The sequence below is a fragment of the Lissotriton helveticus genome, chromosome 10 (genome assembly GCF_964261635.1).
Source record: "Lissotriton helveticus chromosome 10, aLisHel1.1, whole genome shotgun sequence".
Taxonomy (NCBI): Eukaryota; Metazoa; Chordata; class Amphibia; order Caudata; family Salamandridae; genus Lissotriton; species Lissotriton helveticus.
In genome coordinates, this window is record NC_136071.1 from 65,484,059 (window position 1) to 65,628,237 (window position 144,179).

Genomic DNA, 144,179 nt, shown 5'->3' on the forward strand with positions numbered 1-144,179 from the left:
TGACTGGCTTTCTTGAGTTTAGAGGCCAGGTATTCTGGTTTCCCTGTGTGCAAGCCTTTGTGTGTCAGGGAGGCCATTCTGAAGCTGGCCCGCATTTCCACTGGGAGCCATTTTAGATCTCTGAGTGTGGGAGATATGTGGTCAAATATTTTTACTCCAGAGACCATTCTGGCCGCTGCATTGAGGGTGGTTTTTAGGGGTGCTAGGTGGGAGAGGCGTACCGGAGAGGACTGCGTTCCCGTAGTCAAGTCTAGATAACACCAGAGATTGGGTGACTTGTTTGAGATCCGTAGGTGGAATGTAGGGTTTGATTTTGTTGAGTAGCTTCAGATTGAGGAAGGCCCTCTTAGCGGAGTTCTTGATGTGATTGGTCATGGAAAGTTTGTGGTCAATGGTGATTCCGAGTAATTTTACCGAGTTTGTTAGGTTGAGATTCACATTGAGTGCATCAATGGCTTTCAGCCAATCCAAAATTTGCGGGTTCTCTTCCTTGTTGGAGATGAGGAGGATCTCGGTTTTTCCTTGATTGAGTTTAAGGTGGTTCGATGATAGCCACTCTTGGACTTCTTTGAGAGTATTATTGAGTCTTATAATGTCATTGAGGGAAGAGTATTCCAGGTATATCTGGGTGTCATCTGCGTATAGATGGAAGGGTATGTTGGTTTTATTCAGAATGGAGATGAGGGGTACCAGGTATATGTTGAACAGTTGAGGGGAGAGAAGTGATCCTTGGGGGACGCCTCTGTTCACGGGGAGAAGGTCAGATGTAAAGGATTTGATTTTGACTCTCTGGGAGAAATCCTGGAAGAAGGATGAGAACCTTTGCAGAACCTGTTCATCTGCACCTACCCGCTCTTTGAGAGCCTTGATGAGAAGACTATGATCTACCGTGTCAAAGGCTGCTGACAAGTCAAGGAGGATGAGCAAACAGCAATGGTCTGAGTCAAGGGAGTTGCGGATGTCATACACAATGTTAAGGATTGCAGTTTCGGTGCTACAACCTTTTCTAAAACCTGATTGGTGCTGGTCTAGCAGGTTGATATTGTCAATAGGTTTGTTCAGTTGCCGGAGAACGCATTTTTCCAGAATTTTGGCCCATGAAGGGAAGATTGGAGACCGGTCTAAAGTTATACAGGTCATTCGTGTCTAGGCCTGTTTTTTTCAGGAGAGGTGTTACATGTCCGACCTTGAGGCAGTCAGGTATGGTGCCCGTTTTTAGGGAACTGTTTATGATTTCGCACCAGAGAGGGGCAAAGGTGAGTTTCAGATCTTTGGCCAATTGGGATGGTGTGGGGTCCAAGTTGTGGGATGAAGGCTTGGATGCGGCGATTAAGTTGAGGATCTCAGCTTCCGTGACGGGGTTGAAGGAGGACCAGGTAATTGCGGGTCGCCTGCTAGAGGTGGTTTCGATTGCTGTGTAGTTGTTGCCAGGAGGATGTGGGTTGGTGTCAAGGGAAAGTTCGATCTTGATGATTTTTTCGTTAAAGAAGTTGGAGAAGTTGTCAAATAAGGCTTTAGAGGGCTGGACAAGGGTATTAGACATCTTGGACGTTCGTTTTTTGATGATGTCAAAGAGTTCTCTTGGTCTGTTTTTGCCTTGTCGAGCACGGTACAGAAGAAGTTGTTTTTTTCATTGTTGATATGTTTTTTGTAAGATCATTCAGGACTTGTACTGGAACACTATTCTCATCATTCCAGTGGAGGTTGAGGTCGCCTAAAATGAGGTTATTGGTGTTTTGGAGGGAGCAGTGGGCAATCAGATCTGACAGGTGCTCCGTGAACGTGGCGGTGTTGCCTGGTGGATGGTACAGGAGGTTACGTTGTAAAGGCACTGTGTGGTTCTGACATTGTGGAAAAGGGTGTTTCCCTTTATTTTCAACTTGGAGAAACATTGAATTAGACATACCTTCTCACATTACACTTCCCTTTTCTGATCACTATGACATGCTGCATTTTTGGTATTTAGAAGCTAATGCTTTCATTTCACAGTCTAAGTATTCAATTCTAGGTGCTGCATGATTCCTTCAACCAGAATAGTAGCACAAGGCTTACATAAAATTGAAAAATGTCTAGGGATGTCATTCTTGCACAACCAGAAAGGGTTTAGCAGGCTAAGGCACCAACAGTATAGACCTGTCTATAACCTGAAGCTCAAAAATGATAATTCCAGTTTGTTGAATCAACTTCCCATCTTTCTGGGTTCAATATAATCAAAAGTCATCCTGATGCAAAAGCCTAACCTGGCCTCTAGGTAACAAGTTAATAAATGGTGTCTATTAAGTCCTGTTGGTACTTTGGGGAGAGAATAATACATTTTTACCACAACATAAAAACTAGTCAGAGTTAATAGAAGAGCTATATGTTTCATCCGGTAGACAGCTCCAATGGATAGATTTAATCAACCCTCTTTCACTCTTCTCTTTCTTTCTCTCTCTCTATGTTCTTCTCTCTCTCACTCTCTCTGGCATTTTCTCAGGCCCCTATGTCAGTCTGCAGCAAAAGCTGTCTTCCAGGAGATAGGATATCAGCCATTGCTGGTCGACCTTCCTGCTGCTTCCAGTGTTTACCCTGTTCTGAGGGAACTATCTCCAACCATACAGGTGAGTTTATTCACTCTGTTCAAAATTTGTTAAAGCGGAAGTGGGTAAATATTTTTGACACAATAATTACATTATAATTATAGGACCAAGATGTTTTTGACAACAATATTTTTAACAGAATATTTTTGTATTCCAATATTTTTGCACACAAAAATCCTTGCACATTATTCTACATTGCCAACATGTACATCACACATAATGAATATTAATGAAAATGGTATAAAAAGCATGGACATGTTTCGGCTGCTGATTACAATTTCATCTTACTTTCATCAGAACAGGACTTTGGCACAATAACAGTGATAGGTTGGTATTTACTTGCTGTTACTTAGTCTGTGATACCATTTCATGTGAGTCAACATACCCATTGTGATAATAGTAAATTGATTGAGTCTTAGCACTAGAAAAGTACAGTTAGAGAATGTATGTTATACTTGACAGACTTAGAGTGTTTTCCCCCAACATTTTGCCTACTTCCTCTATTTTTTTACCTCATTTTGGCTGGCTTTAGGTCGAAGGTGCTTGTGCTCCATCATGGTAACATTGGTTCATACCCAATTGGCATATACATTTACATATAAGTCCCTAGTAAAGTGGTATCCCTTGTACCCAGGGCATGTAAATTAAATGCTACTAGTTGGCCCACATCACTGATTGTGCGGACCACAACACATTGTGGTCGAGCACATTCACGGCGAGAAACACAGGCAGCAGTTCTGAATGAGACAGCTCAATGTTGAGGCTTTAGCTGCTGTCTGAGTTCTTCTCATATCCCATAAGGTATGGCAAACCCCAATTAAAGTAATGGGCATCAGTCTGCGCCTATAACATTAGTCATTCACGAGCAGAATATGCTTACTGATGAAGAGTGGGGAGTTGACTTACCTACACTGTGTGCAGAGTGCATAGAACCTCTGGTCCTCCACTCTTTCAGTCCTGACGAAAGCCATAACACCCGTAGGAGCATTCTACGGCCGAAACATGTTGATCCAAATGCGAGAGGTTGTGGTTTAGTAACTCATCCACCTTAGCACTGCCTTTTTCTTTTAACCTTATCCCTATCCTCATTTTCCTTGTTCAAATAAATGTTTTGATGCAGGAAAAGAGATAATTTTAATGTTTCACTACTGTCATTATCCAGACAGTCTCTCTCCTAGTAGAGGACAGAAAGTCACTTGAGGAATAGAACATTCAAGTGACAGACCCAATGATGACACTATCCATCAAACCATGCAAGCAGAGATAATATACACTGCAAGTTGTGAAAGTGTGATTGAGGGTCTCCAAGACAACCTCCCAGAGACTCTGGCAAAACTGATTACCAGATTACTACCATTGCAAGATCATTGAATCTCTGCCTCTCTGTCCCTCCTATAATTTCTTTAAAATGTTCTTACTTTAGCCATTTGGTGCCTGCTGCTGGTTTCTGTTCTGCCTGGGGTGGGTGAAAGCTGGGCGTTGCATATTCCCCCAGATAGCCACACACAAAGGGAGCTTAGGTTTGACTTCATAGGCCATCCTTGAAGGATGGGAGGGAGGAGCTGTCCCCAGCCACACTTACACCTGAAAAGGTGTGTCCTTTTCCTACACAAAGGACCACATACCCACCTATAGTGTGTCTGGAGCCAGGGCAGGAAGGGAGGACCTCTGTGCAATTCAAATACCTGTCATTTATGTTTCACTCACTTCAAAGGTCCAATTGGATATAAGTACTGGACTTCTGACACCATCAATTCAGTACGCTTTTGAACCTCTGAAGACACTGCCAGGAAGAAGGAATGCTGTGCTGCTGAATGACTGTCACTATACTGGCCTTCTGCTGTGTTGGACTTCAGCCTTGCTGTACTGCCCTTCGGCCTGCTAGACCAGCATCACTTGAACCAAGAGTGACTCCAAGGGCTAGCTGGCTGGTCTGAAGTCTAAGGGCCATAAAAGGCTTCTGCCACACTACGTCTGCACCTAAGCGCCATCGCAGTCAGATTGAACATTTGACTTTGTCACGGTCCATCATGACCAGATACCCAAAAGACCCTGAGCGGCCATGGCAAGCAATGAGTAACCTCTTCCCAGAGCTCCATGACCACCAGACAAAAGGGGCTCTGTGCATGGACAGTCAGTCTGCGGTCCACTGGATCATACCTTCTCACACATCATGGTACAGCTCAGTTTCCTACTATGGGCCCGATTCCGATCCGGGATGTTAAACGTACCGTCCGACATTGACCGTGACTGGAGTCCAACCCACACATATCCAGTCCGTACGACCATATGGGTATGATGCCATGCATGTGATTTCCAAACGATTCCCACGGAGCGTTATCCATACATCAGAGCCGCACGGTAAACAGTGATCTGCCCGTAAAGGGACCACGAACGTACCGACCGACACGTACCCGGACTGGATCCGAACGACACAATTACACGCTTCATAAGAGCCTACAAGTACAATGTAATGCGTGCAAAAGGAAAACAACTCGCACGTAGCACAATACGGAAGAACGAGACGTACAGGAAACAGTGACTACCATTGAATACAGCCAGTCCCTTCTGACGCATACGCTAACGCTGCAACACAACAGATTGCGAGTGAGACAGACTCTGAGTACCTCCTGATTGCCCCGTACGCATTATTCCCAATCAACTGAACGTCTCCATCATGCACAACAATACTCATATTAGGAGGGGGCGGAGCTAGCCGGCGTCCATGTAAGACGCGCGAGCGCGGAGCTCCTTACCGATAACCCGCCAAACTCCTGCAAACCCATCCTGAGACAGCCCTGCCGGCATTAAAAACTGTGGGGGACCTTCGCACGAGACCTCGGTGGGACAGCGGCCCCTTTGTCCGGCGGAGAACGGACGCGGTGCGACTTGGTGCTGCAGTGCACGGAGCGTCGCGGACCCAGGCCGCGATCCCCGGCCTGACCTGGAGGGCTGCCCGAGTTACGTCGCAGTGCGTGCGGCGTGTGTGGCCGAGGCGGTCCCGGCCGTCCTCAGAGGCACCTGGTCGGCTGTTACACTCGCGACCGGCACTGAGAAGCAGCGGAGAGGACTGACCCCTGTCCGGTGACGACGAGCGGAGGGGGCTGCAAGAGGGTGCGCTGAGCCCGCATTGCCTGTGGGGGGGCCCTGAGGTGACTTGCTACTTTGACGGCGGGAAGTACTGTTCGCCGACTCCCGGCGTCATGCTCCACGCGGAGGAAGGACCTTGGAGGAGCGGTGAGTAGCCTGATCCCAGGTACTGAAGTAAATTGACCGCCCACTGGGCGAACGGACTACGTGGGGTACTGCCCAGAGACACGTTCTGCGACACGGCTGAATCTGCATTCCGGTGTTGGAGGCCGCCATCTTGGGCAACGGTCCCGCGACATTCCACCCTGGACGGGGGAGACCTACCCCGCTTCACCCACCGCTAAGCCTGACCACACCTCTGTGCCTGTCGGCTGTATGTCCACTAGACCTGCCATGGGGAAAGGGGACAGGTCGCAGCCCAAGCTCTCTTTCGACCAGAGGAGGGCGAAGGGGGCCGAGGGGGCAGCACAAACTTCCCCTCCACGCCCTACGGCGTCCGAGAACTCCCTATGTTCCGAAATACGGGGCATGCTGGGGACCATGGAAAAAGGCCTACAAGTCAGCATGACAGAGATTAGCACCAAAATCGACGCGCTGACGTACCGGATGGACCGCATGTCCGAGAGGGTCGACAAACATGCGGAGAGGCTGGACATGGCGGAGAGACGGCTCACAGAGGCGGAAGAGGCTCAATCGGAGTGGGATAAGGACCGCAGACAGTTTGGTCGACTGCTCCAGGTAATCCAAGATAAGACAGAGGATTTGGAGGCGCGCTCAAGGCGCTCCAACCTACGCATTACGGGTGTGGCGGAAACCACTAGCACCGGCAAAATGGAGCTGTTTGTGGAGAAACTCCTTCGGACCCTGTTAGGGGAAGATGTCTTCTCCCCTATGTTTATTGTTGAAAGGGCCCACCGCACTCTGGGACCGAAACCACAACCTGGCCTCCCCCCACGCCCGATCATAGCAAAGCTGCTAAATTACCGTGATAGAGACTTGGCACTGCGACTGGCCAGAGAAAAGGGGAAGCTGCAGTTCGAGGACATGAACATCTCCCTGTTCCCGGACTTCACGGCGAGAGTGCAGGAGGAAAGGAAGCGCTTTGCCCCCTACAAGAAGCAGCTGAAAGACCTGGGGCTCGACTACGCCATGCTGTACCCTGCGAGGCTTCGCATCAACAGGCAAGGTCACTCGCACTTTTTCACCGACCCAGTAGAACTTAAGAAATCCTTAAAGGAATGGGAGAAGGACAACCGCAACAGTCGGGAAAGTCGGCGAGAGGACCTAGACGCCTCCTCCCGCTTGAGTGACCAGGAGTAACTGGACGCATAAGAGACGCTGCTGAACTGTTGGCGCTGGGCGGCGCAAAGACTTACATACAGTCAGTGGGGACCCACCGAGTCATGTCTTTTGGGTGAGATCTAACTGTTTACTCCCGGTCTGGTTTGTTGGCATTGTGGATCGGGTGGGGGCCGCTTAACTCACTGAGGGGGGTCGGGGGGTTGGCCCCTCCGCATAAGGGTCTGGTATTGACGAACTGTGAAGTCTAGAGCTGGCAGGGCTCACTACTTCTGGGCGGGGGGCGAGACGGGAGCACGCGAGAGGCTACTAGCTCTGGTTTCCCAGCTGAGCCGTTAGCTGGCTAGATCCCTCTGCCCCTGCGCTTTTGGCTTCTGGCTCCTTCGGGGGCTATTTAGGGTTCTGTAGAGTTCATTGTTGATTGAGGGGGGGATGCTGGGTGGTGATGAGTCCTGTCTGACCGGGTTGGGGATGGTCGGCTGTGGGTGGGTGGGATGCTGTTCTCTGATTGTTCGAGTTTTCTTGCTGTCATGCTGTTTGGGGTTCTGGGTTTGCCGGGTGGGGGGTTTGTTTTTGCCGACTACTACACTGTGTCTGTTACACTGCCTGCTCTGCAACATTTTCCTTTCTAGTCCGCCATGTCGACTGCTGACTCTCTGAGTGCGGAGAGCTCTCTGGGCTCTTTGCGATTACTGTCCTGGAACGTAAGGGGGCTCAACGATTTCCGCAAACTCAGGAAGGTCTTAGCCTATTTGCAACGCCATCACATTGACCTTGCTTTACTGCAGGAGACACATTTGCCGCTTTCCAGCCCTATGTTGCAGGTGAGGGGCCTTGGCCCCGCTTGTGTCGCTGCGGGGTTCACAACGCATGCTAGGGGGGTGCTCATATGGGCTAATCCCAAATCCCGAATGTCGCTGACCCGGGTGGCGGTGGACCCGGAAGGGAGGTTTGTGGTTGCACGTTGTGTTGGAAAGGATCATGATCTCTTGCTGGTGAATGTGTATGGCCCCAACTACGACTCCCCAGAGTTCTACTCTTCGCTTGCTGACAGCTGCAGGCAGTTTGTGGGCTCTAGAATGCTTTGGGGGGGGGATTTTAACTTGGTGCTGAACCCGGACCTTGACAGATCTGCGGGCCCCCCTAGGTCCCCTGCAGCTTCCGCGTCCCTCCTTGTGTCGGAATGTGTGAAACTTGATTTACTTGATGTGTGGCGGCATAGGCACTCGGGGCGGGGCGGGTTCACTCACTACTCGGCCTATCACAACATTCATACACGCATAGATTATTGGTTTGTTTCCCGCGTTTTGCTAGATACGGTTAAGGGTTGCACGGTTTTCCCGCGCACACTATCTGATCACTCACCCTTGCTCTTGCTGCTGGTGGCTCCTCCCAGGAGGATTCCCCCCTTCACGTGGAGGTTCCCCCCGTACTCCCTCTTAGATGAGGTTTTTAGAGGGGAACTAGCCGATGACATAGAGGCCTATTTCGCAACCAATGTGGGCTCAGTGGACAGCGTTCAAGTTCTCTGGGACGCGTTTAAGGTTTACATCAGAGGGATGTCTATGGCGAAGCATTCTGGGGTGCTCAAAGCTATCAGGCGACGCCTGCAGTTGCTCGAGACGCAGCTCGCAAGTCTGGATAGTCGGGCGGTGGACTCGGGGGACGCAACTGATGCGGTCACGCTCAAGTCCTTGCTGGATGAATTTCAGGAGGAAGCGGACAGGGAAATTAAACATATGGGCAAATACGCGACGGCGCGTGCATATGGGGAACGGGAGCGGCCTGGTGCACTCCTAGCTAAACTTATGCGCAACAGTAGGCCCCCATTGGTTATCGAGGAGTTGGTGACAGCTGCTGGGGCGGTGGTCACGGAGGAGCAAGATATCTTGGCGGAATTTCATGCCTACTACACTGCCCTCTACTCCTCGAGGGACGCACGCCTCGAGGAGGAAATCGACGACTATTTGAGCTGCCTTCAGATGCCCTTCCTGGCCGACTGGCAGAGGGAGTTCCTTATGGCCCCCATCCAGAAGGAGGAGATAACGGCAGCACTGGAGAGCATGAAATCTGGTAGCGCTCCTGGTGCGGATGGTCTCACGGTATCCTTCTACAAGGCCTTTCAGGCGCAACTGGTCCCGCAATTGATGCTCTTGTTCGATGATATTTGCCAGCAGGGCAGCATGTCGAAGTCCATGAGAGAGGCGTTGCTTATCACCATCCCGAAACCTGGCAAACCCCTTAATCAGTGTGGCTCCTACCGTCCGCTATCGCTGATAAATGTGGACGCGAAACTGTATGCTAAGGTTCTTGCGAATCGTTTGGCGTTGCTGGTCCCGGACCTGGTTGCCCCGGAACAGGCTGGGTTTGTTCCCTCACGCAATCTCACTTATAATATCCGCACTGTCCTAGGCACGATCCAGCATGTCAAACACGAAAACAAAGCTGTGGCCATCTTCTTGGATATGGAGAAGGCCTTTGATTCTGTTGAGTGGTCGTTCATGCTGAGGGTCCTTCGTAAGTTCGGCCTCGGGGAGCCGTTTTTGCAAATGTTGGGAGCCCTATACTACAGACCTACTGCGAGGCTAAAGATAGGTAACCTGGTCACTGCTCCCATCGAAATTGGGAGGGGCACGCGTCAGGGTTGTCCCCTCTCTCCGTTGCTGTATGCCATGGTAGCGGAGCCTCTCGCCTGCGCTATACGAGAGTATCATCGGTTTGAAGGGGTAAACTTTCCGACGTACCAGATCGGTATCTCCACATATGCGGATGACACTCTGCTATATGTCCGGGACCCGGAGACTAACCTCTCTGCGGTGCTGCGGGAGGTGGTGAGGTTCGGGGCTCTCTCGGGCCTCCGCGTCAACTGGACTAAATCAGTGGCATTGCCCCTGACGCCGGTGACGCTCCCTTTCGACTCAGAGTACCCCTTGCAATGGACCACGGACTCTATTCGCTACTTAGGGATACGCATTCATACGGACCCGGAGGTCCTGATCCGCGAGAATTATGGAGTGGCCTACTCCAAACTGGTGGATGATGTCGAAGTGTGGTCCAAGCTCCCGCTTTCGCTCATGGGCAGGATTGCGCTCATGAAGATGGTGGTGCTCCCCAGGTTCCTTTTCCTATTCGTGAATATACCGGTAGTCCTTTCCAAAGCCTTTTTCCGGCAACTTACCCAGACTCTTGTCCGCCTGGCGTGGGGGGGCAAACAGCCGCGAGTGCAGTGGCAAACGCTCACCCTTCCGTACGAACAGGGAGGCCTTGGGGCTCCAGATCTGGAACGATATTATAGGCTTGCTCAGGGTGCGCACCTGCATACGTGGATTCATGGGGATCCAGGCATCCCACATGTGAAATTGGAGCGGCTCTTTGCAGACCCCGTCCCGCTTCCGGCGACAGTATGTTATCCGCCTGAAAGAAGGGTCGGCAATCTGGACTCCATAGCTGCCACGAATCACGCTTGGCATGCACTGATTAGCTCCCACGAGTGCACGCTGCTGTATTCGCCTTTGCTCCGTGTAGAATGGGCGGCCTGGTTGGCTCCACTGACGGAGAAGGGCGTCCTGAAGGCTCTACGTGACCTAGGCATTGTTACCATGGGAGATCTCTTTTCAAAGGGCACTCTGAAAACGCTGCAGCAAGTCCTTCCCTCCTGTCCCGGGGCAACGCTGCTCCATAGTTTTCAATATCACAGGGTCCGTAGAGCGGCCCTTGCCGTTTTAGGCCCGGACCTAGCTGAACCGCCGGAAGTGCCGGAACTCACCTATGTCATCGAGACCCCCTCAGCTCGCAAACTGATCACGGCTCTTAGGTCACTGGGTGATAGACAGCGGCGATACCCCCCCTCTAAGGCCCGTTTGGCCTGGCAGGCTGACCTCCAATCTCCCATCTCAGACGACATGTGGCGTTATTGTGCGACTAATACTAGGAAAATCTCGCTCAACGGTAGGCACCGCCTGGTGCATTTTAAATTCCTACAACGTGTCTACTACACGCCCGAGAGATTGCATAGGTATGGCCTTCGGGAATCAGCGGAGTGTGAGCGATGCCACTTTCACACAGCAGACTTTCTCCATATGGCCTGGACTTGTCCTGCCATACATAAATACTGGGTGGAGGTCTTTGCGGACCTCAGCACTATCCTTGGTGAGGTGATCAGGCCTGACCCGGCGCTCGCCTTACTTGGGTTTTCAAAACCCCTTCCTGTAGCTCTGCGGCGACTTGCGGACATGGCTTTACTGACGGCGAAGCGACTGATAGCACTGTGCTGGATGCGGGGGCCAGTCCCTACTAAAAAACGATGGGAAACTGACTTGCTTTACTGTTGCACGCAATCGGAGGTGTATAGTGAACTCCTTCCTCCAATGAGTAGACCCAAAAACTTTTGGGGTATGTTTCGGGCGTTTCAGAGTGCGAAAGGGGATGGTGAGTCGGATCCAGAGAGTGTGGAGCTTGATGTGCTACAGGAGGAGGGGGCGGCGGCAGCTGTGGATGAGGAGTGTGTCATTTGAAGGCCTTATCGTTGTGTCGGTGTGGTGTTTCGCGCCTGATTTTTGATGTGCTTTGCGTTGGGGGTTGCTTGTGACGGCTGTTCTGGTTTGTGGCGACCGCTGTCCCCTTCCCGGAGTGTTATCCCCCCCTAGTGGGCATTTGTTTTTCTCCCTTAGCCTAGCTCAGGGGTTCATGGTTGCGGTGCAGAGTGGGAGGTGGGTGGTGGGCACGGGTTTAGGTGGTCTGGCTTGTTCTTCTTTTGGGGTGGGTGGGTTTGTTATTGTCTGGGGGATCTCCCCCCTTTATTCACCTTTCCCTGGGTCCCAGATGGTGATGCCCTCGACTCTGGGTTTCTACGCAATTCTTTCCGGATGGCTATTTCAATCCTGCCAATCTGGCACGCCGTGCCACACCTGGGTCTGATTTGTTGGCGTTGCGGGGTGTACGCCCTGCTTACATGTTATGGTCATTCAATGGTGGCTACTATGATCTATTGCCTCTGCACACTTGTTCCACACCTGCAGTTTCGCCACCAGGCCCCCGGGCTGTTGGTCTTTCCGGCTGTGTAACTTACCTTTACCCAGGGATTTTTTATGCCGCCGGCCTCCGGGTTGTAGGCGATGTCGGCTGTGTATGTGACTTGAGGGTGCAATAAAGTATAAATTTAAAAAAAAAACAAAAAAAAAAAAAACAAAAAAAAAAAACAATACTCATATTAAATCCAGAGAAAAAGAAACAAACAAGCAATGTCGAAATCAATAAAGAATTCAAAAAATAAAATGTACAAAGACACACCCACAACTCCACCTACATAAAGGCCCAAATCCACTACTATGATCCTTTGCACATCACAGCACCATGCCCCCCAAGAAGAATCCAAAGTTCACAGAAAGTGAGTTGGAAGTATTGTTTGATGAAATACTCCGAGTGGAGCCACAATTATTTGGGACCTTGTTCCAACAGATGCCCCTGTCACAGAAAACAAAGATGTGGGAGAGGATCGTCGACAAGATGAACGCACAAGCACCTTGCATGCACACAAAGGATGACATCCAGAACAGGTACTACGGTGTGCAAAGGAGGGTCAAGAAGCTCTTGGTCAGAGAGCATGCCCTGAGCCAGTGTACTGGCGGTGGCCCTCCCACCAAACCAACATGCTTCACGTCCTGAGAGGAGAGCATCCATGGATTGACAGGAATACCAGAGCCTGGTGAGTACACAACCAATCTAGTCAACATGTGTAGCAACACACATACATCACTGCCAAGGGGACATTGAATATAAGTAGCATTAGCAAAGCCAAATTTAGCCTGCAAAAAGTCATTCAGTGATGTGTATGCCAGTAACAAAAAAGCAATAGCTGCACTCTCCGAGTAATAACAACAAATGAAGCAATGCATTGGCCAGAAACACCAACAAACAGTGTCAGCCATCTTTACAAACCTGTTACACCATCTCCCAGGGAAGCCTGATTGGAGTTGCAGTCACACACACCAAACCCCCTCCCAAATCGTCCATCAAACCCACCCTGAACAGTGTGCACCTCACAGGGAGTGGAAAAGTAATGACAAAATGGCTGACACTGGGCCTTGCTATGGGGAGGACAAGGGCTTGGTGGGGCTTGTGCACCAACACATGCCAGGGCTCCACTTTAAGCCATCTTGCCCAGAACGTTACACCACCTCCCAGGGAAGCTGAGTCACAGGAAGGAAGCTGAGGTATGCTGGGAGTGTGAGTATATCCAAAATCCTAATAGGAGTCACAGTCACACACACAAAACCCCCTCCCACATGGTCCATCAAGCCCACCCTGAACCATGTCCACCTCACAGGGAGTGGAAAAGTACTGACAAAATGGCTGACATTGGGCCTTGCTATGGGGTGCACAAGGGCCTGGTGGGGCTTGTGCACCAACATACACCAGGACACCACTGCCTGACATCCAGGACGTGAACTAAGACTCCCTGCAATGGATGCAACCTACAGGGGGATTGGCTGGCCTCTGTGGGAGAAGGTGTCCTGCAAGTATAACAAATACCAGCAATCCCGCAAATACACACACCTGCACAGCACAAACAAGTACACCCCTTGGGACCACTCACACAAAAAGAAAATGCCCTGGCAAGATGCATGACTAACGGGATATATTATGAATTGTCTGCAGGTCCCACCTATGCACTTGCCCCCTCAAACCACTTCACACTGACAGCCATTGCAAATCTCTCCTCTCACTGTCTGGGCCTGCAGTGTGGCAGGGGTGCCCCCAGTCCTGGCTGTGAAGGTATGTGCCCTCCATGACAATTGGGCAGGTGCACACAGAGCACATACCAAAACCCACCACACAAACTACATACACACCATTCACAGTAGACACATGACAGTGAATGGAATGGCCACAGTAACATAGCTGACACTGTAGCATGGTGTGATTTACACAAGGCACGGTGGTTATCTGCATTCAATTCCTACATTGTGCAGAGTTGATTGCATCCCTCACACAACACTACCCTCACTGTCATTTTCACTTGCAACACAAGGAGTAACATGGACTGGGTAGGAGTAGGCATACAACTCAAAGCAGCCTAAGTCAAATACACAAACCCCTGGCCCTGACTCTCATGAGCTTGGGAAAGTCTATGATCTGCCGTGGTCAATCCCCTTTACCATGGCTGAGATTCATCACATAAATGACATCATCACGCACAGAACTCTGCTTCAACATCATTATCCACGGACAACAACATCCAATATGTGAAATGATAAGTCAACTAGGGACACAACAACACAATAGTATTTACACAGTGAATGCAAGCCACACTGTACTGTGACCATGTTGTTCAGACATAACAATGTTACTCACAAATACAAGCACAAATGCCAGCACACATCATCCAAACGTGCTACACATTGCAAGTGAAAGTTCTTGTATGTCATTGTCAAAGTACTAATGTTGAGAGGAGGGACACACCTGTGTCAAACACATGAGGGCACATGAGTAGCAATATCCATGTGCAGTCAAACAATCATGATATGAGACGTCCATGCACCCGGCTCTTTGTGTCCATCAAAATGCTCAATCTTCAAATGACATTGTGCGAAACCAAAATAGACACCTGTCTCTGACAATGTAGGACAATGCAATGTACATGCACTCTTCATGATGTACAGTGGCAAATGTAATGTGTGTGAATTGTTCATGTGCGCAGAAACATTACATACATTGTGTGTCTCTCTTCCACCAACAGGGGATGCTGCGGACACAGCAAGGACAGAAGATGAATGACAGTCTCACACTCAGGTTGTTCCAGAGGTCCCCGGTGTGGATGCCTCCATGTCCTCTTCGGACAAGGATGAACGACCTGGCACCTCCGGTGTGACTCGGCTTCCAGCCCCAGCAGCTGCAACACCAGCACACCTGGCACCAGTCCAGGACCATCTGCAAACACTTCAATCACCCCTGCCAACACAGGCAGACCAAGGCAACAGGACATCAAAGGCACAGGATCACTGGGCAACAACACTACTAGTGCCAACACAGACAGGGGCCCAGTGTTGCCTGTGCCTGCCAGGGCAGGTCTTGCCCGTGTGGGTAGGGGTGGTGTGAGGGTGGCCAGGGTGAGGTCACGGCCTGCAGATGGGCCTGGCATGCAGGAAGATTTGGCCAGGTTGTGGGCATCCTCGGGGACATGCAAGCACAGCAGGCTGCACATCATGCCAGAATGGACTCCCACATGTCCCGGGTGGAACAACACATGACCCGGATGGAGTAAAAAATGAACAATTTAAATGACCTTACGTAGGTGCATAGAAACCTACTGACATGCCTCCGCCAGGTAACCAACAACATGACAACACCTCTGCGTGTGCCCACTACATCAGTTGCCACTACATCACCAACTGCCACAGGGAGGGAGTTGGCGGAGAGTCCACTGCACCGCAGCAGCCTGCACATGAGGGTCCCTGAGAAGAAGAGGGGTCATCCAAAGAAGAACAAGTAAGGGACAGATGGCCATGCATACCCACCAGGACACGACTACCTGTTCTAGACATCATCCATTGTGTGCAAAGCGTTCACCTTGTTGACTGCTGCTTAAATCCCACACGTGAGGGCGGGTCTACGTTGGACCAATGTTTCAGAAGAACTGTGGACTTTACTCTATATATTTCATCAATCAACACTACCAACTGCACTGTGGGCTTTGGATTCCAACTTACCTACACATGCATGTAAATAAATTCAGTATAACAGAATACATGCCTCTGTTGTGACTGAAACTTGGTTTGTGTCATTAAGAGGATGAACTGTAAAGATGTCTGTGCATGAAACTACTACAGCTATGCAAACACAGTAATGTGAGCCATGGTGATGTGACACATGTGAGGTCGACACCCCGCCACGTCTACACAACACGTACTTACTATGTCATAAGACTCATCGGCCCAACACATGTGAACACAGAATGCAATGAGATGCATGTACACAACACCCATCCTGAGTCTGTGGCAAGCTGCCCACAGGAATGTTAGATGTGTCGACACAGACAATGCACATTACAAAGTGATGCACAGGTTTATTACACCAGCAAAAGTCATAAGTCCTCAACAGGTGGGAGGTAACCTCATGTGACAGTGAGCACAAAATCAGCCAGTGGTAAACCAGGTTAGTCCAGGGGAGTGTGGCACATCATGGTTACGACAACGGCAGGCTGCAGTCTGGTCCAGGAATCTGTGATTTTGGGGGATATTTCAAGAAGCTTTGTTGACCGCGGTCTACTCATCAGACTGACGTACCTATCCACGATCACCGGCCCCGGACGGTAGTTAAGTGTCTTCTCCATGGCTCTGACACCAGGAGTCTGGCAGCGGATCGTTGGACCCTGCTTTGTTAATTTCTTGCCCTTAATTTACTTCCGAAGCAAGGACGGGGCTCCGTTCCTGTTTCTAACTACGTTTCGCAATCCGGAGTCGGGCAGCTGATCGCTGGACACTGTCCCCACTTTGTCTTTAACCAATCACCAAACTTCACTACAGTTCCAGAATGGGGCTCCATTCCTGGACTGATAAATCATTCAGGACAAATTTTCCACCCTCTGAATTCCGGCCTCTGCACATCTCCTCGACCGGACTTTACTGTCGAACTCCTGCGGCCGTACTTTTCCTATACCGCGATCCAGGGTCCACACTGGAAACAATAGAGGAGTATAGGTACCTGGAAGTAATTCTTGACAGAAAGGGCTCTTTTTTCCCCGCAAAGGGAAGCAATAAAATGGAGGGGTATTAGCATAGGGATCGCACTAAGGAGCCTCAAAGCAAAAGCCGTCGGCCAAAGCTTTACCCCCCTGCTTCAAGTGCTTCAGGCAAAATTAACATCAGCTTTTATCTACGGAAGCGAATGCCTCCGAGGAAGGGACGCCCAGCAACTGAACAGCACAATAGCGAAGGCCATGAGAATGATTTTCAGCCTGCCCAACTATACATCACAGGCACAAATAAGGCTGGAATTTGGCCTGAGAAATCAAACGCTGGAGCGAATGGGTGCCTACGCCAAAAATGGCATAAGATCCAGAGAGGAAATGCCACAAGCCAAAACCACCATCTATGGAATGAGATGGAAAGAAAGAGCAATAGTCCAGCCGCGAAATACCTCAAGCTCTCAATAAATTCCCTGTGCCTACAAGAAGCCTGGACTATAGAACAAAACAGATGCCAATGCTAAGACTGACTTATAGAACTATTTTTGAACGACTTTATGAACCAAACATATAAGGAATTTCGTGTTTACAAAAGATAAATGAAGGTTAAAAAAGCATATTAAAATTGGATTGTTGCAATTTAACAAGCAGACTATTATGTTTGGTTCATAAAGTCGTTCAAAAATAGTTCTATAAGTCAGTCTTAGCATTGGCATCTGTTTTGTTCTATAGTTATTTGGCTCAGCCTTGCTGAGTGAGAGCCTAGGCCCATCGTTGTTTTTTTTACAAGAAGCCTGGAAGCACAGTGGAACTCACAACACCTTTAAACAGCTAGTGAATAAATCAGTCAGATCAATGTTGCTAATCGAAGATAAATCAAGTCTAGCAACCCGGGCCCATGGCTGGACGGTAATCCAAAGCTACACAAGCAGCCTCAGCCAAAGCAATCTAGGAGTTGGGTTCACTAGACGCACAAAGGAGAAGTTCCTACGCTTACGGCTGGGCCAACTTCCAGTACAAAACCATCTCCCCCCATGGGAAAGGCCCAAAGACACAATCAATTGCCGTGTATGTGGGAACACAAAAGAAGACATCCTGCACCTGATATGCACTTGTAAAGGCCTGGACAGAGAGCGTAGATTCCATCTAAAACAGCATTTGAACCAGCTGGGTATAAGAACACGTCGGCAGGCGATAATAGCTTGCTTTGATGGAAAGAACATTCAACTAGCAAGCCATGTCGTCAAATTCTTGGAGGAGGCAGAAAAGAAAAAAGAGCGACAGAGACCCGAAACAGGATGAGGCTAACCTAAAAAGCAAGCCTTAAATGGTCACTGAAAAGGGATCAATCACACCACATGGGCAACAGACTGTCTCCTGATGGGCCTCTAACACACAATAAAATAGTAGGGGACCCAAAAAGAACTAACAGACTTCACAGAAAAAAATTACGCATTTTTTTCGCTTGTAACATTTATCACAGTTTGGTTCCTATTGGAGCCACACAAGTTACTCACTCTCCTTTTTAATTCAACGCTCAGCCCGAAAGAAGTATAAATCTTTTTGTGCTATTTACTATTTTTATACAAAGTTATTCTCATTTTAAACATTTTTATAACAATTGTACTTAACTAATGTTTTCTTTTTTTATTTGCTAATATCTGCAATGGTTTTACTTAACTGTGCAATAAAGATTTACTTACTTACTTATACCGCGATCACCATAATTAATCGGCAACCCGGTCCTGATGAAGATCCTAAATCAATAGGATCGAAACGCCGTCGACCCGCAATACAGCACGACTCATGGCGCAGTTCTTCCTCTGGTTCCCTAAACAATTGTAAAATATTCATTCACCAAAAGAGGAACTAGTAACTTTGTATATATCATGTTTTTCATTGTTAACAATTTGCGTCCTTCACTGTTTTGTCATATGTCACTTGCGCCGTCACTGTTCGTCTCACCATCACGCAGTGCACACAGCCCCCTTGGGTTGCCAATTGCATTATTTGCTTCCAGTGCTGTTATCTCAAACGTTTCCCTGTTTGTTTTTTGCGTAAATATGTCTTTAAATATATGATGGTATATGCACTTCTAAATCAAATTGAAACTCTGAGTCTCTCTTTCTTCTGTGTCCAGATCTTTTGTAATGTCTTGCACATACAAACGCTTCAGTTGCCGAAGTGAATCCAATTGAGATATTGTTGTTTTTTATACATGTACACCCAGATCTCAATCTGGTCTACGCGTTATACTCCTGTTGTCTATTCCTCTCTCTCCCAGTACATCATCACACATGTCATGTACCCAAAAACACATCTCAGTGACTAGGTCCAACAGATGTGTTACCCACATGACCGGTGTTTGTCTGTCTCACATACACAACTATCTTGTCTCGTCACAAGGGCAGTGACATTATGTAGCATCAGATGTACATGTCACAACACACCCACAAAACACACATGATGTGCAACCAGAGTGTTGCACAGTCAAAAAACGTAATGCCTGTGATGGACAGGCACTACAGCAAATCAAATGTCAAAAAGCACATTGAGGTTGCTGAACATTCACAACTTTCACCCCGAGTGGGCTGGGTATGCTCAGACGTGAGTCCCAGGCTCTCCACACCACTGGAGTCAAGCTATCCAGGCTGATGAAGGCTGATAGCCAGAAACCGGTCCTTGGATGCTTGATTCCGGTCTGGGAAAGACATGGCTTGGTAGTTCGGACTGGACTGTTCCCATGAGGCACAGGGTCAGAGCTGATTTGCATATAGCCAGTGTCTAATCCAGGGTGGTGTGGAGTGCAAAAAAACGATGGATTTAGGCCCAGATCCTTGTACTGGGGTGAATGTATGACATTGTTCTACATTCTGTCCATCAACTGTGTTTTTTGCAATGACCATTCACAACTAGCACAAATAATCAGAGACATGTGTGTAGCTCAATACGCACATACTCTACATCAAAAACACAATGTCACATGTGGGACACCCAGTGACACAACAACCCAGTCACCTATGAGTCAGGGTGTATGTCACATGTCAGCACACAATGGGCAGCTAGAACTGTGTACATGCCTTGTGGTGTGATCTGCACATTTGTGAATGACTGTGGTGATGTGGATTACACAAAATGTTGTCTGTCACCATCACACATAGCAAAGCCTGGGAGTATGTGCCACTAAGTCCAACATACAAGATCCCATGTGTACCTACATAATCACACACGCAATAGTTCCTAAGATGTCACATCATACACTGTGTGACAGGCTGTTCATATGTTGTTAAGTAACTTAGTCCATGGTAAGGTATTGTGTGTGAAGCATCACATAGCAATTGCCTGCAATGGTGAGCCATGCATGTTTGTTCCCAGGAGACGCGTCGGACAATGAGGGAGCGAGACGTGCGCACGCATAGGCCATTGCCCACAACGGTGAGTGATGCATGTGTGTTCTCGAGAGACGTGTCGGACACTGAGGGAATGAGACGTGCGCACACATAGGCCATTGCCTGCAATGGTGAGCGATGAGTGTGTTTGCGCAGGAGACGCTTTGTACACTGAGGGAGCGAGATATGCGCACGCATAGGCCATTGCCTGCAATGGTGAGCGATGCGTGTGTGTGCCCAGGAGACGCATTGGACACCGAGGGAGCGAGACGTGTGTACACTTAGGCCATTGCCTGTGATGGTGAGAGATGCGTGTGTGTGCCCAGGAGATGCACCGGACACTGAGGGAGTGAAACATGGGCTCGCATAGGCTATTGACAATCATGGAGACAGACGCGGGTGGATTTCTAAAAGATGCATCGCACACTCACGGCCTGAGCCGTGTGCATGAATTAGCTATTGGATGTAATGGAGATGGACGCGGATTTGAGCGTTGTACGAATACTGTCCACATGAAATTCAGTTGGCTCCCTACAACAATGTATCAACAGCAATGGGGTGATGTAGTTACATTTTTTTAACCATGCAGGAGGCGTGTACCAAGTGTACAATGCAATAGATTAACCATTTTCATTACATGTAAACGTCGGACCTATCACATAGTTCGCCTGCGACAGATTCAGCTCTGCAGCTCAGATATAAGACTGTCTGTTCCCCAGAGACTACACTTGCTTGCACCAACTACTACAGCATTACATCTCCAAGACCACTGGTGCTGTCTCTGCATCCTCTGGCCTCAAGTATGGTACGTACTGTGGAGAGAGCCCCAGCCTTCACCAAGAATGAGAACCAGGCCCTGCTGGACAGCCTCCTTCCACAGTACAGCAAGCTGTATGGGAAACCAGGGGAGCAGGTGAGTGCGCAGTCTCCCTAATTGTGCATGGAGTTTGACTACCACTACTAGCATTGTGTTCAGCAGTCCCAAGCATGCTCACCGAGTATTTGAATCTCTCTAGCTTTGTGGATACAATTACTGTAAAGGTGCACTGGTGCCAATGTGTAAAATCTATTTCATGTGTGACTGTTCATGCTCAGTTTCCAGTTTGGTGATGCAGGCTTGCACACAGGACAAATCCCCATTGCCATAGTGGCTCTAACTATACAACAGAGGGGCATATTATCAAGGGATTTATCTCCGCTTTTTTGGCTTTAAAAGCCAAGAAAGCGGAGATAAAATTATCTCCCTATCAACAGGGTGCTAACACGCAAATTCGCATGTTAGCACCCTTTTTCTCTACGCTTCCCCTTGCATCTCTAATGAGATGCAAAGGGGGCGTTCCAGAGAAAAATAATAGGAGAAATGTTGTTAAGCGACATTTCTCCTATTATCAAGGATTTCGCTAACCCTGTTAGTGATAAAAAAAAAGCATCACTAACCGCACATCTGCCTCATCCACATTGCCCACTACCCTACCTACCCAGAACACACTCACAGACACAGACAAGCACATCATCAGATTCAAGCAGCACACAGCAAAGCAAAACAAAATCACTCCACACAAGCACAACCACTCTGGGTACTGAGGGCACACACACAGGGGATAGGGCACAGACACACAGATAAGCAAGCACAGCCAGTCCGCAGTCCTCAGATCCATCTCCCTCAAAAACACCTTCCCTTGCCTCACCTGCAACACCCACTTCCTAGCAACTTTTCCTCTGTGACCTTGGCCTCTCCCCCACAGCTCAATCTGATCCTACTCACAAGGGGAAGAGACGGTCACCACGCTCATAGGGGAGTTCCCCTGCAACAGGAACACCCCCCAGGCACAAGGAAACTGATGCCCCCATCCACAAATCCCCCAGGAACAGGAGTAGCAAGACCCCTCCACATTCACGAACCACCACTACACAGTCTCTGTCCTCCAGCCATCAGCACACCACTCCTACAGTTCCCCACCACACCCTGCCCCAGGTTCCCCCACACACATACACCATCCCCAAATTGCTTAGGCCCTCCCCCGTCCACATGCACTTCAATCAATCAATCAATCAATCATACCATTTGTATAGCACGCTACTCACCTGGAAGGGTCTCAAGGCGCTTAGGGGAGGGGTACGCTACTTCACCCCCACTTCACATACCAAGCCTGTTCCTGTGACTGATGTGGAGTCCGCGTCCCTCTCATCTGTCCTGCCAACTTCACCTTTGCCACAAGACACTACTTTAGACATTGTCACTGCTGTGGAGATCCCCTCCAACCCGTCTGACTTGGTCACTGCTGTGGTGACATTGCCCACTGTGTCAGACACCCTCTCTGAAATTGCCACTGACACTCCTGCACCCACCACACCTCACCTGCCGCATTCTACTATCCCCTGATTCGGTCCCTATGGTGCCTGGCCTGACCCTATTAATGCCCCTCCAAGGGGAGATGTCCCCTGGCTGTAGCAGTGCAGGCAAGCAATGTGGGGCACACATTACTGTGGTACACCTAATGGACAATATTAACCACTTGGCTGCTAAGGGGTTTTCCCCTCCTGTGCTGCAGATTTATGTTTCCCATTATACATGACGAGTTGACCTTGTCATGAGCACAGATTCAGTGTGCCTCATGACGAGTTCACCTTGTCATTAGCATGCAAGTGGTTAATGGACAGGGTATGGGCCTTTATGTTCTCTTTGAATTCAACACAACAATTATTTGAGGATGAATAAAGCTAATTTTATGTTCAATGAAGTTTTGCATATGCTGAAAATGATGTTGTTAACGTGTATCCTATGTTGCGTGTGTAATACTTTTGATGTAGCTATTGATTGTGTTTTCAATTGTGATGTACTCCATGTTGACCCTGGTATCTGAGCCCTAATTCAGTAAGTATCCATATCATCCTTTGCTGCAGTCAGAGTGTGTCATTATCCATACAATTTGGCACATGGAGCTTCACAATTCCTTTTCTGTGTTACATCTGTGGCTTGCACTGTTGCACTTATGTTAGGCTTACACTTGTGCACAAAGTCATTTCTTGGAACAGTGGGCACTTCTACACTGGACATGCAGGTTTTAGCGAAACATGGTGAACACGCCATCTGTGGTGTCAGTGCAAATTGCCATACATGTTAATTGAGAATGTGCAGCTGACTTGCATACGCTCCTGTACACAGTCTGGTGTTACCTGAACTTTCAGTGTGCTGTAATTGTTGGCACACTCACCACGGTTTAGGCAGACATGATAGGGCCCTGCACAGACTACTTTATGCACACATGACCTTCCACAGGAGTGAAGTCACCTCATGGCAGTGTGTCATTTTGTGGAATTGCCAGAGCACATGGGGTACGTTCTGTGAGCATGTTTCTCTGTGTTACTTTCCATTTTTCTACACATCCTGTAGTCCCTACAGATGTCTCTGTCTGTGATGCTTGATGAGTTGCCCTGTGTCCATCAAACATTTTTGACCTGTGTCTTCTGGGTTGTAGGTGCATGTGAATCTACTGGCCATTAGCGTGTCATCCAGCAGTATGTTTGTTTTTTGGGCCCGGGAGGTGGGCAAATACAAGTGTGACATATGTAGGATTTGCCAAGGCTGTTTAGTGTTTCTGACATCAAGTTGATTTCCCTTTGTGGTATCTTTCTGTGACTGGGTCACTTGTATGTGTGTGTGACTGATCAAACTGCTCAGATGCAAAGCTGCACAGTCTTAAGGTTTCAACATATATACTTTGTGGTTGTCTATGCGTTCCACTTATTTTGTGGGACTGTGGCAGGGATCCCAATTATTCAGATCTATTTGACATAAGGCACATGTACCTCATACTGTGCAGGGTGGCAGACATTCACACGGATTTTAAACTGGCCATGTGTGACAAGTTGGTGCACCTTGGATCGCCCCTGCCACCCCTGGTATTGTCATGTTGCATGTGCAATGTCCACAGGCCATGTGGGATTTGCTGGTGCACATTGGTGCCATTCACGGTGTGTGGTGTTGGGAGTGTCCTTATGTGAGTTGTGGTTTGGCTATGTCTGTACCTATATTTTTACCTTGGATAACAGGCCATGGCCAGTTATTTGTGTTTGTTTAAGTGTGAATGTAGTTGGTGTGTCAAGACACGTGACCCAGTGTGTACAGGTGACTGGGGTTCACAGTAGGGCCAACATTTCAAATTGTCTTCACAGAGGGGTTATCATGCAGGCTGCTGTCACCTCAATGTGGGGTCATTGAGGGTACATATGGAGTGGGTCTTGCCCACGAGGAATAGCCAATTCATGAATTACCTTTGTATGGCACTGCGTCGTGTTTGCGATGCAGTGTGAGTCAGTCTGTTTGTGTTTGTGCATCTGCACAAGTGCATTGGTATAGGTTTTGTGTGCCATAGGCTGGATCGTGTTTTGTGGTTCTCCACTGCTATCCCTGTGTCTCCTACATCATCAGTCAGCTCATTCATCCTGCTTTATATGTCCCATTGCTGCCATGGTATGTGAGTGTGTTACCTCACACCTACAGTCTCCACAGGATACCGTAGTTTGTGTTCCTGTCCCTGAAAATATATGTGTGTGCATTTTAATGCACACTTCTGACATGGTCTTCTTGCCCAGAGGGGCATTGTCAGCCCTCATGGGCAATGGTTTTCTGCACATGGCTGAGTGTATATTTGTGAGACACAACAGACTATCCTTCAAGTGATCTGTGTGTTTTGAACACAACCACTACTTTGCCACTACATTTCTTGTTATGTACGTGCGAGGTATGATAACTGGTGTAGTGAAGTGGCAGCAGATATTGTGACCACACTCACATTTTGGACACTGTAGTGATGGTGTGTTTACACCCCATCACCATGATGGTTCATATGTGCTAGTTTCTTGAACACCACAATCCCCTTCTGGTCACTATGGTGAAGGGGTGTTTACACCCCATTACAATATTATTATGGTGGTGTTTGTGTGTTTTACCCTCACAATCACCTTTTGGTCACAACGGTGATGGGAGGACGTTATATGTTCCCTTTCAGTGTCACAGTTGCAGGCAGTTTACACACAATATACAATCTTGACTTGATGGCAGGGGTGTTGTGTTAGCCCTTCAATGCCTATGAATGATGGGTACTGGTCGTGGAAGGTATCGCCCCTATGAGTGGTGACTGCTGGTAGTGGTAGGTATTCCCCACCTATGGGTGGTTACTGCTGGTAGTGGTAGGTATCCCACCGAATAAAAAGAGTCTCAATTCAAAATGGAAGAGGCTCATACGTCATGCCTAACACAATATGCATAGAACAGATTTCAAGGATGATTAGAAAGAGATGCTAGTGCCACTTTGATAGATACACCATTCCAAAAAGATTTATAAAAAATATAAAAAAAAGTAACAACAACAATATCACTCTCTTTTAAAATATCTTTCTTCATTTTATTCAATGTGGTTATACAGAAACATTTAAAAAAAATGGTATCCCAATAATAAGACACAATAATTCAAATCACATTTAAAATCATAATTATTGTCAAATAACAAAAAAATATGAGAAGCAGTTGTCGACGCAGCATTTCGGTTTTTGGAGATTAAAAACACCTTCTTCAGGACAGTTCTCAAACTAAAATATTTCAGAGGTACCGGAAAAAATTCTTGATTTCTTTTCCAATTCTTTAATCCGTCAGAACCCGACTGAAAATATATGGGTGCTGGGCATCATTTGTATGTCGGTTACCCTCAACTCCCGACTATGAGGGTTCATAGATGTACAGTGGAGCCACCGATATTCAATTTGGGTTTAAAAGTTGATTCTAAAAAACAGGTAAGAAAATAACCCCTAGATTCATCAAAGTCCCGTTTTGCGAGTCTGTAATAGCGATTATTAAGGAATCGCTATTACAGACTTGCAAAACGGGATTCATGTACAAATCGCACTTTATTTTGCGATTCCTACAGCTTCCTTATTTGCGATTTGCTAATTGCTAATCGCAAATAAGGAATAACTCCCCATTCATTCCTATGGGCCTAAAGGCCCATAGGAATGAATTGGAAGACATATCAATGTGCGAATCGCTATTAGCGATTCGCATTTTGAGTCTGCGATTTCAAGGGTCCTGGGGTGTCCAAAGGACACCCTGTTGCACCCCTGAAATGATATTGGACGCTGGTGTTACGCACACACATGTCCCAAGGACATGTGTGTGTGTAACATACAACATAAAAAAATGCACTTAAGTGCATTTTTCTAAGTTTCTGCTATTTACCACGAGGTTTGACTTCGCGGTAAATAGCGGCCCAAAATTGCGAATTCGCAATTTTTAAATGTTTCATGAATTGCTTTTAAGGAATATCAAATAGAGATTCCTTAAATGCAATTCCTCGCAAAATTGCAAATTCTATAATAGCGATTTTTGCATTTGGGATGATGAATCCCAAATGCAAAAATTGCGCTCGCAAAGGGCCAGATTCTCAGAATCTGGCCCTTTGCGAGCGCGATTGTCAATGATGAATCTGGCTGTATATATATATATATATATTCTGCCGTGGCCGTGATCCGGACTATGCTTATGTCGGCGGCATATAATATACAGGGGTTGTCCTCAAGTAATCGTTTCAATCTCGTTAAAAATTCCTTCGGCCTCCCTGCTCCATCTGTTACCGCTGGTCAATTTCGGTATACTTTAATTATGATTTTAAATGTGATTTGAATTATTGTGTCTTATTATTGGGATACAAAAAAAATAAAAATAAAATATTTTTGTATAACCATATAGAATAAAATGAAGAAAGATATTTTAAAAGATAGTGATGTTGTTGTTGTTACTTTTTGATATATTTTTCATAAATCTTTTTGGAATGGTGTATCTATCAAAGTGGCACTAGCATCTCTTTCTAATCATCCTTGAAATCTGTTCTATGCATATTGTGTTAGGCGTGACTTATGAGCCTCTTCCTTTTGGATTGGGACTCTTTGTAGTCTTTTGTATCTTATCCCCCTTGTCCCAGATTGAATTAGGTAGGGGACCTCCCTTCTTGTTTACAGTGGTAGGTATCCCTCCATGAGTTGGGTATACTGGTAGTGGTAGGTATCCTCCCTATGAGTGGTGACTGCTGTTAGTGGCAGGTATCTCCCGCTATGAGTTAGGTGTACTGGTAGTGGCAGGTATCCCCCCTATGAGATGGGTGTACTGGTAGTGGCAGGTGTCCCCCCTATGAGTTGGGTGTACTGGGAGTGGTAGTTATCCCTCCTATGAATGGTGACTGTTGGTAGTGGTAGGTATCCCTCCTATGAGTTGGGTGTACTGGTAGTGGTGGGTATTTCCCCCATGGGTGGTTACTGCTGGTAATGGTGGGTATTTACCCCCCTATGGGTGGTTACTGCTGGTAGTGGTGGGTATCTCCCCACCTATGCTGGTAGTGGCACGTATCCCCCCTATGAGTTGGGTGTACTGGTAGTGGCAGGTATCCCCCCTATGAGTTGGGTGTACTGGTAGTGGTAGGTATCCCCCCTATGAGTCGTGACTGCTGGCAGTGATAGGTATCCCCCACCTATGGGTGGTTACTGCTGGTAGTGGTAGGTATCCCCCCCCCTATGAGTTGGGTGTACTGGTAGTGGCAGGTATCCCCCCTATGAGTTGGGTGTGCTGGTAGTGGTAGGTATCCCCCTATGAGTGGTGAGTGCTGGTAGTGGTAGGTGTCCCTCCTATGAGTTGGGTGTATATGTAGTGGTGGGTATTCCGACCCTATGGGTGGTTACTGCTGGTAGTGGTGGGTTTCCCCCACCTATGGGCAGTTACTGCTGGTAGTGGCATGTATCCCACCCTATGAGTTGGGTGTGCTGGTAGTGGCAGGTATCCCCACCTATGAGTTGGGTGTACTCGTAATGGCAGATATCCCCCTATGAGTTGGGTGTACTGGTAGTGGCAGGTATCCCCCCTATGAGTTGGGTGTACTGGTGGTGGTAGTCCCCCCATGGTTGGTTACGGCTGGTAGTGGTGGTTATCTCCCCACCTATGGGTGGTTACTGCTGGTAGTGGTAGGTCTCCCCCACCTATGGGTGGTTGCTGCTGGTAGTGGTAGGTATCCCCCCTATGAGTTGGGTGTACTGGTAGTGGTAAGTATCCACCCCCTATGATTAGGGAGTACTGTAAGTGATTGATATCAAACTCCCATGGCTTGAGCAATGCTGGTGGAGAGGGATATCAACCCCCTATATTTCTGTTGCATTTGGGTTGTTTGTGACGTTTGTTTGTGTGGTGGGTGTCTGACTTACTTTCTGCGATGTACGCGTCGATTCCTGTTGTTGATCCAGTCATAGATGTACAGCACAGGGATGACCTGCATGATCGGAGTCATGGTTGGTTCGCGTCGTAGGCATGGATCGTTTGTTTGTGTTGTAGGCATGGATCGTTGGTTCGTCTCATAGGCGTGGATCGTTGGTTTTTCTTGTAGGGGTGGATCGTTGGTTCATCTCATCGGTGTTGTGTGTTGGTCCGTCTCGTATCCGTGGATCGTGTTGTGGCATGATTCGGACCGCACATACTGTTCTACTGGAGTGCAAGACGTGCTGGAGGTGGCGATGCATTCGGCATGCCGGAAGTGCGCATCATACTTGCCTGGCCGTAAACTGCTGTTTCAATGCTTCCGGTCGACTCCATATCTGCATTTCTGGTTCCGGCTTGTAAGGAGAATGTTGCTTGTTTTGCAGCATACATGTTGTTTGGGATTTGGGCACATTTGCGCATCGTACTTCGTACTTCCTCGCCCGGACGGACTGGCTCCCGGAACGTGTAGGTCAGAAGAAAAAGCTACTTATAGCTCTTGGAGGGCTGTCCGACCCGGATCGGAGTTGGCCCCTATGTGTGAGGCCAGAAGAATGGACTATGGCCCACATGCATCAAGCATTTTTGTAGTCGCAAACGGTGCGATTACTTAAAATCGGCCGTTTGCGAATGCAAAAGTGCTTTTTGGGATGCATGAAGCAATTTTAGAATTCGTAACATTGTTGCGAGTTCTAAAATTGCGGGTGCTTTTAAGAAGTCGCAGATGTGCGATTTCTTAAAAGCAATGCATCATTACTTTCACAAGTGCAAAGTCGCAATTAGGGTGCCAAATTTACCGAGTGGTTGAACCACTCGGTAAATTTGGAAAAAGTGTTTAAAATGCTGCAAATGTTTTTTTTTCTACATTCATGTTTCACACACACATGTCCTTAGGACATGTGTGTGTGAAACATGATGCGAAAAATAAATTTCAGGGGTGCATGGGGGGGTCCTTTGGACCCCCCCTGCACCCATGAAATTTTCAAAGTGCCACTCGCAATTTGCTGATGCCTTCCCATTGACTCCTATGGGCCTTTTGGCCCATAGGAATCAATAGGAATTGCAAAAATGCACTTAAGAATTCGGTATTCATTTGGGATTCGGTAAAAATTGCGATTTTTACCGAATCCCAAATGAATACCGAAAACAATGATGCATAGCATTTTGCACTTCTTAATTTGCGATTCCTTATTTTTCGCAAATTAGGAAGTGCAAAATGTAACAATGATGCATGTGGGCCTATGTTCTTCAGAAGAGCAGTGACTGCACCTAAAAAGTTGAAGAAATTAAGATATAGGTTGCGTCTGAGTTTTGAAAATTGACCTGGAGATCTTGGAAAATAAGCATAATTAAAATGCTGAAAGCATTTGGAAGAATTACTTAGTTCAGACAATTGTTAAGTTTCATATGTGAAATGGCTACATGCTATGTTTTTATGTGTTTCTGTGTGATTATTTTGAGATGTAAAAGTGTTTTTAAAAATGTCACAATAGACATAAAATCTAGTATGAACTCTTCCATAAATTCCTAAAAAGGAGATAAAAAAGGATTTACCTGGGTGAAGGTGATGGCTGTATTTAAATTTGGGAACATTGGTTCAGGAGAATGAACATGAAGTAAAAAGGTTCAGCCAGGTGAAGGTGACTTTTGATGGTATATGCAAGATGTGAGGATGTAAGAAGATGTTTTGTTTCCTATCAGTTCTTTTCCTTCTTTAATGGTTTTCCGGAGCACACCAAGGTCTAATCGGAAAATTGCTGGAGTTTGTTAATAAGACGTTTTACACAACTGATATTGCTAAAGTGGGGCAAGACAGTTTCCTAATCGCTGGAGTTTGAGTGTTTTCTCAGGCAGTCTGAAAGAAGTACTAAGTGGTGCACCATGATATGGGTAAACGATCCTGCTTTCTATTAAAACAATACTCCTCCACTTTACACAGGCATTTAAAAAAAGTATATTTTTCTCTTTCAGTAACATTACAGACCAATTTTACGTTCATAACAATGTCAATCAGAACCTTTGTTTTGTTGTGTTTACTGTAAGCTGTAACATTAGTTGTTCCTGTAGGCCATTGGGGCCACTTTGGGTGAAAGTAATTAGTACTACGTCATCTGCATATGTAAAGGAGTTACCAACTATGTCACTAGGGCTAAGGAAGACTGGAGCAGGGAAACAAACTTGGCATAAACATTTTCTATCATGAAAACATCCGGTGTCTTGAGCTAGGCTTTGTTCCAGCCAGGTATTTCAGTGCAGCATTTGAATAGCACTGGAAAACCCTCATGAAATCAACATGATTCTCAAATATTTCCAAAATAAAGGCCATAGCTCTCTGTCAAATGCCTCAGATATATCAAGAGGCAACATGCAGAACCCTTTTCATGATTTTAAAGTAGTTACCTTTTGGGTGACCGATGAGAAACACATGATCACAAATGGAGTAATTCTGCCTGAAATCTGTCTTTACCTTTTCAACCGGCCATGAAGGCGACACAAAATGCATTTGTTGAATAACTTCTTCAAGGCACTGCATCAAAGTTTAGAATCTGATTGGAGATGCTATCAGTGGACCTTTCAACTTTTAACTCACAATTATATATTTGCATATTTGCCTTTCAGCAAACATAACAGTATCATCAGAATATTGATTATCCTGGCTAATTGAAGATTGCCTGAGCTGGGACGCAAATAAATGTTGTTAGTAATGGGGGTTTCTAGTTGGCAGAGGTAGGTACCTTTGACCAAATAGGGACCCTTGCTTCTAATCAGGGTAAGGGGGATACACACTTTAGATAACCCCTGCTCTCCCCCTTGGTACCTTGGCACGGGCAGACAGGCTTATCCCAAAGGCAATGTGAAAAGTTTTTGTACCAACACTCACAGTAACACAGTGAAAACACCACAAATGGACACCACACCAGTTTAGAAAAAAGAAATATCTTTCTCTAAACTATTCAAGACAAAAAACAAAATTCCAATATACAAAACTCAGTAGAATGTCTTTAGAAACGTTGTTGCAAAAGTAAACTTGTATTTGATGAAATGCGACTCTTTACTCACAAATTACCTGGGATGCGTAACACAAAACAAACAAAAGGGTCGCAGAGAAGGCGATGCGTCGAGTCTTCCTGCGCTCCGGTTCTGATGGACAAGATGGCGCCTCGATGTGTTGCGACGATTTGGTGCAAGAAAATCACGTATTGACTGCAATGTGACAACTTAGAGGTGATGCTTGCACACCCGACAGCCGTGCTGCGAACTCTGTGGTTTTCTGACCCATGACAGACCCTGCAACACGTTTCTCCGGTGATGCAATGACACCCTCAGTGACTGTGAGACGCTTCTCCGGTGTTGCGGCAGCGAACAGCAGCAGCGGCGACACGCTTCCTTGATGATACAATAGCGGCTGCTGCGGCATTGTCACGCTTCACTTGTTGCGTCCCGCTACCAGCTCCCTCCAGCAAAAAGGGGTCACGCACAGTTACAGGCCCTCCTGGCAGATTGGAACTCCTAGCAAGGAAGTTCAGGGATGCTGGGGGTGAAGTCGTTTTGTGCCTGGGACTTCAGAAACAGGAGGCCAGCTCTTCTTAGGCCCTTGGAGACTTTTCTTCTTTAAGCAGGGGACACAGCAGACAGCAAAGTCCTTTAGTTCTCTCCTCAGTAGAAACAGCAAACTGCAGGCCAACCCCAGACACACAGTAAGGGCAGTACTTCTCCTCAGTCTCTTCAGCTGATCTTCTTTGGCAGGGATTCCTCTTGATCACAAAGTAGTCTAACTTGTGGGATTTCACCTCTCATTTTTATACCCCAAAAGTCTTTGTTCTCTATGTGTGAGGGGTCCTAGACCCAGTCCAAACCAGGTCTGGGTGCACTCTTCCAGTGCACAACTTGTTCCTTTGTCAGTGTGGGCCTGAGTCATCAGACACACCACAGGAGGGGGAGCCAGCATTGTGGAAGACAGACACTGCCCTACTCAGGCCCAGGTGCTACTCCTTCCACCACTCCAAAGCAGATAGGTCTATTCAGCCTAGTGCTGACTCACCCGGACTCCAGAAGCCACCCCAGACCCCGTCACTCTCAAACCAGACAGTCAATCCACAAACAGGCAGAGGCACACAGGAAAGGTTGAACAAGAAAATAGCCACTTTCTAAAAGTGCTATTTTCAAACACTGAATTTAAAAACAATCCTTCCTAAAAGATGTGTTACACTGCACCCAGCCCAGGGAGGTAACTTGTGCATACCATAGAGGTGTCCTAGGTGTAAGAAAAGGGAAGGGTAAGGCCTGGCAAATGTGTACACTGGCCAGGACAACATGGCAGTTAGCAAACTGCTCACAGGCACCTTGGTGGCAGGCCTTAAACCTCTTTTCAGCGCTACTCGTGTGGGTGGCTCAATCAGTGCTGCAAGACCACTAGTAGCATTTGAATTACCCGCCCTGGTACACTCAGTGCACTTTACTAGGGACCTACTGGTAAAAGAAATATACCAATCATGGATAACCAATTACAATAACAATTTACAGGGAGAGCATAGGCACTTTCGCACTGATCAGCAGTGGTAAAGTGCCCAGAATCCTATAGCCAACAACCACAGGTCAGGAACAACAAGGGAGGAAGAAACAAAAAGTTTGGGGATAACCCTGCAAAAAGGGCCATTTACAACAAATGTTTAATGTAATCCACCCATGACTGCAATGAACTACTTTGTGACCAACCCTTTTTTATCAGTGCCACCTCATTTAGCTACCAATCACCAGAACACTGGTAACCAAGCATGAATGTGCTTGAGGTGTGATACAGTTGTTGATAGAAATATTTCAGCTTTTTCTCCTTAAGAAAATGTCTGTCCCTTTTGTCTCCATGCTCATTATAGATGATATCCTCTTCTTGAAATATTTTGACTATCCTGCATAACCAGTGGCATACCTCTGTGCAGGTTCTCAACATTACTCTCACACCCTGGATAAAACTGGATGAGAATTGCTTAAAAACTCAGTAAACATCCTTGGTCTTGCTAGACCATGCTAATCTCATATTTAAAATATGTTACCAATAAATCAAATTTCTGAAATGATGTGGCAATTACCAATGATACTATGAGGAAGTGAAATGTTCACAACTATGAAGAGTCTGCTGGAAAAGATCTGTTTAACATCATCAAAATGTCATTTTAGAAATGATTCTGTGACCTTTACGCTATCTCCAAAAGATGTTTCAGTTGGAATGTTAGGTGTAAGTATCTATTACATGTACAGATTGTAATGATACCCAGCACGACTAATTATAAAATCAACATTGAAGTTAACAGACATCACAATTAGATAATTTCCATGGAGAGTAACTAGGCCTTCAAATTCCAAATATGAACAGTTTACCTATTATGTTCGTAATTATTGGTGAAATAGACATTTATCAGTGAACGACCTGTTGTTAAAAATCTATGAAATAATAATATGGCTAATACTAGAGTTAGTAAAGGTTTAATTTTCTTATTGGCTATTCCCCAGACTTAGACCTCAATCATGCAATTTCACCATTACCCTAGTACTGTGCAACTTATAATCAGGGCCAGGAACTATGATGACATAACTCAATATTCTGAGTCTACACCTGAAAAAATGGATAATTTATACCTCAATCCCAGTCTCCCTCTCCTCCTCGCCCCCGTGTTGAAGCCTGTCTCCTCAGTTTATGGAGCCAGGCTGAATATATTACACACTGTTGATCTTAGCAAAATGTGATATTAATTGAATCATTTGCAGCACTGTGCATGGATGGAATCTGATCTGCCTTTACAGAGTGTTACAATGTATCTTATCTAGTGGCATTTCAGTTATTCATTCTTTAATACAGTGCAAAACTACAACTGGTCTAGTATATAATTGTAAGTACTTTTTTTTCAAACTGTCCATACAAAGTATGTTACAATTGCTGGAATGACAGCGTTGTGTAGTTCCTTCAAACCTATTTAGAATCTGTGCGTTTGGACAACATACACTGTAGGATTGGTGACAGACTGATTCTAGACAACCCCACTGGGAATGTTGACCTGGGTACCAGATAGCTCACAGTGCCTCTAGAAACTCCTCTTATCAGGGAGAGAATATTTCTTGGAAAATATCGAACGTGACAAACCTGATCCCTGAGGACCGTGGAATCAGTGTACTACTTCTCGCTTAATCACTCGTGCTCACTTAGTCTCAGAGATACACAGAATAAATGGTATGGACGGTTTTCAATAAGTATTTATTGAACAGTTGTTATTCTAGTGTAAAATAGGTGTGCTGAAACAACAATTGTATGGTAACAGATATAAATGATTAGAAGCACTAGGAAAGTAAAAGGATGGTAGAGTTCTACCATTTTGCTATAAACATGAATACAGGCAGGTATATAAAATACATGACAATAAAATGCATACTCTTATGATGCTACCCTAACTAGATGTACCTAAGTGTACCTAGCATGTATGTAGGTGTTAAGCCAAGAATCCCTCTAGGATAAAGTCAACCCCATTACCTGAAGTGAGAGACTGTGGGACCCAGTCTTGGTTTTGAGTTGGACATCTCGCAGGGATGTTAGACCACTGCGAGCTGGAGTATCTGCATGCAGGAACCTCAGCGTCTAGCGTCAGTGTGTGGCAGCAAGAAAATTGTGATGTCCTCTGTTTTTTTCAGCAAGATGTGATGTTTATATACCCAAAGGTCTCCCCGGGGGTTCTACCTTGTTGTGCCACTTGCCGGACTTAGGATGATGTTGGGAATGAACTTTATACATATTCATTATACAGGAGATGGTAGTCCTGATGAGTTTCCAAGAATCCTAATGCATAATGTATGAGGCCTTTACCAGGGAAAATCCTGCATTCTGTGTGCAGTGTAAGTTCCTGGTAAAAGGTCAGTCCCCAAGACCTGTTATTTGTGTAATGTAGCGGAGAGTATAGGTGAAAGTTTAGGATGTTACCTGAGCCTATGTTGGGGTACCTATATGGAATATAACACCCACCTCATCCAACTGGACGACATCATTAAATTCTAATGTACTACTAGGCTGTCTAGGCACTGGTATGCAAACCACTATAGTGACACACTAATTTTGCTAAAAAAAAATTAAATTAAAAAATAGCTCTAATGTCTCAGTATTTCAATTTTAGTTTGTGTAAAAAAAGGCCAAATTTGTCCCAGCACACAATGTGCAAAATGTTTATATGTCATGGCTGGCACACACAACAAAGCTGTTGCCTGCCTTCGCAGATGACGACCCTTGAAACACCTCGCAGATCACATCAATTGAGCACAGATGGTCTTCCGTACTGCCTGCAGCTGATGCTGGGGCAGCCTGTGCACTATCTAAGGCATGGGCATCAGTGGAGGAGCCGGTATCCATTCCAACAGGAGCAGAGGCTTCCTGTGGAGACTCTAAGAATGCCCCCATCAACATAGCAATACACTGGGGTTGCTGTGTAACATGGGCCGTTATCGGGTCCAGTTATGCCTCAACGTCCAGTTGCAAAACTGACAGACGTGTCAGATAGAGATCCAACATGCACTCTTCTCCGCAGAACAGCCACTGGAGAACAGGTAGGATGCAGTCCATCCAGACTGGTCTAAATGACAGGAACCAAGAGTCGCTTAGTTCCAATAGGCGAGGTGTGCCCAGATGTTTTATAATGTAATCACGGTATTTAGGCTACAAGAGCACTTTTTCCATCTCCTTGGTGACTGGAACGCCCATTGTGTTGCAGAAAAACTACAATAAGGATACCTGCTATTAGAAACAGGATCAGCGGAGGTCCTCCAATAATGCTTCTGAATACGGAATGTATTAAGTTTGGTATAACTCTGAGGACCGTCTGAAAGGTGCTTAACAGTCCCAATCCTATGGTCCTAAATAGGTGGACTATACCCGTCTTATCAGACATGTTAAAAATACGATTTACCATTTCTGTGAAATGGAAAGGGCAGTCCGTTCGTATGAGTGCCTGTATCCCAGCCGAGGACCTTGCGATCTGGAGATCAAAAGTCTCCCGGGCGAAGATTAAGAGCACGGTTTTCTGTACAAGCATGGCTTTCATTCTGCTCAGAATACCAAACTGTATAAAGGAAACATTCAACAAAGGAAGGCCATAGCAGCGCCTCCCTGACTGTGTGTGTCGTTGGAAACAATGCTTGCAAACAGCAAGTAACCTTGGTGGTCAGGGTGATGAGATATGTGGTGCCCGGAAGCATCACACAACAACCTTTATCGTTCTGCATCAAGGAATTCCCATTTGAAAGTAGCCTGAATACTGTGGTAATCACAGCTGTGGGGGTACCCCTTAAGTGACAGGATAGGTACTAAGTATGGGCGAATCTTGCAAATTCGCGGTTCGCGAATTTGCGTATTTACAGGTTCGCAATCCGCAAAATTCGTGAACTTTTGCGAATTTGCAGATTTTTTTTTTACGAACTTACTTGTCGGGTCGCAACGGTCGCGACCATGTTGTTTCTACGTCTGGTTCATCATTCACAGCACCCTGTGTTTCACCACTGCCACCCTCTGGTTCACCCATGCCACCTCTGGTTCATTACACCCTCTGGTTCATCACTGTAGATTATGGGGGGAAAAGCACACCTGCCCTGCCTCAACTGACATGAATTAATTTGGGGCTGTTTAATGTGTCACTGAATTTGAGCTGGCACCTGCTTCCTTAGCTGTAAGTGCTTCCTGATTAATGATGAGCCTGAACTTTTGCACCTGCTAAGTGCTTTCAGTTTTGCAAAATTCATTAGCACACCTTCCCTGCCTCAACTGACATGAATGAATTAGGGGCTGATTAATATGTCACTGAATTTGAACTTCCAGTTTGGCACCTGATTCCTTATCTGTAATTGCTTTCTGTTGCAGTGTAATTTGTTTTAGCAGGACCTTTGTGGCATACTTGTAGCTATTCTCTGAGTCTGCTGTGAGGGTCAGAGCAGGGTCATAGAATAGTTGCAAGTAGGCAACTTGACTCTGGAGGGGCCCCTCAGGAAGCACTGTAGGGAATGGTTACTAATGATGAGCTTGAACTTTTGCACCTGCTGAGTGCTTTCAGTTTTGCAAAAATCGTTTTTCTGCAATTTCGCGCGATTCACGGGGTGCGTATTTGCGCAAGATCGAATTCGGAAGCCGCAAATTTGTGCGAATATGCGATTTGTTTTTTTGCGGCGTGTTAGTTTGCGTGATTTTTTGCGTTTTCGCAAGCCGCTTGTAGCACAACGACGCAAAGTTACCCTAGCGGTCGTACATGGGCGCGGCCATCTTGTTTGCGTGACGTATTTCCGTTTCCGGGCGCTATGTGTAATCTCACAAAGTGTGCGGCTCGCTAGTACAAGTTCGCGTGTGATCGCGGGGGGAAATCTCACGCAAACTTACCCACGCGGTCGTGAACGGGCGTGGCCATCTTGTTTTTCATTCATTGCTATGGTTCTGGGCATCCTTTTTGTATCCTCTATCAATCTCTGCCATCCTTTGCTTGTTTGAAGTTTTTTTTTAATCTATTTTACTTATTATCTATCCCCCTATTTTTCTAGCTCTATATTTTTGTGTTTTCTGCTACTTTTGGTTAATTTTAAACTACTTTTTTAAACTCTTTTCTTTTCTTCTTCCCCCGTTCTATTTCTTCTTTATTATTTACCTTCCTTTCTGCCCAGACCATGGTAAAGGGAGCCGGGAAGCACCCCGAGAAGGGGAAGGGTCCCGCACCTCGTGCCCGGCTCCCGTGCGGGCGTTTGAGGGGGGAGCTAGTGATGCCACGGGAGATCTTTAGCGCGGAGGAGGTGGCCGCACTAGTGTTCTTTGTACAGCGCCACCTCCCCAGGACCATCGCGGCAGGCGACAAGATCGCAAGCGGCTCCGGGAGCACCGAAAGCGGTGGGAGAAGGTGTGCCGGGCCATGTTTGAACACTCTCGGGTCCGGAGCACCTACAACCAGGCCACCCACCGTTGGACGGATCTCCTGGACCGGGAACGCGACTTGCTCGACCTGCTCGGCGTTGAGATCCCCGGGCTTGGTGAGTAGTAGTAGCTATTTCATCACTACTCTGTTTTCTCCTGCTCTGTGTGTTATTATATTGCAAATTTTAGTTTTTTATCAAGAGCAATAATGCTGCCGATTACATTGTAGGTAAATTATATTTCAAAATCTTCTGTGCATTTCAGGTGCACTGCTCTCCTTCTCAGTAGCGTTGCTACTATGCTTATTTGTTTTCGATTTTGTGTTCATTTCATTGGCCTGAGAAATTATGTATGAGTGTAGTTTACAGAACTGCGTAATGCTAGACACTAAGGGGCAGATTTGCAATTACCGGCGCATCCCTGCAAAGTAGCAGGGATGCGCCAGTAATTGTGCGCCACGCCACCACCACCCATGGTGCGGCGTATTTACAATGCGGCGCACCATGGGCCCAAAACGTCACTGAAGCGCTACGCATCTGTGCCGTAAAGGCGGCGCATTGCTGGAGTTGCGTCGCAACGATGGCGCAGCTCCAGGAATGCTCTGGGGTTCCCTATCTCCCCAATGCTGAGTCAAGCCGTAAGTCTGCTTCAAGCAGGCGCAGGGTTTGAGTGACGCATCATTGTCCTAAAAGTGACTGATTGAAATCTTGTATATTTCCCTCAGCCACTTTTAGGATGCGTTCCTGTGCAGGAACGCCCTCCCTTGCGCCGGAACACCCCCTGAAGGAGCAGGGCTTCACAACGTGATGCATCTCCCATATGCGTCACGTTGTTAATATACGCCGCACCATGGCGCCTCTTTTGTTCTGCCGCTGCGTCACAAAAGTCACACAACAACGGAGTTAAAGAGCCGCAAGGGGCTTGTAAATCTGCCCCTACAGACCCAAGTCTAATCCTTCCTTTGTACAACTGGCAATAAGAAGAAATAGTGGTGGTGGATTGATAGTTTGAGTATTTTAATGACAGGTTAATGTAGTAGGAAACTTTTTAGTGTTGTCACTGATCTGCAATCACGATGGAGTTTGTATGTCACTTCGCGTGCTGCAGACTGCTGCCTGCCAGTCCTAGGCGAACCTTTTTAGTACTTTGTTTAGTGAGTTACATAACTTTCCAAGTCGACGGTCCGCAAATCAAGCAATACTAATATCGTAGTAGACCACATGAGATAGGTAAATATATCCCGTGGAATAGTTGTCTATTTGCTATTTCGCCAAAATATTTTGTTATTGTTCTTTTGAAATGTTTGATTTGGTTGACAACAATCATCCATGTTTTCGGGTCTTTCTTTCTTTCATGTTGTACATCAGCTCCCCCCAGGTGCAAGAGGACAGAGGAGGAGGTGGTTGCTGCTGCTGCTTTAGAAGGCCAGGATCGGTCAGGCGAGGGCTCCTTTGCTGGCCCCAGTAAGTTTTCATTTTAATATAGAGTACCTATTTTTTCCTAGCTTTCCTCATTTGATTTTTTCTAGATCATCTTTGATCTTCTTGTAGACTGTATCTAAATTCTTATCCTGCCTCTACTATGACTCCCTGTGGTATTACTAGATTATTCTTATTAGTCTGTCTGTGTAGCTAACTAAGATAGAACAGTTGGCAAAAGGTATCAAACGAAACTCCCATTCTAGTCATCAATAGCTCTATGAACTGGGTGCAGTCCTCTGGGATTGTCCATAATGTCTTTTCAAGTCTTCAAAATGTTTATGCTTTGACAATTCCCAACAATAAAATGCGAATGACCACCAAGAAAGAATAAGATACTACTTTACTTTTGGTTTGGATAGGAGGACAATCCATACTACTACTGTTGCAGGGACAAATCTGCACAAGCAGATCTATGGACACTAAATAGTGCATTGTTTATCAATTATAATAGGCGCAGGTAGACTTTCCACATACCTCAGTGATAACAGACTTTGAAGAACCCCCAATCTCCTTACTGACTAGATAGTGTGGCAGAGTCATTTAGCTCCCGAATTCATCGATGATTGATCCCCAATGATGATTATCCAATGCAGGACAAGAGTACAGAGTCAGAGTCCAGAAGTGTCAGAGGCACGGACTCATGCTTGCAAATTGCAAAACCTTTTTCTCAGTCACTCTTGACCAAAAACCACAGAGTCTATTTAAGTTTTAAAGGTTTATTAAAAGTAAAAACATTTATTAAAAATCAAGTTTGTCATAAAACATAAACGGTTGATTAAAAATGGGAAAGTGCTTACTTAGTGATTTATTTCACACATTTATTGTGGGCGAGCCGAGCCCTCACCTGGTTTGAACTTAAATTTTTCTTTTTGGTTCTGAATCGTTGGTCACTCCGTCCTAGTGATGATGATCTGATCTTGCTCTTGTTCTTATAAGTGAAGCTTCTGTCTGTTATGAGAAAAACGGTGCGTGTTAAAAAGCAAGCATTCATCAGTTGTGCCAAAAAGTGCAGCAAGACAACACACTTCCCTGGAAAAATGGACATTTTTACTTTAGAGTAGACAGTCACAAATTATTAGATTGGTTTCTGTTTTCACATTTCTTCATTCCTAGACAAAAAACTAGTGAATGGTATATGTCTATGACATCTAACATTCTTAAATGTACTTTGTAGGTGGAACATCTGGTGCCGGGGCCAGCGCGGAGGTGGAGGAGGACACTTCTGGGGAGGCGGCGGTGCAAGTGCCGGAGGAAACTGCTGTGAGGGTTGCCACGGTAGTGGCGGGCAGTGGTAAGCTCTTATACTCCTTACTTATTGAGACTGCAGACTGCAGAGTGTGCTCTCTGCACGGGTGTAGTATATATGTTGTACAGTTAAGTTACTATATTGTTAAGAAGACTTTCAAATTTAGAACAAAGTTTTTATCAACCAGGTAGTAGCCTCCTCTAAATGTACTTCAACTCAGTGGTGATTTTTTTTTCGAGAATCCAAATCAGATCTGAGATGAACTTGATGGATGTGATGAACGAAAAGCGAAAGAAGGGTGTAAGTAAGTGTGGTAGGACGAGCAAGTTATAAGTAATGATGACTGACAAAGAAGAATGATATGTGTTTGATTGGTGCCCGAGGTGGCTGGGAAGGAATATGATGCATGGCTGGGTGAAGGATAAAGCAAGGATGGGTGGAAGGAGAACAGCCTTGGTGGGTGAAACAGAAACTGTATGTGTGTGCAATATATCCTTTGGTTGAAATTCAAATGCAAGTCAAGCACGGATGTATGGCTTGCGGTTTCCCAAATAAAATGAAAAGGTTGTTTTCCCGTGAGAAAACGTAAGGTTTGTCCAGATGAGAGACATGAAGAAGAATGATTGACATATAGTTTGAATGGATGGATGCCTGGATCATGGTACTATCTGACTCTTATATAGCATATGTGTATCTAGAGAGAGTAGACGGTCACTGGATGAACTAAGTGTTACTTTGAAGAGCATGTAACACCACACCCGCACGTCCGTTCCAGTGTAGGAAAGGCAAGGAAAAGAAGTTTTAATTTTGTCCGAATACTACCATGAATAGTAGCAGTAGTTTGTATTGCAAGCACAGCATATATCCGGCTATTACGATGGCCACTCCCTACCTCTGTTAATAAGTTTAGTAGAACTCGGTCATTCATGTGTGGATGTATCACTGTTCACTCAATAAAAAGCAAAGCACCTAAAGTCATCCCATATGTAAGCAAATACATACCATGTGCAGTGATAGATAATCAGATTATTTATCTTATTCATTTTCCTTTTCTAGTATTCATTGGCACTGTAGGGTGAAAGTTAAATTAATTAAGCAGTAGCCCTTGTAACAGAGTATTCTAAGTGCCACCCGTATTAGAAAAGTAAGAGCATCACCACCTGCATGTACTGGACCGGTACAGTAACGCAAGTCTGTCTCACTCATCATGGCGGGCGTCTGTTTTTCTCTGGTGCAAGTTAAATGCGCTGGCATTATGCCGGCTTGCAGACGTTAACGTACCATTTTTGCTAAACAAGAGAGAAGAAGAAGAATAAGACTGGTGTACTGTCATAGTCGACTCTAATGGAGTGAGTCCATAGTGCTCGTAGAATTGATTCCTTAAACTCCCACTAATGTTAGAGCAAGGATGAAGAAGTGGGAGGTTATATAGATTCTGGCCACAATAGTTATGTACTGCACTTGCAAGTTGCTAGTTCTACTGTGACACAACTTTCTGCTGAATCATTTTGTGTTAATCTTAAAGAGCATTGGTTACAGACTATGTCTTTCTTTCTTCATATAGATGCTCCTTCCAAACCAACACGGAAGGAGCTGGCTAAAAGGGCCCGGCAACGGAGGCTGGAGGTGACTGTCGCCGAATATCGGCGGCTGGTGGCCCAGGAAGAGGGGGACACGCAGTCGACCACAACATCGACCGGGACAGCTGCATCCTCCTCTGCGCTCCCAGGGTCAGCCAGTCAGCGCAGCAGGTCTCCAGTGGTACGGAGCCGGGTTACCGCAGCCACCCGCCACCGCCGAGCAGCAAAAAAATCAGTTGCCCCCCACAGCAGTACCAAAAAAAGGTTGCACCGCCTTTCACTGAGGGTGTCCTACCTCGAGCAGGAGCTGCTCAACACCAAAACCCTACTCGAGACCCTCCGCAAGGAGCATGCCGACCTGGCCCGAAAAGTCAACAGCAGCCAGCATTAGGAGGAGACTGTCCCTTGCCCCTTTTTTGAAAGACTTCTGTGGGGGTGGGAATTGGGAGTTGGGTTTTCTACTTTTTTGGACTTAGTTTTCACGAACATTCGTTGTGGTTCGGGAGGGGGGGTTAGTTGGGTCTTACGGGAGATTATTTATGTTAGGGATATAAATATACTTTAACCTTTATCTTAGCATACGTGTTTTTTAACTTTTTTTACTGCTTTTGAGGCTGGTGGGTGGGGGTTTAACAGTAAGTTTGTTTTCCTGAAACTTAAGTGGCATCTTGATTCAAGTTGTGTAAGTAATTGCCCAAATGTTTTCAAAACTAAGTGCCTCTCACAGAGTAAGTGAATTCAATAGTCCTAGGACCGTCAGTCTCTCGTATCTCCTAATACTCCATTATACTACCTCCCCCCAAACGCTTATCTTACCTGTAATTTGTGTTTGGAAATAGGGCTAGGCACAGGGCTTGCTGCACGGGAAATGGCGATTAAGGTTGGCAATCCTGGGCGGATGAAATGTCAACATTGCGGTGGTACTAGTGGTGTTACACAGTGGCAGTTGCAGCATCTGAAAAAAAAGAAAATGAAACCTTGTTTGTCCTTACCGTAGCATTAGAACGGTACGATAGAGAATATAGCAGGTGACAGTACACTAGAACAGTGCCACAATGTAGTCTAACAAATGGGAAAGTATAACTACTACTTGCATTGAATTTCTTTGACATTGGCTACTACTACAAGAAATAGTACTGAAGGTGAAGGACACAGCAGCGTAATCATTTGCCACACCTAGGAGGAGGATGTTCTTGATGAGCAATCAAGTTGATGGCGCACATGAAAATCTGCTTTCATTTGCCTAAAGTCATGGGTCTGTGTCAAGCTGAGTAAGATATATCCTCGGATTCCTTCACCAGCCTGTTGCTGTGACCTTATCCTCCCCAGCAAGTGTGTGGAATTATTGCTGTCATTTAGTCACACATCAATAAAAACCACACAGCCCGGGGGAAGAGGGTTAGGGTTGGGAAAATGGATGGGAATGGGGGTTTTTGGGAAAGTTTTGTTGAGAGAAGAAAAAAAAAGCACGGCATGGACAAACAATAATTGAAGATAAACAAATCTTTGGGTACAAAGCTATCCATAAATCGTTTAAGTGACATAAAGGAAGTACATGCACTACTGCATGCATGGTTACTGCAAAGTAAGTAGTACTTTAGACAACCTTGAATGAAAGAATGCGACAGTACAGGGCTGCAGTAATTATACGTTTTCACTTGCCTATCTCTGCACTCAGAGTAACACTTCGTACATTAAATTAGGTTTGAAAAATAGCAGAAATAAAACCTATACAATGGCTGTAGGGATGAATTTAGAAGCAGAGATCAAAGAAATGCAGAGTCACACTCAGAAGTTCACAGCAATAACATTACTTAAAAGATAATTAGAAAAGAATGGATACTGTATCTGTATGTTGTTGTAGTTGTCCTGTTGAATTTGGGAAGTTGCATGCATCCAACCATTCCTCTTATTAGCGGGACTCCTCCATTCCATCTGACGCTCCGTCCATCAATGTTGGTGACCAGAAGACACCCTGTCCACTGCCTGCCTGGCGGATGCTGAATTGCGGCTCGCTAATGTGAAGCCTGACTTCATCCTTTTAATCCCATTGCACAGGCTGAAACTGGGCCTGTAATTATTGATGGAAAAACAGGAAGTTATATTAGGACACCACTGACAAATAAATATTAGGTATGTACGCTGTGTAGTGCAAAAAGTCAGACTTTGAGTTTCCTAATAGACAGTACAATATTTTTGAAAGTGCGTACTCTGTCTGAGTCTCCTTTTGAAGGATAAATAAGTATGGGCGAATTAATTTAGCGGATCTTTCCCCTCAAGCTAGGTGTACTGTAAGCTGTGTTTTAGAACAAAATTAGACCTTCCCAGCAGTGCTCCCAGACCCTTACTAAACCCAGTCGCAAAAATGTAGAAGACCCCCAATCAGATCTCAAAAACGTGCGATACTGAAACCTGTCAGAGGCCTAGTAGAAAATGGTGACCAAACGTACTTAGCAAGTAAAGTAGGCCCAAATCCCCCCTTACCCACCATGGATTGTATTCAAACCACTTGCAAGCAAGCAAAAGTATCCATACCCAGCATTGCTCCAAGACTCGCAAACCCCCCCACAAACACCAGGAACCCCCACAAACAGCCCCCAGAAAACGGTAGAGTGAGCGAAATCTCAGAAAATGCAAAAACTTTTCCCCCAGGGATTGTCTCCAAAACACTTTCTTTCGGGTATTAGACCTTCCCAGCAATGGCCCCAGAACTGTCAACCCGGACGAAAACAAGTTTAACACCCCCAACAAGCCAAAAGGCAAAACCCGGGAAAAGCCACACTTAGAAAACTTTGGGCCTACCTGGAATTCAGGCCAAATGCGCTCTGCAGCTAGGCCCCAACTCCCCTTTTCCACCATGGATTTCCTGTAAAACAAATGCAATCAACATTAGAATTTGCCAGCAGTGCTCACAGACCCCAAAACCCACCCCCAACAACCTAAAAGCCCCCCAAACAGCACCCCAAAGACAGGCAAGTGATCAAAAGCGCAAAACCTTTTTCTGCTCCGATTTTTCCAAACCACTTTTAGCCGTTATTAGACCTTCACAGCAATGCCCCAGACCTGTCAACTCACCCGCAAAGCAGTAGAGCACCCCCACAAGTGCAGAGTCTTTCTTCATTGGGAGTAATCCAGCCATCTGCTTTGAGGGAAATAGGAGTCTGGAGGAGGAGGATAGAGGAGCATGTTCTTGTGAACTTGTGAACCTGAGGAATGCAGACTGCAGCACCTTCAAATCAATAAGCAAATAAGTGAAGACAGTTCTGCTGATGGGCTTGTTTTTGTGATTAGGTGATTAAAGTTATTTTTTTATATAGATTTTGCAAAACACAGAAGGACAGACACACAGGAATAAAAGTGAATAAGGACGAAAAAGAAAGTTAGTGATTCATTGACTCATTTTCAGGGCTCGGTGTCAGGGAAGAAGAGCTCGTCCTCAAACTCTGCTAATTCAGATGGGAGTAGGTCAGTTAACAGGGAAGAACTTCCCTAATCTAAGTTGGTGTCCTCCTCGTCTTCTTCCTGCGTGCATTCTCGTATTTTGTAATCTGGTGGTATGAAGTGCTGATTCATCTTGATCATTGTTAACCTCTCCACATTTTTGGGCAAGAGGCAGGTCCTTTTGGAAGTTACAATGCCACCAGCAGCACTGAAAACACGTTCAGAAGACACGCTTGCGAGTGGGCAAGACAAGTAATTTATAGCCAGGTTGGTGATCTCTGGCCACACATCTCTTTTCCCATGCCAATACGCCAATGGGTCATGAGGAACATGGACCTCTGTTGAGTCATTCAGATAGGCCTGCACCATCGACTCAAGGTTCTCCAGGGTTCCTCCACTTTGCTTACTTTTTTCTGGGACCATTTGAGAAGCAAACCCAAGCTGAGTTAGCCAATCCTCTTCTTCACACAATATTACTGTTGTGTCTGGTGCAGATGATACGGTTGCTGGTGTCGTTAATGGCTGAGAGGGAAAATCACTCACTTCTGCCACGGCCATAGATGCAGAAGTGGATTTTTTTGACTGCGGATGGCCTGCTGATGCTGATGTACTGCCTTTTCCTTCAATTTCCTGCCGTTCTCTTTCAAACCGAGTGGCTGACACAGCTAGCCAATGTTTGTACTTTGTAACATCTGCGTCATCAAAAGGAAAGAATACTCTGCCTGCCACTGCCTTTTTGTACTGTGGATCCAGAATAGTAGCACAAATGTAATGCTGTTCTGTGTGGATCATTTCAAGACGATCATCGTGAAGTAGGCAGTGTAATAACTACTCCGCCAACTCAAATGCTTCTTCCTTTCCATCTTTTTCAAACGTAGAAGACACCGCCTTCAGTTGGTGCTCTAGCATGCGCAACAATGGGATAGCTTTTCACCAAATTACAGTCCTCCCTGCTGACTGCACGCGTGAAGACCTCAAAAGGACGAAGCATGTCTGTCAGGCTTTTAACTAGCTCCCATTGCTCCACCTGTATCCTCATGTCTATCATAGGTGTACCCAGTTTAAAGAAATACTGATCGACTACCGCATACTGCTCATACAGACGCTCAAGCATGTAGAAGGTTGAGTTCCAACGTGTTGCCACCTCCTGGATGAGTGCTTTCACTGGCACTTTACGTTCATGTTGCAGGCACCTCAGCTGCTTCCGGGCCTTAAAAGAATGGTTGAAATGTGTGCACATTCTTCGGCAGGTGGTCAGTAACTCGGAGACCGGACTTTCTTCACTCAAGAATTTTTTAACAACCAGGTTTATACAGTGCGCCAAACATGGCACTCTGAAATAGTTACCCTTATCCATGGCCTTAACCACATTGTTGCCGTTATCCGTGGAAACATAACCAATCATGCGTTTTCTTGGGGACAGCCATTCAAAGACCTTTGTGTTAAACTCATGCAAAATGTTTTCTCCTGTATGACTTTTCTCCATGACAAACATGGCTATTGTTGCATGTTTCCGAGCAGCTTTATAAACTTTGTCTGTGTCAACACCTGCATTTAGCTTTGCTTTCACCCCTGAAAAAGAGACCCAGTGTGCAGTGATGCACATGTAATCAGTGGCTTGGCAACTGGTCCACATGTCTGTTGTCAGATGTATAGTGTGAACAGCACTCTTCTGCAAAGCTGCCCCAATCACCTCCAGCACTTCTTCATGTAGTGCTGGAACCGCAACTCTGCCAAAATAGAACCAGCTAGAAACCTTCCATTTAGGGCAGAGCGTTGCCACCATTTCAAGAAAACCCACCCCTTCCACAAAAGAAAAAGGGAGAAGGTCCAGCGCTAGCATTTTAGCCAGCTTAGTGTTATACAGAAGCGCCGTTGGGTGGTTGCGTTCAAATGGCGCATCTGAAAACAACATGCTTCTAATGGTGGGCTGGACCATTTTACGGGATGATGATGACTTCTTCGACCCAGTTACGCTCAGTGATGATGAACTTTTTCGCATTGGTGTCTCACTCTCTCCCACACTCTTACATTGGCTCATATATCTTGCAGGGGGTGTGCTGCTGACAGGGGTACTGGGTGTAACTGAAGAAATGTTTGATGCTTCTCCCTCCTCGTCATCAGCAGATGAAACATCAACGGATACAATTTGTTGACTTGCAATTCGGGCTGCCTTGATCTCCCTTAGGTGCGCAGGCCATTTGACAGTGTGCTGTCTCTCAAGATGACCTCTCTGGCCTCCGGTACCATAGTTGGTACCAAGCTTACCACGGCTAACTCGAACCTTACAAATGGTACAAATGGCTATGTTTTCCCTTGTTGGGCTAACACTAAAGAAGTCCCAAACTGCAGACTTCAAATGTCTTTGGGGGGCGGAGGAGGCGATACTGGGAATGCTGTTAATGCCAGATGAACTGGAGGGTGTGTGTTGCCGAAATTTAGTACTTTGTGCACTTACAGCACCACTAATTGAGGAAATGGAGGTCGAGGTGGATGGAGGTCCCTTCTGGCAAGAAAATATGGAAGCTGTAGGTGGTGGTGTACTAGTTAACTGCATTCGTGGTGGTCCCATTGACACGTCGCCAACATCACGCTCAGCAGCATTTCGGGCTAGGGTAAAAATGTCTGTTTGCTGCATGCCCGCTGAGGCTGGAGTGACCTCTATGATGACTGCGTTGTCGTTGTGAGAGTCTTCATCAGCAGGAGTATACGCCACTTCTTGTTCAGCGTCATCATCACACTCCATAACTCTGAGACTTTCGGGGACCTTCCTTTTACGCTTAGCTACCTTTGTCAGATCATGGTGTGCCTCACTCTCAGACAGCACTGGTGGTTCCCAATTTTCATCCATATCATCAGAAGGAAGGGGGCTTGAAGAAGATGTAGACACCATCCTTGATCTTTTCCTTGCTGGGGATCTGGAAGACAATGAATCATCAGGAGGAGTGGCTTACTCAGATGATACCTCGGCTTGAATGTCGATTTCCTGATGTGCCCCTACTTTGGGAGGAACAACTATTGTGGGCACTTGTGCCACTCCATGCACCTCTGCTTGCGCCTCTCCTTGTGCCGCCTCTCCTTCCACATGTACTTGGGCTTGTACTTGCAGCACATGTGGTTGTTGTTGCGGCTGTGGTTGTTGAACACTCGTCAGATGAGTTACAACAACCTGTGTTGATTGAGGGATGCTGCTACTTTCTTGGGATGAGCCAACATCACTGGTCGATGGTGATTGAACAACTATACTGGCTGCCTCTGCAGCACTCAAGGGCTTGGACCTAAGTTGGCGTGGTGATGGTGGCACTGAGCCCAATGGAGCGGAGGTGCTGATCCCAGCTTGGTCCCCCGCAGACCTCCCTGCTGCTGCAGGCGTACAGTTTTTTTTCCCAAAAAATGCGGCGGTCGGCACACCAGTCTCCTTGGTAAGTGGCGCCACTTGCTTCTTCTGCTCCTTACTGGCAACTTTCTTGCTAGAGGAGCTACGGGCAACTTTTTTTGGGGCCATCTTCTTCAGATCTCAGAACAGCAGGCCGCAGTTGCACAAGTTGCAGAGTTGTCTGTGGCCACACGTGACGTTGTGCTGCACACACCGCAGCAGGACTTCTTCCTGGCACTGATGAGGAACGATGAGGCTGATGATTCGTATTTCTGCACCTAAAAGCAAACGAAGCCAGAGGAACATCAGTTAAATAAATGTTGCATATGTAGCGCTTCAATTAATAGTTTGCAAGTAAGCATTTTTATTATACCCACCCCCCAAAATTGAAAGACCAATAAAATGCACCACTGACAGAGTACCCCTGGGCATAATGGATGAAAGCATGGCAGACTGGGTGCAGGCCTATGGCACAACAAAGCATACTGCCTGCCTTCAAAATGGTCCCTAGACCCCCACCCACATGGCCAGGCCCTGCCTGTACCAGTCCTCAAAATGGCCCCCACCCACATGGCCATGCCCCATCAACACCCCAAAAAATCGAAAAACACATAAAAATCACCACAATCCAATGCCATCCATGCCCTCCATGATGTTTACATTCAAGACATCCCACAGAAAGACTAGTCCCATGCACCACTGAGTAACCCTGGGTATAATGGATGAAAGCAAGGCACATTGGATGCAGGCCTATGGCACAAAGCACACTGCCTGGATTCAAAATGGCCCCTTGACCCCACCACATGGCCAGGCCCTGCCTGTACCAGTCCTCTAAAATGGCCCCCACCCACATGGCCATGCCCAATCAACATCCCAAAAAATCGAAAAACACACAAAAATCACCACAATCCAATGCCATCCATGCCCTCCATGATGTTTACATTAAAGTGACCCCACAGAAAGCCTCAGTCCATGCACCACTGAGTACCCCTGGGCAAAAGGCCCCAACAACAGCCCAAAAATCGAAAAACACACAAAAATCACCACAATCCAATGCCATCCGTGCCCTCAATGATGTTTACATTCAAGAAACCCCACAGAAAGACTAGGCCCATGCACCACTGAGTAACCCTGGGCATAATGGATGAAAGCAAGGCACATTGGATGCAGGCCTATGGCACAAAGCACACTGCCTGGATTCAAAATGGCCCCTTGACCCCCACCACATGGCCAGGCCCTGCCTGCACCAGTCCTCAAAATGGCCCCCACCCACATGGCCATGCCCCATCAACACCCCAGAAAATCGAAAACCACACAAAAATCACCACAATCCAATGCCATCCATGCCCTCCATGATGTTTACATTAAAGTGACCCCACAGAAAGCCTCAGTCCATGCACCACTGAGTACCCCTGGGCAAAAGGCCCCAACAACAGCCCAAAATCGAAAAACACACAAAAATCACCACAACCCAATGCCATCCATGCCCTCCATGATGTTTACATTAAAGAGACCCCACAGAAAGACTCAGTCCATGCACCACTGAGTACCCCTGGGCAAAAGGCCCCAACAACAGCCCAAAAATCGAAAAACACACAAAAATCACCACAATTCAATGCCATCCATGCCCTAAATCATGTTGAAATTCAACAAAACAGTTGTATCATGCACCCATAACTAACCCTGGATACTACTGTGGCTACCCACAATATTTTTTATTTAATGTTCTGAAAAAGTTCCAAAATTGTAGTTGCAGCAACTGTAATGCCCCAAACAAACTTACTTGTGAAATTTCTAACCCAAAAGTGATCCAAAGAAAGTCAAAAAGGCCTCAAATCCAAAAATCCCGCAGCATCCACAAAAAAGTAATCCTTCCAGGTCAAGATCCAAATCAAAGTGACCAGCACATGAAGAAAGCACTGGGAGGAGCCGGCTGGACAGGAACAGGAAGTTGGAGACTGTGGGGCACTTCCTTCCTCCCACCCCCCCAAAATGGACTCCTTGCAAAAAAAAGTGCAGGCAAATGTAAACCTAAGGAGTTATTCTGATAAAAATCATGATTTTCAGAAGCTTTATGCTGACTGCTGGTGGATTTCTTGTGCGAAATTGCAAATTTTGCAATTGCGAGATTGTCACTGCCCACCGCATCTACGTGTTCGCAAGTGTTTACTCCCACGATGCGTGATCACAGGCCTTTATGACGTACTCGCGTTGACAAACTCCTGCGGGATCCCGCAGCAAGATCCAAAATGGCGCAGCACACGCAAACATGGAGAAAAACAACTCATCAAACGCTGAATGACGGTAAGTGAATGCCGCGCGCCGCAAAATTGTATAATATTCTATTTGTCAAGCGCGACCAAGCAAAAAAATCAGCTTCGTGCTAATTTGCGAATTTTCGGCAAATTCGCGAGAGTTCGCGGATTGCGAATTTGCCGAAAATCCGCAAAATCCTCGAGCGGAACGGATTTTACGCCCACCTTTAATAGGTACGCTACTGAAAAAATGATAGGCGCAGCATAATATCCGGACATATGAGAGATCGACTTAAAGCGTTCTCGCAGTTTGTACCTTTTGGAAACAATTCCATGTCCCCATTCCTGCATTGAAATCTGTATGGTAATTCCCATTATTCTTTGATGAATTCCCTACCCATTGCTTCATATCTGCTGGACTGTTGTTTTTCTAGAGAGTACTGACACTGGAAAGTAGTGACCAGTGATATTATATGGCCATGGATCAACCACTCTGTGGATGGTGATTCTGCCACAGTAAAAGATAATCTGTCCAGTTTTTCAATACGCGTCATTGTATATTTTGCTCCCCTCTGTGCCATTTTCATCTGTATTTCCTTCAGATTGTATGCAGAAAACAGTGATTTCCTGTTGATAAAACTCCAAAGCACATAACCTGTGCGCATTGATTACAGCGTCCAGCTCAGTAACATAATAAAACATAATAGTGATTGCACATGCTGTAGTACGACAAATCTTGTTCTAGTACATCAATAGCAGAAGATACAATGTTGCCCAGTGGAAAAATCCTGGATGTTACCGCAGTCATGCCATTGTAAACTACGGCTAATGATCTAAATTGATCCAATCTACTTCTCACAGTCACTCCACTTTATCTTGTTGGGAGATTTTTCAAATTTCATTATAGACAGCAAAATAGAAACGTTTTTGACGTGGCTTTCTGGGACCTAATAAAAAATCCTGTAGGTTCACATCCTCTGTAAGTAAGGATAAGTGGTGTTTCACCTGTGGTAGTGTTGAGGTTTTTATCCAATCGAGGAACAGATTCCCAAAACTGTAAGATGTCACCACCCATGGATGTTCTTTTTGTGCATAGCGTGGGTCTGGCCTGTGCATACTAAACCCTTCAGTGGTACCCCTGAATCTTTCCTGACATCTGTTTGTGTCTGAGGGCAAAACCAACCATACCTTCCAATTAGGGTCTGATCCATTGTATTGTAAAATGTCATAAAATGTAGCGTCTTTCAGTGAAGTTAAATTACCCTTGGTATGTGACAGTGTTGGAATCTGAGGTGGGTTCAAATCCTTATTTTTGGCTATTCTAAGGTAGGAAATATGTTGAACAGTATCGTTTAGAAATATCATCTGCTGAGGAATGAGGCATGCTCTAAATAGCGCTACTGTCCCCCGGACTTGCCTGCCTCTAGAACCCCAGACTGATTTTAAGTCTATAGAGTCTTTCCATAAGTTGAAACCCTGTTCAGACAGTTGGGTAATGAAGGAAGCAGAATAAATCTGTTTGGTGTTGGTCAGCATATTTTTCTGTGCGGATGTTGGTATAACCCTAAAGTAGTATGAGGTCGGGTCTGAAACGTTAAACCCTGAAAAATCTGAATTTTTTTAACGTTTTCGAGCTACTTTTTGGTAGTGTAGGACAAAGTTCCCACTGGTGATATGTGAAAACATTCCTAGGGGTACTGGATTTGTGTAGAAAATGATTACCATAATGTTGATATACATGGTGTTAACATCTGATGTGTCTTCTAACATTTCAATATTATAAAATGTGGCAGATGGTTCTAAATTAGACAACATATTGTTTACAGTTTCAAAATCGCAATCATTGGAAAATGTACTGGAGGTAATGATATAATTTAAGGACATTTTAAATAAATGATGTATTTGTAAAAGTTCGGTTGGACCAAACATTTCATAATCAACCTTGTCCCATACTATACCATTGTGTATAGGAACTGTTGTAATGTTTACTGATGATAAGTCTCTGTTCACTATGTGATGAAACATGCGGTTTCAGGATCAAGTTCACTTTTGATGCTGCAGAGCTTTGGTGCAAATAAGTTCCATTAATAAGCAAGCAGAAAACAGTTACTAAACCTATCTAGAAAAGAAAGAAAATATCCCGCTGCTTATCCAAACTTCTAGCCAAGGTGACACCAGGTGAGTCTTTTTAAGCAAAATGAAGAAGGCTTTGATTTGTTGTTGACAAGATATTGGGGCAGACGTTGTTTCTGGTTCACTCGAAACCAAGGAAAAAGTATCGAAGTCAAGGAATTACCCAGATGCAGTTTGATCTATTTTAGGTAGCTCAGCAGGTTTTGCTGAAGTTGTAGATGGCTCTTGTTGAGGCATATTTATGTAGACATCAGTATTAGGTCGTGCGGACGGAATTCGGGCCCTAATGTTAAGTAAGCAAGTCTGGGGAGATTGTGTGAAATTATAATGTTTCTTAGTGAATGGTGGTAGGGTAGGAACACTGTTTATGGTGAAAGGTGGGGGGTTTAACTCCTGAACATTACAACATTCATCCATTACATTTCTCACAGATTCCTAATACCACAATTCTTAATGCTCCGATTGTAACTTGAAATTGAAAGACCTTCATATGTATAGTATACATTAACTTATAAGACCCAGGTAGACAGAAGCAATTGTGTCTTTGTCCAACTGATATGTGTGTTTTAAAGGGAGCATACTACAAATGTCAACTTTCAACAGAAATATAAGGAAAGTAATACTCCCTATTTGCAATTGTTTGCCCTGGTCAGCCATGCAAGAAGAAGGAAATCCATCATGCCATTGCATATCCATTTGAAAGTGAAAAAACATTGGTTTTTTTATTGTAACTTCTGGGCAGTGTGTTCTCATCTACAAATCTCACAAAATGTCATTTATTTTGCAAGTATTCATCTAGCATAATCAACTGTGAGAAAATCTACTCTTTGACAACACCAATATGTTTTTGTGACTTCCAGACCTAGACGATCCATTTTTTTTTTTAAACTGTGTTTTTATTGCAGATTTAGAAAATATACAATCATGTGTTCCAATTGTCCCGTCATTTAGAAAGTCCTGCAGGTATCATGAAGTAAGCATTACACAGCCATTTAGCCCACATCCCGGAGGTCTGGCGGCGATAGCTAGAAAGTGCTAAGCATGGATCAGCATAAAAGAAACAAGGACCTCTGTTGGACAGAATGATCAAGCATCTGCTTTTCTTTATTACCCCATCCCCTGGTCCAACAAATAACCTGTACTATAGTTCGGTCGGTGATTACCGGTAGGTACTGCCAGTATACCTTGGCGGCCCACCTCCAATCATCTAACCCCTTGAAGAAGCGTCTTATGAAAACTAAACACCGTGTACCAGCCCCAAAGTAGGGAAACATTCGAGCAATTGTACTACATAAGGATCATCTCACACTGCTCACAATGGTCAGTTCCCTCCTACACCAACTTAGGACCCCCAACTACCCCCCTATACCCTCCCCCCAACTGCTACTGGTGTGGGCTCGGTTCATTGACATCGATTACTAAAATGAAGAAACCTGTAGGATCTATACTCATCCATCTGTGTATCCCATGAAACTGCATTCAGAACCCTTCCCACTTAGTCCTCTTCCTGAGCCTGACTGTCACTTAGCGTTCGTACTAGCTCTTCCCATGCTCGTGCCATCTCTAGACTCTTCTCATTAGCTGTACGGGACGCCTGGCGTAATCGAACAGCACCTTCACTACGGGCCCATTTATGAAATTCGCTCGCCCATCTTCTACTAGACGGACCCTCCCTCGATTTCCAATGCCAAGTTATCTCCCTCTGGGCTAAGATGAGACCTAGATCAATGAATTTACTAGTGATTTTGGTTGTTTTCGTGTGAGGAAACCAGAGTAGCAGACAAGTCGCCATGTCATAGTCTAGCTGCCAATCAGTAACTTCGTTAAGAAGCGCCCCCATCTCAGACCAATAAAGCCCTAGTTTCGGACAGTCCCACAACATGTGATCCAGTTCCACTTCAGGCATCAAGCATCTAGGGCACGCCGCATCCTGCACCTGGAAGTATTTCTGGATCTTCCCTGGAGTAAGGTAAGCTCTGTGTACTATAAAGAAGTACACTTGCTGAAATCTAGCATTTCTGCACCCCTTCCACGTCCTTTGCAGGATATGACCCCACGTTGTGACTGAGATGGGCTTCCCCACACTCGTCTCCCATTTTTGTTTGAGAACTGTTAGTGGTTCCAAACCCTCGTGCAACATTCGAGAGTGTAGGCAAGTGACTGCTTTAAATGTGCCTGCCGCAATCACAACATACTGGCAAGCCATTGTGGTCCTGGGTTCAGCTTGCCCAGTCTTTCAATGCTTCCGTATCGCCATCGTTACAGCCATGTACAAGAGGAAATTCCTGTTAGGGAAGCCAAATTGATTCTGCACCGTCTGAAAGGGCAACAACTCGCCATCAGCATAGAGGTCTCCCACCACTTGGAGCCCCATCTCTTCCCGCGCCATGAGTGGGGACCAATCCCCTCCGTGTGGTAGTGCTGTCAACATTCCCAGAGGGATTTCGGGTGCATATGGGTGCGCTACTCTCGCTCTCTTCTGGCTTTTATTCCAGCACAACCTTAGGGTCTTTTCCTCTAGGGTCAAGTCCCGCCCCTCAAGCTATTTCTGCATAATAATATATGAGAGAACATGCCTCTGTATCCCCGTTCCACAGGTCTGGTCCGCGCCCCTAAATTCCCGTGCAACATACTGCGTAAGGATCTGTAGCAAGATAATAGAATTCGAAGTTAGGGACAGCCAGCCCCCCTCCGATTTCGGTCTCAACAGCGTATCCAGTGCCACTCGTCGCCTCCCGTGACCCCATATAAAGCCAATTGTGAGCGTTCGTAACTCTCGAAAGAGCCGTGGGGGTATCCATAGAGGCAGCGTACGGAAATAGTAGAGCAAGCGGGGCAAAGCCGCTATTTTGAGCAGCGCCACTCTCCCTACCACCGAAAGGGGAAGAGTTGCCCAGAGCGCCATACAGCCTCTCAGGGCCCTTATACAACGTCCTATGTTCCCCTCCAACATGTCGTCAGTACTGTGTTAGATCCGAACTCCTAGGTAAGTGAAGCATGATCCCTCCCAGATCAGACCGGCTGCTAGGTGTGGCTGAGCCATATCCACCCTCAGAGGGAAAATGCATGTTTTATTCCAATTAACTCTGAGGCCCGACAGCGTTCCAAATTCTGACAGCAAGCCCACCGCCCCTTGTAGTGCCGTTGTTGCGTTCTCCAAGAACAGCAGCAGATCATCTGCATACAATGAAATGTAGTGCAAAATTCCACCACACATAATGCCGTTATATGCCGTCCCCCTCCTAGCGTTGATCGCTAGTGGCTCCATCACCAACGCAAATAGCAGTGGCGAAAGGGAACATCCTTGCCTCGTTCCTCTTCGCACCAGGTACTCTGACGAAATTGCCGAACCCAACCACACCCTGGCAGTTGCCAAGGAGTACTAGACCTTCGTCCATTGTCGAAATTTCTCGCCTAAGCCAAATTTCTCCAGCACCCTATCGAGGTATTCCCATTCCAGGCTATCAAACGCCTTTTCTATGTCGACGGACAACACGGCTGGCATCATATCCACACCCAGTTCGCTCCCTAACACTCATATGAGGCGGCGGATTTTAGACGAGTTATTCCTAGTTGGAATAAACCCTGACTGATCCTCGTGGATTAAAGCAGTCATGTGGGGTAGCAGCCTCGTGGCCAGTATGCGGCTCAGTATCTTATAGTCCATCGTCAACATAGACAGCGGCCTATAAGAGGTCACATCAGTACTCTCCTTCCCAGGTTTCAATAAGGGGATGACCAGGGCTACTCTCATGGACTGTGGCAGGTGGCCCTGTTTTACCGCTTCGGTATAGACCTCTAAAAAGTGGGGCGCCAGGATGTCAATGTATTATACATAAAATTCTATGGGGAGCCCATCTACTCCTGGGGTCTTATTGCGGGCCATCTGCTTGATCGCTCCCTTAACCTCGGCCAAGGTTATGGCCTGACCCAGAGTTTCAGCATCCTCCTCATCCAACTGTGGTAGCTGAGTCCCCGCTAGGTAGCCCTCTATGTCCAGCGTTTCCGCATCCAAGTGACTTTGATAGAGTGTCGTGTAATGGTTCAAGAATCGCGAGAGGATTGCAGACTGGGAATAGACCAGTTCTCCTGACTCTGTCCGCACACTCATAACCGGGCACCCTCCCGACCTCGGGTTCGACAGCCTCGCTAAAAGCGTGCCCACTTTATCCCCTTCAGCATGAACCTTCACCAGATATTGTCTATAATCATAGCTCCGCAGTCTCTCCGTTTCCACTGCCACCAGTTCCTTAGCCGCTAAAAGCCGCTCCTGTAGTTCCCTCTGCTCTGGCCTCTGCTTCTCTATCTCCCGGAGTGCCTCTTCTGCCTTTTTAACATCAGCTAGTACCACAGTTCTTACACCCGAGTGTTTACTAATGCACAACCCTCTCACTACTACTTTAAATGCATCCCATTCCATTCCTCTAGTAGACGTCGACTCTCTATTGACAGTGAAATAGCGCTCGATGTCTTCTCGAATTTCGGATCTAAAGACCTGATCTTCTAGGGTGTCTGGACGCAATTGCCAAATAGGGATCGCTGCCCTTTCACGCTGCCACTGAAAGGACACCAGCTGAGGATTGTGATCGGATATAGTCCTGGCCAAGTACTCAGAGTGTGTTGCAAAAGATGCCAATGAGTGGCTACATAAGATAGTGTCAATTCTAACATGCAGTTTGTGGAGTGCAGAAAAGAAAGAATAATCCCTATCTTCTGGGTGGTGACCCCTCCATATGTCAGTCATCCCTCACCTATCTTGCCAATCCGCCCTCTGCTTCACAATCCTGCAGACCTGGGAGTCAACCAGTGGTGGATGCGACCTGTCTAATGTTATATCAGTGATTGAATTAAAATCCCCTCCCATGATCACCTGACCAAACAGTGTGCCAACATCCCCGAGAGTTTGTCTAAGAATCGGGGCTGATCCGTGTTTGGAGCATAAATACTGCATAACACCACTTCCCTTCCATACAATCTCCCCTCAACCGCCACATATCTACCCTCCGGGTCAATAATACTATTTGTGGCCTGGAAAGGAATCTCCGCTCTCACCCACACCAAGACTCCTCTGGCAAACGCAGAATAGGCAGTGCCAAATACCTGGCCCCGCCAGCGCTTCTGCAACGCAGTACATTCCTGCTTGTTAAGATGGGTTTCTTGAAGCAACGCTATTTGGACCCCCCGTCTCACCAGATATGCATGCACCTTGTGGCACCTGGACATAGTATGTAATCCACATACGTTCCATGTAATACATTTCAATTCAGGTAATGACCCCATTGTAATATTCCCTCAGTGTCTCCTCCTCCAAATTTCGCCAGCCCACACCAGAACCAATGAACCCCAAACACTCAATTCCCTGAATAACACCCATGACCCCCCCCACCCCCGAACAGGACCCAATAACACATTATCAGTCCCCATCCAAACTTCCTCAACAAATCACACAACACTATCCTGCAGTAGTCACTACAGGCTACCTTAAGGGCAATGCAATAATAAGGCACAGCTGTAACGTTCATAAGTGTTACCAGATACTTCCGCACCACCAGGTTCAGTTCTCCAGCAATGACCCTCACGAAGGTTGATGCCCTCTATAAATCATCAGCTGTTCTGGGCGTCACTTCCGGGCCCTTGTTGCTGTCTTCGTCCGAGAACTCAGTGCCCCGAGTGTCTCTTGTCGTCATCGGAATCCGTTCCTCTAGTCGAGTCCTCCTTCTGCGTTCCCGTTAACACTGCAGTTGCCGCCAAAGCCCCTTGTCTATCAGCCGCGAGTTGTGAGAGCTGTAAGGCTCGTTGGGTCTTGTTTTTCTTGTGGAGATGTTGTGATTGACGCATCCGCTGCGGTCTAGGCTGTCCTCTTTCTCCCTTGGCCCTCCGATCTGTGCCTGCTCTATATGATCAAGCCAGGACCAAGCGTCGTCTGGCGATGTGAAAAACTGTGTTGAGCCATCCATGATCACTCTTAATTTGGCTGGGAACAGCAGCGAATATTGGATCCCCTCATCCCTAAGCTCTTTTTTGATAGTCAAGTATGAGGCCCTGCGTCTTTGTATCTCTTGAGTATAGTCCGGGAAAATCGTGACAGTACTGTTCTCCACCTTGAACGGCCCTGTTGAACGAGCATTCTGTATCAGTAGGTCCCTGTCCATGTAATAAAGGACTCTGGTCCCCACAGGCCGGGGAGGGCGGCCCTGCAAGGTGGCGTGGCTGGGACCCCTATGTGCCCTCTCAAGCGTGAAGAAGGAGGAGAGACCCTCTGAAGCAACCTGAGTTTTGAACCAGTTCTCCAAATAGGCTATCATGTCGGTTCCCTCTATTTTTTCCGGCAGGCCTACTACCCTCACGTTGTTACGTCGATTACGACTTTCAGAATCTTCGGCCTTTTTCTCCAGCATCGTCAGGCGCTTCAACGCATCTTCCAGTTTGCGTTCCACCGTCACCACCGCTGGTTTCAAGTCTTGAATGACCGCTTCGGTCTCTTTAACCCTGTCTGCCAACTTTGAGTGGTCCGCTCTCAGGAGTCCCAGCCCCGTCGCGACTTGTGCTATGTCCTGATGAAGGGAGTCCTTCGTCGCCGCTATGGCGTCCAGGATTTGATCTAGGCGTTTATTCAGCCTCCGTTCTGAAAGCGTTCCTTCAGTGTCATCCCCATCATCATGGGCTTCCTCGTGCTCCACCGCTTCGTCTTTCCTACCTTTGGGTTTCATTTTAAGTGGTGTGGTGGTCTACCTCTCCGCAAACTGACCCCGTCCTGCACAATAAGACCTCCACCAACGGCAGCTCGGACCAATGTTTGAGACGTGCGCAATCAATGAGGTCCTCAGATCGCACAACAGGGTTTCCCAAGGCGCGCCTGCATACCACCGGTCCTCGCAGTGGTGTCATAGGCCTCAGCACTCTGCCTACTACCACTTTCTCCACCAGCTGCTGTTGCTCTCCTAACGCAGTTTGTACAATAGCCCCTCCAAGGTATCCGGAACTCCGGGCAAGCGCTCAATACACTCCCAATTCTGAGCTCCCTGCACTGTCCATCAACCACTGGGAAACGTAACCCTCTCCTCCAGGGTGCTCCCGCTCTTGGCTGTCTTGTGCCTCCCGGGGGGTTATGATATGGACTATTGCAGGCTCAAGGTGTATACAATCCTCTTAGGCAGGGAATTTTGGGTGGCTGAGATAACCAGGTACTGTCAATATGTGGGAGGCAATCTGCAGTCTGTGCTCCTGTCAATAGGCGGGCCGGTCGTGGAGACCCCAGGGCAACGCTCCCATCCCTTCCAGGCGCCTCCGTCTCAATGCCTGCAGCTGTGCCTCCACATTCCCTACCCGTGCGGGGCTGCAGACCTGCTCCCGCCCCCACCTCCGTAGCACCGGGCGCAGGCCCACACCACCCCACTCACCAGGGCCGCAGAGGGGAGATGTCCGCTAGCCGCTCGCCGTCCGTGTGGTGTGTTCCCTCCTTCCTCGTGCACCACTATATTCTGCAGGCTGTCTGGATCCCCCCGCGGTCCCGCGGACCAACGTGTCACCGCCTCAGCGCTGTCCGTCGTACCGGCCCTTCACGGACCTCAGGCCACCACAATCCGGGTGCCGCGCGGGGGTCGCGCTTTACTCCTCAGCGTCTGCGGGCTCCGTTGATCAACGAGCCATCACCCTGCTGCAGCTCCTTATATGCTGTGCTCCCTGCTCAATCCTCCCGGCAGCCGCCATCTTAGAGCACCGGGCAGGCCTCCCTCCTCCGCACCGAAGCTGCTCACGGTGCAGTTGCACACCAGATCCGTTGGGCAGTTCACCAGGACCACCAGCAGCTCTCCGCTCCGCCCTCACTGCGCACTCCTTTTCGGGTCTCCTGAGGGCCTTGCTGAGGGTTTCAGAGCGCTGGGCAGTCTGATCCACCGATGGTCGCCTCTGTTTTGCTGCCCGCTTCTCTGCTCCTCCGGCGCTTCAATCTGTCTTCTCGTCGCAGCGGAGCTACCAGTTTCAGCTCTGATGGTCGCGGAATCAGCTCCAGGTATTCCGGCGTGTGGTCAGTCGCTGTGAGCCGAATACAGGATGTTTAAACACGATAAAAGCCGGTATCGGGCGCGGAGCTATCAGCTCACGCCGCCTCTCCCATCGGCGCCTTAGACACGCCCGCCCAGACCTAGATGAGCCATGTTGACACAATGTTAAATTATTTACCTACATTTATTTTTATATGTGAAATTAACACCGCATTAATTCCATGATTTCACAGGCTTTGCAAATGGAAACAGTTAAATAATTGTTTTAGTAATGAATCAATGCGAATCTAATTTAGCACATAATTAATACAGTTATTGGGTGCAATCTAAGGCACAGTGGGTAAAATATCTGAAATATACAATAAAAAAGTTTGCAATATTATGGCTCAAAAGATGCGATAACATCATGATGCTCTGTAGGTCCTAGTCGCTGTTGTTGCTTATGATTTTACAGAAGGAATGTGAATCAGAATTTAAATGTAGTGACATAAATAGAATTAGACATTATTGTAAAATGATGTTTCCTAGTAAAACCATTCCAGCTTTATAGAAAAAACTATTCACCTGCCTTAACCCTGGAAAATGTATCAATACATTGTTTACCAATAGCAATATATTTACGTGCATGCTATATTTATCAGCAGAAAACATTCTTCCCTTAAGTACTTTAAAACCATCAGTAGCATTAAACAAATTTTTTTGTAGAAATTCAAATATTTTATATCTTCCTCAGATTCCATAAATTGTTTCAAGTGCCCAGATGAAAGGTGGTCGAACTGGAAAAGAGATGCTTGCATCCCAAAGGAGATTGAATTCCTGTCCTTTGAGGAACCCCTGGGAATTGTCTTAGTTTTGATATCTGCCTTCCTTTTTTTCAATACCACCTGGATCCTGTGGTTCTTCAGATGGTATCGTCACACAGCAGTGGTTAGAGCCAACAACATCAAGCTTAGCTATATTTTACTTCTTGGCCTCATGATGTGCTTTCTCTGTACCTTGCTTTTTATTGGACAGCCTAGGAGGGTGACATGCATGCTCCGGCAGGTGATCTTTGGCATTTCATTCTCTCTTTGTGTTTCCTGTCTATTGGCCAAAACAACCACAGTGGTCATTGCTTTCAAGGCCACCAAACCTAATAGCATCTTAAAAAAATGGATAGGATCCAGGACTTCATCCTCCATTGTCCTAGTCTCTTGTTTTACCCAGTCTGCTATTGGAGCGATCTGGCAGTGTACTTCGCCTTCTTTTCCTGAACTTAACACTAAGGCTATCCATGGGAAGATGACAGCAGAATGTAATGAGGGGTCCATATTAATGTTCTACTGCATGTTGACTTTCATGGGACTGTTAGCTTGTATATGTTTTGTGGTTGCTTTCTTAGCACGGAACTTGCCTGACACCTTCAATGAAGCCAAGTTCATCACCTTCAGCATGCTGGTTTTCATCAGTGTATGGCTCTCTTTTATCCCAGCATATCTCAGCACAAAAGGAAAGTACCTGGTAGCTGTTGAAATCTTTGCAATTCTATCATCTGGTGCTGGTCTTTTGTACAGCATTTTTGCTCCCAAAATATATATCATTTTCTTGAGACAAGAAATAAATGCTAGACAGTATTTAATTACAAAATCAACACTATATGATAAAAAGAAATAGGATGCTTAATATATTTGTTGTATTATTATTGATTCACACAATCGATTTCACTTGCACAGCCTATGTCCTATTCAATTTTGTATATGTAAGTACCGAATAAAATGACTTCTGGCTCCTTTTCCAGTTTGAAACCTTAACTTCCGATAATTAGATAGTGTGCTGTTTAGTACTGAGAATGTTATCCAAGAATTAAAAAACTGTCTTTGAAGAGCCTTCTAAATCTAATCAGAGATGGTTTGGGACAAAAGAGCATGTGGTAAGTTGCCCCAAAGTTAGGTCACAGCACATAATATTAGTGGGATAGATGCTAAGGTAAGGGATATTTAAGTAAGTAAATTTATGGTAGGAATATGATTCTGAATGTGCTGACTTTGCAAAAGCTGTCTACCATTTAATAGACATATAGGAATTATACATAAATGTAAACTTACCTCCAACCTCTGTGATGTCATCAGTGATGCCACTGACCATGTCCTGAGTGATGTAATATTTGAGGTCATAAGTAGTGCAATGTGGGAGCGCAAGTTATAGTTAGCTCAGCCTACTATAACTGCTGAATTTCACAGATTTTGTACAAGTGAAACCTGAGGCTAATTATAATGTCCCTGTAACCTTTGTTTTTTTCAATGAACTTCTAAGGTTTTTTTTAATTCCATTTCCTAACTCTAACGTCCCTGTAACCTACGTTTTTTTCAGTAAATGTCTAAGGTTTTTTAAATGCTAATTCCTTTCTATAATGCCCCTGTAACCTTTGTTTTTTTCAGTGAATTTCTATGTCTTTTTAAGTAGTAATAGAGTTTGCCGAGTGGTGGAGAAAGGGGGTGGGACCTTTGACCAGCTCTCAGGAATCCCGCTTTTCAGGACTTACAGAAAGTACCAGGAAGGGTTCTTGACCCCTAAGGTCCCTCAGCAACCAAGAGGACTTCATTCACCAACAAGTAGTGTGCCAGGAGATGCATTTACAGAGTGCTGGAGAAAGGGGTGTTGTCCCCTGAAGACCTCTTAGAAATACTGCTGTGTGGGACTTACTGGAGGTAACAGGAGGGGTTGTTCGCCCCTAAGGACCCTGAGCAGGCAAGGGAACTTCATTCGCCAACTAGTAGTGCACCTGGAGGTGTGTTTTCAGACTGGTAGAGAAAGGGGTGGGCCGGGAAGACCTCTCAGCAATCCCATAGTGTGGGACTTACTGAAGGTAACGGGAGGCGTAGTTGGCCCACAAGGATGTCCTTGGACTGATTATTTTCCTGGGGACCCCTTCCCATGAGGCACAGATTTTTTAGTAAAGGAAGGGAGGCCTCATGGCCCCACTTTCCTGGGCCGATTTTGGCTCCAAGGACCCCATTACCGGAGCCAGCCCTTTATTTAATGTTTAAAAAACATGAAGGGGTTCATGTGGCCCCTTCTCCCAGGCCAATTTTAGACCCAGGGTCCCCATCCCCCAGAGTTTTGCCACAATACTCAGTGCCCTGTCCCACCCAGGGCACCAAGTTTCTTATGCTAGGGACTGCAGGGGATCCTGAAGGAATCTGCATCCATTTCAGCTCCCCATATCCTGCGAGAGCCGGCACTGCTTTTGGACAGAGCAAGCGGCTAACCATGCAGCTCTGTCATGTAGTTCCTATAAAACTATATAGGATCTGCACGTTTAGACAACATACACTGCAGGATTATTGTCCAGACTGATTCCAGATACCCCATTGAGTATGTCAGCCTCTATACCAGCTAGCTAACATTGCCACTATAAACCCCTCTTTCCAAGGAGAGAATAGTTCCTGGCAACTATCAAACATGACAACTCTGTCCCGTCGGGGAACGTGGAAACAGTACAGTACATTTCGCTCAGTCACTCGTGCTCACTTCGTCTCAGTGGAATATACGGAATAAATGGTGGGGATGTTTCTCAATAAGCATTTATTGAACCAGCGTCGTTCTAATGTAAAATATGTGTGCTGAAACAACCATAAGACAGAAACAGATATCAATGATTGTAAGCACCAATAGAGTAAAATGATGGTAGATTTCTACCAATGTGCTAAAGCAATGAATACAGGCAAGTATAAAAAACACATGACAGTAATAATGCCTATGTACTCCTATGATGCAACCCTATCTAGATGTAAATAAGTGTACCTAGCATGTATGTAGGTGTAGAGCCAGGAATCCCCCTAGGATAAAGCCAATCCCATTACCTGAATTGAGAGACTGTGGCACCCCATCTTGGTCTTGAGATGGATGCCCCGCTAGGGATGTCACAACACTGTGAGCTGGAGTGTCTGTGTGCAAGAACCTCAGCATCTTGTGTCAGTGTGCCAGCATGGAAGTCCTTCTTCTCCTCCCTCTGCCTCAACAAATATATGGTGTGTATATACCCAAAGTGGTACCCTCAGCGGGTATACCTTGCTGTGTCATGTAAGACTAGGATGACAGAAGGAATGACCCGCATACATAGTTATTATGCAGGAGATGGTAGTCCTGCTGAGACTCCAAAAATCCTCATGCATAATGAATGAGGCTAGTTTTTTCGGAGAAAACCCCATGTCATTTAGCTATTACTAAAACTAGGTAAAAGGTCAGTACTAAGAACTGTTATGTAGTGTAAAGGCAGGTGAAATGTAGGTGAAAGGTTTATTCACTCACTGAGCCAATATCAGGGAACCTGTATGAAACATAACACCCACTCCTCATACGACTGGATGACATACTAAAAAGGTCTATAAATGTATTTTAAAAAATACGCAGACAACTAACAAGTCCATAAAAAAAGGAAAATGCTTAAAAAATGCTAAAATTCTAGCACAAGGCATAGAAGTCTTATTAAAATATCTCTGCATTAATGATCCAAACAACTATGAGTGCCTGAAAGCCATGCTATTCAGCAAGAGAAGATATATATTTTTTATTTTTTATTCCTGGTTTTGGATGTTTTGAAAAAGGCCACATTTTTCCCAGCACACGATGAGCCAAATTTGTATATGGCCTGTGTGGGAGACGCAACATCACTGCTGCGTGCCATCGCAGATAACAATCCTGCAACACCTCACAGATCAGGTCAATTGAGCCAGAAGATCTTCTGCGGGGCCCACAGATGATGCTAGGGAAGCCTATATGGTATCTGCGGCTTGTGTGCCTGTAGAGAAGCCAGTCTCCATTCCAACAGGAGCTGAAGCATCTCGTTGGGGCTCTAAGAATGCCGACAACAACATGGGAATATGCCAAGGAAACAGCAGTACACAGGCCTTTAACAGTTCCAGTAAAGCATCCACGTCTGGTGACGCCACCGATGGAAGTGTTAGTCAGAGATCCAACATGCATTCTTGTCCACAGAACAGGCATTGGAGAACAGGGAGAAAACAGTAAATCCAGACTGGTTGAAATGATAGGAACCAAGACTTGCTCAGTTCCCGAAAGCGAGGTGGAGCCAGATGGAGTGCCATGCGATCACGGTATTGGTGCTCCAAGAGAGTTTTTTTAATCTCCTTGGTGACTGGGACATCAATCGCGCACAGAAAAATTACAATTAGGATTCCTGCTATTAGAAAAAGTATCAGCAGAAGTCCTCCAAGAATGCTTCAGAATGTAGAGTGTATGAAGGCTGGAATCACTCCGAAGACTATCTGAAAGGTGCTTAATTCTCCAGAAACTATGGTCTTAAATAGATGTACTATACCCTTCGTATTCGACATGTTAAAGATACGTTGTATAATTTCTGTGAAATAGAAAGGGCAGTTCGTTCATAAAAGTGCCAGTATCTCAGATGAGGACCTTGCGACCTGGAAAACAAAAATCTCTCGGGCAGAGGTTCAGAGCATGGTTTTCTATAAAAGCTTGACTTTTATTTGGCTCAGATGATCAAATCGTATAAAGAAAACATTCAATGAAGGACATAACATTGCCTTCCTGACTGTGTGGGTCGGGGAAACAATACTTGCATACAGCAAGTAACCCTGGAGCTTGCCGTGACAAAATATGCGATGCCCGGAAGCCTTCCACAACAACCTTGATCATTCAGCATCAAGTAACTCCCATTCGAGAGCAACTTGAACACCGGATTCATCACGGTGGCTGGGGAAACTTTCAATGACAGGATAAGTTTACAACTGAACCATTACAGGCCCCGTGAAGCATGATATCCTGGCAGATGAGCGAACCCCTTAAGGAGTTTTCGCAGTTTGTATCGCTTAGAAACACTTCCATGTCCCCACTCCTGCTTTGAAATCTATCCAGCAATTCCCAAGATTCCATGATGAATTCCTTACCCATTTCTTCATATCTGCTAGCCTATTGTTGTGCTAGGCAATACTGAAACAGGAAAAGTGTGACTGATAACGTTATATGGCCATGAAGTAACTATTCTGTGGATGGTGACTCTGCCACCGTGAAGGGTAATTTATACAGTTTTTCAATATGCAGCATTGCATATTTTGCTCCTCTTTGTGCCATTGTTATCTGCTTTGTAGTTAGATTGTATGCAGATCACAGGGACGTACTGTTAATAAATTGATAAGGCACATAACCTGAATGTAATGATTTCAGTGTCCAGCTTAACAACATAATAGAACGTAACTGAGACTGTCCAAGCTGTAGTATGAACAAATCCTGTTCTAGTATACCTATAGCAAAAGATCAATGTTGCCCAGTGATTAAATCCTGAACATTAGGTGGTCATACCATTATCGACAACCGCTAACGCCATTTCTAGGTTAATTCTGTCAATTTCACGAAGTCTCCCTGCAGATTCCTTTTGAGAGATTTCCACATTTTATTATAAACAGAGTATAAGACACGTTTCTGAAGAAGGCTTTCAGGGTCCCAGTAAAAAATCCCTTTAATCCATGTCTTCTGACAGTAAGGATAAATGCTGTTTCACCTAGGACTGTGACAAGGTTGTTAGCTAATCGAGGCATAACTTCCCAACACTGTATGATATCACCACCTCCGGATGTTCTCGTTGCACATAGTGTTGGTCTGGCCTTTGGATACTAAACTCTTCGGTGGTACCCCTGAATCTTGATTGACATCTAGTTGTGTCTGTAGGCCAAACTAACTTTCCCTTCTAATCTGGATCTGATGAATTGTATGTTATGGTATTAATGTTGTCATCAACTGTATCCCCACCATGTGTTGTATAGTTTTGCCACCCCTCCAAGCTTGTGGGTAAGGGAATCCGAGTTGTATTTGATGGCTAGACCAAGACAGGATGTCTGTTGCACAGTGTCATTCAGAAAGATGATTTGCTGCAGAATAATGTATGCTTTAAATAGTGCCTATGTTCCCTGATTTTTCCATTCCTTTGAACTCCAGACTGATTTTATGTCTATAATGTCCTTCCATAAGTCGAACTGCTGTTCAGACAGTTGAGAAATAATGGATGCTGAGTAAATCTGTTTGGTGTTTGTTAGCATATTTTTCTGTGTTGTGCAGTTGTAGATGCAATCGTATATTATTATGGGGTCTGGTCTGAAGTGTTAAACCGTGAAAAATAGTGAAACTTCCTTGCGGTGGTGTTGGGCAATGTTCCCATTGATGGTATGTAAAAATATTACGTGGGATCCTCGATTTATGTAAAAAGTGATGACCAAAATGTTGATAACACTACATTTTGTAGTAATCAGTTGTATCCTCTAACATCTCAATGCTTGAAAATGCAGCGGATTGTTCTAAATCAGACAACATGTTATTAACATTTTCAAAATCCCAATCGTCAGTAAATGTATTGGAGTTAATCATATCTTTTAACCACATTGGTGCTAAGGCAATTCCCGCTGTTACTTAGATTTCCCATTGAAATGACAAGGTCAGCTCATTATCAGCACAGCTGCACTGCATGACGAGCTGACCTTGTCATGAGCATGGAAGGGGTTAAGGAAATTTTAAACATATAAGGTATTTTCAAAAGTTCAGTGGGATCAAATACATTATATGAAACTCTGACCCAAACTATACCATCAGGAATTGGAACAGCTGAAATGTTCAAGAAGGACAGGTCTCTTTGTTCACGATGAGCTGACGTATGAGGTTTCAGGACCTAGTTCACATTTGATACCGCAGAGCACTCTGGGAGATAGTTTCCAATCATGAGCAAGCAAAAGACAGTCACTAGGCCAATACAGAATAGAAGAAATAATATTCTTGTGATTATAAAGAGCTGTATCCATGCTGAAACTAGGTAAGTCTTTTTCAGAAAAATATAGAAATATGAAGTTGTATTTTACGGGAAACTGGAGCTGGCTTTGATTCATGTTCACTGGGATCAAGAGTGAATGTATCAAAGTCGATGAAGTAGCCAGATGCAGTTCTATATATCTTTAGTAGCTCAGCAGGTTTTGTTGAACTTGCAGACATCTCTTGTAGAGGCATATTTGTGTAGATATCGGTGGTAGGCCAAATTGACATTTATCTTTCATTTGTGTTTTGATGTTCTATTTCAACAAGAACGAGTTTTATTTCATTGTTAGTGAGTTTATTCCTTTGTATTGGTAACTCTTCAAATGTTATGAGTCTTTCAGTCTGAACTTCCTGTATGGTAGCGAGAGGAGAGTGGTGGCTACCCAAGGGCCGATGAGGTCTAGCATTTAGTATTGGCCACATAGTGTGGTTTGATCAGATCAATGGAGACAGAGCTCTTTTCTTTTTTTCTGGCAAGAGGCGTAAGAAGTACTGTTCTTGTTACTTTGACAGCCAGGACTGGCACAGGCTTTCTGTATGATGGTCCAAATTCCTTTTTGTCCACAATCTTTTCTCTGACCAGATCCCTGACTTTTGGGATCCATGCAGGTATTACTGTAACTGGTGTGACTTCCCTAGTGGCGGTGCGTTTTACTTGCATGTTGCTTTATAGTGTCCCGAATTCATTGAATTCATGTAGAACAGCCTAAAGTTTATTGATGTCAAATGGTTTTTCATCTGCCACTGTGCCTTCATAATCAAGATCAGGTACCCACATTCTTGTCCCAAATAGGACTTCGTAAGGAATTACACCTCCTAGGGAATATCTTGGCATATTGTTGAGAGCCCTCTGGACCCCATATAAGTGGTTGACCTAACTACCACCCAAACCTAATACCCTTGCTGTTAAAGATCGCTTTAAGTCCTGGTTTTTCCTCTCCACAACCAAATTTCCCTCGGATTGGTAAGGAGAGAGTAGTACCGCAGTGCTACACCCTAACTTTCCATGGCTTCCCTGTAAGCCCTAGAACTACACACGGGGCCACAGTCAGAATGTAATGTGCTAACTGTGTATGTCCCTATGAAGACTCCCAAATCTTTTATAACAGTTTAAGGTTTAGCTGAGCACAGGCCCAGCCCACAGGAATCTAGAGCATGAATCCACTGCCACTGCCACTGCCACCAAGTTATACTTGGAAGCCCCATCTGATTGTAGGGGGCCACAGTGGTCCAAATAGATTTAAGCGAGTAGTCTGTCTGCTATTAAGAATGATGTCTGCGCTGGACTTGCTACGGTGGAATCCTTCATCTGCTGACAGATGTCGCACTTTAGGGCTAAATTCTTTGTCTGTTTAGTTAGCCCTGACCACCAACAGCATTGTTTCATTAAAAAGAATTCTGTAACTCCTGTATGTGCAGAACCCAGACCCTCATGTGGAGATAGTATTAAGTCTAATATGCGATCAATGTTTGTTATTACACTATCCCCCACTCCTGGAATTTGTGCATACGGAATGTTATTTGCATCTAACTTGTAGCAGTATTTAAGTGGAAAGCCTTTTAGCAAGGCCGGGCTGTTTTTACATGAATAAATGAAAGCTACCATTAACTGTCCATATATTCTTGTGCTGGAACGAGTGATTGCAGCTACGGCAGCAGTTCGTACTCCCCCTTTAGCAGCTTCATCGGTCAATGAATTCCCTTCAATGCGAACTCCATCACATTGATGACTCGGGTTGTGTATCACGTGAGCTCTTGGTAGCTCTGTTTTAAACTCAGCTACCTGTTCCAATAGTGATTTATGCTTGCTTGTGCAACCTTTTGAGTCTTTGAACCCATTCTGACCCCAGTAGTGAAGATATTCATTGTAAGAGTCAACACAGTAAAATGAATCGCACACAGTCAGTGTGGGGAATAGTCGATCCATATTTATTAGTGCCAGTAAGAGTGCTTTTAAATCTGCCAGCTATGCAGTACCGTCTCCTAGAGACTGTGTCTTCATACTGCTAAGATGGAACTTGCCTTGCTGCATACGACCATTCACACTTGCACATGCTGCACTATATCGTTGTTTACTTCCTATGGCTGGCTGAGCAGATCTGTCAGTGTAAATAATTTATTCATAATGTTCAAGAGGCATTATTTTATTCGGGGGAGGATAGTCTTGTTCGTATTGTTGGAATGCATGTGTTTTTAAGTGTAGAGTCAAATTTGTAATCTACACCTGTTGCAGTGAGATAATTAGCCCATTGTATCCATCTTGGATGTAAAGCTTAAGCATTTGGAATGCTTGCCTTTGTGACAGCCTCTAAGGCCAGTACTGGGGTTACAACAATTATTCTTTTCCCCTGAGCCAGTACTCTTTATCTCACTACATTAACCACCACAAGGCCAGCCCTGTATCCTTGAATCAGGGGCAATCAATATTCAGAACTATGTTCTGTTTTTTGTCCCTAGTTTTACAATTTTTGGGATAAGAGTCTTCAAAGTGAACAACTGCCACGTTTGTTTGCTTGTCTTATATGGAAGTAGATGTAGTGAAGATTAGATTTGCCTGACTAATACATTATTTGGGACTTTATGTTTGGTTAATTTGTACACATCTTGAGCCACTGTTTGAATAAAATACTTTCTCTCACTACAGCAGTCTGTACTGCTGTCCAAAACGATTCTGTTGACGCAAAACGAATTTCTGCGTTTGTGTACAAGTGTGGTGTGCTATAGGTATTGTCTCACCTTCATTGAAGGTTAGGTAAGTGTAGCCAGAGTGACCCATGTTAACACGGATCACCAAATTTGTGGTGTTTACAAGTGTATGTAGGTGTTTGGAAGCTATCATATCAGCTTGTAAGGAACAACGTATATTTGTGGGTCCCTGTGTCCACGGAACACTAAATTTGTGGTGTTTACAAGTGTATGTAGGTGTTTTGAAGCTATCATTTCAGCTTGTAAGGAACAACGTATATTTGTGTGTCCCTGTGTCCAATGCGCATGTCTGTAGTCTAAAGCTAGACAATCTGAATTATCGGGTTTAATTGCAGGAAAGAAAGGATTCTTAATTGAAGTCGTGCAAGTTACTATTACACCCTGGTACCCCTGAAATACAAATGAAGGTAGAGACTTCTGGATCATTGATTGCTGCCAAGTTCCCAGCAGACCTCCGTTTCATGGACGTTTTTTGACCGGCGGATACCTTTCTGGTACACCAATGTGCTCTGTTATTAAACGGGCTTGTTTCCTGATTCTTCTGGTATGCCACTGCTTCAACAGCTTCTTAATTAAGCAGACCCCTTTCCTGATTCCTTATTCTTCTGGCACCCTTATGAGCGATGTAATAAAGCGGACTCTTTTTCTGATACCGAGGACCATCGCCCTTGACCTTGTGCATTTTTTTTTTCTCGTACAAAGAAACAGCTATCCTCAGCTCCGCTTAGACTGGGATGCCAATCTGTTTCAGGCATCTTTGGACTACTGCCTTCGTTCCTTATTCTTTAGCAGCATTGAATGATTGGATTTCTTCAACAGACGGCTTTCAAATTGGGCGTTCTTGTATTTTGTTATTTATCGCCCTGGTCAGTCTCTTTATTTCACATTCAGGTACCATTGCTACCTTGGTCCGTTTGACACGGCCTTGTCACGCCCTGATGAAGGTGGTTTCCGAAATGAGGGATAGTACACCGAAACACATGTCTGCGCTTTTAAAAGGCCCCCCACCCTTGTTCTTCTGATTCATTTGATATCGATGAAATGTTGTTTTTTTGAAGAGACATCTAAATATGTATACTATGTATAAAACAGTACATTTGTACATTCATCTTTTGTAAATTGATTAGTTTTTGTGTGGGCCACTGTGTTTGTTCATTTACTTTCTTTCACGTACAAGTGCGAAGTATGTATTAGTGGTGCGGTATGAATCTGGTTTGAGTGTGTGTTGTGAATAATGGTTTGTTAATGGGACCTCCCTTATCGGTTCTAACCTTTTTGCTTGTTTAATCAAAAACTGTTTTTTGTTATTTTTTTATTGATATTTCTATTTATTAATTGTCATTATTACGTTCAATTGGGACTGTTTCCTTTTTTTGCTTAAAAGAAAAACTACAAATGAAATGAAATAACTCAGTGATTTTCTATGACTCTTTAAACTTATTTTTTTCTCTGGTCCAGTCAGAGTGTCATTATTTGATGAGATGATACGTTGTACATATTCAATCATATAGGTAGAGATACTTTTTTCTGTGCCGCTTGTCTAACTTCAAGACCTGCTACTTTCTTCTTTTTGAAATGAGGTTTTGATTTTGTTGTCTCTTCTTTTTTGGAAGTATAGTCTGAAGCGCTTTGCATGTCTCTGGACTTTGCAGCTTTTTTTGTCTGTGTTCTGACCATCCTTCCCTCTCAGAGTTCTTTGATGGACCCTGGAAGGAACGAGAGGAATGTGTATCAGTATCCTGATACCTGTCAGGTTTTTTAATGTTATCTCTATTCCTAAGGCTGTATCTCCTTTCGGAGGGCTCCTGTTGAGGAGACCCACCCCTGAATTGAGACCTATTCTGTCTATTCTTTTTTTAAAATTATTATTATCCCATTGCTTCTTGAAAGAATCGGGTGCTTGCTTGGTGTTATCTTTTTCAGGATCAGCATGATTTGAGGTTTTGTTGCTCTAGCTCCCAACCTATCTCTACCTCATTCGGCATTTATTGAACTAGTATCATTCTAATGTAAAATAGGTGTGCTGAAACAACAATAAAACAGAAACAGATATAAATGATTTTTAAATACCAATAGAGTGAACAGTTCCTACCATAGTCCTTAAACAATGAATACAGGCAAGTATAAAAAACACATGACAGTAATAATGTGTACTCCTACCCTAGATATACCTTAGTGGCCCTAGCATGTATGTTGGTGCAGAGCCAAAAATCCCCCTAGGATAAAGCCAACCCCATTACCTGAATTGAGAGACAGTGGTACCCAGTCTTGGTCTTGAGACACCCCACAAGTGATGTTAGACCAATGCGAGCTGGAGTGTCTGCATGCAGGAACCTCAACGTCTTGCATGAGTGTGCCAGTATGAAAGTCCTTCTTCTCCTCCCTCTGCCACAGCAAAGATATGGTGTTTATATACCCAAAGCAGTACCCTCAGGGGGATATACCTTGCTGTGTCATGTTGGACTAGGATGACGGAAGGAATGACCCTTATACATAGTTATTATGCAGGTTATGGTAGTCCTGCTGAGATTCCAAGAAGCCTTATGTCATTTAGGCATTACCGTAAAAAGGTCAGTACCAAGAACCATTATGTAGTGTACTGGCAGGTGAAATGTAGGTGAAAGGTTTATTCACCTGAGCCTATGTCGGGGTACCTGTATAAAACATAACCGATTGATAGAGAAAGGGGCGGGCCACGAAGACGTCTCAGCAATCCCATAGTGTGGGACTTACTGAAGGTAATAGGAGGTGTAGTTGCCCCATAAGGATGTCCTTGGACTGATTATGGCCCTGGGGACCCCATCCTCCAAGGCACTTATTTTTCTTTTTGTAATTAATATTTTTTAGTACAGGAAGGGAGGCCTCATGGCCCCACTTTCCTGGGCCGATTTTGGCTCCGGGGATCCCATCACCGGGGCCTACCCTTTATTAATTTTTTTTACAACATGAGGGGTTCATGTGACCCCTTCTCCCAGACCAATTTTGGGCCAGGGACCCCTTCCCTTCGGACTTGCCACAATACTGGGTTTCCTGTCCCACCCAGGGCACCCAGTTGCTCATGTTGGGGACTGCACGGGAGCCTGAAGGATTCTGTGTCCATGTCGGCTCCCCGCGTCCTGCGAGAGCCGGCATTGCTTTTGGACAGAGCAATCTGCTAAACATGCAGCGCCCTCTGTCCAAAAGTAATTCTGCTCCATCTGTGCAAGCAAGAGCATTTTTAATGCTCTTGGTTGTACGAAGGAGAGCGGAGCAGAGTTTGCTATGACTTGGTGGGAGTGGTACTCCTGCCAAGCCATAGCAAACTGTCTTCCCAGGGGGCGTGAATCCTGGGACATTGCAGGAGCTGGCCTGGGTGTGGCAGGCCAGGGCCATCTATGGCTCTAAGGAGGGGTGGGCCGCATAGCCCCCTACTTTGTTAGAGGTTGGCCCGTAGAGGTGGTGGTCCCTGGAATGCTGTGGACACACTGGTCTCAGTGTAACCAGGCGCTTTATAATTGTAACTATTATTATTATTAACCACAGGGTGCCATACCACATTATCTCTAATTAAAGCTCCGGGGAGGTGGTGGTCCCTGGTGCTGTGGGGGGGGTCCGTGCTTCACCCCGCATTATCTCTAATTAATGCCCCGGGCGGGTAGTGGCCCTTGGGCTGCCGGGCCATCTACAAGTAATGCCCCGGGAAGGTAACGGATACAAGAACTGGAGGGGTCCAAGAGGCCACCCATTTATAAAATTATAAGACAAGGGGAGGTGGTGGTTTCTGGAGCAGGGGGGAGGCCATACGGTCCTCCCTCACATTTTTAAAATGAGCCCCAGGGAGGTTGTGGCCCCTGGGCCATTAGTAAGCCCCAGGAGGGGGCCATGCTTTCCCTCCTATATGTACATAATCCCCCCCGGGAACTGGGCCACTCGGGGGCCAATAATGAATGAATGTTTAGTTGTATTTCACAGTTAATCTTCACATTTATCAAATACAATACCAACATGAATAATGACAATTCATTTTGTGTGTGACAAATGTAATCAAATGTACACAAGCAATATATATTACTTACATCTCACAGATTGGAATTCATTTGGGGGTGAGTTTGCCATCTTTACCACATCTGACACTGGTTGTGGTATCCCAATACATCCTTTGTACCAGACCTATTAGGGCCAGATCAATTCCCATACTGGCCATAATGGCCTTGAGCTTCACTCTGTTAACCAAATCAAAGGCGCAAGAGAGGTGCATAAACGCAAGGTGAAGGAAACCTCTCTAGCCCTTGATGTATAGATCAATAATCAACTGGAGGTTTAGGTACTTTTCTACTGTGCCAACACTTGGTTGGAACCCATAATGGACTCTTGAGAGGGCCTGATTTTCCTAAATCCATGTCTCAAGTTTGGCTGTGAGAATCCTTCTCAATATCTTAAGGGAGCTATCCAAGAGTGAAATTGGATGATAACAGGACAGGAAATATCTGTTCCCCTTTTTAAAAATGGGAACAACTTTCGTTTCTCCAAGTTGGGATGAGTTACCCCTCTATTGAGGCCTTTATAACATTGTTTAAAATCGGAGCCCAAAGTTCAACATTGTCTTTAAATAGGTCCAATGCTACTCCATCAGGACCAGGAGTCTCCCATTCATCATCCTTGAGTCCTTCCAGATCGTGTATCTCAATTGTCTCATGGCATCCAGTGTTTTCAGGAGTAACTTCTTGTATGTCAGAGATGTGGCTTTGCATGGCATATATTTGTCTAGTGGTGAAGACTTCAGTAGCATTGCATCCATTAGCAAAGGTGTCCTTAGTGCATGGTGGACCTGCATGTAACAATATGTTTTGGTAGACTCCTATTGGCAGTCTTGTTGTAGGTCTTTAAAGGGAATGACGTCACCTTAATGCCATAAGTTTCCTACCTGGGGGAGACCAATTAAGTCCCACTTATCAAAGTATGGGATCTGCACCAGGGTCCCCAGTGCAGCTGTCTCCCAAAGGGCGTGGCCTGTGTAATTTTCCCTTTCCAGCCCAAAGCTCGAGTGGCTGCATGCCAGCTGTCAATTTCTATTGCCGTGGCGCTGGATTTTCACATGCTTGGGAGAACCACAGAGGGTCCTAATGTATCACCCTGGATGCAGTACAAGCCTGTCCATCTTCTAGTTGTTGGATCATCCGGGGGGTGGAAGACTCAACCACTTATGGTGGATACATGCACCACCCACTAATACTTCTGAATATCTGGTAGGTTCACCCCACCATCATACCATATCCTTATCAGTTTATGGTGGGTAATTGGCTATGGGACGGCAACCCACACGGGCGCTCCAATCTCACCCTCTATAGACTTAAAGTACTATTTGTGCACCGGGTATGGCATGTTCTGCAAAATATCAAGGAAATGGAGCAGGGGCATCATTTTAAACAAGGCCCACCCTGCCCAAGAGTTCCATATATAAAGAGATTTTGTCCTCTAACTGATCAGTACAGAGCAGGCCTAGGATTAGAGGGTCTTGACTGATCCAGGCCGCCAATGGCACCAGGGCAAGTGCAAATATCAAAGGCAACAAGGGGCAACTTTACCGCATGCCACATTGCAGCCAAAAGATCCGGGAAGTCCCACCATTCACCTTTAACTGTGCAAGCAGGTTGGCATATAGAAGTTGCACCCAGCAGATAAAGTACAGACCAAAGCATATTTTAGCCAGCACCTCAAACATATTCACCAATTCCATGGAGGTAAATGCTATTCTGGCCTCTAACGAGAATACTAGCGCATCCTCTTACATCTGGGGAGCCCTGCACAGCACATTATGAAGGTGCCTCAGGTTTAGGGTGTTGCTAAGATAGGGTATAACACCAGATTGATCCAGATGGATCAGGCCCATGATTTGGTGAGGCGGGTGGCCAGGACTTTGATTTTGGCATCAGCATTGAAGAGAGATATAGGCCTACAGGAGGCACAATCCTCACATGTGTTTCCCTCTTTAGTGATTACCACTATGTTTGCCAGTCCTTCGTCTCTGTGCAATGTGCCTACTTCAGGTTTCTCCACAACCATCTTAAGGAGATGTTGGGCCAGTTTCAAGCCCAGTAGTTTGTAATGTTTGATCAGTATCTCCTGTTAGGGCCGACCGTCTTGCCTGAAGACAACTTTGCCCACATGGGGGAGTGACCCGTCATGCGTCTTACCAGGTGATGCGCATCTGAGAAGAGGTGGAGGTGATGTGCAATGGTGAATTGATAGTCAATGTGTGAAAGACTGCCTTGTGCCCTGAACTGAAAGGTGAATTTCTGCCCGTGGGGGTTATTATAGGAATGACCAAATATCAGTCAACTCTAGTGCCATAAGGAAGTCAGACAGTGGGCATCGAGGAGTAGTTGCCTATTTGGGAGGCCAAGAATCTCGTTCCTCACACAACGTCAGATTGGAAACACCACCCATTATCAATTTTCCATCTGGTAGTATGAATAGAAAGGAGCCCAGGTCAGGAAAAGTAGTATTGTTGAGGCATGGCTGGACATATGCAGAGGAGATGTTGACCATCATTCCCTTCCAGCTCCCAGTGATTGCCACAAAGGGTCCATGGGTATCCAACCAGACCTGTTTTAGAGTGTGTGGGAGTGCCTTTCTAATCAGATTCCCCACCCCTCTGGAGCCAGCTGTATATTCTGAGTGTGTCACTAACTTGTAATCCCATATGTCAAGCACCTTGTAGGTATTTCCTTTAAAGCGAGTCTCTTTTAGGAGGGTCACATCAGGGGTCCGGTATTTAAAGGATTGTAATATGACCCCCCTTGAAACTTTGTCACACTGGCCATTGACATTTCATGATAAGAACTTGATAGCTGGTGCATCAGTTTGTTGAACCATCAGTGTGTTTGAGAAGTTTATTGTTATGGTCACGCCAGCCCACAGCCCATTCAGGGGAAGAGCAGGGAAACCCTTCCTTGCGTCCATGTTAAAGTGTGAAGTCAGTGCCCTAAAACGTTACTTTTGGGGCATGGTCACGACGATGGAAGATAGATATGATGTGCCTTCTTGTCCCTCTGACCCTGCTGCTGACCTGGGCCTGCCGCTCACCCTCCTCAGCAGAAAGCACAAGCCCTGAGGTGCCGCACCATGTCCTTGAAGCTGCCTGGCACTGGGGGGCAATGGCAGAGGCAGTGGGCCTGCTTTGGGGACAGTACAGCTTTGTGCTAGCGGCCACCCTCTGATGCAGTGAGATCCCTGCTGGTCGTGGCTCACCTATATCATCCTTGGTGCCCCTCTCCCAGGGGCCGGGTTGCACTTGCAACTACCGGTACTCAGGGCCTCCATCTTGCCCAGAGGCCCCAGAAATAATCCCTACCATTGGTGGCCAGACGCGAGACCTACAGCACCAGCACCACAGGCCGCGTTGCAGCAGAGCATGGCACTTAAAATAGTTGTCTTGTAAATGCAGAGAGGACCATGGCCCCATCAGCACACACACGCACTGGATCTGTAGCAACTGCTCAGGGCACCAGGGTGAATATAGAAGAAGGTAGGATCCTACCTACCAGCTGTAGCCATGGAGGGACCACCATGAATTGAGGCCCTTGAGTGTTAGGTGGTGCGGAGGAGGCAAATCCAGTTTGCTAAGGCTGTAATGTTCTCATGGGTGCAACACGGATCCTGGCTCATCTTGGGCTTGTCCAGACACCTTCACATTAGCAGATGCCCCCCACAGAGTAGTAGTGTGGCTGGGGACTGACACCCACATGCCAGCACCCACCTGGGACCCTTGCAGAAGGCCGGGTGAAAACCGATACTAGAGCCTTCTTTGGCCTACCAAAGGAAGTCTACTGATGCCCTGTTGGAACTTCCTTTGCACAGACAGGAGCTAGTTGGAATTGGCAGATGTGAGAGAGGGGCTGGGGGCACAAGGGGAGCACCGTGGGGTATGAGGGGATAACCTGAGCTGAGATTTCTGTAGTCCTGTCAGCGTTGTCCTGCTGCGCCCCCTGTTGAGACTGTGCCTATGTGCCCAAGCAAGAATAGGTGGAGAGAGCCAGGGGGCACGAGACGACCCTGGAAGCATCCCCCTACCAGCAGACTCCTTGCCTGACATTAATGGGGGCTCCTGCATATTTGTTCGACTTATGCCTCGAAGCGTTTTCCTGGACCCCTTGCCCCTCCTCTATCTAAAATACATTCATTGATCTCCTGGATCATTGGCCTAAAGTAGAATAAAACAATATAATGACATCAATGGCCACTAGTTTGAACTTATTGCAAATAACTTTAAATACACAAGCAGCACCATTTGGAGAATAGATCAATACTCAAGCATAACCAATCATCCAAATCTGGCAGCACGCTCTAAATCACAAGAAAATGTGCATTTCGAAATGACGAACAGTGGGTAAGGAAATGACAGACTACAATGCATACCCCTAGCAGGATCTGTAGGCAATAAAGCAACAGAAGCCAAAAGTTACTACGAATTAATCAATGTCTTACCAGATCTGAATAGTTACAATGTACTATAGAGCAGTTGAATACTAAATCTTATTCATATGATTCCAGCATTACGAGTTATTACATCAAATGTTGGTACATTAGTATCCCAAAATCTGAATGATCTCCATGTAATGGTATGGTCGTTCTCCCGCTTAATAATATCAAAAACATAAAAGAAACAGCAAAGCCATCCAATAGTTGTATTTGTAAAATAGAAGTGACACATTAGCAACCTGGGAGAGATAAAACTAAGCCAATGGAAACTACAACCAAAGATAAACAGTTTGCAGCTGAAGGATTTGAAAATGTAAATATTACCATGAACCATCATGATCCATGATTGATTTGCCACCCAAACTTGAGTCAGGTGACTGAGGAGCAAGCAAAAGCATCAATCAAGATTGGGGATAGGTATCCCAGGAAATGGGCGGTAGATCCTCAAGTAAAGTTCTGCAGGTAAGAAAATTAATTTTACAACCTGGAGTCATCCGTAACAAGGCTGGTTACTGTCATTGACCGAAAATGGGCTTGAGGGCTATCATGAGTAATGTACTGCAGCCATAAGTCAAAAAAGGGGTAGATCGAATGGGAGCCTGGCAATTTATGTTGCATGTAATTTAAAAATGTGAGGTAGTTCAATGTTGTACGGCAGCAGTGAGCTCTTATATATTGCATGTTAGGCTTTTGAAACTAAACGAGGAAGTAATTTCAATGGATATAATTAAGATATATATTCCACCAGGATGAGGGGAAGATGTGCAGCCTATATGGCACAATATGATGAAATATCTGGAGCCATTAAAAATCCAAAGCTCCAATAACTCTGGGAACAAATGATGGTCAAACATTTGTTTTTGATTTGTGGGGTTTTTAATGTTTGCTCAGTGGATGAAATGGCAAACAATGCAATTTTAATGGATGATAGGTGTTTTTTCAACGTACCGGACCCCGATATTGTTTGGGTCAAGCCATGTACAAAGGGGGAAACATTTGTAAAACTGTTATTGTTACTGGGACTGCGAACCCAAAATGGCCGTACCACCTCTGATAGTCGATACAGAGCTGTTTAAAGGAGCTCACTTATTGACTATGTCTTAATTACCTTGAGAATCGGATCAATGTAAGTGATATGCTTGTAGGGAGACGGCCGAAAGTGACCACGATCCTCTCAGAGTGAATCTTGCTCTCCGCTGCTGCAGAAATTGGACCCAGACGTATGCTCAGAATATTTATCACATTTCAATTGAGCCATCTAACAAGAGAAGAACTGTTACGTTCATGTCATTTTACAAAGTACTATGCATTTAGCTCAACTGTTTAACTCTGTAATCCCCAATTGTATTTAATCTTAACTCTTACCATGCTCTGTTATGGTAATGGTATGTTCCATCCCCCCTTCTCCTGAGTTACCTTTGGTACTCTCCAGGTACCAAGAGTCTTTCTTAGAATGTCGTGTGAGGACTTGTCTTATACTGGTGGAGAGAGGAGCAGTGTTGGAATAAAGGCTTGTTCTTACCTGAATGGTGCTCATCACTTTTTATCACTGGCGACGATCTGTGTAAGGGGACAGATGTTACCGTCTCCTCCCCTTCTGCGTACACTCCACCAACTGGTTCTTCTTTAAGGCTATTCTACATTTTCAAGACCATCTCGTCTCTTCAGTCATCTGGTGAGGTTTCGTTTCAGCTGTCTGCTTCCTTACTTTGGCATATGACTGCATTCACAGTTTTGGTGCTCCGATGTTCGTTGGTGACGTTTTTGATGCTTCGATGTTCGTTGGTGCCTGGAGTTGAACTGCCCTCAGCTGTGGTATCTGCTCTGCACTTTCCCTGACCTTCCAGCGATCTTGGTGTCTAACCTGCGCCTTGGTCCTTCCTTCGGGGCTTTGCACACGCTGTGCCTTCTTGTGGTAGGGGACGCCTCATACTTCGGATAGACACCGAGAGCAGTTCTGGGCATAACGTCACGAGCAAGTTCTGGCATAGCGTTTCATCGTACTCCCACCACAACTTTCCACCGAGGGGCCCTCCTCTGCAGAATGGTCTTTGTGTCCCATTTCCTCTCAGACTTGCGGGATATTTCAGCAACGCCCCTCGATCAGCATCCGGCTGCCAAGGATATCCGCCTCTGCGATCCCTTCCGGAGCTCGGAGTCGACACCCAACGACCCAGCCTCACCGTGCCGGCCGAACTTCACAGCATTCGACGTTCTTCACGTCAGCTGCCCCAGAACTCATCAGGGCACTAGGACGACTCCTGTGATGACCTACGCACCACCACGGAGTACCTCATGTGTGCCTCAGCTGTGCCCTCTTCAGCGACGTTATTCAACTGTCGTCACCTCTCGGAGACACGCACTCCATAGCGTGTCTAATCAGGTCAGCGTTATTCTCCTCAGCGTGTCACACATTATACCTCATTCACGGTGATACGCACACCAGTCGTGGTTAGACGGCTTCCAGGAACTTAACGTTAGTGTGTGTCAGCAATATTCATGGTGACACGCACACCTTCAACTGTTATCTGTAATTACAACATTGTTATTTTCTTTCAATTCGCTTGTCGTCGTCATACCTCAGACACAGTGATACGCACACCTATTGTATTTTATTCTACTTACGTAGGCTTGTTCAGCTTAGCGTGTCATTAGGAATCAGGTGACACACACTCCTTTAGTTATTTACTCCATAATGGATTCAGTATAATGCGTATTGCTACTTCAATTCAGGCAGATGTATAGTTGTTTCACTTCCATTAGGATTCCGTGAATACAGAATGCTTCTCTATGTACGCAATAATATATATCTAATATTCAAGCATAGGGTAGCCATTATCCCTTGCAGTCACGTTATAACCTACACTTAGGGGCCTTTGTGTACTGACTATTCTTGCCAGTTCCTTCTTGTGGTTCAGTATTATTTACATTCCCTGTAGAGATATTGTCTCTAATATAATCACATCCCACACTGCTTGTGTCACTTTTAGTTCCCACCATATACCCCTTCAAAAATGTTCCTTCTTGTTACTTCACACCATGGCGGCTGCTAGCATGACTCAACCACCCCCATTTTTAAACGAATTCGGGGAACCCAGCGCCCCATGGGAGGATTGGGAGAAGGTATTCGAATCCTATCTGGTAGCCATCGGTGGGGAGAAGTTCAGTGCTTTCAGAAAACAGCACATACTGTTGCATAATTTAGGCCCTACTGGAAGGAAGGTGTTTGAGTCACTTCCAGAACCAGAGACTGAAGAAGAGGATGAGGATGTGTACAATACCACATTAATAAATCTACTCATTCACTTTGGGGTCAAGGTGAATGTAGCATTAGAAAGACATAAATTCTTCAGTCGTTCTCAAGGCAAACAAGAAAGCGTGTCTACATATGTTGCAGTCCTTAGGGGTCTCAGCAAGTTATGTGATTTCCAAGATTTAAATGATTCGTTAATCAGGGACCAATTAGTACGCTGTACTAACAACAAAGATATCCAAAAGAAGTTGTTACAAAAACAACCAGATCTTCAACAAGCAGTTAAAATAGCAAAGTCTATTGAACACACGGAGAGGTGTGTAAAAGAGATAAACTCCTCTGATCATAAGGAAGGAGTAGCAGAAATATCTAACACAGAGGAAGAACCCGAGGTCTGTCAAATTAAAAATGAGTCATCTAAACCTTAGAAGGACAATTGGCACAATCAGTCAGGGGACCCAGAAATTCCTAAACTAAAATGTTATCGTTGTGGAAGCAACAATCGATTGGCCAACGATCCTAATTGCCAAGCAAGGTCTGCGTGGTGTAGGAAGTGTAATAAAAGAGGTCACCTATCTAGGGTTTGTGGATGCTTTCCGAGGAAAAGTCAAAAAGTTAATTCTACAAGTTAATGAAATGGGGGCTGATAACATACAAAAGTATCCAGAATGCGAGGTCTACATTAATGGGAAAAATGTCAAGATGTTTGCAGACTCATGTTCTCCATTCATATTAATAAATTTTTCTGATTTTAGAACCATGTTAGGCCAAGATCTAAGCAAACTCTGCAAGGCTGACATCGCCCCCAGTGGTTACAATAGAGACCCTATACCCATGAAGGGAATGTTCAAATCCATCATTTCCTTTAAGGACCGTTCCACTGTAGGTAAAGTGTATGTGGTGGAAAATGGATCCAACTTGCTGGGGTGGCAACACCAAAAGGAGTTAGGAATTAAATTAGGCCCCAACAATCCTGAACAAGTCTTGTTCTCTAATATTGCCAACAACTCTGAGCATATCACCAATGAATTTCCTGAAGTCTTCTCAGAGAACTTAGGACGACTACTTAAAGACTTCCAACACAAGATTCAGTTGAAACTCAATGCCAGTCCTGTCGTCCACAAAACCAGACCCATTCCCCAACTTATGTGGGAATCACTAAAGAAAGAATTAACGAGGCTGGAAGAGTTAAACATCATACAACCTGTTGACTGTTCAGAGTGGGTGGCCCCCATTGTTATTGCTAAAAAGAGCCATAGTCACGACATCAGGATGTGCATCGACTTACGGGACCTAAACAACAACATCCTAGTAGAAAGACATCCGTTACCACGCATTCATGAAATGCTAAGCACGATGGGGAAGGCCACACATTTCAGTGTCCGCCATCTCTCCATGGCGTATCACCAGGTAGAGCTACACCCAGACTCCAGAAGTCTCACTGCGTTCACTACACCCTTAGGGACATTCATGTTCTGTCATATGCCGGTCGGGCTAGCCTCGGCGGCAGCTGTATTTCAGAAAATAATACAGCGTGTCTTGAAGGGAGTGCCCAAAACACTCTGCTTCCAGGATGACGTTTTGATATATGGGGCCAACATTGAGGAACATGACAACATATTGAGACAAGTCCTCTCTAAGTTCAAAGATGCAGGACTCACACTGAAAAGAGAGAAGTGCCAGCTCGGGGTTGAAGCAGTGGAGTATCTATGCCATTGCATTTCCAGAGAAGGTTTCAAACCCAAACATTGTCTAATTGATGCAGTGAAAGAAGCCCCAGAACCTACCAACAAAGAAGAACTCAGGTCCTTCTTGGGATTGGCAGAATACATGTCAAAATACGTCAATCATTTCGCGGAACTGTCTGCCAATCTCAGGGTACTCACCAAGAAAAACATCCATTTCCAGTGGTCAGAAGAACACCAGAAAGCCTTTGCTAAAGTAAAGGAAGGGATACTTTCAGCCCCTTACTTGTGTAACTTTGAACATAACCGAAAAACAATTCTGACCACAGATGCTAGTAGTAAAGGCTTGGGGGCTACCCTCTCACAAGTAATTGATGGCAAGGAAAGAATTGTTGCCTTTGCCTCAGGTTCTCTAACCAAAGCTGAGATGAACTATTCGATAGTGGAGAGAGAGGCACTAGCTTGTTTTTTTGGGGGTGAAACATTTCAAATTTTTTCTGTGGGGCGTCCAATTTTGTGTACGTACCGATCACAAACCATTGGTTTTTATGTTTAATCCAAAGAACAATTCTTATAACAGCCCTCGCATAGCCAAGTGGATACTGGGACTGGAAGGTTTTTGTTTCAAAATAGAATATGTGCCAGGCGAACAAAATTCAGCAGCAGATTTTCTTTCCAGAAGTCCACTCAACAAGGAAGAACAATTTGACGTAGATGAACACCCTATCTTCCAAGTTAGTCTTACTACTATTTCTTCCCAAGAATGGCTAAGATGCATGGACTCAGATAGCACAATGTCATAACTCATTTCATACACAATACAGGGTTGGCCGGACACTCAAGATCAGATGGCTGCCGAGGTAAAGAAATTCTGGGAGGTACGCCACAAACTTAACATTAACCAAGGCATTTTATTCAAGAATGATAAAATAATCCCGCCAGTGGCCATCAGAGATAAAATAATCGACCTAATCCACGAGGGTCATCTAGGTAGAAGCATGACCAAACCCAGGCTACGTGAACGCTATTGGTTCCCCAACATGGACTCATTAGTAGAAGCTAAAGTCAAGAATTGCCAACCATGTGCTAACAGCGACAAAGCTTAGGTGCCTAGGAGAATTCCCATCTTCCCAGTACCAATACCTGATAAACCATGGGAAAAGGTCGCCTTGGACATAATGGGACCACTTAATCTCAGAAGGGTGACTAAGCAGTTCGCTTTGGTCATGGTGGATTACCACTCCCATTGGACAACTGTTAGAATAGTTAGTCAAATAACAACCACGACTGTCATCCAATTCCTTAAAGACACCTTTTCAACAGAGGGCATTCCGGCATCCATCGTCACTGACAATGGAGTCCAATTCACGTATCATGTCATGACAGACTTTCTCAGCAACCTTAATATAACACACGTAAGATCACCACTCTATTGTCCCAGGGCAAATGGTCTTGTCGAAAGAATGAACTGCATGGTCAAAGGTTGCATACAATTAGCTAGCAGTAACAGCATCCCCACAGAGCAGGCGTTACAAGACATGTTATGGGCTTATCATATCACCCCTAATCAAACCACAGGCATTTCCCCTTTTTCTGCCTTAAGAGATAGGAAACCTTGCACCAAGTTCTACCCCAACTGGTTAGGAGGGGGATCCCACGTCACCAATGACATTCAAGAGTTCAAAGACAAGATTCATATTCATCAGGACAAGTAAAAATCCCAGTAAGACACAAAACACGGAGTCAAAATTCCATGATAGGAGGTGGGGGACTGGGTCTGTATCAAGAATCCTAGGAAGAGCAATCCTGAGACTAAGTTCTCCAAACCCATGCGCATAACAGATGTAAAGAACAGCACCGTCATTCTCGACAATGACCAGTTGTGAAGTATGGATATTTACAACAAGGGGTGGTGATGGACAGAGTCTCTGAATTAAGCAGAATACTCTCACCCAGTCAAGAGATCAGGGCTAGATCCAACACCGTTTTTTAGCTCATTGCACCATCCCAGTTTCAGAACCTGGCTGTATGCAAATTAGTCTGTCCCTGGCCCAGTGCATCATGGGAACAGGGCAGACCAGACTACAAAAGCCAATTCTTACACTGGGAAGGAAACAATCTTCCGGGGACCGGTTTCTGGCATTTCAGCCGTCTTCGGCCCGGCTTGCTTGAATCCTGATGGTGCAATGAGCAAGGGACTCACATCTGAGTATACCCTTCCACGCTTAGGGTGGACAAAAATATTTACAACTGGGTGAGAGTATTCTGCTTAATTCAGAGACTCTGTCCCTCACCACCCCTTGTTGTAAATATTTGTGTCCACCCTAAGCGTGGAAGGGTATACTCAGACATGAGTCCCTTGCTCATTGCACCATCAGGATTCAAGCAAGCCGGGCCGAAGACAGCTGTAATGCCAGAAAACGGTCCCCGGAAGCTTGTTTCCTTCCCAGTGTAAGAATTGGCTTTTGTAGTCTGGTCTGCCCTGTTCCCATGATGCACTGGGCCAGGGACAGACTAATTTGCATACAGCCAGGTTCTGAAACTGGGATGGTGCAATGAGCTAAAAAACGGTGTTGGATCTAGCCCAGATCTCTTGACTGGGTGAGAGTATTCTGCTTAATTCAGAGACTCTGTCCCTCACCACCCCTTGTTGTAAATATTTTTGTCCACCCTAAGCGTGGAAGGGTATACTCAGACATGAGTCCCTTGCTCATTGCACCATCAGGATTCAAGCAAGCCGGGCCGAAGACGGCTGTAATGCAGGAAACCGGTCCCCGGAACCTTGTTTCCTTCCCAGTGTAAGAATTGGCTTTTGTAGTCTGGTCTGCCCTGTTCCCATGATGCACTGGGCCAGGGACAGACTAATTTGCATACAGCCAGGTTCTGAAACTGGGATGGTGCAATGAGCTAAAAAACGGTGTTGGATCTAGCCCAGATCTCTTGACTGGGTGAGAGTATTCTGCTTAATTCAGAGACTCTGTCCCTCACCACCCCTTGTTGTAAATATTTTTGTCCACCCTAAGCGTGGAAGGGTATACTCAGACATGAGTCCCTTGCTCATTGCACCATCAGGATTCAAGCAAGCCGGGCCGAAGACGGCTGTAATGCCAGAAACCGGTCCCCGGAAGCTTGTTTCCTTCCCAGTGTAAGAATTGGCTTTTGTAGTCTGGTCTGCCCTGTTCCCATGATGCACTGGGCCAGGGACAGACTAATTTGCATACAGCCAGGTTCTGAAACTGGGATGGTGCAATGAGCTAAAAAACGGTGTTGGATCTAGCCCAGATCTCTTGACTGGGTGAGAGTATTCTGCTTAATTCAGAGACTCTGTCCCTCACCACCCCTTGTTGTAAATAGTGAAGTATGGATAGGCTGGTCAGGGCACAAGGTGTACATAACCAACTAGCAAACCAAAGTCTCCCCACAGTGCCACACTCGAGCAACCCTTACTCTACCCAAAGAACACGCAAAACTCCAGGTTGGCACAAAGACTTTATTAGGTACAAATAAATATTGCATTGTTATTAAGGGGGGAAGATATGTTACATTCCTGTCATTTTACAAAGTACTATGCATTTAGCTCAACTGTTTAACTCTGTAATCCCCAATTGTATTTATTCTTAACTCTTACCTTGCTCTGTTATGGTAATGGTATGTTCCATCCCCCCTTCTCCTGAGTTACGTTTGGTATGCAGCCGCGGTCGGTAGGGGAGTACCTGCCGGGGGGGTGACGTGGGGAGGGGGGAGAGGCAGGGTGGGGGTTAGTAATGTATGGATAATGGAGGTTTGCAGGTAAGTAAACATTTAAATAATTCAAACGACTTTAGATGCGCGCACTGCATCCCCAAATGCAATGCAGTGCGTTCAACGAAATTCGTTTGATTTATTTAAATGTTTACTTACCTGCAAACCTCCATTATCCATACAACCCCCAACCAGCCCCTACCCCTCCCCACGTCACCGCCCCGGCAGATACTCCCCTACCAACTTCGGCTGGGTACCGGGAGTCTACTTTAGAATGTTGTGTGAGGACTTGTCTTATACTGGTGGAGAGAGGAGCAGTGTTGGAATAAAGGCTTGTTCTTACCTGAATGGTGATCATCACTTTTTTTCAAGAACCATCCGCTGGAAGCCCGATAAATATCTAGCTGAGCTACCTCAGTTAGAAGCCCTCCTAGATAGGGCAGTAGAGTCTTCTTTTCCTCCAAGCAGGGCTTATCATGTGAAATTATATTAGACACATTTCAGTCCAGTCAAACATAATAATTGAGGGCAAGTCAATTAGCCCATGTTTGCTTGTTATAATGAAGAATGCTATTTATTGTTTCCAAAATTCTTTTCCATCTCCACTTCGATTGGCAAAGTAAAATGTATTTCCAGACCCACAGGTGGGCCTACAAGCATCTACTGAAAACTAAGAAAACTAGTCGACAATATTGTTATGGGAGAAATTGAAGGAGGACATAGACGAGAAAAATAGAAGTACTTTTGGAGATTAGATAGTAATGTTGAAAGGAGAATCACTAATCAGCTAAGTTATCACAGAGATAACTTGCCAGTTGATGATAACATCAGTATGTTTTGTTGTGATAGCTTATGTATGCATAATATTTTAATGGCACCCCCCTTAGGCACCTAAATCTCATGAGTGCCTGGTTTCTAAAGTATGCTTCTGTTGTCGGTTACAACCAAAGTGAAGTTAAAACAGTATAATTTACCGAACCTAGTTTCTTGGTTTCTTGGTGCCATATTATTGTAAAGACCACATATGCCAGTGCACACTGATTTCTATTGAGATAACTAGAAAATCAAATTGATCACTAAGTCTACCTCTTGTATAAAACTCTACTTTTGATTAGTTGATTAGATGTAAAACTGAAGCTGGTACAGTTCTATTTTTAATGCATGCACTGCACTCTAGCAGGAGAAAAAGATCTCATATTACACCTAGAGATTTGGAAGAAAGACCTGCCAGCACAGAATCTGCTACATGTATGGCAAGTAAAGTCACAAGAGAGGGTTTTCTGTAATAGGAGATACTGGCGCTCAGCTAAATTTGCTTGTGTGTGTATATATAGAACAATGCTAACGGTGGGTATGATGCTAACCAGGTAGGGGAGACCCCTGTAACCCCTATATCTGTGTGGGATAATCCCACAACAATAAAGTAAAACCAAGTCCTGGGCACTCATATACAATAGTGGATACATAAAAAAAAAATCTGTGTAAGTCCATATAAAAGGGTCCATTAATAAGAATTGCAGAGGAGTTGATTCAAATTTCTTTTAATTTCCTCTGTGTTGTAAATTACTCTGCATAGAGCAACCAGCCGACACGTGTTTCATCGGGCTGTCAGTTAACCACTGACTCTTCAGGGCTGCGCTGGTGTGAGCAAGGCAGTGTAGTCGAGACACCGGTGTTAATTCCAACCCTGTGTGTCAAAACAGGCGGGTGAGTACTTGCATCGGGTAAGAAGAAAATTCGAGATGCCGGTGGTAATTCCAACCTGGCACGTCGAAAGGTGAGGTAAGTAGGGCTTCGCATTGAATGTGGGGTGTTTGGCCATGGAAACTTGTATATAAATATTATAAAGAGAGAGATAGTACTTATGAAAACAAAAGGCTGTATTCACCTGAGTCACGTATAATCCACGTGACAAGGCAAAGTGTATCAGCGCAAGCACTGATGCGTGCAAAGATATGGTTTGTGCTGCAGGCAAAGGTCCTACGTGGCTCGTCTTCAGCGAGTGGTGCTGGTCTGTATGGCAAGTATCTTTTTCTACAATATGGCGTGTAATTAAATCTGCACCTCTCAGAAAAAACATCTTTTTACATTACATAGGACATACTGGACCCCCAAAAAACGAACAAAGATGAACAAACAAGTGGTGAAAAGTTGTCCAAAATGTGGTGAAATTAGGGCTGATGACATCCACTTGTTTTGACAGTGCCCCCAACATCAGACGTTTTGGTCTAATGTGGGTAAGATTATAAGTAAAGCCCAGGGACATGACATTGAGGTAAGCACGAATATAATTATATTCGGTACCGTAAGAGATAGTGGGTCCCTACCCTTTTTAAATGACAAGGAAAAACATCTATTGTTCGTATTAATCCTACTTGACAGATGGGAGATATGTATGAAATGGATACTTGTTAACCCCCGACACATAAGGAATGGCTGTCCTCAATAGATAAAGTTAAAAAGCTGGACCAATCTAGAAGAAAAAGTAACAGGATGAAATTTTAGGACCTGTGGGATAGTAATAAAATCCAAGACTGAGAGTAAAGGCAGCGTAGGAAGGAATGTCCAATGATTACACAAAATGCAAGAACAAAATCTGAGCTTTTCCCCACGGTGGAACCACAGGTGACCTGCCCAGTGAGCTTGGGGATCATATGACAAAGTCACACCGCTGGTTATGAAGGCCTTCCCTTCTTCCGACAAGGTGACAAATGAAAAAATCCCCAGCTGGCAAAGTTTCCAATAAGAGGGATATTTGTCTACCTATATCTCATCTTTGCACAAATGAGGACAAAAGAAAAATGCACTGCACTCTAAACCAGTTCTATTGTTTATTATACTTGCCACTTTACAACTGTTAGCGCATTATACCAATTGGTGCTCTAGATGGTGCATGGTACTTCGAGTTAAGTTATAAATGCACTACTCATTAAACCCGGCACTTTGGCCACCTATGCTATTATGTACTAGCATAGTATAAAATTGACCATGGTAAAGGTAAATTGGCAGATCCCCTGCACAGTGCTGAACCTGTAATTTTGGAGATATATATTCTGCTAGAAGTATTTTATGTCCTTGTCCCTCCTAAGTCTGCAAACTGTATTTAGTGTTGTATTTTTAAAGCTTTAATTTAATTTGTTTCTGTGTTCTTAAGATATAAATGTAGTTTTTTATTAACATATACATGAATAAAACATAAGATGATCGTAATACTTATTTTAGATTTTGGAGTGCTTTATGGATACTCAATTTTTGCATCTATGTAATAATTGTTGTAAATGATTATTTTATACATTATTTTAACTGACTTTAAGGCTTTCTTGGCTGATACAACAAAAATGTAATTATTATAGTCCATAGCTTTCTTGCTATGACACATGTTTAGAAACTTAGGGGGTCATTAGGATGACGGGCGGACTTAGTCTGCCCGCCATCCTATCGGAATTTGGGACCGCCCGCCATAAGGGCGGGGGTCCCGTGGGGGGTATTAGGATGTGCCCGCCGCATTTTTAGCATTGTGGCTAAAAATGCATTACAGCATTTGCATAAACAAAGCGGCAGGCACCGCGAGGTGTCTGCTGCTTTGTTTATGCAAATGAAGGGGGGTACCAAAGGTACCCCCCGTGTGCAACCTCCACCCCTCCTTCACTCTGGGGGCCCGCAGGGGGCCCCCAGAGTGAAGACCGCAATGCCGCCATGGAAAGGCATGTCTGAAAGCTCATGCTAATAAGGCTGGTGGTGTCTAATAGACACCGCCACCATAATGAACATTTTCCGCCACGGCCGCAAGGAGACCGGGCGGAAAAGCGGCGGACGGTCTTTCCGTCCGCCGTGGTCCCCCCCGCCATTCTAATATGGCGGGAGGGAATTCTGGAGAGGATGTCGGGCGGATTGCCCCCGCCAGGCCGGTGGTGGCTACCACCAGCTTGGCAGGGGGAATCCGCCCGACATCATAATGGGCCCCTTAGACTCCTTAGGCCCTGTTATATACTGAGAAGTTGATGAAAGACAGCTTCAGAATCAAAGAACTAATCTTGCAACACCTTATGATGATATAGACTTAGTATTACAAAGAGTCTTCAATAAGGATTACAAACTATATTTTGCACGTTGTTTATTTCCTGAAGGAGTCATCTATTAGAATTAAGAACTCAGCCTTCATTGCTTTGTTTCTGTGAGAGACGTCATGGAAACATGTTTATACAGATGTTCTTGTTGTTAGTACTGGTATGGTACTAAAGTATATGTAAGACTATATGATTGCTGAGTGTCAATACAAACGACTCGTTATTAATTAATTCTTTTTCATATTACATTTATTAACCGATTACATTGAATGTATTACAAGCAACAGGCGGTTATAATACAATATTGAAGGTAGATTTTGTTAGCGAACCATATGTAAGAATTAAAAGTGCTGTTTCAAATGATCACATTAGATTTCATTACAGTTCGGTTAGGGGAAGTTATCAAGCTTCATTCCTGAACTCAGCATCAGAAATGCAGAGAGAGTCATTTGGTAAATCAAGTACAATATCAGGTGTAAGATGCCAAACTCAAAATCTGAGTTATGCTAAACGACTTTACTTGTCTTAGAATAGCCACTCAACTGTAGAGCAGACCAAACCCAGCTGTGCTATCAGGCAGTGTGAATATATTCAGCACCTCTCTGTTTTTATCGTCCCATTGCCCTTTCCCCAGTTCTACTTCCAGTCTACATATTGTTACTGTAAGGTTGTCACTGGGCTCAGATATGTTTGGAAGCTCACATTACTCTTATTTGATCAGGATTGCAAAGTTGAGTACCTTGACACTTGCCTATGCAAAAGGACTGTGTGTCCAAAGGTGTTTCTGTTGATGAATTCAGCTTTATATTGTGAATTTGGGATTTGCTCTTCAAATTTATCTTCCTAGACTTAAAGTAGAATCATTCAGTTTAAAATTGACTGAGTAATAAATATTTTGCGGGAGGTATTTTCTTTTTTTTACCGTAGGTGCTTATTAATATGAGTAATTTGCAGTTGAACCATAACAATAAGATATATAGAACCTGTTTTACTGACCTATGCTAAACTAGTGCTCAACTAGGCCTTGACTCTATTTTGAAATAAAATGGCTGCTGTTGATAATAATTCTTGTGCCTTTATATATTGACACCACAAATGTGCATTGTTTATTTTGGAATCACAAGTTGATCTTGAAAAACTAAGGAGGAAGCGTTTAAATTAGGGGTCTCCAACATTTTCTGTAGCAAGAGCTACTTCTGCTTTAGGAAAGTCTTCCCGAGCTACTAGGAAATGTTATAACTGTAAAATAGTGACTACAATATGACCACCCTACGCAGGATTCTCAGTAGTATTCCAGGTGCGGTTACCACCAGCAGAAATGCCGGGAAAACGTTCATCAATATAAAATGCCTCTACCTGACTTATGAAGTAACATTACATTCTTGACATGCCCTATGGCACAAACTATATAAGTACAGCAGGTCTCCCTAGCTCAGCTGAATTATCATTCATCAGTTTCTGTGCATGCACATTTTTTATAAAATACCACTTTCCACTTTGGGCAAACAAACTCAATTTTTTAGAAGAGAATCCAATTTTGAAAACAAAATCTGCCTTTAAAATATCAGTTTTCAGATGTTTAGAAATGCACAGTCCCAAAACATCAGCTTGTCATTTTCATTATGTACTCCCATGTACAAATGCCTTATCTGGATAGACTACTTTGAATACCCAGGTAATACAGTCTTGTGCCATGGATGGTCACCCTAGCACCACTGGTGCCTGTGTTATGCCAGTAATGCCCACCATTAAACTAGAGCCACAGTTGATCCAAGGCTGGAAACTATAAGGGTAAGGGCAGATACCGTATTTCAGTCATGACCATTATTATGCCAGTAATAGGTAAATGTAGGCCAGTCATGCTCCCAGTATGTAAATGATGGCTTCCAATATACCACAACTCGACCAAAAATACCCTAAATAGACAAGGGTGACCATTACTATGCAATTGCCACTTTTATGCCAGGAGTGGGCACAATTATGTCAGAGATAACACCCTTATGGTAGGGGCAGTCGTACCCATTTTGTGGTCCTTGACACCAGGCGTAGCTTTTAAGAAGCAATAGTGTTTATTATGGATGCACATAAATGCTGATGAGTCTCTTAGTTTTCACTGTTCTGTATCGTGCCTTCTTCTCCTCAGGTCTTGCGCTGATCATACACCCAACTGACACATTATCACTCTGATTCCTGCAGTCCCACACTTTGGAGGGACAGCGCTTATTACTTCTCAGGCTTCTTCTTTTATGGTCCACTGTTCACACACATGGTGTGACTGATAAAGCAGGGATATAACATGGTCAATTTCCTTGTGGCTTTGTTATATTGAGATTGGATACAGACTATCAAGTGGCAGGCGCTATAAGCCGATACATTGTGTATTTGACTGTTTAGTATGAGTTACTGCCAATGGTTTGGCTGGCTGTCACTCCAAGGATCTTGAGATCAGCTGTGCTGCCTTCTTTAATAGGTACCTACTTTCTGAATTTGATACTGGGCTTTGTTGCACCCCTGAGAGCTACTTTGAAGGTACTGGTGAGCTTCCAGTAACTCCTGAGCTACTAGTTAGAGACCCGTGGTTTAGATTCTTTCAAGGCTCTTCCTGGTTACACACTGTATTACATTTATTATTTCATGAGTCTTTTCATTGTTCATGTAACTAGTTTTTTATAACAAAACTGATGAAATTAGATCAGGAGGAGGCAATTATTATTCATATTGTGGTATAGTGCTAGGGTGATGGTATTATAAGAATTTTTATAACGATAAACAGGTATTTGTTCCTATGATGATACATTTCTTCACCCCATGCTGACAATGTGATCTATTACTTTTTGTTGTGAAAATGACTAAAAACCCTAAATTTGGGGGTGAGCCAGCTCTACTAGAGACACTGCCCAATTCTCTGTAAATGTCTTCTAGATTTATAACTTTATTTACATTTTGGATGTTGCTAATTAAGGCATCTATTTAAATGCTAAAGAGCCTTGATGATCCATAGGATCAAATTCACTACATCAGTCTTAAGATTTACTGAATTTGACCATATTTTGACCTTCTGTAAAGGCATTTAAATGTTAATAAACATTCATGATTTTTTATAAATGTACTGACTTTGCTCCTTGAATGCCTTTATGACTCACTCTTTATAGTTTACTGTATTTTTGAATTGTTCTTTTGATTCTTAACACTAATAACACATTTCCTTATCTATTCATGAGTACAACACCATCCCTGACCCTGCAATGGTTGCTATGTCTATTGTACCAATTATCTAAGAAATGACAGCCCCAATCTTTTAATCAACTAGAAATCCTGGCAGTCATTCTGTCTTCCCCCTTGTAAGAACTGACAATGAAGTTCAGATTTAGATCCTTCTCCTCATCCTCCTACACAGCTGAATTGTTCCTCACAGATCACCACTATTTCTGGCTCCATGACACACTTTTAGTTTCTTAGTCATGGCTGTGAGCTCTACTTTAACACATACTACACCATGCATGAACATGTTAAAACTGCTGCTGCAGAGTTGTTTAGTTGAAAAATATCATGATTTTGGAAATCTTCTTGGAAGAAAATCAGTTGATGACATGAAACAGCAGATGTGTTTCTTTCATCATACTGTCAGAGTGCATGCCTGTAAGTCTTTCAATAAGGTCCAATTACCATAAGCTAATAATCAGTATGGAAATGTGAGTGCAATTATCAGTATGAAAATGTAACACAGGAAAATAGACAATAGGACCGCACAGGCCAGGTTGCAGCTATGTGAGTATGAAGATGACGAACAACAATTCAAATTTCATTTTCCAGCTGACTCAACGGATATGCATCAAACAATTTTGAAACATCTTAAGACACTTTGGGCCTCATTGCATTGTAGGGCCAACACACCGTTGCGGAATCAGGACCTCAGTATTAGGATGTGACTGCACATGGCGAGGTCACATACTCACATTTCTCCATGGGAGCTTGTGCTGCGTTCGGAAACCGTTCGCAGCACAAGCTCCCATCGAGAAATGGGAATTTCTGTTAATCCCTACACCACTCGTTGCAGGGATTGACAAAGGAGTACCATATGTGTCACCCCCAGTCCCCCAACGAGAGACCGCTGTTGCAAGGGGCACTGCTGGGTCCCACAAAGTCACTTTCCGACAGGCTTTTCATATCGGAAAGCCTGACATGAGAAGCCTGTGGGAGCTGGGAAAACAACATCGTAATCCCAATGGAAAAAATGCAGTCCTTAAGGGGTTACGTGCCGGTTCTCACTGGCCGACGGGCTTCTTCAGCCCATTGGAAGCCAGCTGGAATGACTGGCCAGCTTCAATTACAACCAGATATTCATAATACGGCAGTCGGAATTGAAACTGAAAATGTCCCTTGTAAAGCCTTCGACCACAGTTCAAAGGCTTTTTGGCTGATATCAAAATCAAAGGCCTTGATTTTGATGTCGGTCAGAAAGCCTCCAACCTGTGGTGAGAGAATTTCCGACCAACATCTTCGGTTTCAATTCTGACCGCCGTATTACAAATATGGCTTTCCGACCGACATCAAAATCAGGGCCTTTGTGACTGGCTCATTTTTCAACCACAGCACTATATGCATCAGCATTCTTTATCTAGCTTTGGGAAAAAAATAATATTTTAGTAACAGGGTAAAACACTACAAATTGCTTAATTATCTTGACTCACTTGCCTGGTATTGTCGTCCTGAATTGTTGCTCACTTACTTTCAACAGAGACTTGAGGTAAGTGAGGATTAATATCTATTAAATGGTATCCAGCTTTTGTAAAGTCAGAGCATTCAAAATCATATTCCTAGCAGACATTTTCTTTCTTAAATATCTCTTTCATTAACTTTTATCCCACCAATATCATATCCTGTGACCTAACCTTGATGCAACTTACCACCTTTTATTTTGTCCTAAACCATCTTTGATTAGATTTAGAAGGTTTTTGAAAGACAGTTTTTAATTCTTGGATAGCAAGACTACAAACTGGAATAAAGTGTCAGAAATAATTAATTCTGTACTTAAGTATACACAATTGAATGAGATATAGGTTGTAAAAGTTAAATGAATTGTGTGATTTAATGCTCAGACAACAAATATAATATGAATTCTATTTATTTTTACCAGATAGTGTTGATTTTGACAGTAAATACTGCCTAGTGTTTATTTCCGGTCTCAGGAAGATGATATAGATTTTGGGATAAAAAATGCTGTACAAAAGACCAGCACCAGAGGATATAATTGCAAAGATTTCAACAGCTACCAGGTACTTTCCCTTTGTGCTGCGATAGGCTGGGATAAAAGAGAGCCAGACACTGACAAACATCAGCATGCTAAAGGTGATGAACTTGGCTTCATTGAAGGTGTCAGGCAAATTCCGTGCTAAGAAAGCAACGACAAAACATATACAAGCTAAAAGTCCCATAAAAGTCAACATGCAGTAGAACATTAAAATTGACCCCTCATTACATTCAGCTGTCATCTTCCCATGGTTAGCCTTAGTGTTAAGTTCAGGGAAAGAAGGTGAGGTCCACTGCCAGATTGCTCCAATAGCAGACTGAGTCAAAGAGGAGGCAAGGACAATGGAGGTGGAAGTCCTGGATCCTATCCATTTCTTTAAGTTGCTATTGGGTTTTGTGGCCTTGAAAGCGATGACCACTGTGGTTGTTTTGGCCAATAGACAGGAAACACACAGAGAGAATGAAATACCAAAGATCACCTGCCGGAGCATGCATGTCACCGTCCTAGGCTGTCCAATAAACAGTAGAGAACAGAGAAAGCACAGCATAAGGCCAACAAGTAAAATATAACTAAGATTGATGTTGTTGGCTCTGACCACTGCAGTGTGACGATACCATCTGAAGAGCCACAGGACGCAGGTGGTATTGAGAAAAAGGAAGACAGAGATCGAAACTAAGACAAATCCCAGGGGTTCCTCAAATGACAGGAATTCAGTCTCCTTTGGGATGCAATCATCTCTTTTCCTGTTCGACCACTTGTCATCCGAGCACTTCAAACAATTTAAGGAATTTGAAGAAGATATAAAATAGTTTAATCTCTACACAAAGATGAGTTGAATGCCACTGATAGTTTTTTAAGTAGTTTAGGAGAGAATGTTTTCTGCTTACCAAGATAGCTTGCAAGCACATGTATTGCTACTTGTAAAGCAATTTAATGATACATTTCTCAGGGTTAAGACAGATGAATAGTCTCTTCAATTAAAGCTAAAATGGTTTTACTAGGAAACACCATTATACAATAATCTCTAATTCTATTTATGTCACTGAATTTCAATTGTGTCCCACATTCTTTCTGTAGAGTCATAAGATCTAGGACATAAAGAGCACCAACTGTGTCTTAGATTGTACCCACTCACTATTTTAATCATGCCCTAAATTAAATTGGATTGAATAATTCCTAAAAAATAAATCTAACTATTTCCATTTGCAAAGCCAGTGAAATCATTAAGGTGGTGTTAGTTTCAAAGATAAAAATAAATAAAGGTAAATATTTTGACATTATGTCGACATGGATCACCTAGGTCTGGAAGTAAGAAAAACATATTTATGTTTTCAAAGAGTATTTTTTCTCTCAGTTGACTATGCTATATGAATGCTTGCAAAACAATTGGCATTTTGTAAGCATTGTTGATCAGAAAACAATGCCCAAAAATAAAAACAAAGCCATAAGACAATGTTGTTTCACTCTCAGATGGATTTGCAATGGCATGATAGATTTCTTTCTTCTTGCATGCTTTGCCAGGACCTATAATTGCAAATAGAGATATTGATTTTTCCTTACATTTCTTTAAAAGACATATCAGATGAACAAAGGCCCAATTTTTTGTTCACCTGGGGCTCCTGAATCAATGTCTTCAATACATATTAAGGTGTTTCAATTTCAAGCTACAATCACAGCATTATGTAGTGCCCTATTAGGAATCTGAGAGAAATGGAATGGATGCATTTTGAAATGTTCAGGAGTTAAAACATACCCCTTTTCACTGTTAATAGTGCTCGGGCCCTAATGTCATTCCCTAAGAAACCCTATCTGCCCACACAATCTCCCCAGACATTTTGCTTGCTGAATTTAAGATGTTCTCAATGGATTTAAAATTCACCATTCTCTGCTGGAATTATTTAGCTACCTGTAGACATCCTGACCCTTAGTTCAACAGTCATTACAAAGTTTGGATATACTGAGGGTGAAAGTGAGAGCTAGAAATATTGGCGAATCTTTTGTTTTCCTTCCACACTTTGGAGGTCTCAGCTACAGACAGCAAAAACTGTCTGTTAGACAACAAATATTTTCAAGTAGATTACATATACTTGGAGTGGGCTAACAAGCAGCAGCTGGCTCATAATTTGATGACTTTCTTCTCTATTTTGAATTCCCTGCTGCTAATTTGATGAGTTTCTTCTCTATTGTTTTCGCCCCCTCCCAGGAAAATGGTATAACAAAACTTGAGGGGTCCCCCCTGCAAGGTTCGTGGAGGGGCCCCTCTCGACCCAATCAGGAGAGCTCTGGCCAGGGTACTGGGCTGAGAAGGTCTTCTGTAGTGAGGGCCCCCCACATCACAAGGGCTGGGGGCGACGTTATGCCACTGCCCCCGGACAATTTCAGCCGTACAGTGTTTCAACTGGATGATGTATCCTTCCACAGCAGAACGCATGCTTTACATTGCACTGCATATGAGGGACTATTTACTCTCCTCTCTCATTCTATCTCTTTATCTCTCTATCTTTCTTCTCCTCCAATCCCCTTCTCCTTATCCCCCCACTTCACAACTGGCTCTAATATCTGCTTGCCCTTCAAGTCTACTCAGGCCCGTTGCAACCGAGGACTAGTGAGGACTCTTTTGAAAGACAGAAAGCTGAAAATGGAGCTAGCATTTTAAATATATTTTGTTTCTGTTTAAAAAATATTTTAAAAAACACAATAAAAGATGGTGTCTACAGGTTTGCATGCATCAGCACAGATCATTTTTTAATATACTCTGTTACAAAGGGCTGCTGTGAATGCGTGTGCATCAGTGGTAACCGTGTTTGACTTTTAATGTATTTTATTAACACATTCACAAAATACATTTAAAGATGACTGCCTCAGGTGCACATCCCCTGCTAGCACTTGGGCATCCACTTCTTTTTAACAACGTACTGGGATCAGCATTTTTGGTCACAGATATAGTTTCCTACTACATTTGCATGATCGTCATGCACACTCACAGTTCAATGGAAAGGCACTGGAACAATGATTGAGCATCCAGAGACAAGCATGCAGTCTGCTTCTTTGTGGGTTAGATTCATAAGTGAAGTTGAGTTGACTCCTTTTCTAACACCAAAAGCAGTAGTAGGTGAAGTTAAGGGATGTGCCCAGGTACTGTATGGCTACCCTTCTTGCAGGCTCAACACCACTGCCTGGATTATGTGGTCCTCTAATCTCCACCTGGGGGGATTGGCCCTTCTTGCCTTTGCTCCAAGACAGTGTGGTCAAGGGTGAAGACCGCTTTCATAGCATCAGGATGAACACATCCTCCATTTTCTGTGTTTACATTCCTTCAGTAAGGGCACACCAACAAGGGCTCATGCATGCATCTGTTGGCATAGCACCCTCATTTCCACTGAGCCGGGTACTCTCGCCGGCAGTCATAACTGGAATCTCCTTCAAGGTCTGCTACCAGATCAAATGGAAACTCTGCAAATGTAGGATGCCTTCAGTCTTCTGAACATTACTTTCAAACAATATTTTGTAACGTTATTCAGTACTTGTGCTTAAAGTAATGGTGATGCACATATTATTGGGGGCATGTTTATTTTGTTAAATATAAAGTTTAATGCAGCATTGTATCCCCTTCGGACTGATGCCAATTTTTGAGAAGAAAAGGGAATAAAAGAATGGAGAGAATATGGTTTGTTCAAGCTCACACAATGCATGGAATGCAAGATTATATAATTCATGACTGCTGATCTCACAGTCCATCATTCAATCATTAGATAAATGGCACACTTTCGATTTCTCAGTAAAATAGGGTGTTTTAATACTTATAAGTTAACCTTAAAGTAGGCTCTAAAGGATCAAAGTAGGTCATGAGTGCCTAGGTTTATCATCTCCTAACGGTGAAAAACGTTTAAAGCCATTTTCTACTGTTTTAGGGCCTATCTCTCCCATTGACTATCACTGTGTTAACTTACTACATGTTATAAAAGATAATGTTGGACTGCAAGCAGATAGAGGAATGCTGTTTATGGTCAAAATCATTATAAATGTAAATCCTCTTTAATAGTAAGGCCAGATTTTGAGTCACAATTCTAAAAATGCCACTTTTAGAAAGTTGCAATAAGAAAACTTGATGGACAGAATGCTACAATGTCAAACCTTCACCCAGTACACAGATCTGGACCTAAATCCATAGTTTATTTACTCCCAGTACCATTCCAGTTTAAACCCAGCATCTTGACTGGCGGGGAATGTTTCATTCGTTCAGCATTCCGTCCATCTATTTTTGCTGCAGCACTATTCACCCTAGGTGGAATGGGTATGCCCAGACATGTGTCCCTTGCTAGCTGTACCACTTGATTCAAACTAGCCTGACTGATGAGGGGTGTTACCCCGAAACCGGTCTGAGGATGCTTGTTTCCGCTCTAGGGAGAACCCGGCTAGGCAGTTCGGGCTGGACTAATCTCATATGGAACAGGCCCACAACTGATTTGCATATGGCTGGGTTCAAACTGGGGTGGCATAGTGAAAAAAGGAATGATGGATGGAACCCAGATGCCTTGACTGAAGGTGAATGTTTGATTTATTCAGCTTTCCGTCCATCATTTGTTGCTGCAGCACTATTCGCCCTAAGTGGGATGGGTATGCCCAGACGTGGATTGTCTCAATGATGCAAAGTGAGCTAAAGAACAATGATGGATTCAACCCAGATGTGTGACTGGGGGCGAGTGTCTGAAATGTTTTAGCTCTCGGTCCCTCATCTCCTTGTGTTTGCTTTGTTTGCCCCAATTTGGCAGGGAATGCCCAGATGTGGGTCCCTTGCTCACTTTGCCACTGGATTCAAGCTAGCCTGGCCGATGAGGGGTATTATTCCGAAACTGGTCCCAGGATGCTTGTTTCCAGGTCCAGGGAAGACCTGGCTTGGCAGTTCAGGCAGGACTGTTCACTTAAGGAACAGGGTCAAGACTGATTTGTATATGGCTGGGTCTGAGCCGGAACGGCAAAGTGAGCTAAAGAACAATGATGGATTCAACCCAGATCTGTGACTGTGGGTGAGTGTCCATCATCTCCTTTTGTATGCTTTGTTCGCCCTAAATTGACATGGTAACAGGGTCAAGACTGATTTGCATATGGCTGGGTCTGAACTGCAGCACTGTTGCATCTGAAAAGAATCACATGGAAACACACCAAAGACATAACACTTAGCCAATTCACACACGAAACCTAAAGGTTTTGTGAGCTAAACATTTTTCTCAAATGCCTTCGACATTTTCAAACTGCTTTTTTCTCCTAGTCTATTTTCAAAACTCAGTCCATACCTAGATTTTAAGGGGCTTATTTACGAGGTCAAAGCCTTGCGCTTCACGTTTATTGACTCACCAGCAGCAAAATGGGTTTCCCCATATTTGCAAGGCCTTGTAAAGTTACACGGCGTGACTTTTCATGGCCTTGTAAAAATGTTTCCCTTTCCTGCATAACTCCGTGAAATGGGTGTTCCATGGGTGTTGCAGTAGGTGTTCCCATGCTACATCCATGAAACTTGCCACATTCCCGAATTTACAACATTTTGTAAACCTCGGGAAGCATCAGAATCCTACACCTCCCCAGGGGAGGCGTAACAAGGGGAAATACTTTTATTTCTCTTCCTTTTTTCCTCTTTCTGTAGCACACATAGAAAGACGAAAATTACTTTGATGATTATTTTTATGCAGGAAATTGTCCCTTTCTGCATACAAATAATCATCCTCTAAGCGCTGGCACCCTTGTAAAATGACCTAAGAGGTTCTGTGCTATCACACTGCTGCTATTTGTGCACCAGCGCAGGGGAGAAGCACAGGAATTAACTGTATCTTGTAGATGCAGCATATTCCTGCCCTTGTGATGCAGCGCGGTGCATCTGGAAGGCTTGCTGTGCTGCCGTAGGTCAAAATATTGTAAATGAGGACAATAGTCTTTTTCAGTGCTTTCATTCTTTTGACCTCACACATAGAAGGAAGGAAACTGAACTGTTCCATCCGCAGCGCTAGGGGGGGGCGCGCGGCGCTCCCATGCTCGTGACGGAACCGCTCTGTCACGAGCCTCGGGTGCGCTGTGCTGATGACGGAGTGGTTCTGCCACGGCCCCGCCCGCTCAACAGAACGTCCAGCGCAGGCGCAGAATCCGCGCCGCGCAGGCGCCCTGAGCGGGCCATAACGGAACCGCTCCGTCATCAACACAGCGCGTCCATGGCTGGTGACGGAGCGGTTCCGTCACCAGCATCGGAGGGGTTAATTGTAACTTGCCATGGCCGCTCAGGGTCTTTGTCTGTCCCAGTTCTGGAAGCCTCTATCCCGCTATTCAGCCTTTCCTAAAAATGTACATGCACCCATTTAATGATAACTTATGATAGGTGATGGCCTCTAACTGCCTTTTTGAAAATATTGTTGATTTTGCAAAGAACTCATGAATGTAAAAATCTGTCGCAGGAAGTACAGATATTAGAAGCTGATATTTGCCATGCCATCTGGGTGTAAACTGAGGTGGAGGTGGTTGGAACGAGTTCTGGCTGAAGTTCTCCTTTTATATATTAAATTAGTTTAAGGCTTAAGGGTTGGGGAGGCCAGATCAGTGACAGGAGGTTATACACATCATGTACACTCTGTGTGATGGTACTCTGCATCATTGCATGATGTGTTATAAAAATGTTACTAGTTTGTAAGCATCATCTTAATTATCAATTATTAATTTGATATTTTCCACCCTTCAGCAATCCCCTAAAGGACTTTTCATCGCTGTTACAGGCATAGCTTTCTGAAAATATTTTCTGATACTATTCACTCTTTGATAACAGCAAGAGGTATGTTCAAGGGACTCCTTTTGAGAACCAACCAGGCCTCACAATTATTTGCCTTGCAAATAGCACTTACATCTTTGTGAAAATTGCAAACCAAGTAAATACTGATTGCAAAGGATTTATCAGATATTCAGTAGTGTACCATTCGGATTCTTGCAGGTCACAATGGGTAATAACTACCAATCTGGGGTCTGCAAATCTGCATGTGTGTTATTTGTCTGAATACTTTAAATGGTCCAAAACAGGGAGATGAAATACACAATGTGCACGTAGGTTCCATCATTGAGTCAAGCCTAAACAGTAATGTGCACATGAATATTTGCAAAAAACAATCAGGATTGAGCCAAACATAAGGATTACAATAATGGCTACCTCTTTAGCTTGCTAGTGATGGACAAAACACATCTGTGGTTTATTCAAAATCTAAACAATATGGCCACCTCCCCCATGATCGCGTGCAAGGAACCTTTACCTTGACAAACCTTGGCAGTATTCTAGCTACACATTAATAGCGGAGCTCTCTTTCAGGAAGACCATATCTTCTTGTAGGGCATATTTCCTTTTAAAAATCTAATGGTCCAAAGTATTTAAATCATAGCCTGTATAATCCTCCCTTCCACACGAGCTGCCTTACAATAATTTTTTGTCACAAGTGAGAACTACCATAACTAGTCACGTTTTCCTTGTCTTTTTGTGTTCAGTTAGCTCTTATTGAAAGCTTGGCATGCACCATATTGGTCAACCTTCATGTAGCAAAGTCAGGGATTGGACAATGTCAGAAGTACTCAACCCAAGTGAGGCAAAGAGGTGGGGGCCCTCCAACTCTTCCACTGGGACTCCTAATTCACATCCAAGCACTTGTTTTTCTGACCTCTTCTCCAGTGGCACAGTATTAGCAAGTATGTAATGATGAGATGATCACCAGTAACAGAAGGTATCCTCCATATTCACAATTAAATCTATTATAGGTAGTCATCATTACTTACTCACCTTTAGTGCCCATCCCCAACCCTTTTCCCAATCCCATGCTGGACATGATTATGTCCACCCTCCTCCAAGTCAAAGAAGATCTTCACACCCTCAAAGAGTTACTCTTCACACAACACAGACACCCCCTACCCACCACCACTTCCCCCCCTAACAAATCCCCCCCACCCATCCTACTCACCCTCTCACACAAAACTCCCCACACTGGACCTAAATCCCCACTCACAATCCCACCAACCGCTCCCGACGCACCATCAATCCACTTTCAGACCACGACATATGCACTCTCCTCCGCTCATATGACCCAGTTCCCCAAAACCACTTAGCCACCACACACCTTTCCTTCCCCACGATTCACTCTAACCCCCTTAGGCACCCCACACAAAACAACAACAGAGGCTCCGTCCCAAATAACCATGAAAAAGTCCCCCTCACTATAGAACCCTCTACCACCCTCTGCACCCCCAGGCTCAAATGCATACTTCTCAACTGCAGGTCGGCCCCTAGACAGTCCTCCGACATCGCTGATCTCATCAAAACACTGGACCTTGATCTAACCATTCTGACTGAAACCTGGTTAACTGAATCTTCTACACCTATCTTGGATATTCTAGTTCCCCCCAACTACCACATCATTAGACTTGACAGGTCCAGCAAGACAGGCAGTGGAATCGCATGTATTTATAGGAGCAACCTCTCAGTTACTAGAGTCACCTCCCCCCCACTTTCCTCCTGTGAATAGATCTGCCTCGATGTCATCAGCGAGAGCAAACCTGTATGCTCTCTACACGTCATCTACCACCCACCTGGGGACAACCTCTTCTTCACCGAACAACTCATGGACACAATCTCAACCAATTCCGGACGGCAAAACACTCAAATTTTCCTTGGTGACTTCAATCTCCATTGGAACAATCACAATGACGCGGTGGTAAATAGTCTCAAAAACGACCTCAATGCTCTTGACCTCACCCAAATCTGCAACAGCCCAACCCACGATAAAGGCTCTATCCTCGACCTTATCATCTCCAAGGAGAGCTCTACCCAGCTTGGGTCAATCCAACCCTGTGACTGGTCAGACCACCACATTATCACATTCTTCATCAATGAAAAAATTAAACTTAACCCGGTTCAAGCCACCAAATCCAAGGTCTGGAAAAGGGACCTGAAGAAACTCAACCCAAACTCTTTACCTTCCCACAGCTGCAATCTCCTCCTTCCCCCTACCGGCGCTCTTGACGTTCAATCTTTGGCCGACCACTACCTCAACTCTATGACCTCAATAATCAATGAGGCAGCCCCCTTGCAATTGAAAAGAGTCTCCACTAAGAACTCCAACCCATGGTACGATGGTAGACTCAACGAAGATAGACGGGCCATGCGATTGGCAGAGCGCACCTGGAGATCAGCCCCTTCGGCACTGCACCTTAAAACTCTGAAGAAAAAGAGAAACGCCTACTTCAGGAAAATCAAGCGCACAAAATCAGATTTCTTCAGCCTCCAGCTTGACCAAGCAAAAAAACGGCTAAGAAAACTGTTAGGAACTAATCAAAACACAATCCAAGGAACAACCCCAACAATCACATAGCACAATAGGCGATATGCCATCCTGTGAAGACTTCTCTGCTTTCTTTAATCTAAAGACTGATAACATAAGGAGCGATCTCCGCAATGACGTAAGTCTTTACTCCAACCCCCACAGCATAACACCCACTGAACCAAAAAACAATGCTGCATGGTCATCCTTTGACACCTACTCAGAAGAAACAATTGTCAAACTGCTCAGCACATTGAAACCTTCTAATCACCTCACAGAACCCCTTCCTCCAAACGCTGTAAATGACTTCATCCCATTACTCCTCCCACTCTGGACCAAAATTATTAACAGTTCACTTCAACAAGGACTCATCCCCGACTCCCTCAAAGTTGGACAAGTCACACCTATACTCAAGACACCAACAGCTGACCCTACTGACCTAAACAATTACCGTCCTATTACCAATATTCCCACCATTGCCAAACTGTTGGAAAAATGCGTACAACTCCAATTGTCAAAACACATTGATCAGTTTGACCTCCTCAACCCTCATCAATCAGGCTTCCGAGCAGGGCACAGTACTGAAACTGCTATGACACACATAATTGATGACGCACTCCAAATCCTAGGTCAAAATGATACCTGCCTCCTCATCCTTCTTGATCTCTCCTCAGCATTTGACACAGTCAAACACGAGAACTTACTCGAGTTGTTAAACACCAGAATGGGTCTATCTGGGACTGTTCTCAAGTGGTTCACCTCCTTTCTGCATAACCGGTCTCAGAAATTCAAGAGCAACAACTTGATGTCCCCACCAATGCCTGTAACATTAGGCGTCCCACAAGGATCTGCTCTATCCCCAACATTGTTCAACCTGGTCATGGAACTTCTCACCACCTTGTTACAAGCATCTAATGTACACTTTCACATGTACGCCGACGACACCCAACTATATCTCAAATTACAATCCCCCAAAGACATCAAACTTCTGAACTCAACTCTCAGAAACACCCAATCATGGCTTGCCGATAATCACCTCAAACTCAATGCTCTGAAAACTGAGTTCCTTCTGATCTCACCTCCCGCTAAAATCTCCACCACGCAAACTTGGCTTAAGCACCTAACTGCACTCAATGTCCAACCTACCATCGTGGACTCAGCGAAATCTTCACGCCAATCTCAACATGCAGCAGCATATCAGCAAGGCAACTAAGGGAGCTAATTTCCAAATCAATACCCTGAGGAAACTTAAACCCTTCCTCCCAGCCAAGGACTTCCAAACTGCAGTACAAGCCCTAGTCATTCCTCGCTTAGACTACGGTAGCGTCGCCCTCTGCGGATTCCCCCTATCTACAACTGCACCCCTGAGAGCCTCTTTGAACGCTGCAGCGAGACTCATCACTGGATCAAAAAAACACTTGCATATTTCCCCATACCTAAAATCCTTTAACTGGCTACCTTTTGAAGCCAAAATACATCTGAAAATTGCCTGCATGACACATAGAGCTGTACACCACAACTCACCCGGCTACCTCACTCAGAAACTGACAATATCTGGAGGCTCAAGAACCACTAGAAGTACAAAGAATCTTCTTCTGAAACCTCGTGGATTCTGGAAGGAAAAAACATATAAACGCTCCTTTTCAGGAATGGCACCCAGGATTTGGAATTCACTCCCTCCAGAAACCAGGCTTAACTCCTCCACTACATTTTTTAAGAAAGAAGTACAAGCTATCCTTAAGGCTAAATTCACCTGAACTTTTACTTTGGAACTATTGGAGACTCTACACCTATTTGTACTTTTCGTTTTTCTGATTGTCGATTTGTATTATTGGTTCAGCTGATTGACTTTGCTCCCCCATGTACCTACCCTAATTTGCTACTCATTTATTACCTACAACTATTCTTTGCTCAAAAGTCTGTTAATCACTCTCTTGTTTTCTTTCCCCTTGTTTTTGTAAAGCGCTCTGATATCTGCAAAGATCTTGTTCGCGCTATATAAAACTTTCAAAATAATTAAATAAAATCATGACTATTGCAGGCACAGTTTTTTCCAACAGCAATGCCCGCTTCAATGTTTTATCCAGTTCAACACCTTAGAATGGCCATTCTCTAACCTTGTACCTGTCTAATGCTAAGAGCCACGCAATCTACTGTTATCACAATTAGTATGTCGATCTGGGGGATGAAACGATAATGTAACAGCAAGTAAATATCAACCTATCCCTGGTATTGTGTGAATGTATTGATATGATAAAAGTAGGATGAAATTGTATTGAGCAGCTGAAACATGCCCATGCTTTGTATACCATGTTCATTAGTATGTATTATGTGTGATGGACATGTTATCATCATTGAGTAACATGTGCAAGGATCACTGTGTGCAAAAATATCGGAATACAAAAATATCCTGTCAAAAATAATATTGTCTAAAACATCTTGCTCTTATAATTATAACGTAAATTGCAAAAATATAGTGTCAAAAATGTTTACCCACTTCTGCTTTAAAATATGTTTCAATAGATATTTACACTCACCTGTGTGGTTGGAGGTAGTCCCCTCCGAACAGGGTAAACACTGGAAGCAGCAGGAAGGGCGACCAGCAATGGCTGATATCCTCTCTCCCGGGATACAACTTTTGCTGCAGACTGATGTAGGGGCCTGAGAGAAAGAGACGAACAGAGAAAGAAAGAGAAACAGAAAGAGTGGGAAGAGTTAGAAAGAGAGGTGATAAAATATGTCCATCGAAGCAGTCTACCTGATGAAAATATATCTCTTCTAGTAACTCTGAAAGGCTTTTATGTTTAGGTAAAAATGTATTATTCTTCCCAAAGTACCTACAGGGCTATACATGGTATTATTTACTTGTAACCTAGAAACCAGGTTGGGTTTTGGCAGTAACACAGTGCTAGCACAAGGGCCATCCTACAGGATGACTTATTTTATTATTTATTTATGTAGCTTATAAAGCGCGCAGCTACCCCCGAAGGGGTGTCCCGGCGCTAGAACCAGAGCCTCAAGGGAGGAGGGGAGGAGTAAGGATTATTGCAGGAATCACAATCCGTAAAACAGCCAGGTTTTTAATCTGGCGCGGAAGATGGGTTCAGATGGGCAGAACCTGAGGTCGGTTGGAAGGCGGTTCCACAGATTGGCTGTGATAACGCTGAACCCTCTACCGCCCATTCTGGAGAGTCGAAAGCGAGGTGAGGTCAGGAGGCGTAAGTTGTTAGATCTCAGTGATCTAATGGATTGAGATAATGAGACTCGCTTTTTCAGGTAGCTAGGTCCAAGGCCGTTGATAGCTCGGAAGGCGAGGATGAGGATCTTAAACTGGATGCGGCTCGCAATGGGAAGCCAGTGGAGTTTTTTGCGATAAGCGGCAACTGACTGACGGTAGGGGATATTGCCGATCAGTCTGGCCGCCGCATTCTGAACGATCTGGAGCCGATCGATCAGATATTGAGGGGCGCCGGCGTATAAGCTGTTAGCGTAGTCCAGGTGGGAGGTGATGAGGGCCTGAGTGACTGTTCGGCGGGCGTCCAAGGGGAGGTAGGGACTTCCTGTTATATTCAACCCAGAAAGATGGGAGGTTGATTCAACAAACTGCAATGATCATTTTGAGCATCGGATTATATAGATAGGTCTATGCTGTTGGTGCCTTCGCCTGCTGAGCCTTTGATCGTTGTAAAAGAGTGACATTGCTAGCATTTTCACATATTATCAGTCTCGAACCAACATTCTGGTTGTTGGGATCCTGATCACGTAGAATTGAATGTTTAGGCTTTGAAATGGCAGAACTGGTACAGAAGTAAAGAAAATATCACATCTCGGAGTGATCAGGAAAGGGAGTTGTAACATAAGAAGGTATGTGTAATCCAGCTGGTCTCCAAGTAGAAAATAAATCTAGACTCCTGCCTTCAGAGTCTTCCTTTCTAGTCAGAGTCTAAGCTCATACATGCAGTGTGTGACATCACTGGTTCTGAATCACAAGCCCTTCGCATGGGGACTTGTTTTTTTTGCAGGACCTGCCTGTGTGAACATGGGACATTTTGGAAAAGAACCACCAATGGTTCCTAGAGAGCATGAAAAACATGGAAAAGGTGTGTGATCTTAATTGATCACTGTTGAAGAATGTTGTAAGTAGGTGGATTGTTTGAGATGGGCAGTCTGTGGTAGCTATGGCACATAACCCACAGGCTTAACTGAGAGTAATATGTAAAGTATTTGCACCAAAACAGTAATAAAGTCAAAACATCAAACAATAAAAATCCTACACTGAATTAGAACATTACACCTAAAAAACAAAAATCCAATAAGGGAAACCTGCGATATGCATTTTTAAAATGTTAAGTAGAAAGAGAGCTAAAAAGCACTAGCTAAAATGCACCAATGGGCCAATTACGATGCGGCTCGGAAGGGTCCGACCATCGGTCGGAACCTTCCAAGCCGCATCGTAATGGGCTCCTTGGTTTACTTTCTGACCACTGCATTATATTGCCTACAGTCAGGAAGTAAACTAGAAGGTCATTCCAGATTGTTTCCAACGGGCTCGAGGAGCCTGTCTGCCAGTTGGAATGCGGCCTGCATTCTCAAGGGCGGGCCTTTCCGTCCTTGAGATTATGTTGCACGGTTTACGACATGGAAAGCGTATTTGGAGGCCCCCAGAAGGGCCTCCGTGCGTGCCCGGCCTCCGGTTGATGACCAAGGGCCCCCCTGTTGATCCCTGCAGCCGGTGGCAGGCACCTCGAGGTGCCTGCCACAGGGTGAAGGGATGAACCTGACCTCCCATTTCCCTATGGGAGCATGCATTATGGCCGGTTTGCGGCCGTAATGCATGCTCCCATAGGGAAATGTAGGGATGTGACAAAACAGTGTTTGGTCGCATCCTAAAGAGGCGGTCGGGACTGTCGACCGGGTGTAGATCGAGCCCAGGACCGAGTCAGTGTTGGGCGGGTATGCCCTGATGTAGGTCCTGTGCTCTCCATGCCACTGGAATCAAGCTATCCTGGCTGGTATGGTGTGAAACCCGAAAACCGATCCTAGGATGCTTGTTTCCAGGACAGGGAGGACCTGTCTTGGCAGTTCGTTCTGTACTATTCTGATGAGGCACAGGGTCAAGACTGATTTGCATATGGCTGGGTTCAAACTGGAATGGCATGGTGAGCAAAAAAATGATAGATTTAGTCCCAGATTTCTGTACTGGGGTGAATGTATGACATTGTTCTGCATTCTGTCCATCAACTGTTCTTTTTGCAATTGTCACCCCGAGTGAGACGGGTATGCCCAGACGTGGGTCCGTGCTCGCCATGCCACTGGAATCAACCTATCCTGGCTGAGAAGGGGTGAAACCCCAAAACCGGTCCTTGGATGCTTGTTTCCAGTCCAGGAAGGACCTGTCTTGGCAGTTCGGGTTGAATGTTCCCATGAGGCACAGGGTCAAGACTGATCTGCATATGGCTGGGTTCAAACTGGAATGGCATGGTGAGCACAAAAACAATTATTTTAGGCCCAGATCTCTGTACTGGGGTGAATGTATGACATTTTTCTGCATTCTGTCCATCAACTGTTCTTTTTGCAATTGTCACCCAGATTGAGACGGGTATCCTCATACATGGGTCCCGTGCTCTCCATGCCACTGGAATCCAGGTATCCTGGCTGATGAGGGGTGTAACCCACAAACCGGTCCTAGGATGCTTGTTTCCAGTCAGGGAGGACCAGTCTTGTCATTTCAGTTGGATTGTTCCCATGAGGCACAGGATCAAGACCGATTTGCATATGGCTGGGTTCAAACAGGAATGGCATGGTGAGCAAAAATACAATAGATCTCTGTACTGGGGTGAATGTATGACATTGCTCTGCATTCTGTCCATCAACTGTTCTTTTTGCATGTATCACCCAGAGTGAGACGGATATGCTCAGAAGTGGGTCCTGAGCTCTCCATGACACTGGAATCAAGTTTTCCTGGCTGCTGAGGCAAAACCAGAATCCGGTCCTAGGATGCTTGTTTCCAGTCGAGGGAGGACCTGTCTTGGCAATTCAGGCTGGACTGTTCCCATGAAGCACGGGGTCAAGACTGATTTGTAAATGGCTGGGTTCAAACTGGAATGGCATGGTGAGCCAAAAAGACAATGGATCTCTGTACCGGGGTGAATATATGACATTGCTCTGCATTCTGTAAATCAACTCTTCTTTTTGCATTCATCACCCCGAGTAAGACGGGTATTATCAGAAGTGGGTCCCGTGCTCTCCATGCCACTGGAACCAAGCTTTACTGGCTGATGAGAGAAAACCAGAAACCAGTCCTAGGATGCTTGTCTCCAGTCCAGGGAGGAACTGTCTTGGCAGTTCAGGCTGGACTGTTCCCATGAGGCACAGGGTCAAGACTTATTTGCATATTCCTGGGTTCAAACTAGAATGGCATGGTGAGCAAAAAATTGATGGATCTCTGTACTGGGGTGAATGTATGACATTGCTCTGCATTCTGTCCATCAACTGTTCGTTTTACATTCATCACCCCGAGTGAGACGGATATGCTCAGAAGTGGGTCCCATGCTCTCCATGCCACTGGAATGAAGTTTTCCTGGCTGATGAGGGTAAACCAGAAACCGGTCCTAGGATGCTTGTTTCCAGTCCAGGGAGGACCTGTCTTGGCAGTTCAGGCTAGACTGTTCCCATGAAGCACGGGGTCAAGACTGATTTGTATATGGCTGGGTTCAAACTGGAATGGCATGGTGAGCAAAAAAACAATGGATATCTGTACTGGGGTGAATGTATGACATTGCACTGCATTCTGTAAATCAACTGTTCTTTTTGCATTTATCACCCCGAGTGAGACGGGTATGCTCAGAAGTGGGACCTGTGCTCTCCATGCCACTGGAACCAAGCTTTCCTGGCTGATGAGGGAAAACCAGAAACCGGTCCTAGGATGCTTGTTTCCAGTCCAGGGAGTACCTGTCTTGGCAGTTTGGACTGGACTGTTGCCATGAGGCACAGGGTCGAGACTGATTTGCATATTCCTGGGTTCAAACTAGAATGGCATGGTGAGCAAAAAACTATGGATCTCTGTACTGGGGTGAATGTATGACATTGCTCTGCATTCTGCCCATCAACTGTTCGTTTTACATTCATCACCCCGAGTGAGACAGATATGCTCAGAAGTGGGTCCCGTGCTCTCCATGCCACTGGAATCAAGTTTTCCTGGCTGATGAGGGTAAACCAGAAACCGGTCCTAGGATGCTTGTTTCCAGTCCAGGGAGGACCTGTCTTGGCAGTTCAGGCTGGACTGTTCCCAGAGGCACAGGATCAAGACTGATTTGCAAATGGCTGGGTTCAACCTGGAATGGCATGGTGAGCCAAAAAACTATGGATTTAGGCCCAGATCTTTGTACTGGGGTGAATGTATGACATTGTTCTGCATTCGGTCCATCAACTGTTCTTTGTGCAACCTTCATGATTAAAAGCACACTGCAATACTTTGGTCGGACGAGGCTGGGCAGTGCCAACCCATCTTAAATCTTATAGTAAATTAACTAAGTGGATCTGCGTTATTTCTGAACTATGTTTCGCAGCAAGGTGAGATTTGATTATTTTGTTTCCTAGCAATTATAGGGAAGAGCAAAGTTGATGGGTGGCTCTCACCACAGGCCCCCTGTTTCAATTGACAGTATGTATGAGAGGGCTTTTTGCTAATGAAATTGAATTGGCAGAAGGATGGCTTCCACACAGAGTTTTATAGGTGGTCACATGAAGAGACAGTCAAATCCCTCAAGGGCCACATTCCAGGAGGCGGAACAGAAGGCCTCCCAGTAACCTCTCTCCAACAATGCGGTGATTGTAGTCCTACCCAAACCTGGGAGGAACCCGTTGGTATGCGGAAGTTACAGACTCATCTTGCTGCTGAACGGGGATATCAAGATCCTTGCAGGCATCTTGGCAGTGTGCCACAGTAAAGTAATTCCCTCTCTGATCCACCACTCGCAGGGCGGTTTCATGTCAGGCTGCTCCTCCAAGAACTACCTCTGCACCCTGGCCCACACCCTCTGGGTGGCCAAGGACTTTCTGGTAGATGTGTTGGCCCTCTCCCTGGACTCACAGAAGGTGTTTGATCACATCGACTGGGGATATCATTTCGCCACTATGAAACGATTCGGCCTAGGAGATACATTCATTCCCAAGGTGCTACTGCTGTATGATTGTCCAACGGCCGAGGTCATCTGCGGTGGGATTCCTAATGGACGCTTTCCCGATCTGGAGGGGTACCCATCAGGGATGCCCTCTCTCCCCCATCATGTTCCTTCTTGCCATTGAAACCCTAGCCTCTGCTATCCTTCATTCACCATACATTGCGGGCATTCCCATCACAGGCAGAATATCGAAACTCTACCTCTACACAGACAATGTACTGCTCACCCTCAGATTTCTACCACTCCTTGCTGGCTTTATTGGAAGTGATTGGTGATGTTGCAACCCTATCCAGTTATAAAGTAAACTGGGACAAGAAAAAGCCCCTGCCTCTCTCAGTGGGCACCACAAAAGTAGCAATCCATGGCTATCCTTTCCGCTGGAATGCCTTGTGTCTCAAATAATTGGGGATACTGGTCAATAGAGGAATGGGTGGGATGGTCTTGTATAACTTAGACCCCCTGATAGCCCAGATGCAACTGGACTTTGATAAATGGTCCCTACTGGGGGTCTCCATGTGGGCAAGGTGCAGGTGGTGAGGATAGTCACACTACCGCGCTTCACCAACATGCTGGGAATGCTCCCTGTCTTGGTGCCTTTAACCACTCTTCATCTCATAAACTCCTTGATTCAGTCCTTAATGTGAGGCTCCTCAAGGCTGCGGCTGGCTGCACTCAAACTCATGGCACACTGCTCCTGTGGAGGCTTAGGCCTCCCTTCAGTGGAACATTACACCCCTGCCTCTCCATCTATTGCAACTGGCATACTTGCTCCCTTGTACCCGGACCCACATCAGTGGGCGCACACTGAGCGATCGCTCCTCCCTGAGGTGAGGGACTTGGCTTTCCTTATGGAGCTTTTCCCCTACAGCCACGCCTTCCGCACCCCATACTGAAGGCAACTCAAATGGCTTAGTTACATGCTCACTGACTACTTGTAGTAGATCCACACTTTCATGATAAAGTGGAACTATGGAGCACTGACGGTCTGCGCATTGATGGTCAGGTATAAGCTAGACCCATTGGATTGAGGCGGGCATACACACCCTGGCCAAATCTTGCTCAATGGAGATCTGAAGCCTTTCACCTGAGGGAGGAGATTAACTTCCCACTGTGATCTCCCTCACATTCTCTGTGAGTGCTCCTTAATCCGGTCCTTCTGGTCATATATTGGGGACACCTTGGGAGCGTGCATGCCACCGGGACCCCCCCTCACTCCCACTTTTATTCTACTCTATGAGAACATGGATTCTCCAGACCTCTCCCATCTGCAGCGTCATCTTCTTCACACAACTCTGGCCACAGCCAATAGTTGTATACTTTTCATTGTAAGTCACCTGTGCCACCATCCCAAGAGGATTGGACAGTGGCAATGATCTAAACTGTGTCGCATGAGCATGTTATTTACAACCTTCAGGACCAGGCAGAAGTATTCACATAGATGTGGGCCCCTTTCCTAAGAGATGACCCCATTACCACCCCCCATTGCACCCCATTCAGAGCCCTAGAGCTGATATATTTTCAGGCAACCGTGGTAACTCTTGACATATCACTGGTAGACCCTGTGTGTATTCCCCAGCCTACCCAGCCACACCTCATCAACCTCCCTCCACCGTGCCCCCTACCTTTTGTCTCCTCCACGGTCTTTCCCCTCCCACTTCACTACCACCTTCTCGTTTCCTTGTCTTGCTCCATCCTCTCCCTGTGCCCTTTCTCCCTACCTCCTCTCCTGCCTCCCCTACAATCCTAACTCCCCCGCCACATCCCCCTTCCCATTCTCCCCTCTGCCAGCCGCCTTTGCTCCTCCCCATCCCTCACCTTTTTCCCTTACCCCGGACATGTAGGTATGTGGACCCCTTCAATTTGGGGACCACAGCTGCAATTCTGCCCATCCTATCCACATCCTAGTGGGGACCTCTTTCTCCCTCTCTTGGCAATGTGCTACAGAATTTGCTAGCCCGATACAATGGGATTCCTCTCCTTTCGCCAATGCGCATCCCATCTGATTCTGTTGCCCACCCCATCCAGACCCTAGAGACGTGTCCTCTCCCCTATCGCCAGTGACTGGTTGCCTGGATCCCCACTCTCCTCCCCCTCCTCTGTGTGGGCTTTTAGTCTGATGACTCTTTAACACTCGACGCATAAGGAGAAACGCAGTACTGGTAAAATCTCATACTGTGCATACGCTGTATGCTTCTGTTTCAATAAAAAATTGTGACACAAAAAAATGAAATTGAATTAGCAGAGCGCAGACTCTCTTTGGAGCACAGGTTTTTGCCAGTTCATCACTCCCATGCCGATACACTTTTTGGATCTCAGAGGGCGGTAAAGGTCTATCGCCAGGTCATGTTTGTCCCAGTAATTGTACTGATACAGTTGATACCACTGTAGCCACGCCTGAGTCTGGCAATCCCCCAATGTTGCAGTCTGGCACTAGCTTAGCATTTAAGAAGAAAAGGCAAGTAGGGAGGAATGTGGCTACAAAGCAAAAACAGCTTCCAATTCATCAAAGTAATAAATGTCAGCTGCTCTATTGGGACAAGCCCTCATCACAGTCACAAACACGGTCATCCACAAGTCAGACGTGCAATTCCCTTTCACACGACCCCTTGCTATTAGATGTTTTATGTGAAAAATGTAGCAGTATTCTTGAGGTTAAACAACTGACCGAATGGAGAGTCTTTTGGTCAACACCTTTAAACATCCAATCACTGAGCACTTGGGGAGCAAAGGTTGTGGTCTATCTGCACATGAACTTACAATTTTGCATAACTCTACATGTGCTAATTTGCAGGTTGTAGGTAAGAGCCCCAGCATAAATTCTCTGGGCAACTGTGGATTATCATTAAACACAACCATTAGGGACTCGGACACTGTGAAGCCCCAGCCTCAAGCAACAGCATTCAGCCTACGTCAGCCAGCACCTTCCTGAAAACCTCCAATTCATTTCCTCAGGACACTGGCAGTTATGCTCTTACTTCTTGTGAAGACATTTTGAGTCTCCCCACTGTAGCTTGTCCCTATGTCCTAATTGTGGCTGGGGATCAGCTCCAGAATAGGGCTGCTCACTGGTTGAGTACAAACGTTTTACTCATGGGCCACAACAAGATCATAATGGTGAGGATGGTGGCCTGGTTTGGTCAGTCAAGGGAAAATATTGTGGGGGACTGTATTTTTGTACATTTTTGATGACCTATCTGCGCACGGAATATATTAGGAGCAAAGGCATTTATCTGTTCCACTGAAATCAATACAGCTATAACCTTTACTTATCCTCTCATTGCGACCTCTGGCAAGGCATTGCCCATTGCAAGGAACTAGGAATATCATGTTGCCATTGTGACCAGTCCTGGTCCAAGTTCAGTCTTCACAAATTCCATGCCTATTTTTGTATTGCTGACTTTGTGAATACAAAGTTACTTTGCTCATCTCATTCTTTACGCTCTAGAACAGTGCTAATCAGAAAAGAGTCACAAACCAATAGCAAACCAGTCTTAAAGTGGAGCTCAGGAGAATATCACAAAATTCTGACCTCAGTGTTCTTTCCACCCCAGTGGATGCTGCTGATGTTGATAGTCATTTGGGTACCATCTGGGGCCTTTCCATCATAGGTGCCCACATGGACAAAGCTGCTGGTGTTGCTAGATGTCATGTGCCAGTACAACAGATCAAGAAAAGGTGTCCTCATTGGCATCAAATAATGCCTCACTCCCAGCATTGTTCTTCATTTGGGCATTCTTCACATAGTGCAATAGCTAGAAACAGATGTAAACATATAGTTAGGAGTGATGCTTGCCTTTTTATCTGTTCAAAAATGTTATTTATTCTAGATGTATTTCATTTCAATTTCACAAACTATCAATATGCCAAAGGGAAAACATGTTGTGGTAATCCCCACTCAATCCACAGCTACCTTTTGGTACAAACCTAAATATAAACGGGACAGCTGTCGTTTACATATTTCAATTACACTATTTTGCATTCTGAGAATCAAGGATATAATAATGTTTTTGCTAATTATCAGGCTCATTAACAGTGCTTGTAATCCAGGTCACCCAGTACAAAGATTAGCAGTTTAGCCACATACAATCTGCAAGTGAACAGTGACAGGTCTGTGACATTCACATGCTACATACTTGCATTCATTGGGGTCTATTCCAGTGGCGGCCGGCACTGGTAAGAGCGGTGCGCAGGGCAGGGGCAGGGCGAGGTGGGGGTCTTGGAAGTCGACCTATATATATTTATGTGTGTGTGTGTGTGTGTGTATATATTATGACTGAAATATGAGAGAAAATAAATAATAATCGCACAAGCAAGAGGAGTTTGCGCATTCTTTCTTGCCGTCAAGGAGGTTAAGGAATGCTATACAATTGCAATCGATATATATATATATATATATATATATATATATATATATTATATAGTTAGGATTTTTTCTCTATGGGATTTTTGAAAATTCTATGTCTAATAACTTTGGCGTTTGTGGACGGAATTGGCTGAAATTTTCAGGAAAATGGAACATTTTGTTTCTGAGCAGCCCCTGGAAATTTGGGGGGGGTTCGTCCAGGGGGGGGTCGAGAAAAAAGGGGGGGTCCCAAAACGTGTTTTTAACATTGAGTTTTCCATAGGGCGGTTGGCCTCACTTTTAGCCCGAACGGCTGAATGGATTTGCACGAAACTTGGCAAAATTGTAGGGACTGGGAGCCCGATGTGCCTTTTGTAGGTCTCAATATATGTGCTCCAGTGGATTTTGAGAAATTAACGTTTAAAAAAAGATATATATCTGTAAGCGCGGACCAGGCAGCGCCCCGGTTCGCGGACCTTACGCGTATCGGAACGTCGCGAAGCTGATTGGTTCTCCGGTGTCTGTCAACATTCTAAACAGTCCGGAGCGGCCGCCATCTTGTCTCTCGGTAGGATTGAGAGACAAGAGGAGGCCAAAACAAAGGGGGAAATAACCATAAGGGGGCATACTAGCTCCTCCCTGACCCCCTAGGTTTAATGTGGAGGTTTTAAAAGGGCCCGCGGGGAAAAAAAACCAAAATTTTTTTTGTTTTTTTTGCGTGGGTAGCGCCCGGTCCGCGAACCGGGAAGCGTTCTGGGCAGCGTAACATAGCACGTCATATGACGTATCACAAGACAACGCGAAACGTCATGCTGACGCGACGCGTCACGATGTTGTTTTCTAACGCGACAGTTGCGCAAACGGAACGTTTACCGGTTCGCGGACCGGGTCGCGGCTCCGAATTGAGCTAACGGGAAGCTAACCGGTTCGCGTACCGGGAGCGAAACAATAAAAATAATTTAAAAAAAATTGTATTAAAAACATATAAAAAATATTTTTCGATTTCAAGAAGAATACATTGTAAAGGTTTTGATATTTGCTATTAAAAAACCATTGAAATTCACTGAAAAAACCATAGGTTATAGACCATATATAGTTAGGAATTAGCATTTACAAAACCTTGAAAATTCACTGAAAAAACCATAGGTTATAGACCATATATAGTTAGAAATTAGCATTTAAAAAACCTTATTTTACTCACACAAAACCATTGAAATTCCATATATAGTTAGTTGCACTAACTATATATCGCGCACCCGCAATCCACTGCTGATCATGTCACATATTACATCATTCATGACATGGTCAGTGACATCACTGATGACATCACTGATGACATCTCAAATGACATCACTGATGAGATCACTGATGACATCTCATTTGACATCAATAACCACATCACTGATGATATCATTCATGTGACAATACAATGCATCTCCTCACATTTTAATATAACCTCTGTTTCACCCAGTGTTAAATACAGAGTATAATTTTTGAAACCATTGACACACCAATACTAGTTACTACATACGTACTCACTGATTCCTACGTCTACACACACATTCACTCATTCACCCATACAATCATTCATACATACAATCACTCATCTTTACAACACTATCATATGCACTCATACACCTATACAGACACTCACACTCTGCCACTCATCCATGGAGTTACTCACACACCTAGTCAGTCCTGTAAAGAATCAATCACACTTCCATTTTCTTGTCTATACAGTTAAACATAGAGCACCTTACATTTTCAAACATATACTAACACATACTTACTTTCTTATACAATCATTGATACAAGTACACATTGATCTGCACAGAGTCACACACCTCCCAGCCAGCCACACACACACTCAGTCTCCCATACAAATACTTAGACAATCAATCAATAACCCATATAGTTAATCATATAGCTACTGATCAACACATGCAGCAGTTTACAGAACAACAGACATAATGATGCACAAATTAAGACAGTTTAGTCACTAACCCATGCACTCAGTGAGACACATTTAATCACTCACTCATACATTCAGTCATGCACCTACTAAATCCTTCGTCCAGACACTTATACATCTACTCATTCTTCAATATGTAAAACATATTTAAACTTTACAGAAACACACAGTCACTGGATGATGTCATCAGTGATCTCATCAGTGATGTCATTTGAGATGTCATCAGTGATGTCATCAGTGATGTCACTGACCATGTCATGAATGATGTAATATGTGACATGATCAGCAGTGGATTGCGGGTGCGCGATATATAGTTAGTGCAACTAACTATATATGGAATTTCAATGGTTTTGTGTGAGTAAAATAAGGTTTTTTAAATGCTAATTTCTAACTATATATGGTCTATAACCTATGGTTTTTTCAGTGAATTTTCAAGGTTTTGTAAATGCTAATTCCTAACTATATATGGTCTATAACCTATGGTTTTTTCAGTGAATATATATATATATATATATATATATATATATATATATATATATATATATATATATATATATATATATATATGTATATATATATATATATATATATATATATATATATATATACTAATATAATAAAGAGAGAGCCCAAACCTTTGAGGCGGGTAATCTCAGGAACCACAGCACCAATCACAACACCCAATACAGCGTTGGAAAGGGCAGTTGCAGAAGAAGGACATAGGCTATGCAGACGCCCACCATATACATTTAAAAGGTAAAAGAACCGTGCCAGCAAAGTAGTCCCTTGTGGGCGTGTCTGCGTTGTGCTGTGGGCATGTGCTGGGGGCCTGACAAATGCTGGGGGTGTGTGGTATGTTCCGCCCTTCATGCCATGTCTCATATTGTGTGCTAATCCCACCCTGCTCCCTTTAAATACCCCTGCACCCCATAATCATAGCTCACCCTTACTCCTTAAAATACCTCAACACCCTTAAACACTAACCCATCTTAACCGTATAAATATACCCTCTACCCCAAAACCCAAACCTATCCCTAAACCCTAAAAATACTCCTGTACCCCAAAACCCAAACCTAGCCATGCACCCTATAAATACCCCTGTACCTCAAAACCCAAACCTACCCCTGAACCCTAGAAATACCAATGTATCCCAAAACCACCCCTGAACCATAAAATACCTCTGTACCCCAAAACCCAAACCTAGCCCTGAACCCTTAAAATACCCCTGTAACCCAAACCCCAAACCTACCCCTGAACCCTAAAAATACCCCTGTACCCCAAAACCCAAACCTATCCATGAACCCTAAAAATAACCCTGTACCCCAAAACCCAAACCTACCCTGAGAACCCTAAAATACCCCTGTACCCTAAAACCTAAACCTAGCCCTGATCCCTAAAAATACTCCTGTACCCCAAAATCCAAACCTAGCCCTGAACCCTTAAAATACCCCTGTACCCCAAAACCCAAACCTACCCCTGAACCCTAAAAATACCCCTATACCCCAAAACCCAAACCTAGCCCTGAACCCTAAAAATACCCCTGTACCCCAAAACCCATACCTATCCCTAAACCCCAAAACTACCCCTGTACCCCATAACCCAATACTATATCTGAACCCCTAAAATACCCAAACACCCCAAAGCATACACCTCAGTACCCCAAAACATATACCCCTATACCCATACTTACCTTATCCAAACATAAAAAAAACATGCTTTTACCATTCATGCATTTACAACGAATTTCGTTGTAAAAGTATGCGTGATAAAAGCATATAAAATGTAATGCCATGCGTTATAATGGCATTGCGGAGTCATGGTACTTTCGTAATGAAAGTATGCGGAGTGATGGTATGCGGAAAGAAAGTTGCGGAATAATGGGTGTTTACCCTCCCCCGGTAAGTACATAGGTGGCACGGCGGCCCACATCTCCAGCAACATACTCATATTTTTTCAACAGCCATTTGAAAAATGCACAGGTCTCTCTCATTGATGGCCAGCACGACATACACTTTTAGACACACCTCCCGACGCAAGTTCTACAATTGCGAACTTTAGAGCTGGGGAGCTACGTTCGAATCTCGGCATCAGCTCAACATCCTGTGATTCCAGGCAAATCGCTTTGTTTTCCCGTGCCTACCACAAATTAATGTGATTTTCTGTAATGTAAATTGTGATCATGCCATGTTGTCGAGTTCACGCTATATAATATTGCAAGTAAAAATAAAGTAGGGAAAGTCGAGTTCACACACTACTGAACGAGCACTCTTAAGTGCATCAGCAGTGCACTGTGAATCGGAGCGTTTCACAGGCCTGTCACAGATAAGAAATGCTATCAAAACAAAATCCTACAAAACAACATACTACTGGCCGGCAGCAATTCATACCCGGACAACGTCGGGACGGGCTGCTAGTATATATATATATATATATATATATATATATATATATCTATACTACTATTATAAAGGAAGAACTTTGCACCTTTGAGGCGGGTAAACTCGGGAACGACAGCGCCAATCCACACATCCGATACATCATTGTAATCGTCAGGGTGTGCAGATGGACATAGGCTATATAAAGTATAAAAATATTCGTTATTTAAAAAGTTAACATTAAAAAAAAAGTAGTCCCTTGGAAGTAGAGCCGGCCGTGACCTGCGTGTTGATGTCAGGAGCGTGGGGAGGAGCGGCGTCCAGGAAGGTGAGTGACCTGCAGTTGGTGTTCCAGAAGCGGCAGGTACGTGCCCCTGCCAGTATAATGTGGTGTCTTCTTGTATAAATAAATAAACAGGAACTTATATGTCTGAAGAGAAGCTTTAATTAAAACCTCAGCCACAGGAGAAATCATCAACTGAACCTCTGGAACTCCCATGTATTCCAGAATCTCACATGAGAATAGAACACAAGTATTGGAAGTTCCAGTATATTAAAGATACAGGTACAAACATAAGATACATGACAATATCACACATCTCCCTCCTAAAGAAAAGTTTAAACAACAATTTATAATGAGGATACATTTTCAAATACTCAGGCAATGAAGGAGGAAGAATCTATGGCAAATAATCTCTTAAATAAATGGGGGATCTACGTACTCTTTGACTTCTAAGGGAAGATGAGAATGGATTTGAACTATTGGCAAAACTAGAAGTTGAAAGATGCAATCCTTGTCTTTCACACAAGGACTCACGTAAAGGAATTCTTGACTTAACCACAACCACTCTGCTCCTATTCTAAATTCTTCCATCCTCTGTTTTGATAGTATTTCTAAATACTTTCACTACTGTTCTTACCTCAGTATATTTTGACCAAGATCTACAACCAACAGGAGCTTTTATTCGAACAAGATCACCCACTAATACTTTCTGTACATGTACACAATTTCTTTTATCAAAATAAGACTTTCTTTCATCCAATTTCCTTTCTTCCCTTTTACACCACTCACCAATTCCATTATCAATCAAACCCTTGTTGAGATTCATCCAACCAGGACACAACCAAGTGTTGGGAGCTCTCCCTTTGAACAACACAAATGGAGATTTTCCAGTTGTCGAGTGGGGAGCAAAGCGATAAGCATTTATTCTTTCCTGTAGAACAGATTTCCAATTTAAACCAGATGACCTTGCTAATTGTATAGCCTCCTTCAAGGTTTTATTAACTCTCTCAACTGCGCCGTTAGTCTCGGGATGATACAAAGAACACTTCTTATGTAGTATGCCAGACTTCTTCATGTATTCTTCAAAAACCCTAGAACAAAATTGTGGTCCATTGTCGGAAAGAAGACTATTAGGAAAACTCTCTTTCTTAAAAAGAGTGTCAAGGAACTTTATCACCTCATCCAAAGTGATTTCTCTAACAGCACACACCTCAATCCACCTAGAGTACAAATCCATCAAAACTAAAAGATAAGGTGTATCACTCACACCTGACAAAGGACCAACTATATCTATAGCCACTTCATCCCAAGGATGACTTGGTAATGATCTCTTAACCATGGGCATCTGCTTAGTTTTTAATATCTTATCACTAGCACAGCATTCTGGGCAATCTCTCACTAACCTCTCAATCTCCAGATCCATACCAGGCCACCAAAACTGCATGCGTACAATTTCTTTAGTTTTAACAATGTCAAGATGTCCAGAATGTGCATGGGACAAAAGTTTCTTCCTAATACCCAGAGGCGGCACCAATTTCGTACCACGAGTTAAAAATCCAGAATTTGTAGAAAGCTCATCAGAAACTAATGTCCAGGGTTTCTCTAATCGAGAGTTACTACTCAAAGACAGCATCACCCTTTTTATCTCTTCATCCTTCTCAAGCTCATCTCTCCATTCTTTTTCTTCAATTGCTCCTTCTGTAATCTCACATACATTTATAGAATCGTCAGAACAACCACAATCATCTTCTTCTTCAAAATTTTCTTTACCCACCATTCTTGAGAGACAATCAGCAGATTTGTTTGATATCCCTGGAATATAATCAACAGAGAAATCAAACTCTTGTAAAGAAACAATCCATTTTCTAATTCTGGAGGAAATCGCATCTAAACCTTTTTTATCAAAAATCTCCTTCAAAGGTTTATGATCTGAAAGAACACACACCTTTGTTCCCCAAATCAGATTCTTCAATTTCCTCAGAGCCCAATAGATGGCAAGAGACTCCTTCTCTATTACAGAATAGTTTAATTCTGAACCTCTCAAACATCTTGAAGAGCAACAAATTAAACAATCTTTTCCATTTATTTTCTGTATCAAAACAGCCCCAAGACCTTTTTCACTCGCATCAGTGAATAAAATAGTAGGTAACCCTGGTATAAATGCCTGAAGAGAGGGAGCCTTATTTAATTCAGATTTAATACCATCAAATTCTTTCTTGCACACTTCCGTCCATACATATTCAACATTTCTTGATGTTAACTTTCTCAATGACTGGGTTTTATCTGCAAAATTACAAATAAATTTGCCATAAAACTCCACCATTCCAAGGAAGGAAATTAATTCTTCTTTATTCTCAGGCTCTTAAACCTTATTAATAGTCTCAACTAATTCTTTTTTTTGGAAAGATACCTCGATCAGTTATTCTATGACCCAAGTAATTTACTTCTTTTACACCAAATTTACATTTACTTCTTTTAAGTGTCATACCCACATCTTCCAAACGTCTGAGAACAGCACAAACACGACTATAATGTTCTTTCATACTGTTACCATAAATAAGTAAATCATCCTGATAGCATCTGACACCTGGTAACCCTTTCAAAATTCTTGCCATAATTCTTTGGAAAACTGAAGCCGCAGATACAAGGCCAAACGGCATTCTCTTATATCTGTAAGTGCCCATAGGAGTGATGAATGCTGTTAAGTCCTGGGAATACTCATCTAATACAACCTGGTGATAGGCTGACGCCAGATCTAAAGTGGTGAAAAATGTAGCCCCTTCTAATGTACTCACCATCTCATCTATATTTGGAAGGGGAAACCTGTCAACTACTACTTCTTTGTTTAGTGCTCTGAGATCAACACAGAGTCTAATTTCACCAGTTGGTTTCTTAACTACGACTATGGGAGCTAACCATTCCGTAGCTTCTACCATTTCAATCACACCAATTTTTAACAATTTTTCAATTTCCTCTTTCACTTTCTCTTGTTCCATTAACGGTATTCTTCTTACTTTTGCCACTATGGGTATAGCACCCTCTCTTAATCTGATGTGATGCTTGTAACCCTTCAAGCAACCCAAACCTTCTCTGAATACATTAGGAAACTTATTTGTTAAGTCCTCACACAAGTCTTTTCCTAAATTTTCCATGTCCACAGTGCCTATTTGTTGAATTTGAACTTGAGGATTAGCATTCGGATTTAAAGTTACACCAAGTTGACCTTGATGTACCCAGCCTAGTAATGTATCCCCTTTCTTTGCAACATAAATTTTTCCCACAATGGTCCTACTACCAAGTTCTATCTCAGCCATAAAACAACCAACCATTTTGATCGGACTGTCTGAATACCCAAGAGGTCTCACATCTGATCTCATCATTCTTACTTTACCAGCAAAATGTGTGTTAAATAGCTCTTCATCAATTAAAGTTATGCGAGAACATGAATCAAATTTGAAGTTAATCATAACATTTCCCACTTTTACATCATATTTTGGATGATCAGATACTTCACATTTTATCTCAAAAGTAATGGTTCTAACTTGTGGCTGTGATTGACTCCAACGTTTCCTTGTCGAGTCAGATCTAAATATTTTTGTTCTACAACATTTTCCATAATGACCTCTCTTCCCACACACATTACATGAAATCCTTAACGCAGGACAAATTGGAGAGTTGGCTAAATGACCTATTTGTCCACATCTAAAGCATGAAAATGTGTTACTCTGTTGTGTAAAAATGTTCTGATTTGTTGAATTTGATGCCAAATTCTCTTTTCCTGAACCAGTTTGTGTTTCATTTGTTTCATTCTTCTTAACTTGACAAACAATTTCTTCAATTTTTTATTTTTTATTTTTTTTTATTTAAGGATCCTTTATCTTTTTCTTTTTTTAACTCACCAACGCACTTTGTCATATGTTCCACCTGTTTTGCTATGGCTAATACTTCCTCAAGAGGTGGTTCATCTTTCAACCAAAGCTCTTTTCTGATCTCATCATGTGCACACCTAAGTACAAATTGATCCCTTATTCTTTCATCAAGGGTTAAACCAAAGTTACAAGAGGATGCCAACTTTCTCAGTGAAGAAACATAATCTTCTACAGTCTCATCTCCTTTTTGTTCTCTTAAACCAAAATGGTAACGCTCCATAATGGTACTGACTCTCGGGAGATAATGTTTGTCAAGTTGTGCAATCGCAATTTCATATTCATTTAAATTACGTTGTTCTCCAGCAGATAAGTCAGGAAGATGTTCTAACATGTCCTGTCCTTCCCCCCCCAAGCAATGGAGAAGAAGAGAAAGCTTCCTTTCTGTACTCAAGTTAGTTCCACATACCCTCACATAGTTAGCAAAAATCTTCTTCCATTTTTTCCACTTTATGTTTGGTTCTCCCGGGGTATTTAAAAAGAAAGCAGGCTGGGTTACATTTTGCATTTTTCTTCTTACTAAATTGTAAGTATTTTAAACAAAATTTATATATATTGTTTCTTTTACTTTCTATTTCTTAGGCTTTTCACCATAAACTATTTTTAATTTTTTTTAAAAAATTTTTTTTAACACTGTATACTTATTTGTAACAAAGAATAAAATTGTAGTGACTAAATTCTATTTGGTTCTGTATAGCAGCACCTTTTGTAGTAATCATGATGTAATTCCTGCTTTGTTTTTACTTTATGATGTAGTATCGAACATTCAGGTTGCTCAAAAGAATTGTTAAGAATTTTCCTTTTTGTAAACGTTCTTTTAGTTGTCAGCGCGTCTCAATTCTAGTTAATTGTTATGCAAAGAACCTTCAAGGCAAAGTTAGAATTGTATGAGTAGAATGATACGATGTCAGCAGTCTTCACGTTCTTTGATCACGAGTCTCACACGGCCTCAGCGCGAGCAAGCTCCTGCGCGAGCGAGGGAACGTCACGTCTCTTCTCGAGGCAGAGCGCGAGAGAAATACGTTGCTTTAGCTATTCGTTTCCGCTCTTATATTTTACAATTATAATACTGTTTTAAGCAATCCGCCCGCCAAACTCCTCACCGCACATGTCCTTGAGTTTGACACAGCCGCTGGGAATACTTCGCTTCCTTTCTCGTTCCTTCAATTAATTCCGCCGCTGGAGGAGTATGTGAGTCGTCTTTTCTTTTCCTTTCCTGTGTTGAGGTGAAGTTCTGGGTTCACCCGATCGTCGCCATTATAATGTGGTGTCTTCTTGTATAAATAAATAAACAGGAACTTATATGTCTGAAGAGAAGCTTTAATTAAAACCTCAGCCACAGGAGAAATCATCAACTGAACCTCTGGAACTCCCATGTATTCCAGAATCTCACATGAGAATAAAACACAAGTATTGGAAGTTCCAGTATATTAAAGATACAGGTACAAACATAAGATACATGACAATATCACAGCCAGCATGTCTAAATTTCCGCCAGCTGCTGCCTAAAAGCCACCTCATGCTTTCACTGAGTCTGCCCACCAGACTCGAGTCTCTCTCTCATGGCGCAAAACACTAAGTGCAGTCGGCTCAGTCAGGCTGGCCAATGGGAGCAGGGCCGGACCACCGGGACGAGAGTGCCAACAGAGCCTGGATGAAGAACAGGCTGCAGAGTGCACCATCGATGTAGCAGCAGTCACGGACCGGCATAGTCTCCGACAGTGACAAGTAAGTGATTTAGTCGGTGACGGGGCACTAAGGTTAGCACGTGCATACATGCAAAATTGGTAGCGAGAGTGGCAACTAAATGTGGAAAGTTAGTAACCCTGAGTGCTGAGCAAGGCTGTGTACACGGTACAAAATAATACATCTCTCTGAAACATTTTTAAAACTATCCCGCCCGTCGGATCAGCTGAACTCCCCACGGACTGTTTCCCATAAGTATACACCAGCGGGGGCCCCCTCCTATGCAGCTACTGCTGAGCTACACAATTTAATCATGCCCGGGCCAGTTCTTACTGCGGTGGAAGTCGTTGCGGCGAGGTGCTGCCAGTGCCTGCACAATTGATATTACTCAAATTAAATATGTTGTGCTTCAGTGAGGTATCTCTTTTTAGTGCACTCTACATTTTATTAATAGCACTAGCGCCCCAACAGTGCTGCCCCCTACTTAATGTGGTCAGTGCCTGCCAGTGTGTGTCGGTGTAGTTGCTCTGTGACAGCCCATAACTGGAAACAAATATATGAAGGAGGCCCTCTGTTAATCTGGGCAGTGTCCTGCTCTGTATTCGCATTTCATTACGCCAATGCAACTTAGACTTGTTGTAGAGGGAGTCCTGCTTTGAAATTGTTTAGGACACTAGCAAATTTAAATTGATTCGAAACCCCCTTTGTTATGCACATGCACTGACTGCATCTGATCTCCATGACCGCGTTTTTGTACAAACGTTTACATTTTATTTTCAACAGGTTGTTTTCTTTAGTGCGTTATGGCGTCTAGAGGTCACCTAAAAGCGCTGGGTATTCTGGAGTCAGTTTTCATCTTTCAGATGTGGTGTCCTGCTCTCCACAAGCGGTCTTAGCAGCATATTGTTTGTAAGACCTGAACGCTTCTGTTTAGACAAAACATTTTTTTGAAAAGCAATATGAAAACGGAAAAGGCAGAAATAGTCCAATCTTAGAAAGTGGCTTAAAAGTCTTTCCAACGCTTATTTTTGTTTTAAAGGGCATTATTTCTGATATTTAGCTTTTTCCATGGACATAAGTGCTTGGTTTTATTGTGCCTGTACGAGTGCAGGGTGAGTGGTGTTCCAGTGTGAGTGCAGGGTGAGTGGTGTTCCTGTAGGAGTGTAGGTTGTGCAGTGTTCCTGTATGAGTGCAGGGTAAGCAAATGGGCCTGTATGAGTGCAGGGTAAGCAGTGTTCCTGTATGACTGCAGGATGAGCGGTGTTCCTGTATGACTGCAGGGTGAGCTGTGTGCCAGTATGAGTGCAGGGTGAGCGGTGTGCCTGTATGAGTGCAGGGTGAGCGGTGTGCCTGTATGAGTGTAGGTTGCACAGTGTTCCTGTATGAGTGCAGGGTGAGCAAGTGTGGCTGTATGAGTGCAGGGTTAGCAGTGTTCCTGTATGAGTGCAGGGTGAGCAGTGTTCCTGTATGAGTGCAGGGTGAGCAGTGTTCCTGTATGAGTGTAGGGTGAGTGGTGTTCCTGTGTGAGTGCAGAGTGAGTGGTGTTCCTGTGTGAGTGCAGAGTGAGTGGTGTTCCTGTGTGAGTGCAGAGTGGTGTTCCTGTATGAGTGCAGGGTGAGTGGTGTTCCAGTGTGAGTAGTGTTCCTGTATGAGTGTAGGTTGCGCAGTGTTCCTGTATGAGTGTAGGGTGAGTGGTGTTCCTATATGAGTGCAGGGTGAGCAGTGTTCCTGTATGAGTGTAGGGTGAGTGGTGTTCCTGTGTGAGTGCGGAGTGAGTGGTGTTCCTGTATGAGTGCAGGGTGAGTGGTGTTCCAGTGTGAGTAGTGTTCCTGTATGAGTGTAGGTTGCGCAGTGTTCCTGTATGAGTGTAGGGTGAGTGGTGTTCCTATATGAGTGCAGGGTGAGCAGTGTTCCTGTGTGAGTGCAGAGTGAGTGGTGTTCCAGTGTGAGTAGTGTTCCTGTATGAGTGTAGGTTGCGCAGTGTTCCTGTATGAGTGCAGGGGGAGCGGTGTGCCTGTATGAGTGCAGGGTGAGTGGTGTTCCAGTGTGAGTGCAGGGTGAGTGGTGTTCCTGTATGAGTGCAGGGTGAGTGGTGTTCCTGTGTGAGTGCAGGGTGAGTGGTGTTCCTGTATGAGTGCAGGGTCAGCAATGTGCCTGTATGAGTGCAGGGTGAGTGGTGTTCCTGTGTGAGTGCAGAGTGAGTGGTGTTCCTGTATGAGTGCAGGGTGAGTGGTGTTCCTGTATGAGTGTAGGGTGAGTGGTGTTCCTGTGTCAGTGCAGAGTGAGAGGTGTTCCTGTATGAGTGTAGGGTGAGCAGTGTTTCTGTATGAGTGCAGGGTGAGCGGTGTGCATGTATGAGTGCAGGGTGAGCGGTGTTCCTGTATGAGTGCAGGGTGAGCGGTGTTCCTGTATGAGTGCAGGGTGGATCCAATAGAGTAAGTGAGTGGTACCAGTGAGGAAGTGGGTGGAGCTGGGGCAGTGGGTGTGGCCTCCTACAAAATGTGAGCACCTGCACTTAATATTTTACAAATTAAGCACTAGGTGGCAGAAAGATAACCCCTCCGTGGCTCTGCTGGGATGTACAGGGAGGGTCAACGACATGCCAGCTGGATACCGCTGTGAATTGCTTTTTACCCGTAAAAGGGATGCGTCACTGGAGGCATGCAATTGTTTTCTCTCACAAACAGACAACATTCATCTCCAGGCACCCAGAGTAGTGTGCGCACATTTATCAGAAGCATGCTACAGTGCAGGTAGTTGCAATTTGCAAAGCAGTGTGGAGATTCAAGGTGGCCTCGCTCTCTGGGAAACTTGGTCACTGAGCAGTCCCCTTCTTACACCCCTTTGCCTTTCATGAATTATAGGAAGGCCCACTGGAGTTATGTGACTGTCGGGCTGCAGGGCTTTTCGCATAATTGTACATTTGCCGCATTTGCCACATAATCCATTCATCATCTGCCTCATTTTCTGCAGAGTTTAACAAAAAAAGTTTCTAGCCCAGTTGAAAAGTTAGAAAAAACACAGCAACATGTTGCCGCGCGGTGGAAAGACCTTCGCAAAGATTAACTGGTCACCTTTCTATAACTTATTGCTATATTTGGGTGTTAAACTGGTAGTAAGGAGGTACAACTAATGCACAGACACTGCTATCAAGTTTAAAAATGTCAAAATCTATACTACTATTATAAAAGAAGAACTTTGCACCTTTGAGGCGGGTAAACTCGGGAACCACAGTGCCAATCCACACACCCGATACATCATTGTAATCGTCAGGGTGTGCAGATGGACATAGGCTATATAAAGTATAAAAATATGCGTTATTTAAAAAATTAACATTAAAAAAAAAAGTAGTCCCTTCGAAGTAGCGCCGGCCGCGACCTGCGTGCTGAGGTCAGGAGCGCGGGGAGGAGCGGCGTCCAGGAACGCGAGGAGGAGCGGCGGACATGGCGCGCGGGAGGAGCGGTGACGAACGGCGGAATGGCAGTGAGGACCGGCGGACAGGTGGGAGGAGCGGTAAGCGGCGAGGAGCGGCGGAACGGTGAAATGAGGAGCGCGGGGGAGGAGCGGCGGCTGAGGTAAGGCTCCGGGCAGGTGGGGGTCGGGGCAGGCGGGGGACGGGGCGGGCGGGGGCACGGGCTGCTTGACAATGTCGGGGCGGGCGGGGGGCCGGGCTGCTGCACAATGTGTGGTGAAATGAGGAGCACGGGGGAGGAGCGGCGGCTGAGGTAAGGCTTCGGGCAGGCGGGGGCCGGGGCAGGCGGGGGACGGGGCGGGCGGGGGCCCGGGCTGCTTGACAATGTCGGGGCGGGCGGGGGGCGGGGCTGCTGCACAATGTCGGGGCGGGCGGGGGTCGGGGAAGCCTGATTGCCCCCGGACAAGGTCGGGACGGGTTGCTAGTATATACATATATATAATACGAAATCCAACGACTTCCCAACCTCCTGACAGCGATGGAGAGACACACGAACTCCACTTCCTGTGATTGAAGTTATTTTTTATTATTCATTCTTGTATGCAGTGCTCCCGCAACCTGTCATTATTTGTTTCGGCCAGCCAAGCTGGCCTTGATCACATGTAAGCCACTCAACGCGAGATCAAACTTTTAAATGCACAGGTATTTTCAAATAGACATAGAGGAAATACATTCAAAGTGCATTTACCATTATTGTTGATGAAGGCTAAATATTTTAACATACCTTATCCTGACTGGCATTTATATATATATATATATATATATATATATATATATATATATATATATGGAGGAACTTGTCGCACAGAACCGCAAACAGCAAGCAAAACAAGCAGTTTGAATATTCAGCAACAAAGAGCCGACCCAAATGGTGCTGGTGAACGGTGTCTTTATTTCATAAAAGCCAGCGCTGCCGCCATGACGCGTTTCGCCTCCAGGGAGGCTTGATCACATGACAAACTGCGAACATCAAACCCGGCCATTTAAAGTGACAATGCAATACCTCGTGTCATAGAAATGGAAAAAATATATATATATTCCAAACAATGCAAAACTTTTGCGGCAAATATATCCAGCGGAAAAAAGAGAATGAAGCTCAAGTGAGCTAACTTGATTCAAGATAAAGCACTAAACATATTTACAATCAATAAAATATTACAATTTCCAAAAATACACGATAGAAATATGTAAAAAATGCAGAACTTGATCAATATACAATACACAATTAAGTACATGATAAATTAATTCATCTATGTACAATGGTGTAGTATAAACATTCAAAAAATTATTTCCGCCATGGATAGAAAAATAAAGTATTTACAAATAGTGCAAATAGTACAAATTCAAATAGCAGCAAAAGTAATGACACGCGTAACATTTGTATAAGAATCAAACCCCAGTGGGCAAGTCACTATAATAGTTGCAGGCATTAAAGTGCATATGTAAAGTGCAAAAAGTGCAAAGAAATAATTAATAGTGATTCCAAAGTTAAAATCCAACAGTTATATACTGGGTTAAAAAAGAGAGAAAATTTCATCATATGTACAACATGTAGCAGGTTGGAACTAACTGGCATGGAGCGCTTTTGAAACAGTATTCAGTAAAAGCTTAAAAAGTAAGAACCAAAATTAGCTCAAATATCCGGACAGGCATGGACAGGCAAAGAAAGAAAATTAATTGATTGATAAACATATATCGATAAAAGGGGACTAAAGACAAGTATACAGGTCTTCCCTATCGTATATATATATATTACCTACTGGCGGTCGCCAGTAGGTATATATAGTTAGGATTTTTTCTCTATGGGTTTTTTGAAAATTCTATGTCTAATAACTTTGGCGTTTGTGGACGGAATTGGCTGAAATTTTCAGGAAAATGGCACATTTTGTTTCTGAGCAGCCCTTGAAAATTTGGGGGGGGTTCGTCAAGGGGGGGCCGAGAAAAAAGGGGGGTCCCAAAACGTGTTTTTAACATTGAGTTTTCCATAGGGCGGTTGGCCTCACTTTTAGCCCGAACGGCTGAATGGATTTGCACGAAACTTGGCAAAATTGTAGGGACTGGTAGCCCGATGTGCCTTTTGTAGGTCTCAATATATGTGCTCCAGTGGATTTTGAGAAATTAACGTTTAAAAAAAGATATATATCTGTAACAGCGGACCTGGCAGCGTCCCAGGACGCGTACTTTACGCGCAACGGAGCTTTGTGAAGCGAAGCTGATTGGTTCTCCGGCGTCTGTCAACATTCCAAACAGTCCGTAGCGGCCGCCATCTTGTCTCTCGGTAGGATCGAGAGACAAGAGGAGGCCAAAGCGAAGGGGCAAATGACCATAAGGGGGCATAGTACATTGTCGCTCACCCCCTAGGTTTGATGTGGAGGTTTTAAAAGGGCCCCGCGGGGCAAAAAAAAATAAAAATAATAATAATCGAACAGCTGAATGGATTTGCACGAAACTTGGCAAAATTGTAGGGACTGGTAGCCCGATGTGCCTTTGCTAGATCTCAATATATGTGCTCCAGTGGATTTTGAGAAATTAACGTTCAAAAAAAGATATATATCTGTAACAGCGCACCGCTTCGCGTACTTTTCGCGTTACGGAGCTTTGCGAAGCGAAGCTGATTGGCTCTCCGGTGTCTGTAAACATTCCAAACAGTCCGTAGCGGCCGCCATCTTGTCTCTCGGTAGGATCGAACAGCTGAATGGATTTGCACGAAACTTGGCAAAATTGTAGGGACTGGTAGCCCGATGTGCCTTTGCTAGGTCTCAATATATGTGCTTCAGTGCATTTTGAGAAATTAACGTTCAGAAACAAGATATATATCTGTAACAGCGCTCCGCTTCGCGGAGATAAAATTATATGTGTATTACCTAGCTGTTGCTAACACCAGTTAGCGACGGCTAGTAGAATATAGCGACCATCTTGGGCCCCACTTTGCATGTGAGTGATATTTATCACTAATGACATGCAAAGTGGGCATGCCAAGATGTTAGCGACTGGAAACAGTCGCTAACATCGCTATCTCCTATTATCAACTTTTGGAAATATTCGAGATAAGCGCGAATATCTCCAAAAGCTACCACCTGCCCTGAGCAGTTCTTAGCCATGTTATCCAATGGGAGGTGGATAACATGGCTAAGAGCATTAGCTCGGTAATGCATGAATATCGCTGAGTTTTCAGCGATATTAATGCATTGCGGTCGTTTTTTATCGTATTTCCGATAAACCTTGATAATAGCAAGGTTTATCTGCGATAATTTCTGACGGTAAAAAAATCGTTGCTAAGCATCGTTAGGGATAAATATCGCTTAACTTTGGTAATATGCCCCAACGTCTGTTAACGTTCGATTCGAAGGAAATCAGGAAGTGTTGAAAAACATTGTCTGCGCCATCTTGTCTTTTTTCAAATGCCACACTTTTGTCGTGCACGGCAGCCATTTTAGATGCCTTGACCAGACCCACTCTGTGCACGCTGTCGATCCTTAGCATGGCTCCCCACCCTCGCAAGCATCTCCCCCAGGCAGTGGTCACCCCCGCTCTCTGTCTTATGCATGGGTAATAAACCTCCCCCCATCTGCGCTGCTCTTCCCTGAGAATCACACCCTGTGCCCGCCCGACACCTCCCTTTCGCCCTATTCACTACCGCACCCTCTGACACTCCTTTTCCTCTGTGTCCGATTGTCCAGGCTGGTCCTAGGGTATCAGCTAGCCCTGCAGATGTAGTTTATGGCCACAGCTGTAAAGAATCACCCCTCTTCAAAGGAGTTATAGTAGATCAAGGCCCACACTCGATGAGATCCGTCACAGCAGAAGCGTTGCTATTATCTGAAAACCATCCTGTATTGTGATTGGGGAGGGGACCGAGCCTGAAGCGGAAGATTCCAGGGATGACTCTTTGTACATCAAAGTTTTTACAATTATGTGTCACATTAAAAATATATAGCACTCCGACAAAGTAGTAAGATTATAAAACTTTAATAATTTATAAATATATACAAGAAAACAAAAATAGTAATAACATATAAACATTTTTAGGGAAAAACAACGAAGTAGCGGTCGGCTGTGCGAATAGTCCCAACGCAGCACAACGTCCAGATTTCCGGCGTGGGGCGTCGCGGGGGGTGGGTCATCAGTAGCAAACTGTTGTGCGAATAGTTCCAAGGCAGCAGAACGCGCTGAAATCTAGATGACACTAAAGTGATGTCTAGTAAGTTGCCACCCAGCAAATAACGGCATGGGGCGTCGCGGGGGGTGGGTCATCAGTAGCAAACTGTTGCGCGAATAGTTCCAAGGCAGCAGAACGATGGCACCAAGGTGATGTCCAGTAAGTTGCCGCACTGGTTTTGGTATCCTACAATGCTGCTCCGAATAACGGCGCGGGGCGCCCCGGGGGAGGCGGTGAACGGGCCTCTCCAGGTGGAGTGTCATCTGTTGTAGTGGGGCGCCCCTTTACCGTTTCAGTTGCCATTCCGTCCGTTTTTGGTCCACTGTGTCAAAAGCCGCAATTCAGCTGAGTTGCGCCCACTCTTGCGGTGCAGCGATAGGCGGCTGTCACAGGACTCTCAAAATGGCGGCAGGCTGTTTCCTTTTTGGGCCTGGTCCACTGAAATGGCCCTGGGACACCTTGGAAATCGGACGCTTGTCTGCTAGGTCTTGGACCCCATTCTCGAAAGCGTCCCCTCCGCCTTGAGAATTCATCAAAAGTTTTGGGGGCTCCGACTCCTGCAGGCTTCTGGTGGGGAGCGGCTGCCATGATTGCTCGCGGAATGACCACGACTGAGCTACGAGATGGTGGTGCTCTCATGCTGACGCCAGCTTCAGTCTGAAACATCCAGAAACAAGGTGGGGCTTTCATCGTTTGGGAAAAAAAAAAAGTTTTCATCCAATGAAAAGTGTTGTTTTTAGGTCACATGATCAAGCCTTCCATCATTAGGAAACCAAAAGTAAAATGAACCAATGAAAAGTTTTATAAACAAGTCACATGACCTGTTATGCGGCATAGGGTGTAAAATGCGGAGAAAATACGTTGGCACGTGAGGCGGCGTCAGTAGCGGACCGATGTGCGAATAGGCCGAAGGCAACACAACGCGCCAAGATCCGGATGGCACCGAGGTGGTGTCCAGCAAGTTGCAGCACTGGTGTGGCCATCCTACAATGCTGAAAGTCGGCGTGGGGCGCCCCGTTGGCACGTGAGGCGGCGTCAGTAGCGGACCGATGTGCGAATAGGCCGAAGGCAACACAACGCGCCAAGATCCGGATGGCACCGAGGTGGTGTCCAGCAAGTTGCAGCACTGGTGTGGCCATCCTACAATGCTGAAAGTCGGCGTGGGGCGCCCCGTTGGCACGTGAGGCGGCGTCAGTAGCGGACCGATGTGCGAATAGGCCGAAGGCAACACAACGCGCCAAGATCCGGATGGCACCGAGGTGGTGTCCAGCAAGTTGCAGCACTGGTGTGGCCATCCTACAATGCTGAAAGTCGGCGTGGGGCGCCCCGTTGGCACGTGAGGCGGCGTCAGTAGCGGACCGATGTGCGAATAGGCCGAAGGCAACACAATGCTCCAAGATCCGGATGGCACCGAGGTGGTGTCCAGCAAGTTGCAGCACTGGTGTGGCCATCCTACAATGCTGAAAGTCGGCGTGGGGCGCCCCGTTGGCCTGTGAGTTTGCGTCAGTAGCGGACCGATGTGCGAATAGGCCGAAGGCAGCACAACGCGCCAAGATCCGGATGGCACCGAGGTGGTGTCTAGTAAGTTGCCGCACTGGTGTGGCCATCCAACAATGCTGAAAGTCGGCGTGGGGCGCCCCGTTGGCCTGTGAGTTTGCGTCAGTAGCGGACCGATGTGCGAATAGGCCGAAGGCAGCACAACGCGCCAAGATCCGGATGGCACCGAGGTGGTGTCTAGTAAGTTGCCGCACTGGTGTGGCCATCCAACAATGCTGAAAGTCGGCGTGGGGCGCCCCGTTGGCCTGTGAGTTTGCATCAGTAGCGGACCGATGTGCGAATAGGCCGAAGGCAGCACAACGCGCCAAGATCCGGATGGCACCGAGGTGGTGTCTAGTAAGTTGCCGCACTGGTGTGGCATCCTACAATGCTGAAAGTCGGCGTGGGGCGCCCCGTTGGACTGTGAGATGGTGTCAGTAGCGGATCGATGTGTGAATGGGGCCGAAGGCAGCGCAACAATATTGTCGGAATAGAAGACACCACTAGGCGCTGAGATTCCAAGATCCGGATGGCACCGAGGTGGTGTGTAGCAAGTTGCCGCACTGGTGTGGCCATCCTACAATGCTGAAAGTCGGCGTGGGGCGCCCCGTTGGCCTGTGAGTTTGCGTCAGTAGCGGACCGATGTGCGAATAGGCCGAAGGCAGCACAACGCGCCAAGATCCGGATGGCACCGAGGTGGTGTCTAGTAAGTTGTCGCACTTCTGTGGCCATCCTACAATGTTGAAAGTCGGCGTGGGGCGCCCCGTTGGCCTGTGAGATGGCGTCAGTAGCGGACCAATGTGCGAATGGGGCCAAAGGCAGCGCAACAATATTTTCTGATTTGAAGACACCACAAGGCGCTGAGATGCCAAGATCCGGATGGCACCGAGGTGGTGTCTAGCAAGTTGTGGCACTGGTGTGGCCATCGTACAATGGTAAAAGTCGGCGTGGGGCGCCCTGTTGGCCTGTGAGATGGTGTCAGTAGCGGACTGATGTGTGAATGGGGCCAAAGGCAGCGCAACAATATTTTCTACAATATTTTCGGAGTAGAAGACACCACAAGGCGCTGAGATGCCAAGATCCGGATGGCACCGAGGTGATGTCTAAGTTGCGGACCGATGTGCGAATGGGGCCAAAGGTAGCGTAACAAGATTTTCTGTATGGAAGATACCACTAGGCGTTGAGATGCCAAGATTCGGATGGCACCGAGGTGATGTCTAGCAAGTTGTGCCACTGGTGTGGCCATCGTACAATGGTAAAAGTCGGCGTGGGGCGCCCTATTGGCCTGTGAGATGGTGTCAGTAGCGGACTGATGTGCGAATGGGGCCAAAGGCAGCGCAACAATATTTTCTGACTGACACCACAAGGCGCTGAGATGCCAAGATCCGGATGGCACCGAGGTGATGTCTAAGTTGCGGACTGATGTGCGAATGGGGCCAAAGGCAACGTAACAATATTTTCTGTATGGAAGATACCACTAGGCGTTGAGATGCCAAGATTCGGATGGCACCGAGGTGATGTCTAGCAAGTTGGTGTGGTCATCCTACAATGCTGAAACTCGGCGTGGGTCACCCCATTAGCCTGTGAGATGGCGTCAGTAGCGGACCGATGTGCGAATAGGCCGAAGGCAGCACAACGCGCCAAGATCCGGATGTCACCGTGGTGGTTTCATAGTTGAGAGGCTCTTCATCTGCAGTGGGGCGCCGAGATCCGGATGGCACCGAGGTGATGTCTAGCAAGTTGCTGTATTGGTGTGGTCATCCTACAATGCTGAAATGTAGTGGGGCGCCCATTTACCGTTTCAGTTGCCATTCAGCTGAGTTTCGGCTGCTCTTGATGCTACAGCGACAGGCGGCTGCAAGAGGACTCTCAAAATGGCGGCCTGTTCTTTGGATTTGGGCCTGGTCCACTAAAATGGCCCTGGGACACCTTAGAACTTGGACGCTCGATTTTTTTTTTCCTTTCCTGTACATGCAAAAAAAGGTAAATGCCCGGTACGTTACACGCTTCATCTGCCACGATGAACTCACCAGAGGAACCGAAAAAAAATATAGTTGTGGTAACTATACCATGCATCGTCATATGGAGAGGTGGCACCAATTAATTATAGTGCTGCATAAAAGAGAGATTTGGAGGAGAACCCCTGACCTGCTAGTACATTCATCAAAGAAGTGGCACTGAGAGCTTCAGAGGCAAGGGAAACGGTCCCAAATATTTAGAAGAACTTTGGAAAGATTAAAATGACATGTTTAGATTGTGGTAAATTAATTTCATGTGGACAGATGAGTGTTACTCTAATAAATACAGCATATGAACATCATCATAGTCGATGGTTGGTAGAGACATTTTGACTATATCCTGGACCTGCCCGTCCTCGCCCAAAATGGCGCCGGAATAAATGGGACTCGTAACTCCTTGTTGTGTACTGGTTGCAGAACCTTGAAATCACGAGATACGTATGCAGTTTTGAAGCACATGGCGGGCGGGGACGAGAATTGATTGAATATTTCGACATCCCTATTGATATTAAGTTCTGATGTGTTATTGATTACTGTACTGCTGAAAGTTCGAATTAACGTCACCCATGGTACTTGCCCGCAAATGTATATCTAGATAATTTTATTGTAACTGGCCCTGTCGTATTTTAATTATAAAATGTACGTCCACCGATTCCGTAACTGTTAGACACCTTAGTTCTTGCAACCTAATGGCCCGCCCGTTACGTTCCTCTACAGTGTAAATGTCTATTCATCATATACGATTACAGTTTGCTCCGTGGCAGGCCCACGTGGTTATAGGCTCGTATTTGTATAATGAAATTTTCACAATAAAGGTTTTTAAAAGAAAACATGGTAGTAGTATATACATTGGTAAAGTTTTTAATAATAGTCACTGTTTTAGAATCATTAAAAGGCAAGTGAAATAAAGCAGACCAATTACATGAAGGGTAAAAGGTATAATACGAAGGAACGCAGTAAAGATAAATGGTCAAGGGCTGTTGTGTTTTCTATTCCTGCAACATAAAGTGATCGATAAGAATCTCATATTCAGGCGTATCGGCGACTAAGACAGCAGGTCGACCCTCTTTTGCTCAACGGCTCCGTCATGGGACGAAGAAACGCTCTTTTTCTCGAAAAAATAATATATTTTACTTGCAGGACAGTTGTAAAATTTCCGGGAAAGTACATTAGCCTGGAACATTATAACATATATTTAAGAAAAAATAATGTTCGGAAGTAATTAAAAGCGTAATTTTTAGGTGATATGACCAAGGCTTTCATCATTAGAATAAGAAAAGTAAAATGAACCAATGAAAAGTTTTATTAACAAGTCACATGACTTGTTATGCTTACGTTACGCGCTGCGCGCCCCGGATGACTTCCGGATGCGCTAACGCGGCGCGTCATATGACGCATTACGCGACAACGCAGGTCCAGAATATAGTCAAAATGTCTCCACCAACCAGCGGTCGAAACACAACCCCTTTCAGCAGGCTAAATAGTTCTGTTAAATGACAACAGAAGGGACAGGCAACAAGAACCATCAGTCAAAGAGGGGAGGGCTAGTTCTTCTCTACCGGGTTACATTGGGGCGCTACCGGAACTGATCGAATTGGTAGTCTACAGTGTTTCTGGATGTTTCAGACTGAAGCTGGGGTTAGCATGAGAGCAGCACCATTTCGTAGCTCCGTCGTGGCCATTCCGCAACCAATCATGGCAGCCGCTCTTTATCGTTATTTTGGGCGGGGTGGGTGGCGGAGCCGAGCTGTTTTGCAGCCATCATTGTGTGGAGTTCAGTTCATCTCACTAGTTTTGTATTTGTCATGAGGGGTTGTTCCTAATGTTTCTATTTTAGCGAGGTCAAAAAGAGATCCCATTAGTGGCCTACTGATTTTGCTCGATTCCTTTTCTTTTTTTTTACACGATTTTTCGTTATCTGCAAAGACTAAACAGAGTATTGCGACTCTGTGTTTGTTTGTAAATAGAGAATGAACCAAAGAGAACTAATTCTAAAATAGTAAATACTTGGATAACAATCAATCAAATGGAGAGAGAAGCAGGCACGACGGATTACAACGGGGGCAAAGGCCTGCGTTAACTACCTTTCACTATCTGCAAAGAGAGAGTACTCCTAATAGAAATGAGGGGGGGGGGGGGCACCAT

General features: G+C 44.9%; 1 protein-coding gene across 1 annotated transcript; it reads left to right on the plus strand.

The window, feature by feature from the left end:
* The first annotated feature begins 2,482 nt into the window (after nt 1-2,482).
* On the plus strand, nt 2,483-63,422 carry LOC144783920 (vomeronasal type-2 receptor 26-like). Its single transcript, XM_078662656.1, has 2 exons — nt 2,483-2,600; nt 62,503-63,422. The coding sequence occupies exons 1-2, from the start codon at nt 2,483-2,485 to the stop codon at nt 63,420-63,422; spliced, it is 1,038 nt and encodes a 345-aa protein (XP_078518782.1).
* Nucleotides 63,423-144,179: the final 80,757 nt, after the last annotated feature.

Bases quoted from the DNA above. Each gene is read 5' to 3' on its own strand.
- LOC144783920 (XM_078662656.1), top strand. From the start codon at position 2,483: ATGTCAGTCTGCAGCAAAAGCTGTCTTCCAGGAGATAGGATATCAGCC. The intron at 2,601-62,502 runs GTGAGTTTATTC...TATCTTCCTCAG, and splicing joins AACTATCTCCAACCATACAG to ATTCCATAAATTGTTTCAAG.